General features: G+C 45.2%; 2 protein-coding genes and 1 pseudogene across 8 annotated transcripts; 2 read left to right on the top strand and 1 right to left on the bottom strand.

Annotated features, from left to right (window-relative positions):
* Positions 1–2647: 2647 nt before the first annotated feature.
* LOC311617480 (PRAME family member 12-like) lies at positions 2648–6225 on the bottom strand (the record flags this gene model as incomplete). Its single annotated transcript, XM_084873822.1, has 4 exons — positions 2648–3197; positions 4391–4462; positions 4577–5017; positions 5939–6225. The coding sequence occupies 4 exons, from the start codon at positions 6223–6225 to the stop codon at positions 2648–2650; spliced, it is 1350 nt and encodes a 449-aa protein (XP_084729948.1).
* Positions 6226–12993: 6768 nt separating this feature from the next.
* LOC311617479 (large ribosomal subunit protein eL29-like) lies at positions 12994–13710 on the top strand (annotated as a pseudogene). The gene is made up of 2 exons: positions 12994–13095; positions 13342–13710. The product of its transcript is annotated as a large ribosomal subunit protein eL29-like (transcript).
* Positions 13711–34117: 20407 nt separating this feature from the next.
* On the top strand, positions 34118–139737 carry PRDM2 (PR/SET domain 2). Of its 6 annotated transcripts, XM_084875286.1 has the most exons (10): positions 34118–34248; positions 48012–48083; positions 63366–63483; positions 65113–65216; positions 77497–77649; positions 84253–84379; positions 107024–107134; positions 112169–116522; positions 137267–137410; positions 138093–139737. In XM_084875286.1, exons 2-9 carry the CDS (start codon positions 48075–48077, stop codon positions 137385–137387), a joined length of 5097 nt encoding a protein of 1698 aa, XP_084731412.1. In that variant the 5' UTR covers positions 34118–34248; positions 48012–48074; the 3' UTR covers positions 137388–137410; positions 138093–139737. The 6 variants fall into 6 exon arrangements, with proteins under 6 accessions (XP_084731412.1, XP_084731417.1, XP_084731416.1 ...); XM_084875291.1 differs by lacking the exons at positions 34118–34248; positions 107024–107134; positions 112169–116522 and adding an exon at positions 34285–34867 and having other exon boundaries at positions 138093–138195; positions 138243–139737; XM_084875290.1 differs by lacking the exons at positions 34118–34248; positions 107024–107134; positions 112169–116522 and adding an exon at positions 34287–34867.
* Positions 139738–144179: the final 4442 nt, after the last annotated feature.

Raw genomic sequence — 144179 nt, 5'->3', positions numbered from 1 at the left:
ATAGGAAAGAACAAAACCTGAAAGCATGGTTGCTGGGGGTCTTTGGCCACATCAAAGTTATCAGAACATTGCAGAGATAAAACATCCTTGAGAATACACTGGTGCCATCCCCAGGAGAACTAAGAAAATGTGTCCAGGCATCAACTGAGGTTTTATGTCAGGTGAGCTCCTCGGGGAGCAAGTGGTGGGAGACTGAGGTTGTGGCTGTCCCTTGACCCCAAGGCTTCTCTGAGAGAGGTCAAGTCACAAGCACCATGAGAAGCAGGGGTCAGGGCTGGGCAGGGTGGCGCTGGGCCATCCTAATGGGACCCTGTGAATGACCCAGGGCCATGGAAAAGATGGGGGTTTTTCTTGGAAAGAAGAGAGATGGAAAGACTCTTCTCTGGGTGAATTCAGGATCTAAATGAAGAAAAGCTGGAGGGGAGGCAGTGCCATCCTAGAGGGCAAAGGGAGAGATTCCATCTTCTGTCCCGCCCAGGAGGAAAAGGGTGGGTCTGCTCTGGGGAAGATGGGATTAGCTCAGTGAAAAGGGTGGAGAAGCTTAAATCTAATAAACTGAGCCTGGGGGAAGGGGTCAGGCCTGGGAGTTAGACATTTTCAAGCCCAAAAGGCATTGTGGGTGGATGCTGTGGACTCTTTGGGATCTTGGAGACAGGGTCAGAAATAAAAGTCATCCAATCACAGGTACCCCTATCAACATCATGGCAGCTGGGACTTTTAGTTAAGGTTTTTATAGAGAAAACTTCCCAGATAGCAAGTGCCTTTCCTGACTACACCATGTCTGCTTGGTTCCACTCCTGCCCTCATGGCACCTTTTCACTTCTACACACCCCCAATGATCTCCCTTATGACTGCCAGCCCTAAATCTCTCACTTCAGTAACCCTGACCCCAATATCGCTCTGTCCTGTATTGTCTGACTTCCGTGTGGTGTGCAGAACCAGAGGCACTGTGCGGCCAGGCAGCAATCATGGGTCCTTAGACATCCACAAATGAACAGGTGGCCCTTGGCGGTGTGAGGAAGGCCAACTGTGGCCAGCCCATTGCTGCCACATGGAGTTCCTGGCCTGCACAGCCTTCTTCCAGGTCCCCGTCCTTCTCCTGTCAGTCACTCACCCCACAGACTCCCCTGAGCACCCAGTGTGTGTGCCAATGCCCTGTACTAGAGATCCAGCCCACAACCCCAAGCATGTGCCTAACCAGGATTGGAACCTTGACCTCCTGATTCACAGTTCAAACTCAACCATTGAGCCATAGCAGGCACACTCCTTAATCACTTTACTAGGCATTTTATATGATTAACATTTACATAACTCACAACTAAACTATTTATACTCAAATAGCATCTACATAGAAGCAGATTTTAAAAACACTTCACAGCATTGACCTGCTTGGAATACCAAGTTGATTAGAAAGTGGAAGGAAGGAAGAATTCTCTCTTCTTTGGTTTTAGCTGATGGTGAACATAGGTTCCAGGTTGTCAGGGCATCCAGCTGCCCTTTATTCTCAGGCCTATGGGCTCAGACTGGGGTTTCCCATATGGGCTATTCGGGGGAACACTACCTAATACAGCGGCTGCGCACAGGCACGAAGCTCATTCATTTGTGCAGTGTGTCTGTTCCTCTTCCCAACAGACTGAATTCAGTACATGCTCTCTAATCTAGCTCCATAGAGAGGCGGTAGGTGTAATGGGCATAAGCCAACCCCCCATGGATATGACCTGCCCCCCCCCCCCCCTTCCCAGGTTATATTTTATGTGGAGTAGGAATCCTCAGGAAAAGTATTTTGCTCAAAGGAATTCGGATGATATTCCTGGCCATAAGCAGGTTACTTCCTTTGCATCAGGCTGACAGGCATGGGCTGGATGGCTCAGGGGCTTGGTGCCTCTGCAGTGCCTTTCTGGAACTGGGGCCCATGCCTTGACCCTGACCCTTCTTTGCACAATCCTGGGATGTGTGAGTTCACCTGCAGAACCATAGGGAACACTGGCATCGAGGGTCAGAGCCAGCAGCCAGGTCCCCTTCACCTCAGGGTTGGTGGGCCACCTAGCAAGTGCCATTGTATCCACCCACTGAGCAGCCACAAGGAGGTCAGAGATGCCCAGAGAGAAGACAAGGCCTGGAGGGAGGGATAACATGGAGCTGAGCCGTGTAGCCGAACCGCAACCAAGCAGTTCCAGATTCTGATCCTGAGCCCTCCCCACATTTTTTTTTTTAATAAGTAACTGCAGGGTCCTGAGGTGTAAACTGAAGAGACAGGTGAACACAAGCAAGAACAGGAGAAGGTTGCCTTTGAAATTCTTTATTTCTGATCATTGGTTTACAATAAACCACCGCAGGATTCACTCCCTCACAAGAAGCTCAAGCCCCAATTCTGACCCTCTCCCCAAGCAAATCAGATTCATGTTTCTGATTGTAGGACCTTACCCTGAGGTCCCATGAATTCCCCAACATTTTCCCTGGTCATTGTGGACCGGTGCTGGGTCCCTTCCTTTCCCCATTCACAGTGAGCATGAACCCGAAATATGGATGTCCCCTGTATAATGCACCCCAGTTCTATATTAGAGCTTCCAAGGGCCCAGAACAAAGTTTTTGCTGAGTGTTCCCACTGAAGAGGGTGATTACAGGGACACAGCTCGGCTACAAGTCATCAAAACTCCACTTTATAAAATTTACTGATGCCACCTTGTTGACAGAACTTGGTGCCAAGAGAGATGATCCTGGGCTTTCCTAACTCCCTCAGAATCCCTGTCAGCTCAGCCCGAACCAGGGCAAGTCTGTCCTTTTTGACAGTCCCCTGGGTTGTGTAACACTCCAGGGGGACGGGGTACAGCTCCAGCTCTAAGCTGCTCAGCCCGGCTGTGTGGCGCAGCAACTTCTCCAGGGTGGTCAAAGACAAGTCGTTCCCAGTGATTGTGAAGAATCTGAGCTGGTGACAGCGGCTCAGGACAGGCAGGATGGCCTCGACTTGGGAGTCCACCATGGCACAGTTGTCTAAGCCCAGGTCCTGGAGGGTGGGTGCCACTGCCTCCAGCAGAGCTCGGAGGGGCTCTGGCTTAAAATGTTTGAGGCTGAGAGCAAACAGATACAGAGTCTTCAGCTGCCTTATTTTCGGGCACTGGAACAGGTGTGTCAGGTCTGAATGCATCAAATGCCGGCAATTTTTTATGGAGAGTCTGTCCAAGGGGGTCTGCAGGCACCTGGGGAGAGAAAGAGCCTTTAGTTTCTGAGGATGAGGGCATCTGGTAGAGGGGTTCCTCCAGGGGCAGAAGATGGATTTGTCCAAGCCAAGGCTTGTCCTGACAATCTGATGAAGGGAAACACCCAGGACTCCCAGCCTCCTTTTAGGCTGGGTCAAGATCCCGACATCCCCTGAGCTTCATTGCATCAGCTGCCAAGCAGAGCATTGCACTCTGGAGGGTGACTGGACATATGAAAAGCCCTGGGAACATACTTAGAGTGCCTGACAATGTCTAGGTCAAGGTGGGCATGCCTGCACCAAGGTGCTGTCAACTCAGGCTTCCTTCTGACCACTGCTTATCTCTGGGCACCAGATATCTAGGCCACACAAGGCTCGCTCATGTAAAACATAAAGAACACACATTGTACTAACTGGTATGACTCAGTGGATAAAGTGTTGGCCTTTAGATGGACCTGTCTCAGATTTGATTATCACTCAAGCACATTTGCAGGCTCAACTCCTAGCCCTGATTGGAGCATGAGGAGAAAGCAACCAATCTATGGGTCACTCTCACATAAATGTTTCTCTCTCTCTTCCTCTTCCTCTCTAAAAATCAATGGAAAAAATATCCTCAGGTAAGGACAAGAGAGAGAGAGAGAGAGAGAGAGAGAGAGAGAGAGAGAGAGAGAGAGAGAGAGAGAGAGCAGACCTGGGCAAGATCCTGCAGCAACATCTGGGAAGGCCAGTCTGCAGAGGTAATTTACATCCCTGCGTCACTGCAGCCATCTCTCACTCTTTGCAATCCTTTCCACTCCCGCTCTTTTGCTGGGGAATCATGTCTGTCCTTTTTCTACCAATGACCTTCCCTGGGGCCCAGGACCACCTCTGACAGATGGAGAACCTGACACAGGCTCACATGTGTTCACAATGGCTGGTGGGCACAGAGCTTATGTCTGGAATTGACCCATCCCATGTGGCTTTGCCTCCTCCTTTGCTCTCCCTAAGTCCTCAGCACTTAGACATCTCTCCCTAAGAAAGAATTCACACACCCAGGCTTGGTGGGTTCCCTATTGTGCCAATTCTGTTGCCCAGCTTGACAGGCTGATTTTAAAACATGCTTCCTTTGGGTGCTCATGGGATACCACCCTCAAAGCACCTAACAAGACCACTTCTTTTACATTCTAAGACTGTGACCACTGCTACACAGCTCACCTGAGCATCTGGTCCAGACGGCCTAGGAGGAAGCAGGGAGAATCCATGTGGAGCTCTCGGAGGTGCTGCAGCCTGAGGATCTGAGAGAGGAATTGGTGAAAGCATTGCTGTTCCTCCCTCTCCCTCTCTTCTTCACCCTGTTCCTCTTCCTCCTCCTCTTCTTCATTGTCCTCCTCTCCTGCCAACATGTGGATGCGGGAGAGAGAGAGTTTCTGCAGGTTCCTCATCTGCCCCAGGTAAAAAGCAAACGACCCCAGGGTGGGCAGGTCCCAAATGCAGTTCAGTTTCACCGCCTGGATGCATTCCAGCTGCACCGCATCCAGGACCTTCCTCAGCAGCTGGAAGGGCACCGCAGCAATCCTCAGCGTCTTGCAGCACAGGTGTAGCAGCCCTTCCCTCTGCTTGGCCCATTGGATGACGTACATGAAAAATGCATATTTATACCATTCATTGAAGTTAAGGTCCAGGAACACCTCCACGGGAGCTAAGGGGTGTTCCATGTTGGGGCTGGACCTGTGCACAGTCACTGGTACCATCGGTGAGCGCTTCTGGGTGCTGTCTCCCAACCACATTCTCCAGAAGTCAGAACCCCTGTCCCTTAAATCCAGCACCCGCAGTTTGCACCTCCTGTGGGGAAAGCAGGACATTAGTCTAGATTCTTTTAGGTCAACAGGACAGTGGCTAAGATGCTTTATGGACAGTGTGTCTCAGTGATTGAGCATCTACCTATGAACCAGGAGGTCATGATTTGCTTCCCAATCAGGGCACATGCCTGGGTTGAAGGCTCAATGCCCAGTGCAGAGGGGAAGTATTTTCAAGAGGCAGGCCATCAGTGACTCTCTCTAATCATTGGTGTTTCTATCTCTATCTATCCCTTCCTCTCTGAAATCAAGAACAAAAAATGTTTTTAAAATAATGACAGAGGCCTAGCTGGTTTGGCTCAGTGGACAGAGCATCAGCTTGTGGACTGAAGGGTCCCAGGTTCTATTTCTGCCAAGGCCACATGTGAGGGTTTCAGGTTTAATCCCTCCAGTAGGGGGCATGCAGGAAGCAGCCAATTAATGATTCTTCCTCATCATTGATGTTTCTTTCTCTCTATCCCTCTCCCTTCAGCTCTGAAATCAATAAAAATATATTCTTTGAAAAATAACAACAGAAAGAAAGCAGGGAAGAATGAGACTGAGCATCTGGGTTGAGGCAGCAATCAGACTGCACCCCAACCGTGAGCTTCTACTTAGAATCCCAAGGTCAACTTCGCCCTTACCCTCCTCTTCCCTCTGCTTTGCTTTGCTCATCTCCTTCCATCCCTGCTGGCACGTGCTTCTCCTACCTTCAAATACCACTGGGAGGAGGCAGTGCATGTTTTGCAGATGACTCTCCCAGTAGGGAGTCCTCCAGTTCCCATGGTGAGCTCAGCAGTGTGCTAGGGCTCCCTGAGCCTCACTGGCACCTTCAGAAACCTTGGGTCCCCCTTAGGCCTCCACACGCCCTGATGGCCGCTGTCTCCAGGATGGCCAGGACCCTACCAGGCACCTGGAGCAGCCTTACCTGGGGCGAACCTCCTGGGCAAGCAGAAGGTCAAGCCCATCCAACACAGCTTTGAAGACCTCGTCCAGTGACAGGCCTGGCAGACCGCCCAGAGGGAGGATAGTGAAGGGCCAGGCTTGTGTGATTGCCTTCAGGACCTGGAGACGTCTACTGCAGTAGGCCTGAATGAACAGCTGCGGGAAGAGCTCGGTGGGCAGGTACTCCAGAGATGCGATGGCAGAGGCCTGGTCTCTTAGCAGGCTCTCTGCTGCCAGCTGCAGGAGTGTGGGTGGGGTCCTGATGCTCATTCTCAAGGTGCTCCAAAGTAATCCTGTAGAAACAACCAGGGAACAAGGCATCGTTTTCAAGCCAAGCCTTTGAGCCCCATCCTCTGACTCCCCATTTTCACAGGAATCAACTCAGGGCCAAAGCCACTGCCTGGCAATGGTGAGAGCCTCTGTTTAGAGAGTCCCATTCCGGGCTAGGTGACCACAGAGCCATAGCTCCCCTGCAGGCCCCAGGACAAGCATCTCAGAAGCATCCACATCTCTCATTCCAGTCTGCCTGGGAAGTGGGTACTCAAGGGCCTGAAAGATGACCCCCACTTTTTTTGGGGAAAATTTCAGACCAATCTATAAACACAAACTTAATATTTGAAATTTCCAGAAATAAAACCACAGTTAATATGTTTTCATTAGGGGTGTGGGATGGGGGGAGGGGAGGGGTGTTGGGGAATCAGCTTGGTTACACATTTATAAACAGTCCAAAGCACAAACCGAAATGTTGGAAATCCAGGCAAAACTACACTTAGAGGCAAAATCAATTATTTCAATTTCTTTGTCAGTAAAACAAAACAAAAGAAGAAGAAAAAAAAGAAGCTCTCTGTGCCACCTTGAGAAATTTACCTGCTGTTGATCCGGTTGGTGGGGGCTCCGATCTTAGACCTGGTGGAGAACCTCAGCTCTGACTGAAGACCTGGAACTCTCTGATGCTCTGCTCTGATACCTGAGGTTTTTATACACCTTCTTAAACACTAGAATCCAATCAGACCCTCAGCCCCCAGCCTTTAATCCTACCAGGCACCTGGGGCGAACTTCCTTCGAATAGTCCAATAATGGGATTATTGCCTCTTCAGATGAATGGATTGAGAGAAAGTTAGGGAGGGCAAGATGGAAGCTTGGCTCATTGATCCCTTCCACAGACACTGACTGAGGTTGACTGATGGCCCATAGTTGTCATCCTGGGTGTGAGGCAGTGAAGGTGTCATGGGTTCCTGATGTTAAATAGGAAAGAGCAAAACCGGAGAGCATGGTTTCTGGGGGTCTTTGGCCACATCAGAGTTATCAGAACATTGCAGAGTTGAAACATCCTCAAGAAGGTACTGGTGCCATCCCCAGGGGAACTAAGGAAATGTGTCCAGGCATCAAGTGAGGTTTTATATCAGGTGAGCTCCTCTGGGAGCAAGTGGTGGGAGACTGAGGTTGTGGCTGTCCCTAGACCCCAAGGCCTCTCTGAGGGAGGTCAAGTCACAAGCACCATGAGAAGCAGGGGTCAGGGCTGGGCAGGGTGATGCTGGGCCATCCTATTGGACCCTGTGAATGACCCTGGGCCATGGAAAAGATGGGTATTTTTCTTGGAAAGAAGAGAGATGGAAGGACTCTTCCTTGGCTGAATTTAGGATCTCAAAGGAGACAAGCTGGAGAGGAGGTAGTGCCATTTTAGAGGGCAAAGGGAGAGATTGGATCTTCCGTCTGGCCCAGGAGGAAAAGGGTGGGTCTGCTCTGGGGAAGATGGGATTAGCTCAGCAAAAAGGGTGGAGAAGCTTAAATCTAATAAACTGAGCCTGGGGGAAGGGGTCAGGCCTGGGAGTTAGACATTTTCAAGCCCAAAAGGCAATGTAAGTGGATGCTGTGGGTTCTTTGGGATCTTGGAGACAGGGTCAGAAATAAAAGTCATCCAATCACAGGTACCCCTATCAACATCATGGCAGCTGGGACTTTTAGTCAAGGTTTTTATACAGAGAAAACTTCCCAGATAGCAAGTGCCTTCCCTGACTACACCATGTCTGCTTGGTTCCACTCCTGCCCTCATGGCACCTTTTCACTTCTCCACGCCTCCAATGACCTCCTTATGATCGCCAGCCCCTAAATCCCCCACTTCAGTAAGCCTGACTCCAATATCGCTCTGTTCTGCATTGTCTGACATCCATGTGGTGTGCAGAACCAGAGGCACTGTGAGGCCAGGCAGCAATCATGGGTCCTTAGACATCTGCAAATGAACAGGTGGCCCTTGGCGGCGTGAGGAAGGCCAGCTGTGGCCAGCCCATTGCTGCCACCTGGAGTTCCTGGCCTGCACAGCCTTCCTCTAGGTCCCCATCCTTCTCCTGTCAGTCACTCACCCCACAGACTCCCCTTAGCACCCAGTGTGTGTGCCAAGCTTTGACTCTGGGGAACTCTGAGTCACATGGAGAAGACAGTACCACTGAACAGACTCTGGAGTGAGGACAAGAGTTACTGGAGTGAGTGCTGAGGCCTGTGGCTGAGCTCTCCTGGAAATGGACAGCACAACCCAGGCTGCCTCCTCTAGGAACCATAGGATTTGTCTGCAGTTAAAACACCTGCAACCACTCAGCTGTGGGTGACAAAAATATGTCAGTGCAGGTCCAACAGTTGTAACAAATGTCTGGCTCAGTGGGAGGTGTGGGGGGTGGGGCGGCTGTGAGTGTGGAGGGGCAGAGGTGTATGGGAACTCTCTACCTTCTGCTCAATTTTGCTGGGAACTTAAATCTGCTCTAAAAAATGAAATCCACTTTTCAAAAATATTTTTATTTATTTCAAAGAGGAAAGGAGAGGGAGATAGAGGCATCAATGAAGTGAGAGAATCATTGATTGGCTACTCCTGTAAGCCCCCTACTGAGCATTGAGTCCACAAACTCGGGCATGTGCCCTTGAACAGAATTGAAAATAGGACACTACATTCGACAATCTATCCAATCAGCCAAACCCCTTAGGGCAAACATTGTTTAAAAAAATATCCCCTTGGGAAAACTGTACGTTATTTCCTCTAAAATTTTAAAATGAAACTTCCATTTGACCCAATTCTCCCATTTCTAGGAATACATTCCAAGGAAACAGAAACACTAATAAGAGGGGATATATGCACCCCAGATTCATAACAACACAATTTACAATAGCTATGATTTGGAAACAACCTAAGTGCCCCTCATCAGGTAAGTGGATTAGAAAACAGTGACAGGACTACACAATGAAATACTAAGCTGTTGTAACATAAATAAATAAATAAATAAATAAATAAATAAATAAGGAGAAATTCTTACTATTTGCAACAGCATGGATTGAAAAGGAGAGCATTATGTTAAGTGAAATAAACCAATCAGAGAAATATCACATGATCTCACTCATTTGTGGAATATAATGAACACTGTAAGCTGATGAACAAAAATGGATCCAGAGTCATGGAAACATCAAACTGACTCTCCAACCTATGAAGGAAGGTGAGGGTGAGGGGGTAAGAGATGAACCAAAGGACTTATATGTGTACATTTGTGCATAACTGTTGGACAAAGACAGCAGGTGGTGAGGGCATGTGCCTGGTGGGTGAGGTCAGCAAAGGAGAAATCAATGAGGGAAAAAGAAGACTTATGTTATACTTTAAACAATAATCAATTTAAAATTTAAATATATATACATAAAATATCCCCATGCAGTCTTTAAAATTCTAAATTTCCTTTACCATTCTATTCTTCAAATACTTTTATTGATTTCAGGAAGAGGAGAGGGAGAAAGTGACAGAAACATCACTAAGGAGAGAGAATCATTTATTGGCTGCCTCCCAAATGCCCTCCACTAGGGATCCAGCTCGCAACTTTAGGCTTGTACCTAACCAGGAATGGAACCTTGACCTCCTGGTTCATAGTTCACTACTCAACTACTGAGCCACACCGGGCATTCTCCTTAATCACTTTAATGTGTTTCGTTAACATTTATATAACTCACAACAAGAGTATTTATACTCAAATAGCATCTACATAAAAGCAGATTTTGAAAACACCCCACAACATAGTTTTGCATGCAACTCTAGCACATCATCTGGTCAAACAGCAGGTGGCCTGGCTATTTTTCTGATAATCCCAAGGGATGAATCCACTGTTTTCACTGTAACCGCACCCCTACCACTTAGCTCCCACCCACACTCCCACCCCTGGGCTGACTGCTTCAGCTGTTTGGGTGAAGCAGGATCAGGAGGACCCCATGCAGAAGCAGAGTCCCACTGGGCACCCTGGGCTGGGCTCTCTTCCCTGTCCTCCGGAGGAGAGCAGGAGACTGAGGGGCAAGGATGCTGGGGGCTTCTCCAGGAGGGAAAAGAGGAAAAACCTATTTATTGAGCTCTTACTATACGCCAGGCCCACTGCCAAGCCCTCAACATGCACCATCTCCTTGGATCTTAAAAGCATCCACTAAGCTGGGTGAGCACCATGATCCTCATTTGACAGGGGAGCTGAGGTTCTTGCCAGAAGTCCCTCCACCCACCAACATCCCTCCTCAGCGTGAGTCTTCATTAGAGTGCCTTTTGATTAGGGTCCCTGTGATGGGTTAATTTTATGTGTCAACTTGACCTGAGGTCGTCCAACTTTTGGACCTCATGGACCATCAGTTGGCAACCACTGAACTTGATGGCGCTAAGGGATGACCAAATAGTTGATAAAGGCATTCTGGGTGTGAATGGACCTGGTTAGCTTTTGATTCAGCACACGAGTAAGGATATCTTACAGTGCAGCTGGGCTTCCTCCGATCTCTTGGGGGCCCAAGTGGAATGGAAAGAGGAAGGAAGGAAGAATTCTTTCATCTCAGTCTGAATGAAGAGCAGAGAGCGGTAGGTGTGGGAGGCCCACGGAGGCAGGCTGGTGCTGACCGCAGCCTCTACCTCGGTGGAATCATTCTGACAGATTTGGGAGCTCATGCTTGTTTGGTAAAAAGGAGTTAAGGTAAGAAAAAACTGTGCTGGCTCGTCTCAGAGGTGGTTCCCAAGTGGTGACTGGGAAAGACGGTGGAGGGTGGTCGGAGGCTGGAAGAAGGGGTGTCCCTGGGTCTGTTCCGTCCAAACCCTGTTGAAGCAAGAGAACGTGAATCCCTTCATTGTTTTTCCAGAAACGGGAATGACTACCTTTCTCCAGGAATATGGGAGACCCGCATGGCAGACAGGATTTCAGTAGCCTCTGTAAGGCAGGGGAATCATAGCCTTCGACTTGAAGGAAGTTCATCAGATGAAGGAAGAATCAAAATGTCTGCCTTTGCCTATTTCGTACCTATATCCTAGTCAACCAAACCAGTTACGGAGTGAAAGTTAAGTATCTGTTATTTATTACCAGGAAACAGATTGCTATATAAAGATGGCAATCAAATTTTAAGTAGACTAGAGACCTGTTGCACAAAGATTCATGCAAGAATGGGCCTTCCTTCCCCTGGCTGCCGCCACCACCTTCACTCTGGCCAGGAGCCACCTTTCCGCCTTCCCATGCTGCACAGAGGCCCAGAGTGGCTGGGGTGGTGTGGAACGCCTGCATCGTCACCATGGCAATGACACAAGCATCCTGCGCTGCCCCGGCTGCTCAGCGCCTGTGTATGCAAGTAACCCGCCATCTTTGTTGGGTTAATTTGCATACTCCTAATTGGCTGGTGGGTGTTGTGAATGTACGGTTAATTTGCAACTTTCTCTTTTATTAGTGTAGAATCTACACTGTAGATAGTCATGGGGTAAAAAGATAATCCCACAAAAAAAATTGCAAGGAAGAAAATAATAATAAAGAACAGAAATAATTGGAAATAAATATATAATAGGAAAAATCAACAAAACCAAAAGTTAGCTATTAAAATAAATTATAACATTGACAAATCTTCATGATTAAAAAAAAGAGAGAGAGAGACAGAATTCACAAATAACCCATACCAGGAATGATAAAAGGGATACACTACAGGTATTAAATACAAGATGAGATATGATGAACAATTATATGACAATAAATTTGAAAATTAAAAAAAAAATGGACAAATTCATAGAGAAAAACAACTTAGCAAAAGTGATTAAAGAAGAAGTAAAATGCTTGAAAATTTCTACAACCACTGAAGGAAATGAATTGGTAGGAAAAACATTTCACAATAAAAACTTCAGGCTCAGAAGGCCTTCCTGGTAGGACTTTCACCAAATATTCATACAAGACACTATTGTAATCTCACACACATTCTTTCACCCACAAAAAGAAGGGGTTCCCAATGCTAGCCTAGCATCTCCTTAATACTACCCAATACTTAGCCAAGGAAAAGCCAAAAAGCAATCCCTCTTCCTCATGAACAAACAGGCAAAAGTCCTTTAAACACATGAGCAAACCAAACAGTGTCATTTGAAATGGATAAAACGCGATGAGCGAGTGGAGTTTGTACCAGGAACACCAGGTGGTTTATCCTTAAGAAAATTAATTACTGTTATTCACAACATTCATAAAGTAAAAGAGAAACAGCATATGATTGGTTTAATACATGCAAAAAGAAGCTTTGATAAAATGCAACGCATCTGTGATAAAGCTTGGCAATCTAACACCTGCAGCAAATACATTAACGGTGAAATGGCAAAGCTCTTCCCTGGCCAGCAGGAGCAAACCAAGGACATCGGCTGCCATCCTGTCTCCACACCAGCACAATGAGACAAGAAAAGGGACAAAGTATAATCGAAAAATATAAACAAGAAACAGGGGGAGAGGAAAGAGCCCTGTGGGGTTGGATGGAGGGCGTGATGCTGATTCATTGATAAAAAACACATAAACGCTACAATTACATCCCATATTTACATGCCCATGTAAAACTAAAATAAGAAGAGAGTTCTGGCTAGCTGACTAGCTCTGTTCCTTCCTTCAAGGAGGACGCGAGCAACACAAATTGGGAATCGTCTTTTTCTTAGGATATCTTTGCCTTTAAAAATCTCTAGCAAAGAAATTGGACCAGTTACATAAAATTCAAAGTAATTTTTAAAAATCAGCTAGAGCCTCGGGCTTCTGTGCAGAGATGGGCAAGTCCAAGAACCACACCACACACTACCAGTCCTGAAAATGGCACAGAAACGGCATCAAGAAACCCCAGTCATGCCTAAAACGGTTTGGCTCAGTGGTAGAGCGTCGGTCTGTGGACTGAAAGGTCCCGGGTTCGATTCCGGTCAAGGGCATGTACATTGGTTGCGGACACATCCCCGGTGGGGGTTGTGCAAGAGGCAGCTGGTAGATGTTTCTCTCTCATCGACATTTCTAGCTCTCTATCCCTTTCCCTCCCTCTCTGTAAAAAAATCAATAAAATATATTAAAAAAAAGAAAAAGAAAAAGAAAAGAAACCCTGGTCACAAAGATAAGAATCTCTTAGGGGGTAGAGCCCAAGTTCCTAAGGAACATGCGCTTTGCCAAGAGGTACAACAAGAAGGACCTAAAGACGATGCAGGCCAACAACGTCAAGGCCATGAGCACCCGCATTGAGGCCAACAAGGCCCTGGTCAAGCCCAAGGTTCCCAGGTCCAACATCCCAAAGGGCTGTAGCCACAAACTCAGCCGACTTGCCTACATCGCTCACCCCAAGCTTGGGAAACATGCTCGTGCCGGCATTGCCAAGAGGCTCAGGCTCTGCCGGCCAAAGGCCAAGGCCAAGGCGGAAACCAAGCCCCAGGCTGCAGGTGCGGCTGCGGCTCAGGCTCCTGCCTCCAAAGGTGCCCAGACCCCCATGAAGGCTCCACAGTAGAGGTCTCTGCCTGCCGACGTGAGGACGGAAGGACTGGGAAGGGCCCTGGGCTGCTGTCTGCGTGGCGCTGGTGCCATCCCATGCTGCTTGTACAGATGAACCTGCGGCAGGATAAAAAAAAATAAAATCAATTTGTGCGATGAGAGTGACAACACAATTAGAAAATTCTAGTGTTGAAGGAGACTTTATTTTATTTTATTTTTTTAAATATATTTTACTGGTTTTTTACAGAGAGGAAGAGAGAGGGATAGAGAGTTAGAAACATCGACTAGAGAAACATCAATCAGCTGCCTCTTGCACACCCCCTAATGGGGATGTGTCCGCAACCAATGTATATGCCCTTGATCAGAATCAAATCTGGGACCTTTCAGTCTGCAGGCCCACACTCTGTCCACTGAGCTGAAGGAGACTTTAATGATCTCATTCAAAAGGAAATCTCTTCGATGTTTGTGAGTGTGGCTGTCGAGGGAGACACCCGCCCTCTCCGGGGAGGACCTGAGACCTGCTGCCCCCACTTGGAAAGCTCTCCAGAGCAATGATAGAAGGGCGCGGTGTCAAGCAAAGAGGAACAACCCACTTAGGGTGACAGATGGCAGCTGATTCAATGCGATTTTGCATGCTCACTAAGTGGTGTCCTAGCACCAGCTAGTGGCAGGAATTAATGAAGACGTTATTTGCCAGGAAAAACAGAACATTTGTCATAAGGAAATTTTACATTTCAATTTCTCGAGCAGCTTTTAGGCACCTTCCGCAGTCCATCATTTTTACCCTCTCGACTACATAACTCAGACATCTTCATAGAAAATGCTGAAGGGTGCTGTTTTGTTGAAAGAAAAAAAAAAAAATGGTGAGGGACTTGCATCCGCAATTGACAGAATCCTGGGAAGATGGTTGAGGATGGGAGCGGGGAAAGAAGGGAATGAAAAATCGTTGTGTTTGGAAAAATAAAAGAACTACCTTGAATATATAGCCTTCACAGAGCTTGTGAGTACGGAGCAATTTCTTGGTCTTCACCCTAATTCAGTCTGAAGGGTCCTCTAGTTGTCCTTGAGAGCAGTTATTAACTAAGACCCCAGCCCAGGTATTGTCACCCACATGATGGAAAATCTGAAATTTCAAACAGACGCATCTCATCACAATCTGAGCCAGCTCTGACACCGTTTTTACTCTGTTCTTTTTTGTAGACAAAGAGAATTAAGGGCTTCTCTGGCTAATTTTATATATATATATATATATATATATATATATATATATATATATATATATATATATATATTATTGATTTCAGAGAGGAAGGAAGAGGGGGAGAGAGAGAGAAACATCAACAATGAGAGAAAAATCAATGATTGGCTGCTTCCTGCATGCCCCCTACTGGGGATCGAGCCTGCAACCCGGGCATGTACCCTGATGGGAATCAAACCATGACCTCCTGGTTCAGAGGTCAACACCCAACTACTGAGCAACCCTAACCATACTCTGTAGCTGATTTGACCCTGGTAGCTAGCCTGCTCTGACGCCGTCAATGTATTATAGCTTACCTTCGTTATTGCTTTCACACCCAGAAGATCCAGTGCATCCACACAGCACATGCAGCGTTAATTCATGATGATCACAAGGTGTGATTAAACTGCATGCAATAGCTAAGAGCTAGAAGATGCACGCAATTCAACATGCGCTTATTTCAAATTACTCTGTGGTGGGTGCTGATGGGTGGGAGATTAAGTCCCCGACCTCACAGACTTCACACTTCAGTGGCGAGAGGGAGATGCCCACTGCCAGGTAATGCAGAGGGCAAAGAAAATGTTCTTCAGTTTCTAAATTGTTAATATCTGGCACCGCGCGAAGACTTACAGGGAGGATCTCATTCAGTCCTCGCACCACAATGAGGTAGATTCCATTCCTACCTTCATCTCATGCGTGCAGAAAAAAATGAGGCTTCAGAGAGAGGAGCAATTTTCCTAAAGCTGGAGGTGGTAGCGATAAGAGGAAGTCCATCCTTTTTACCCCCTTGACTACATATCTCAGACATCATCATTTCACATGCTGGCCAATTTGTTAACATGTCTTTAAAAGACTTCTTAAAGAAAAGAAATAAAATAAAAATAAGCTTTCTTTTCCTCCAACCCAGGATAGATGTATTTACTCTTGCTTATGGATTTATGTTAGCACTAGAGGCCCAGTACATGAAAATGCATGCAGTGGGGTGGGGGTCCCTCAGCCCGGCCTGCTCCCTCTCACAGTTGCCCTCAGGGGCGGGAGGTGACCTGGCGATCACGAAGACGATGCCCCATCACATCTCTGCTGCTGCCACTGCTGACAGCGCAAACCTCGGCCTACCCTGGTTACTTGAGCCTCAGGCAGCCCTGGGCAACTGGGCAGCCTCCATCTGAGGCTTGCCTGTGCCTCAGGCTGGCCGTGGGTGGCTGGGGGGCTGAAGGGACTGGGGGATTCTGGAGGCAGGCATGTGGAGGCTTGTCACGAGCCTGCCAACCCGGTGGGGTTGAGGGGCCTGGGCACCACCATCTTGTGGCTGTGGACACCGCCATCTTTGAGGGTGGGGCAGTCAATTAGCATATTCACTCCTTATTGACTGTGGGCACCTTCATCTTTGCGACAGCATGAGGGCCAATTAGCATCTTGCCTTTTTATTAGATAGGATGGATGCATGGACAGTTGTTATACACTTTGATTTAGAATCCAGCACTATCTTCCTTATTTTGTTGCTCAGCTTGTTCCCAGCTTTGGCCATTGGGAGATGTCTCGGCTGGCTCATGTATCCTTTTGACATCCCCCATCATTGTATTTTTTACTTATTTGAAAATTTTCTTATTTTTTGGCACTACAAGACTCCCCAGACTTTATCATGTAAATGTCCTTGTTGGCTGTGTTTGAAAACTATATTAGCCCTAACTTGTTTGGCTCAGTGGATAGAGCATCGGCCTACGGACTGAAGGGTCCCAGGTTCGATTCCGGTCAAGGGCACATGCCTGGGCTATGGGCTCAATCTCCTGTAGGGGGTGTGTAAGAGGCAGCCAATCAATGATTCTCTCTCATCATTGATGTTTCTATCTCTTTCTCCCTCTCCCTTCCTCTATGAAATTAATAAAAGTATATTTTAAAAAACTATATTAATCTTATTCATTTGATCAGGTGCTCTGTAAGCCCAGTGTATATGAGCCTAGATTTGTGGCTACACATTGAGTTTCCCAGTACATTATTTCTGCATTTCTTTCTTTTTTTTAAAAAAAATATTTTTATTGATTTCAGAGAGAAAGATAGAAACATCAATGTTGAGAGACAATCATGGATTGGCTGCCCTCTGCACGCCCCACACTAGGGACTGAGCCTGCAACCCAGACATGTGCCCTTGACCGGAATCGAACCTGGGACTCTTCAGTCCGCAGGCTGACGTTCTATCCACTGAGCCAAACCAGTTAGCGCTATTTCTGTATTTCTATCTTCCTTTTGAATGGAGGTGGGAATTGGCTGGGTTTGACTACCAACCTCGGAGGCTGGATTTGAACCTGGAGCAGCACCGATTTACGACAACGGCATTAACTCAGTGCTTTCTGTTGCTTCCAATAAACTAGAGAAATTATCAGTCTCTTCACATCACGCTGACTGTCTCATATTCTGCTTTGGTTGAACAGCTGGAGCCAAAGAGGCCGGAAGAACCTAACAGCTATGTGCCCTCTGGCAAGGTTTCTCAACCTCAGCCCTGCTGATGTTTGGGGCTGGACACTTCCTTGTTGTGGGTGGGACTGTGCTGTCACTAGACTCTAGTGACTAGAGAGTGTTCCCAGCATCCCTGGCCCCACCCACGAGGTAACAGTTGCACTCACCACGTTGTGACAACCAAAATGTCTCTGGACACTGTCCCAGGTACACCCAGGGGTACAACCACCTCCAGTTGAAACTGAACTTCCATAATAATAACCTGAGACATTTCTATTTGCAGGCTCACCACCAAGAAGAGGCTCGAAGGACTGGAGTCAACAGCCCTTTTACGGTGGAATTGGATCAGCTTTGATTCGCTGGGCAAGACTAGGCAAAGGCAACCTTCCAGGACCAACCAGGGTGGCTGGCATTTGGGCAATTTGAAAAGCGATTCCAAAGGCGGGGAGGTCGGTCTGTTTCGTTCACTGAAACACCTGCACCCACGTGGTGAGTGTTAGCGCTGAGGTCCTGGCCGGCGTCCAGCCCAGGTGGGCGCAGCTGCCCGCCTTGGTTCTCCTTCCAACATCCGTTGGGCTCACGGTGCCTTTCTTCTGTTCGACTCTGCGTGACTAAACCACAATTATTATCCCAGCTGGCAGAGATTAGTCAGGGGATATTAACTCCTGATCTGTTCCTAACGTTTCAGTTGGCCAAGCCCTGGAGGGTGAAACGGACAACTTGAGTTTCCCTACTTTGGCTCTGGTGGATGGAATCGTGGAGAGAGAAACCTTGAAATAGTTCATAAATCTGTGCAGGACGTGCTTAGAGGAAGATTAGTCTTATAGGAAGTAAAACAAGCTCATCACAGTGTCCAGCACTTTGCTGTGTAGACATGATTGAAGGACCGAGTGTCCTGACATTCCTGATGGCCCCCATCTTGCCTCTGATCGGGAGCCCTGCTTACACCTGTCCTTTCAGGAAACGGTGCCCTTCTACGACTTTTCTCAATCCCTGTTCCCCGTAAACAGCCAGTCCTGTATTTTAATCCCTGTAGAGGCCTTGTCTCTGCATAGCAGCAGTGTGAATGGAATACACCTAGGATACCAACTTGTTCAGGTCTGTACAGGACTTTCTGATTTTTGCACTGAAAGTATGGGTCCCAGGAAATCCTTCCACCCCCGTCAAACCAGGATAGTTGGTTACCTTAACTCCTTGAAGGCCACATCCATATCTCATTTGCTGTGACCTCAACCCTCTCTAAACACACCTCTCAGCATGTAGGTCCGGAAGTGATTTTGCATCTTAAAAAAAAAAAAAAAAAAAAAAAAGGTTTGATGTGAGAAATGGAAACTAACTGCAACTCTCCGACTGGCCACGAGGGGGCGTGCTCTCCCACATATCCAGTGCTGCCTGGCTATGGAGGCCAGTTCTGGGTTAGCAGTGCTCCAAATTCAAAGGCCCGTCTAAAGGGTAGAAATTAAAAAAACAACAACAGTCAAATCAAAGTCATCTTTAGTCCTTAAAAAAAGAGATAAAGAGAAGCCAGTGTTTATGAAATGTACCGTTCATTCTGAGTACCACCCGGTTCCAGGAGTCTTACGGACGTCCATGATTCCCTTACAAAGTGACAATTGTGGCTAAGTAGCTGAAAATCACAGAGTTGGGTGAAACTTCAAAGACCACCATCTGTCCACCACCATCACCCTATTATTTTAAAGAAGATCCATGAAATGGGAGAGTTACACTCTGTTCCCTTGGCCCGAGGCTGGAGATGGGGGTTTGGGAAAGCGGTATAGATGATGCTTAACGAAGGCCTTGGTCCATGCCAGTCACCAGGAACAGGGCTGGGGTGCAGGCACCACTCCCCAGTGTGCACACACACAGGAGGCTGGGTGGGAAATAGGACCACAAGGGCCCCAGAGTGATGGCGAGACAAGGAGTCCCGGCCCTTGTTACCTTCCGAGCCCACAGAGAGCAGAGGCCAGTGTTGCTGAACCACGTTACGGAGCTCAGAGAGCAAAGCGAAGGGGATGTGGACAGAGATTGAGGCTATTCAGCCTAAGAACTAACCGGGAGTCCTTAGGAGAGACTCGGGAGAAGGGACAGGGGGGACTGCACGTGCCACGGACGCCAGGCCACCTGGGCTTGCCGCCTGCCAGAACTGATAAAACCAACCCCAATTAAATCCAGAACTGAAATACCAAGAATACACCCAGAGGGAAAAGCATCTGGTGGTCATTGTTGTCAAAGCGAAGAAAGAGGAAGAGCAGGGCCATTAAAAAAAAAAAAAAATAAAAAAATAAAATAAAAAAATAAAAAAATAAAAAAAAAATTGGCTCTCAAAAAAAAAAAGTATATGAAAAATCATATACTTTTTTTTTTTGAGAGCCAAATTTTTTTTTATTTTTTTATTTTTTTATTTTATTAAAAAATACAGAGAGGAAGGGAGAGGGATAGAGAGTTAGAAACATTGATGAGAGGGAAACAACTATCAGCTGCTCCCTGCAACACCCCCTACTGGGGATGTGCCTGCAGCCAAGGTACATGCCCTTGACCGGAATAGAACCTGGGACCCTTCAGTCCGCAGGCTAATACTCTGTCCACTGAGCCAAACCAGCCAGGGCAGAGCAGGGCCGTTTTAATGAATTGCTCAGTGTCTTCCTCCTGTGTTTGGGGCAGAAGATACGCGATGTTCTAGAAAGGCGAGGGTGGCTGGGTGAGGGGCTCCTCTTAGAAGAGAAGTATTTCAGTTCCGTTTGCTTTAGGCTCTGCAGCTTTTCACCCCTTACACACATGCTCAGGCGTCCTGGCCCTCGCTGGCTCTTTCCTCTTTCTTTTTTAATGAAAAAGCTCAGCGATAGATTTCCCTACGACATAGAATTGATTTGTGTTGGTGTGTGTCTCTACCATTTTGGTAGTCACAGATTGGGAGACCCGCTATGCTGTTGGGAAAAGGATTCATCTTTGCATTACCTTAGCCAAAACATCTATGGTTTTAAAAACTTTAAATTATGCATATAAGTATTACCTATGGACACCCAGGGTGGGGCAGGAACCAGACTGAAGGGGGCAATGGAGGGAAAAGGGGGGTACCTGTAATACTCTCAACAACAAAGATTTTTAAAGAAGAAAGCAAATGGAAGGGAAAAAAAAGCAAGAAGAACTAGAAAATAAAGAAATAAAAATGATAAATTAGGTTACAATATTGTCCCAACTTATTTGACTGCCACCGAATAAGCTAGGCTGACATTTCTGAATGGCAAACAATCCTTTTCCCCATGGGTATCTTTTTATCCAGGGCAATATCCCTTTAATTCAAAGCATGAAAAATGAAGCCCACGTGATTTCAGGATGAGCACTTTCAAGCTGTGCAGCCTAAGAAAGGAAAACATAACTTTCCAAGAGAATCAACTCTCCAGTAACAAAACAAAACAAAAAAAAATCCTTGACTGACAGCTCTCTTCAAGCACAAATGAGTGACAGCGAGATGTTTAAAATTCTCCGTAAGTTGGATGGTACTTCTGGCCCCCTCATGTAAATTTTTAATGTAAGTATTGATATGTCATCTGGTTTTGCCTGTTGAAAATCACTTATGCATACAAATATGTTCAGAATTTGGTACACATATTCTCTATTCCTTTCCTAAGTCCTGTATTCTTCCCTTGGGGAGCAGAGAGGGTACCACCTTCAGGTGGCAGGACTGAAGGGATCCCCAAAGTTATTGATTCTGGGGTAGGGGGAAAAAGCAAACTCTTTTTAAAAAAAAATATATATTTTATTGATTTTTTACAGAGAGGAAGGGAGAGAGATAGAGAGTTAGAAATATCAATGAGAGAGAGTCATCGATCAGCTGCCTCTTGCACACCCCCTTCTGGGGATATGCCCGCAACCAAGGTACATGCCCTTGACCAGAATCGAACCCGGGACCCTTCAGTCCCCAAGCCAATGCTCTATCCATTGAGCCAAAAAGGTTTCGGCAAAAGCAAACTCTTAATGGTTGAACCATAAACACCACAGTGTATTCTCCTTTAAAAGTCTCATTTCTTTTTCTTTTAAAAAATATGTTTTATTGATTTTTTATTTTATTTTATTTTATTTTTTTACAGAGAGAAAGGGACAGGGATAGAGAGTTAGAAACATTGATGAGAAACATTGATTAGCTGCCTCCTGCACACTCCTTACTGGGGATGTGCCTACAACCAAGGCATGTGCCCTTGACTGGAATCGAACCTGAGACCCTTCAGTCCACAGGCTGATGAGCCAAACCAATTAGGGCCGTGGTCGGCAAACTGTGGCTCTCGAGCACATGTGGCTCTTTGGCCCCTTGAGTGTGGCTCTTCCACAAAATACCACGGCCTGGCGAGTCTATTTTGAAGAAGTGGCGTTAGAAGAAGTTTAAGTTTAAAAAATTTGGCTCTCAAAAGAAATGTTAATCGTTGTACTGTTGATATTTGGCTCTGTTAACTAATGAGTTTGCTGACTATTGGGTTAGGGCTAAGAGGTCTAATTTCTTATAGCTTCAATGTTAAAAACTATGCAGTTTCTCACTCTGGTGAGAAGCTCCATGTAGCGGTGCCACTCAATGTAGCACTAGCCAAGGTTGAAGGGGTCTTTGCTGGATCATCAGCATTATGGGGGATGTTTTTGTTATCATCAGCTCTAAGAAGTTTTTCCATTTCCCTTTTAAAAAAAAAAAAAATATATATATATATATATATTGATTTTTTACAGAGAGGAAGGGAGAGAGATAGAGAGCTAGAAATGTCGATGAAAGAGAAACATAGACCAGCTGCCTCTTGCACACCCCCTACCGGGGATGTGCCCGCAACCAATGTACATGCCCTTGACCGGAATCGAACCTGGGACCTTTCAGTCCGCAGACCGACGCTCTACCACTGAGCCAAACCGGTTTCGGCTTTCCATTTCCCTTTTTTATTTCCTCTATAACTTATAGGTTATTTATTAATATTATTTCGTGTCCCAGACACATGGTATTTTTGTGGTCATCCTTTGATATTACATTCTAATTCTACTGAAATATAGCTGAAGAACATGGTCAACATGGTACCTATGATCCTATCCTTTTGGAATGTATTGAGGTTTCTTTTATGATCTAGTTTGTAGTCTATTTTTTAGAATATTTTTTCCATATGGATTCAAAATGTGCAGAAACGTGCAGGAAAAGATGGTGTGCTTTGTTTTTTTTGGTGCGTGGCGTTTGTTCTCTCTCATATATATTCACGTAGCAAAGGTCGGAAACATAAAACTAATAAATGCAAGCATGCTGTGCACTCTTGTAGTGCTTTCATCAGTGAAGCAGGGATGAGCATCATGCTGGAGCTATGTAAAGTAATAGCTGCAGAGAGCCACTCCATGACCCTTCCTCAGCCTGTGGTGGGAGAAACCCTCCCGACCCCGACACCCACCCCTCCCCCCGCCCCATACTCCCTAGAGTTCTACACCTTGTTGTCCTGTCTGGTCCTGTCCGGTCCTGTCCAGTGGCCTTTGGGACTTTCTGCCTTGTAATCTCATCATCTGCATACTTGTCTTATCTCCCCCACTGGACTGCTAATTACCTGCCCAAAAGTAGAAGCTGCTTGCAGGATGAGTAAATGCATGGATTCCTGATTTGTTTGGTCACATCACTTGCCCACATTGTATCTGGTTGGAAAAGTGATTTGGGCTACAGACGCCAACATTCCAGCTCGGTAAGTGCCTGCGATGACAACCTTTCGTCCCGTTTTTCCTGTAAATATTCGGCCATCTGATTAACCACATCGAGAGTGTACATGAAAGTCTGGATCCGTCCCTTTGAACTAAAAGGGAGCAGAGGAACCTCTTCTGGCTCTTGGTCCCTGCCTTCTCCAGACCCAATGACCTCCAGGCAGGCGATAACGAAGCGGGCGTCCGCCTGAAGGCGCCTTCCGGGTGTGCAGGGGTTTGGCCCCCCCAAGGTCCTTCCTTCCCAGGTCCTCTTCTCTGGGGCTCAGCCGACGGCCTGGTGCTCTCTCCCCACACCACCCTCCCCGCCCGTCCAGCCTCAGCTCCTTCCACACTGGACACGGGAGCCACAGTTTGCACTTCCCCTTCAACCCATCGTACACTTGCCGACCTTTGTCATTTTAACTCCCCTCCCCATCTACTCCCCCCACATTTGTATGTTCCTAGTTGTCAAGAGGCAAGTTACCGCCTTCTCAGAGAGCATGCTGCTGACCTCAGGCGGAAGCCCTCCTTGGCTCTCCTGGAATGTGTATATATTTTTTAATTTAAATTCTTTATTGTTTAAAGCCGTGGTCAGCAATCTGCAGCTCTCGAGCCACATGCAGCTCTTTGGCCCCTTGAGTGTGGCTCTTCCACAAAATACCATGACCTGGGCGAGTCTGTTTTGAAGAAGTGGTGTTAGAAGAAGTTTAAATTAAAAAAAAATTGGCTCTCAAAAGAAATTTCAATCGTTGTCCTGTTGATATTTGGCTCTGTTGACTAATGAGTTTGCCAAGCACTAGTTTAAAGTATTGCATGAGTCTCCTTTCCTCCCCATTTTGTTGAGCAGAAGCTCTCCCCAACTACTTCCACCCCCCAGTACATCACCACCCCCCATTGGTTACACTCATCTGCATGCACACACGTCCCCTGGTGGCTCTTTTCCTACCCTCCCACCCTCCCCTGCCTTCCCTCTTAGGTTGGATGGTCTGTTTGATGCTTCTCTGTCTCTGGATCAGTATTTGGTCATCAGTTTATGTTGTTCACTACATTCCATAAATGAGTGAGATCATGTTATATTTATCTTTCTCTGATTGGCTTGTTTTGCTTAGCATAATGCTCTCCATCCATGCTGCTGCAAATGGGAAGGATTCTTCCTTTTATACATCAGTGTACTATTCCATTGAGTAGTTGTACCACAGGTTTTAATTTATTTATTTTTCCAAAAAATTTTTGATTAACTTTTTAAAAACATATATACTTTTATTGATTTCAGAGAGAAAGAAAGATGGAGAGAGAGATAGAAACATCAATGACAGAGAATCATTGATTGGCTGCCTCCTGCCACCCCCTACTGGGATTGAGCACACAACCCAGGCATGTGCTCTTGACTGGAATAGAATATGGGACCCTTCAGTCTGCAGGCCAGTAGGCCAAAGTGGCTAGGGCATACCACAGGTTTTTAATCCACTCACCTGTTGATGGGCATTTAGGCTGTTTCCAAATTTTAGCTATTGTAAATTATGCTGCTGTGAACATAAGGGTGCGTATATTCTTTCTGATTGCTGTTTCTGGTTTCTTGGGATATATTCCTAGAAATGGAATTACTGGGTCAAATGGGAGTTCCATTTTTAATTTTTTCAGTAAACACCATACTGTTTTCCACAGTGGCTACACCAGTCTGCATTCCCACCAGTGCATGAGGGTTCCTTTTACTCAGCATCCTCTCCAGCACTTGTCGTTTGTTGATTTGTTGATGATTGCCATTCTGACAGGTGTGAGATGGTATCTCATTGCTATTTTGATTTGCATCTCTCAGATGATTAGTGACTTTGAGCATGTTTTCATATGTCTCTTGGTTTTTGTATGTCCTCTTTAGAAAAGTGTTTATTTAGGTCCTTTGCCCATTTTTTCATTGGATTGTTTATCTTCCTTTTGTCAGATTGTATGAGTTCCCTGTAAATTTTGGAGATTAAACCCTTATTGGAGATAACATTGGGAAATATGTTCTCCCATGCAAGTGGGCTTTCTTGTTTTGTTGATGGTTCCTTTTGCTGCGCAGAAGCTTTTTATTTTGAAATAGTCCCATTTGTTTAGTTTCTCCTTAGTTTCCATTGTCCTAGGAGCTGTATTGGTAAAGATATTGCTACGACATAGGTCTGATATTTTGCTGCCTATGGATTCTTGTAAGATTTTTCTGGTTTCCCACCTTATGTTTAAGTCCCTTTGCCATTTTGAGTTTGTTGTTGTGTATGGTGTAAGTTGGTGTTCTAGTTTCATTTTTTTTGCATATATCTGACCAATTTCCTCAACACCATTTATTGAAGAGACTGTCTTGACTCCATTGTATGCTCTTGCCTCCTTTGTCGAATATTAATTGAGCATAATGGCTTGGGTTGATTTCTGGGTTCTCTATTCTGTTCCATGGCCTATATGCCTTGTGCCAGTACCAGGCAGTTTTGAGAACAATGACTTTGTGTATAGCTTGAAATCTGGTATTGTGATCCCTCCAACTTTGTTCTTCTTTCTCAGGATTGTAGGTATTTGGGGTATTGTTTTATTCCAGATGACTTTTTTGAAGAATTTGTTCTAGGTCTGTGAAATATGCCATTGGTATTTTAATGGGGATTGCACTGAATCTATAAACTGCTTTGGGTAGTATGGACATTTTAATGATGTTGATTCTACCAGTCCATCAACACGGTATATTTTTCCATTGGTTTATGTCTTCCTCTATCTGTTTTTTCAATGTCCTATAGTTAGTTCTGAGTATAGGTTTTTTTGTTTTGTTTTGTTTTTTTTAACTACATCCTTAGTTAAGTTTATGGAATGTGTACTTTTTTAAAGACACCTTTGTGTTAGCACCTCATTGTCTGGTTCCTTGGTAGATGCCGTCCATAGCCAGGAGGCCACTGGTTTTATGAGAGCAGGGGCTGAGTCTTATTCACCTTTTTAAATTGAGAGGTTGCTCCGCCTCTTGGGTCAGTTTCGGAGTCAGCACCTAGTTATTACTGGGTTTGAATCCTACTTTGACCATATACTTGGACAAGTCACTAAACCTTTCAAGGTGTCAGTGAATAACAATAATAATACCAAAGGTGGTATAATAATAATAATAATAATAATAATAATAATAATACTTGAGTCATGAAGTTAGAGATAATTATAGAAAGCATTTATCACAATCTCCATCACAATAATAGCAAGACGCTTATTAAACAGGGACCATTTCTGTCTCCTCTTTATCTATTACAGTGCCTTACTCATAGCAGGCATTACCCAAACAGGTTTGTGAAATGAACTATGGGAGGTGGGATTATGAGGTTGGTGTATTTCTCTGAATAAACAGGAGCCTGAAGAATGTTCCTCGCACTGGCTTAGAGCAAGAAGCCAGAGAAGGTTGAAGCTGAAATGGATCTTGCTAAGGTGATAAAAATAGGTAAAAGCATTTTACTTTTAATGTTACTCTCAGCATTTCAGATGTTGTGTTATAAAGCTGTACACCTAAAGTTTATATAATGTCATTAACCAATGTTATCCCCAAACATTTCATAAAAAGAAAAGGTGGAAGCAACCCAAGCATCTATAGGGAGATGAATGAATACACAACATGTGCTATATACATACAATGGAATAGTATTCAGCCTTAAAAGGGAAGAACATTCTCACATATGCTACAATATGGATGAACTAAGGACATTACGCTAAGTGAAATAAGCCAAATATACAAACTCATCTAGACAGATAGTAGAGCAGTGGTTGCCAGGGCCTGGGTTTCAGGGGGAGGAATGGGGAGTTATATGTTAAGGGGTGTGGAGTTCTAGTTTTGCAAGATGAAATTCTGTGTTACGTGTATTTCACTATAATTTTAAAAGTGCTATAATCTTCTGTAAAAGATGTTTATTTCCTGCTAAAATATTTTTGTTCTTCAATAGCTACTATAGCCATAGTGTTTCTTAAAGTGTATAGAAAGCACAGATATACATATAGTGCACAGAGAGATAAACAGTATATCTATGATATTAAAATTTCATGGTAGAGGAGGCACAACTAGGAATAAATGTCCCCCAAAAGCTTCTGGGGTGGAGAAGATAAAGAAAAAAAAAAAAAAGGTTGAGAATATTTCTTTTCCTTAAGTTTGTGCCATTCCAACTGAGCAGACAGTGGCTGACAGTGCTTTTCTGGAAAAGTGGGTGTCGAATCATCTCTGGTAGGGTTTCCCTACATTTTGGTGTTTGGGACCAGATAATTCCTTGTTGCAAAGGGGGCTGTTCCATGCTCTGTAGGTGCCTAGCAATCTCCGTGGCCTCTCCCACTAGGGGCTAGTAGTACCCAGCCCCCAGTATGACAAGCAGACTATCTCCAAATGCTGTGAAATGCCCATTTGGGGGCGAAAATCTCACCCTGCTGATAGCCACTGCTCTGCAATTAGGTAAAGTTAATCACAACTTGGCCTGTGCGTAGGTTTTGAGGAGAGGCCCGGACAGATTAATGACAGGGCCTGGATGGGCCTGGCGGGCGCTGTCTGGGCTGTGACATCTGTATGGCCACTGCACAATGTTCAAGTGGTGACCTCTGGGACAAAGAACCACCATGCCTTCTGACCCTGCTTGTGGAACTTCGGGAAGGTGTCATGTTTCTATTGCAAGCCAAAGGATCTGATGAGGACAAGAGAGTTTAAATTTGGGTGGAGGGGTGGAGGAGGGAAACACAGGCAAATGAAATTGGGGGGAAAAGTGAATCCGATGTGCAGGTCTGGAGTGCTTGCTAAGCTGTACCTAAAGAGCCTCCATTTAAATGACAAAACAATGTACAGGTCTTTATCAATCAATAATATGGATTGTGCTGACTACCATTTGGATAATAGAGGCGCACACAACTCTGTTTTCACTCTCAAGGGGCTGAGAATATGCTTTGGAATTAAGACGAGCATGTGCAGTTATTAGATCAACATGGGACAGAGTATATGGAAAATTGCTGGTGGGGGTTACGAAGGAATTGATAAATAATCAATGTGGGTTTACGCCGATATTGGGCTGACTTGTGTCCCTCCAAAATTCATGTCCACCCGGAACTTCAAAATGTGACTCTTTTTTTTTTTTTTTTGAGATACTGCTTTTGCAGATATAGTTAGGATGAGGTCACACTGGAGAAGGGTGGGCCTTCAATACAATGACTGGTCTTCTCATAAGGAGTTTCCGTGAAGACACAGAGAGACACAGGGAAGAGGGCTATGTGAAGATGGAGCCCAAATGGGAGGGATGTGTCTACAAGCCCACGAGTGCCAAGGCAGCCACCAGATTCCAGAGGGGAGGCATGGGACAGATCCCGCCTCGGAGCCTCCAAATGGCGCCAACCCAACCAACACTTAGATTCTGGACTTCTGGCCTCCATAACTCTGAAAGAATAAATTCCTGTGGTTGTAAGCCACCCAGTTTGGGGTACATTGTGAAAGCAGCCCTAAGGAACTAATGTAAGTCCTAAGGAACATTTCATCAAAAAGGTGGCTTCCTTGCCCTAATGGTTAGGGCCTAACCTGTTTGGCTCGGTGGATAGAGCGTCAGCCTGCGGACTGAAAGGTCCTGGGTTCGATTCCGGTCAAGGGAATGTACCTTGGTTGCGAGCACATCCCCAGGAGGAGGTGTGCAGGAGGCAGCTGATCGATGTTTCTCTCTCATTGATATTTCTAACTCTCTATCCCTCTCCCTTCCTCTCTGCTAAAAAATAAAAAAGGTGGCTTCCGAGTAGAGGCAAAATTGGGATGGGGGGACAATGGATGATGAGTGAATTCTGAACAGAAAGTAAGGTGAGAAAAACAGAGAGAAGAGTATTTCCAGAACATAGTGGGGTGGTAGAGGCGTGGGCTCCTGTAACACGGGGTTCACGTGGATGATGAAGGGGCGCAGTCTGGGCGGGTCGGATGGGCCATACCGTCTGTGGACACCCCTGAAAAGGCGCACACAGGAGCTTCCAATCTGGGAGGGGAGTGCTGGCTGGGATTTACTGCCTCCGTGCTCTCTGCATGTTCCTGCGCCTGATTTATCTTCCGTTCCTTCTCAAGCTGCTTGCTATTTCCTGCCGAAAAAATATTTCCACTTATGTCTGTGTTGCCAGCCTATATATTTTATTCATGCTCTCGTGGTGAGTTAGAGAATTAATTCTGCCTTCGAGGAAGGCAGAAACTACAATAACGTTCCCATTGTGTTCTCTGGAACGAGCAATGGCCTTTGAACCTGTTAGCACAAGAGCAGGGGTGGGGGACCTTTTTTCTGCCCAGGGGCCATTCGGATATTTATAACATCATTCACCGGCCCTATAGAATCATCAACTTAAAAATGAGCCTGCTGTGTTCGGTCAAACATTTAATGAACTCACCCCAAAGGCCTCGGCAGGGCCAGGCCAAATGATTTCGCGGGCCTTATATGGCCCCTGAGCCGGACGTTCCCCATCCCTGTACAGAGGTGACCTGAAACAGGAGTGAATATTGTGACTTAGGGACATCTGTGTGGGAAATTCTGATCCTTTTAATAGATTTATTAACCCATATGTTTCTAAAAATGTGGTTTAGGAAATGCAATGGAAAAAATCTAGAAACACTGTTGTAAATTTTCTTATAAGAGAAAGTACATTTGGGGTCATGAATTTGAATTGGTTAGAAACGTTAGCATCTTGGAGTTGGTTTTCTTTCTCTTACATTGAAAAATAACATTGAAATAAAGAGTGGTGCAAACCCTCATGGGACACGTAGGGAGCATAAAGATGCTGTCGTAGTCTCACACTCAGCTCTGCTGTGCTCTGGGGAGCACGTCCAGTCTTTTCCACCAGATCTCAGGTTCTGAGAGGACAGCGGCCGTGTCTTTGTCCCGATGTCCTTCCTAGTGGCCGGAGCACGTGGCACTGAGAGCGTCCGGATGACTGGGAAGCAGTGTGTATGGCCAGTAGACAGAGCATGGACTTGGACAATGGACAAGCCCATGGATCCTGCCTCTGGCACTCACAGTTGTGCTTCTCACCAGTCTAAGACAGTTGCTGCTGCTGTTGTATTGTCATGTAAGGCGCTGGCGCAGACTGGCGCCCCAAGTTCCCCTCCTGTCCCCGGTCTCACCATGAATGTCACCACTGCTAAGATGCTAAGATCCCCCTATACATTTGGTTGTTGTTGTAAATCCTCACCACCTGAGAGTGAAGGGACAGAGGGAGGGAGAGAGATGAGGAATGGAGAGTAAGAGAAAGAAGCATGAATATGAAGGAGACACATCCATTGCATCCATTAGTTGCCTCTTTCACAAACCCTGACAGGGCTGAGACCAAATCTGCAAGCCAGGTACGTGCCCTCGGCCAGGGCTGACCCCCCTATCCATTTTGAGGCTGTTGAAATTTTCACACTGAAATGATGCAGCCCCAAATGTCTATTATGCAATAAAATGGATCTTTAACCCCTAGAGTTTCTTTAAACTTCATTTATTCATTCCTAAAGAGAACCCGAATCCAAGTTCCAAATCTTTTGACGGTAGGTGGGCTTGCTCATATGCCATTCTTTGCTTACCCTGTGGTTCCCATTATAGCCAGATGCTGTCTTTTCAATGCACAATGTCTTTGGTCCATACATATTTGCTCTAATCCAGCCACATCAGAAGAGCCAGGGAGATTTTTTTCTCCCATTGAAAGTGTCTGTGTTTGTGCCAGGCAGTTCTGGGATGTTGTGATGAATGATGATCATATCCCCTGTAATGGTTTCGCACACCAAGGTACAAAGCTAGCCAAGTCCCCATAGGAGTCATACCTGTGTAGAGAGGAGTTTCATTCATGCAATCTATTTAGACAGAGTGTATTTTACACTTCCATCCCTAATATAAAAAATGGCCCATGAAATGTGGTAAAACTGTTTCCTTCCCTCATCCCCTAGCAGGATACCTCACTTTTTCCAGAGGCGAAAGAGTAATATTTGACATCTCAGACAGATGATTGAAATTATTCATGAAGTATTTGTGATAGTTTGTCTTTTTTAGATTGATTTGATACAATACGTGTAATTATTTGTCCTGAGAAGTAACACAGGCTGAAAACATAAAAATGGTAAAAAAATACACAATGTCTGATTAGCAGGGAATTTAGATGTGCTGAGAATATACTCAGCATGGCAGGATAAATAAAGATCCCCACAGACGTGCCCACTTCCTAATCCTATATAATAAAAGGGTAATATGCAAATCAACCCAATTGCAGAATGACCAGTTGCTATTAACTCACATTGAGGACCAGGGGCAGACGCTCAACGCAGGAACTGCCCCCTGGTGGTCAGGGCGCTCCCACAGAGGGAGCACAGCTCAGCCAGAAGCCCTGAGCCAGGCTCATAGCTGGTGAATGCAGCAGTGGTGGCAGCTACAGCTCCTTGTGGAGCAGGCCTAAGCCATTAGTCAGACGTCTCCCGAGGACTCCCACCCTGTGAGAGGGTGCAGGCCTGGCTGAGGGACCCTCAGAGTGCACGAATTTTGTGCACTACACCTCTAGTCCCCACATAAAGAGATTTTGCAGATTGGATTAAGTGAAGCATGTAAAATGACTGGATAACCTGGATTATTGGGTGAGTCTTAAATGCAAGTACGTGTTATCTTAAGAGGGAGGCAAAGGAAAATTTAATCACACAGAGGAGAAGGTGATGTGAAGATAAAGCAGAGAGAGATTTGAAGATGCTGGCCTTGAAGATTGGAATGCTTGGGTCACAAGCTGAGGAATGCTGAGGTCACAAGCTGAGGAATGCTCCTAGCCACCGAAGCTGGAAGAGGAAGGAAGGATTTTCTTCTGGAGCCTCCACAGAGCTTGGCCCTGCCGATGCCTTGATTTTGGCGCAGTGGCACCGATTTTGGACTTCTGGCCTCTAGAACCGTGAGTGAATCCACTTGTTGCTGTGAGTCACCACCAATGAGGTCCTTTGCTATAACAGCCACAGGAAGCTAATGCGCCTAGTCATTTTAGGTTGACGGGGGAATAACTATTGACTACTCTGTCATGACGCAATGTAGTATAAGTTCTGGTTCACCCTCTCACTTCTGACTTAACATCCCTTTATTTTCCTTTGCATTCTTCTGCAGCCGGACGGCAGCTGGGTTTCTTTTAGATTTTTGATTTGTACATTGGTGTTTTGATTGTGGATGGGATGGTGGAGTCTCGCCGACTTTTTTTTTTTTTTTCCCAGACACTTCGGTGATTTTGATGCATGGATCATGCTTTCAGGCACAGATCTAGGTAAGGGGTGGAAGTCTGATTAATGCTCTGTTTGACCCACACCGGAGTATACTATTTTGGTGACATTCAGGGGAGTATTCCCTAGATCTAGGGCAGGGGTCTTCAAACTACGGCCCGCGGGCCACATGCGGCCCGCAGAGGAGTCTGATCTTGCCCGCCAGGTTTTTTGGGCAGTGAGCGCAGCCGAGGTGTTACAGTAGGAATTAGTAGTTCATATAGTCCGGCCCTCCAGCTCTCTGAGGGACCATGATCTGGCCCCCACTTTAAAAAGTGTGAGGACCCCTGATCTAGGGTCTCTTTGCTGTGAATAGCAGAATAAGCAAACTCACGAGGCTTGATTTTTCTTCTTCTTATGTTCTGTGCTCACCCTGCCATGTTTCAAGGTCTTCACAAAATTTACTCTGATATCTTCATTTGTTCTCTATGGCTGGATCATCAGGTACAGCCTCACCCCTTTGCAGTATGCTGGTACATCATGATTTAAGATTAAACCTTAGTGAGCTATTTTCAGCCGTTTTCATCAAATAAAAATTACTAAAATTCTGAGGCACACCAAAAACATATTTTTTTTTATCTGACAGAAAAAAATAGGCATAATTTTGATTCACTCACCCCCAAAGGCTCTTTTTGTGTTGTTTGTTGTCATTTCCCCCCCTCTTGGTTAATCCTAACCCGAGGATATTTTTCCATGGATTTTTTTTTTTTTTTTTTTTTTTTGAGATAAGGGAGGAGAGAGACACAAAAACAGGCATGTGTCAGATCCACTGATTACCAAGGTATGTGCCCTTGGCAGGAATTGAACCCGGGGACCCTGCAGTCTGCAGGCCCACGCTCTCTCTCTCTACACCGGGCCAAACCGATGAGGGTTGTTTCAGTGTCCCTGCCAAAATACGCAGGTCCTGCATGTTTCACACATTCTTGCAGCACACCGGCTGAAAATCGCTGCCTCGGTTACCTAAATGGACCCACGTGCTCCCTCCTGAGTGGCCAAGGTGACCCTGCACCTAACCTCCTGTTTGTCCCCGGAGCCTCACGTGGCCCTTTGCATTTAGATTCTTCCTGATTTCAAGCTCAGGTCGAAACTTTATCTGGAAGTGCTCCCAGCTTCACCAGTAAATGCCAGCGGTATGCGACCTCTCCCAGCTCTATCTGAGCTCCAGCCTCCTTCCCACCTGCCCGCAGCCATCAGATCCTCCCGGACATCAGAGCCACCCCAGCTCCGGGCCAGGAGAGCCTTCTTCCGCACCCACTAGGGGCGTCCTCGGATGTGAATAAGCTCCACGAGGACGAGGGCCGGGTTCTGTCTATCCGGGCCGGAGCCACAACCCCATGGAAGGTGTGGGCAGCAGGGCAGCCGGGCACGGGACACTCGTGCGGACGAGGAGCCAGTAGCCGCGGCGGCGCTGTCCTCGGGGGTCTAATCTTTTGGGGCGAGAGGAGCCTGGTCCCCTCGAGGCGAGCGGAGAATGGGGCGGAGGGCGCTCGGCGATGACCCCATTTCGCTCCCCCTCCGTCCGTTTTCGGAGGCCGTGGGGTCCCGTAGTCTCTCAGGTGCGCTGACCCCCCATCCCTCGGTGCGGTCAAGCCGGACACCCTGGGCGCGGGCGCCCGGGTTTCCGTCCAGCGTCGCCGCGCGGAGCCCCGCGGGGTCCCCAGCGCGAGTCGTCGGGGCGTGAGCGACGCGGCCGCGTTGGCCGCTCGGCCCGCCGGGGCGTCGGGGCGGCAGCGCGTCCGGCCTGAGCGACCGGCGCCGTCCGGGGAGCGCGGCCGGGGCCTCCGCGACGGCGCGCAGGGTGCGGGCTCCCACCGACGTCACTTCCGACCGGGGCCAAGATGGCGGCGGCGCGGCCGCGGGCGGCGGGGCGTGCGGAGCGGAGGCGGCGGCGGCGCGGGCGGCGGCTCTCGGCGCTCTGAGGCGCGGGGGCGCGGGCGCAGGTGAGCGGCTCCGGGGCGGGCGGCTTCCGGGACGGCGGCGGCGGGGCTCCCGGCCCGGCCCTGCCCGCGAGCGGCGAGGCGGCACGACACGCCGGGGACCCGGGCGCGCAGGGCCGGCGGCCGGACGCGCCCCCTCCGAGGTCCGGGCGCCCCGGGCCGGCGGGGACCCGGGGACCAGGCGCGGCCCGCGGGCGGCCGGGGTGGGGTCCCTCCGGCCCCGGGGTCCGGGGCGGCGGAGGTGCGGTCCGCTTTGTCGCCGTTGGGGCGCCGCGCGCCGGGCGAGGGGACGCGTGCGGGGTGCGGGCGGCGGCGCGGGGCGGGCTCGGCCGCCGGAGGAGGCTCCCGCGGTCCCGGGGCCGCCCCGGGGTCCAGCCGTGTTGCCGCTTCGCTTTTGTGTGCAGACCGAGCGGGGCGCCCCCTCCCTCCTGCACCCCCGTGCGCGTCCCGCGTCTTTGTGTTTCCGAAGAGTTTCTGTGCGGGGCCGGCCGGACCTGCCTCCGCCGCGGCCGCCGGCTGGTTTTCTCTCCGCGGACGCGCGCTGGTCGGTTATTTTGTCGCCGAAGATGTTCGCGAACCTGCGTTGGATGGTGGCGAGCGGGACCCGGAGTGGACCGAACAGGTCGGGTTTCTGGCCAAACCTCCGAGGTTCCTTCCGCCCCACGCGGGGTCCACGGAGCCACGACCGGCCACCTGCTGTCGGGGTTGGGGGCGGGGAGCCCACCGCCGACAGGGGACCCCACGGCCGACCGGGGACCCCGCCGCTGACCGGGGAGCCCGCCTTCCCTGCGCTGCGCAGCTGGAATTTCCCGGAGAGGAGACCCGGGCGGCCCCCCTCGTTTCCATTCAGTGTTGCAGGAGGTTTTGGTTTTATTTCCCAAGTGGAACGCCTTTCGGAGACTCCCACTAGCTCCTTCGGTCCCTTAAATCAGACCCTAATTTGGCCATACCCAGAACGCGAATAATATAACATTTACATTATATATATACATAGTTTTTGTTTGCTCTAGGTTTATTGTTATAAGCAACAATAATTCAGTGATTCTTTTTTAAACATATCAGTTTGATCAGTTGCACCTCCTAGTATTGGGGACGTGGAGGCCTTTTTAATTTTCTTTTTAACCGTGTTTTGAAATGTGCTGTGCACATACTGAGGAGGAAGTGAGACACAATCCTGTGTTCTGTTTTTGACATAGCATGTCTTTCTCTAGAAGCTTCCTTACAAATGCTTACGCGACCACACACATTGGCGTGTGGAATCTCAGTGTCATCCTGGGGGGACCCTTAGAGATGACATTTACGGCGGGACTAACATTGTTCACCACTTCTCTTACCTCTTTACACCTTTTTTATTTTTTGGTTGGATTTGGAAAGTCAGTATATTTGAAGTGCATAGACCTGCGCCAGGCACAGAATAGCAATGCCCGATAAAGATTCGCTTTGGCTGACTCTGAAGGTGGTTTCTTTAATTGAAAAGTTGGCATAATAAGATTTTTTTTTTCTTATTTTGTATTCAGCTCCTCAAACAGTATGGCTTAAACTTGTAGTGATGTATAAGTTTGTAAGTATAAAACATTGCATGTAAGTATAAAACATTGCGAAGATTCTCACTATAGAACGATTAGGAAATAGAGAAAAGCACAAAAAAAAAAATAGAAATCAGGCATACTCTTCCCACTCCTCAGATAACCACTGTGATCATTTATCTCTATCGGTGTCCATGTGTGTATTTCATATGTTTTTTTTGTGTATATGTATATGTATATATTCACTTCTGTATGTTTGTTTTATACAGCCGTAGTCGGTTTGGCTCAGTGGATATATGGTGTTGATGTCCTCTTGTGTATATTTGTAACCTGTTTTCCCATGGGATATTGTGAGCCTATATCCAAGCCATTAAAGTTTCTTCAGAATGATCTTAATGGCTGTGTGATATATAAATGGGCCATAACTTATTTATCAATTCCATATTGATCTGTAAAGTTCCTATATAGCTGAAGTTTTCTTTTCATTAAGACTTATTCAAAAGGTTTTTCTATTGTGAATTTAAAACTTTTGCAATCTTTCAAGATATCTGAAAATGTAAATTCTGTTTTTAGCCCCTCAAAATGCATTTTCCCTACCAATGCAGTTACAAGAATCAGCACTGTTCCAGCTCCCTCAGCCGGGCCTGTGCAGTTCCACTCATACATCTGCATGCGTACTCTTTTGATGATTATTTTACATTCGGTGTTTTATTTATTCATGGGACTGTTTCTTGAAGCTGCCGCTCTCTTTTCAAGTTCCAGATCTGATGTACAAACCTTTTAAGTCCTGTTAAATCATAGACTTTCCGTGATGGAAAGCACCGTAGGTTATTTACTATTTTTCCTGTCTTCTGACTTGCTTTTCATGCTATTTTTAATACCCGGGCAGAAAAAATAAACTGGGCTTTCACTAGAAAATGCCACAGTGGGGAGTGAAAAGGGACAGTCGGGGAAAATTGTCAAATTTGCATGGCGATCCAGGGAGTTTCCAGATGATGGGGACATTACCTGACAGTCATTACTTCCCATACCGCTCTCAGCTGAGCTGCCACTCTTCAGAGAGTTTGGTTGGGGCAGTGATTGGCAAACTTCGGCTCTCCAGCCACATGTGGCTCTTTGGCCCCTTGAGTGTGGCTCTTCCACAAAATACCACGGCCTTTTTGAAGAGTCTATTTTGAAGAAGTGGCGTTAGAAGAAGTTTAAGTTTAAAAAAAATTGGCTCTCAAAAGAAATTTCAATCGTTGTACTGTTGATATTTGGCTCTGTTGACTAATGAGTTTGCTGATCACTGGGTTAGAGGTCTGGGCTAGTGTTCTGTTTCTCTTTTTTGAAGTTAGAAGTTTATAGTTAAAGCCATAAAAATCATCTTAGAGCCAAGACGGGAAGCTGTGGACTCCATCACTGAAAGCAATTCTTAGGATCCATGAAAGCAGGGTTTTTACTTTGGCAGTATTGACAGTGGGGCTGGATAACTCTGTTGTGGGTACATGGTAGCATGTTTAACAGCATCCCTGGCCTCTCTACCCAGGAGATGCCAGCAATACCTCTCTGGGTCAGAAAGAGCCAGAGAGTCTCCAGACATTGCCAGATGTCCCCTGGCGGGCAACATCACCCCAGTTCTGGACCTCCGCATTAAAGGAAAGCTCCTCGAACTGGATGGTGGAATCACCGAGGCAGTTTATGGAATTTCTGTAGTCAAATTCTAAGAATAGACTGTATGGTTTACATGAAGTCCGCCTGCAGCTGGGGAAAGGACTTAGTGGCCCGCTTTTGGCTTTATGATTCATTGAATGGTCACTTTCCGCAGTTCGGCTCGTGCATCCCTTTTGTGGCAAGGGGTGAAGCAGTGGGAGGTAACTCGGAGACTATGCAGTGTGCATGCTGAGGATCAGCCTCCCCAATATGTAGATTAAATTATTAGGAAACTTAAATACAGTTGCATAGAACCAATGAATGGTGAATAACGTAAGCTCATGATCTAGTATACTGAATAGTGCAGACATAACTGTCTTTTTTTCAAAGAAAATGAGGCTTATTGAGGGATTGATGGTAGAAACCAAACTAGTTTTTCTAATAAAATTTCTCTTTTTTAAAAAACAACCAGCTCACAGTTAGGTACCAGAAATAATGGATTTATCTTGAGGGGATAAGGTTTACTTATGAAGTGCTTATGTAACTTTAACTTAATATTTATATTGTAAAGATAGCTTACTGAGCTTCATGACAAACATGCATCATTATGCAAATTTTCCTGGATGAAATAAGTGTAAGTTGTCACATCTTTATTTGTAAACGATAAGAATATAGAGGGTATAGATTGAATTTTAATGTGGCATACCAAAGTACTCTTTAGTTAGAATATACTGATAAGTAAAACACAAAAGAAGAAATATGCTGTAGGATTATTTGGTAATAGTTTGGTTTTTTGAAAAAACAAAAAACAAAACAGTATCTGCATAATTTCACGGGGATGAATGCATGCATCATTTCCATATTCTTTCTCAACGAGAAGCCTTCGGTTCCCCACCCCCACCTCCCTCATCTGGTCATTTGGAGTGAAATGTGCTTATGATATTATTCTCAGCACTGTCTGGTACTTACTCTTAGAGTCTTGGTTCATGCCATACCTACGCTGTGTTTTCATTTATTAGTCCTTTGGAACATGCACTGAAGGAGGCTCCACTGAATAAGTTATGTTTGCCAGCCATTTTGGTGAAAAGAGTATTTTGTAGCTCTTGCAGTAAATCATATGATAGGCTTTGCTTTGAAAGAGCTAAATTATTTCTTGGCACAGCTTGCCTGAAACGTGTATAGCTAAGTGCAATTGTTGGTTTGATTATGGTGGACTGCCTGTCTGGAAATTGGTGAAACCTATAGATTTTATAGGTGCTTGTAAGTAGTTCCCCTAAGAGTACATTAATTTCTGGAGGGGAAATTCTGTGGCATTTTCAAATCATTTAAATAATGCCTTCAAAATTTTTTTTAAGATTCACCAGACACTAAATAACATAAATAACATGAATCCTGTGCATTAATTACCCAAGGCCTTAGCTAAGACAATGTAAATTAGGCAAAATTTGGAGTATGAATATAAAAATAATACTCTAAAAGTTTCTCACTCTGTGAGAATTATTTTAGGGACTTGCCATAATTCTGAAAGACCTAGATTTAAAGTCTACCTGAAAGTAAGAATTTTAAAAAGGAGGGTTCTTGGGATAAATTTAGATTTTTAATCCTTACCCGAAGATGTTTCTCCATTGATTTTTAGAGAGAGTGGAAGGGAGAGACAGAGAGAAACCCCAATGTGAGGGAGACACTCCAATTGGTTGCCTCCTATATGCCCCCCACCAAGGCTGAGAGCCTGCAACTGCGGTACGTGCCCTTGATTGGAATCAGACCTGGGACCCTTCAGTCTGCAGTCCGATGCTCTATCCACTGAGCAAAACTGACTAGGGCTAAATTTAGATTCTTAATGGTGAAGCTCTGTTACCACTTGTCAGAGGTCATAGGTGAGCAGATCTGTTCACCTATTTGGAGAGAGAAATACTGTATCAACACCGTCGCCTAGTAATGTAAGTGAGCCGGCCTCAGTGCGCTGGATAAGCCGGATCACAGGTGGGCCCCAGAGCCTGGCATTTCTGGCAGTGGCAGGGCCAGCTGGGATGTTTTGAGATGAATGGATGAAGACTAAGCAAGCACTCGGAGATGCTTTAGGTTAGTGGCATTCCTCCTAATGCAGTAGGTATTGAGGGATAATGTGGTGCAGTGATCGAGAGAGACCCAAGTTATCTCTGAGTCCTCCGGCTTTTTTTCTAAATCTCCGTCCCCAGCTCTGAAGCAGCGCGTGCTGGGACCTTTTCCTCCATTGGAGGGATGCAGCTTTCTATGTAGCCTCCCCTCAGTCTCTAAACCAGAGCTCAACCCTTCCTCTTTTTTTTATACATATATTTTTAAAATATATTTTTATGGAGTTTAGAAAAGGGAGAGGAGGGGAGAGAGAAACATCAGTGATGAGAGAGAGTCATTGATTGGTTGCCTCCTGCAAACCCCCTACTAGCGATTGAGCCCGAAACCCAGGCATGTGCCCTTGATCAAAATCGAACCAGGGACTCTTCAGCCCACAAGGGTATGCTCTATCCACTGAACCAAACCAGCTAGGGTTTAACCCCTTCCTCTTAATCACTGCTTCTTACTGCTCTGCCTTTAAAATCTGTTCATTCTTTCAGTCAGTTATATTCCATATGTTGGGCTGTTCACCATCTTCATTTACCTCCTATTCAGTTAGAAAACGTATTCTGTGGCTGCCCTTTCCCCTCCTCTGTCCTTTCTCCTTCCTGTTGGTTTACTCTTACTAAACTGTTAGACATTCTTTAGTTTGTGACCTCCCTCCCCTTCCCCGGTCTGAAAGAGCTCCTGGCTCCATGTTGCTCATCCAGGTGGTCAGAGCTGCCTTGCTGATGGGAAGTCATGAAACCAGGTTTCCCCTCCTGCCCACATGTGCTCATGGGCTCTGCCTCTAACTCCTCTTCCATGCTTCTCTGAAGGCCTCCATGGCTTTGCAGTGGGGTCGGAGGGAGGTTGTCTGGGATAATACGAACACAATATCTGGGGAGCCAGATCAGATTTACATTTAACCTGGAACTAACTCCCTACCAACAGGACTACCCCAAGTAGTCTGTCACAGCAGGACTGCCCCGTGTAGTCTGTCACAACAGGACTGCCCTGTGTAGCCTGTCACGGCTCTGCTCCTACTGAATATGGGGGTGGGGGTGGGGGACCGCTGTTCTCCCCAGTCCCTTCCACACCTTCCACAAAGCCAAATCCTTCCCCATCTCTTCTCTCTGGATAGTTCTCCTTGAGTCACACTAGTTTCCCAGAGCCAATAGCACCATTTTTATCACCAGTAGGGAGGCATTTATTTTTACCTTGAAACAGGACTGCAAATAATTTATTTTGAGGAAACATACTTTCCTTTAAAAAATAAAAACTCATATATGTACGAGAGCTTCTTAAACTGTATAGAAATACACCGGCATTGCTATTTAAAAATAATGCTCTTGAGAACAGAAGTAGGGACATATTTAGAGGATAGACTTCAAACCTCAGATTTTACTTAAAGTAGAAGAGTTGCTTTCTACCCAAATAGTAAATACCTTAATAACCTCGGGAGAAGACCTATAGAAGCTTGTAGTGATATGTGGGGCTTCGCAAAATAGATCTGGCATAACTTCCATTTTGTTTTTTTAGGTTGTTTACTTATGGATTTAGGAAGCCCCCTTGTCATTTATATGTGGTTTGTAGAACATGCGTGTTCTATGTATTTTATCCTGTAGGAAAATCCCAAAGAGGTCTGAGTGGCCTCTTGTAAGGTGACCATATTAATGTTTAGAGAGTTTTATGTGAGAACATGAATACTTAGTGCCAGGACCAGTGTGTGACATTGCTGAAACTTTTGTCCCCTTTTTTCAGGAGATTCAGAAGACTTTGCAGGGTTCTGAAAACTCTCCGTTTTGACTGTTTAGTCACAAATGTGAATCTGCGTTGGCAACTCCAGTGGAGAAACAATAAAGGTGTTAACTGAGAATGCATTTTATTTTGGGAATTGTGAAATGTGGCATCTGACTTTAGAAATGGTGTGTTTAGCGTTGAGTGTTAGGAAAGAATTGACTTAATTTTCCTTTTATATACCGAAAGTTTCTACACATCTGACATGGGGGGAATGTTAGAAAAGTATAGTTTTACTAGTATAGGGACTTCTTTGACTTTAATGCTGTTTTCAAAACATGCATTCAACAGTTGCTTAAGTTCTTTTCCTAGAAGAGATGGCAGTTGTAATAATAATCTTGAGTCTGTGGCACAGTTCTCATCAGAGTAGTGACTGGCTGGACAGCGTTTGTATTTTCACACCTCCACCCCCTTTTCATATGGATTTTTACCAGTTAGTACTGGAAATAAGGAAAGGAAATTAACTTTTTAATTCAAGAGTATTTTGATTGGATGGAGTTATTTCACTCAGGAAAATTGACATTTTTTTTGTTTTTGTTTTAAGCATCATAGGAAGGAGTAGCAAACAGTTAGTGAGAGTAATATGTTGTAATTTCTGTAGAGAAACTAGATAGTTCTAATTGTGGGGTGGGAGGGAATTATTGTAGGAACCCTAAACAAAACGTGAACTTTGTGATGTAATAAACTACATGTTCAGTGCAATGCAATGTCATAGATGCATACCTTTAATCAAAAGGAAAAGGGAGAGCACATGCTAATAGCTATCCATAACATCAGCCAGGTCAATGATAAACAGTCAGCAATTGCTATACATTTATTGCTAAGCTAGCTCTTTATTTATTTTTATTTTATTTTATTTTTAAAAAATATATTCTATTGATTTTTTACAGAGAGGAAGGAAGAGGGATAGAGAGCTAGAAATGGCGATGAGAGAGAAACATCGACCAGCTGCCTCTTGCACACCCCCTACCGGGGATGTGCCCGCAACCAACGTACATGCCCCTGACCGGAATCGAACCTGGGACTTTTCAGTCCGCAGACTGACGCTCTACCACTGAGCCAAACCGGCTTCGGCTAAGCTAGCTCTTTATTAATGGAGGCTTGGAGCAGTATATTTTGAAAATTTTCCCTTTAGTCCCCCCCAACCACTTTTTTTTTTTAAAATAAATTCTAGTGGAGGAAAATATCCCCAGAGTCCCATAATCTAAACTTAGACTTACGGTGCTTTCCTAGCATATCCACAGGTTTCTTACTTAACATTTGCTCTGGTGTTTCACTTCCATATTGCAAACAAAAGCCCTAATCAGTATTATTTTCTCATTGGTGCTCTGCTGCTCTAAAGTCATTCGGAACAGCAGCCCCTCTATGTTTCCTGTCTGTTAATGCGGAAACGGTACTGTCTGAATCAAATCCCCCCACCTGGAGTGAAGTGCTAAGCTCTCCTTCCTGACTTAGGTTTGTGTCAGGACAGGGCTCTGTGAATTTGGTGAGTCAGGCCCCAGGACATGTCTGTGGTGGTGGGCCTCATTGAGGAAACTGATGGATTGAAATGGGAGAAATTACTGGTTTATATGTGAGGTATTCTGTTCTCTGCATCTCTCACATACTTGTTAGGTGGGGAAATTCCTGTGTGGTCTGCTCTGTTAAACCATTGCCTTTTTGCTTTGGTAGACATCGTTCTAGACTCTAGGGTGAGAGACACAAGCAACCAGTTTCCAGGAATAAGAGTTCACGCCCTTTGATTCAGCAACTCACCAAATATTTGCTGAATTCTCAGTCTCTGGTTCTTCACACACTCACACATGATCTCTATATTCTTTTAAAAAAATAATTTTTATTGATTCCAGAGGGAAGGAAGGGGGAGATAGAAATATCAATGATGAGAGAGAGAATCATTGATTAGCTGCCTCCTGCATGTTCCCTCCTGGGATCAAGCCCGCAACCCAGGCATGTGCCTTTGACCAGAATCAACTCAGGATCCTTCAGTCCACAGGCTGACACTCTATATACTGAGCCAAACTGGCTAGGGCTGATCTCTTTATTCTTAAAGTGATTAACATGTCAGGTTTAATTTTTTTTTTTTTTTTTTTACACACTTTAGCTTATGTGGTAATAGAGCCTGCTTTTAAAAGGAAAGTTGGCGGTACTTTTTCCAGTATGAAAGTAGAATAGAGGGGAGGGGAGGGAAGAGAGGGGAAGAGAAGGGAAGAGAAGGAAAGGGGAGGAAGGAGAGGGAAGGGGTGGGAAAGAGAGAGAAACGTTGATGTGAGAGACACATTGATTGGTTGCCTCCCACACACACCCAGACCTGGATTGAGTCTGTAACCAAGGTACGGTATGTCCCCTTGATCAGAATCGAAACCAGGACCTTTCAGTTTGTGGGCTCATGTTCTATCCACTGAGCCAAATGGGCCAGTGGATTTTAAGTATTTACCTTAGTTATTTACCATTTAAAATTTTTGATAGAATTCTTAGGTTTTAGTGTTATGCGTGGAAGATTCCTCTGTGCCTCTGTCAGTGTAGAGTCTACATTGATAGTTCTCACATGTGGTAAAACTTTGACCTTGAGATATCTGTATTGGTCACGTGGGTACTTAAAGACAGTCCTGTGTATTCAACACCGAGAATGAAAGCTAGGTGGGATTGCCCTGACACTGGCACAGGGCCTTGCGCTGCTGGAGGAATCTTAAGGAAGTTACTTCAATAACTGTTTTTAGAGTTTTAGAGTCTACAGTTTGTAGGTGCTCAGTTGGGATGGGATTTGGGGATGTGTATATGGTTTGATTGTCAAAGTGTGTGAAGGCACTATGGCCTTGTACAGGGCAGTGTTAAATGGCCCGAAAGGAAGGGACAGCCCCTCACAAGAGTTGCCCAAAATGCAGTGGTCCTCAAATGGACCTCAAAGTCGCAATTCTTTTGTTGTAACATCCTTTATTTTGAATAAAAAATATAACTTAAAATGTCATTTGAGAAGTTAGTGTTGGATTTGCAATGTTTGATATTGTAAAATATTTTAGATATATTATTTGACATTGTTGTAAGCGAAGAGGGAGAGAGAAAAAAAATGAAGGTCTTATTTTTAGCCATTAGGATTTGAAGTGATTGACAGAAGGGTCCAAGCATGTAGGTATGTAGTGAACTCTAAGAAAAAGATGTTAAGGTCCTTTTGTTCTCTGGAAAGAAATGATGAGTGCATTCCTATTTGGACAAAGAGGGAATGACAGTGTAGAAAGTCAGAGAGAAGATTACTAATCCTATAACAATCTGAATTCTATTGTAAAATTTTTCATTAAGAAAAAATTGAGATAACAGTGAAAGAACAGTTGGCCCTCTGTATTTACAGGCTCTGCACCTACAAATTCAACCGACCAAGGACTGAAAATATTCTGGGGCGGGGGTTTGGGGAAGGGTGCGGGGGAGCTAGGTTGTTGTAGATGTGTACCATGGAGTTAGGCCTACAGTGATTGGTGATTGCATCTGCACTGAATATTCACAGACTTTCCCCCTTGTAATAGTCTTTAAACAATTCACTGCAACAACTATTCACACAGCATTTACATTGTATTAGGTATGGGTAACCTTGAGATTTAAGTATATGGCAGGGTGTGCCTATGCAGGTTATATGCAGATATGCCATTTTATTTAAGGTGCTTGAGCCTCTGAGGATTTTGGTGTCTGTGGGGCCGTTGGGAGTGGAGTCCCCTGAGATAGTGAGGCACTACTGTACGTGGATATTTTGGATATGTGGTTTCAGATGTCAGGGCATCTCAGTTTGAATTGTGCCTGTGAGCTAGCAACCGCAAAATGGGGAAAGAAGAAAATGTTTTTTTAAAAAGAGGGAGAAACAAATGGAAAGCACATTGAAAAGAAGGAGGCAGCATCAGAAAAATGGCAGTTCTGTTCTTTCATGTCCTTAGGATAAACACCCTGGTGTCATCCCTGACTTCCCTCTTCCATCCCTGGTATCTAATCCAGTATCACATCCTGGGACTCTATTTTGCAGATAGAGCGAGGATCCAGCTACTTCTCACATTTTTTCTCCTACCTGATTTGTAGTTCTTAGTCTCTCTAAATCTGTCATGTTAGGTCATTCCTGCCATCGTCAGCTTCCCAGTGGCTTCCCATCTCTGGATGGAAAAGCCATAGCCCTTCTGGTGAACAGTACTTACCTTGCAAAACATTGTATAGCTCTTTCTGAAGATCTTTCATTAAAATGTTTGCATTTTATTGTAAGATTTTTTTTTCATTCTGTTCCTCAGAACATTCTGTGGCCAATGTTATTAATTCCACCTCTATAAACTTAGTGAGCAGCAAGTGAAAAACATGACATTTTATTCACTCCGGGACATTTTATTCAAAAGATTTCTCCTAGCCGAAACCGGTTTGGCTCAGTGGATAGAGCGTAGGCCTGTGGACTGAAAGGTCCCAGGTTCGATTCCGGTCAAGGGCATGAAAGAGGCAGCTGATCGATGACTCTCTCTCATTGATGTTTCTAACTCTGTATCTTTCTCCATTCCTCTCTGTGAAAAATCAGTAAAATATATTTTAAAAAACCCCACAAAAACAAAAACAAAAGATTTCTCTTAGCCGAAACCAGTTTGGCTCAGTAGATAGAGTGTCGGTCTGCGGACTCAAGGGTTCCGGGTTCAATTCTGGTCAAGGGCATGTACATTGGTTGTGGGCACATCCCCAGTGGGGGGTGTGTGTGCAGGAGGCAGCTGGTCAATGTTTCTCTCTCAACGACGTTTCTAGCTCTCTATCCCTCTCTCTTCCTTTCTGTGGGGAAAAAAAAAGATTTCTTCTAGTGGGACCTCTCATCAGTCAGTAGGCATTTGTGGTACAGAGTGCCAGGCATGCGCGCCTTCTAGGCCACTAATCTCATCACTGTTAGTTAGTGATGACAATCTTCAGTATCATAGAAAAGGATCAATTATATTCAGTATAGAATGAATACTAAAGAAGGACATGCATCTGAGAAAGAAGCTCAATATTAAATTTGAAAAGAATGGACTTCTTCATATTGGTTTGGTTAGACTGAGCTTTTCAATAAGATGCAAGCTATGAAATACATTCCCTGTGCCAAGTATGAGGGGGAAAAAAAAAAAGCTAGTTTAGATGCCCAGGCCCTAAAGGTGATCAGGGGAGTGAGGTTCAGTAGCTCAAGGGAAAAGAAATCCCAAACTGTCCTTGTTAATGAACAGGTAAAATGAAAAGCCCCCGTCTGCATGAAGTGGGCAGGCAGTATTTTCTCCTCGTTTGCAGAATATCAGTTTTACAAGTTCCTTAGTTTATTTACAATCCTATCTAATAAAAGAATAATATGCAAATTGACCATCCCTCCAACACACAAGATGGCTGCCCCCATGTGTGGACACAGATGGCTGCCAAAAGATGGCCAGCAGGGAAGGGCAGTTGTGGGTGATCAGGCCAGGCGGCAGTTGGGAGGGACCAGGCCTGCAAGGGAGGGCAGTTAGGGGTGACTGGGCCAGCAGAGGAGGGCAGTTGGGGGCAACCAGGCCTGTAGGGGAGGACAGTTGGGGGAACTCAGGCCAGCAGGGGAAGGCAGTTACGGGCAACCAGGCTGGCAGGGGAGGACAGTTAGGGGGTGGTCAGGCTAGCAGGCAAAGCAGTTAGGGGGAATCAGGCAGGCAGGCAGGCAGGCAGTGATTGGGAGCCAGCAGTCCTGGATTATGAGAGGGATGTCCAACTACCCATTTAGGCCTGGTCAGTTGGACATCCCCCGAGGGTCTCAGATTGGAGAGAGTGCAGGCTGGGTTGAGGGGCCCCCCTCACCCCCGCCACCCACCCCAATGCATGAATTTCACGTACTGGGCTTCTGGTTAGAACATATAGTTCTAAGGTGAGCAGTGTCTTTGGGGTATAGGAAGAAGAGATTATTGTAAGTAAGTTCATGAAAAAATATAATTATACTTAATGGTGTGTGTGTGTGTGTGTGTGTGTGTATACATGCTGAAAACTTAGAATATTACAGTGGAAGTGCTCCTGAAAGTGGCATGATTTTCATTTATTGTGAAAGACTTCAATTGACACGCGGGATGTATGTTGCAGAGAGGACCATCTTTATAGATTGTTATTTAGAAATAAGTATGTCGCATTCGTTTGTAAGGAACGATTTTGTATTCTTGTTATTTTATTATACTATGAGTATATTGAAGAAGAAATTTAAAGGAACAATTGTAGTTCTTTCCAAACAGCTTTTAATGAAACATTTGCATTTTACTACAAGGTTTTTGTTCTGTTTCTCAAAGAGAATTGGCTATAAAAATGTTATTGAATCCGCCTCTATTTCAGGAACTTGAAAAACAAAATATTGTAAAGGGGTCTAATTGTGTTTGTATTCAACTCAGGGTTGATATAAGTAAGAGAAGGACAATTAAATCGCATAATTTATGCAACAAGGCTTTGTGTTTCTATGAACAAAGCTAACATTTCTTTTCAGGAATGATGCAATTCCAAAGCAAAAATTTGATGTCATTCTAATGAGTCTGCTTTCAATTGTAGAGTACGATGAAGCCCTGGGAGAGATTAGCAAGAAATCTTCTTTATTGTAGCTAATAAATCTGGGAAGTAAGCTCTCCGCATAGATCGAAGCTGATCTGGCATGGAGTTGCTTTATGAATAGCCCTTTGAACAAACTCTGCAGTTGTGTGTGGTTTGAAATCCCTGTAAATTTGTAGGCAGGTACATATTACAATTGTCTGTTTTTCTTTTTAGGGCTCATGTAATCAAAGAAGTTTTTGTTGTGTGTGTCTTTTCAGAACACAGCAGGAATTGAAAATGAATCAGGTGAGTTTAAATATAAGAATTTATACAAATACATAAACTAGATGTTAGACCAGTTCTTGATTTCTAAAAGATAGTAAGTAACACACAACATGCATTCCTCCCAGGTTTTCCTTTCTGTTCTTAATGCCATTAATGAATACATTGCTTTCCTGGTATGCGTTTTGGGGGCGTGGGTTGACAGTTCTATGGAACGCTGAGTAGAGGACTCATTCGTTCCTAGGGACCTAATTCAGATTTTCTTTCTTTTTTTACCTCTCTCCTGCTACACTCTGGTGTTAGTTATTTGTTTTGTTTTGAAGTTTACTAAGCTTTTGTTTTTAATACTTTTTATTCTGTAATACTCATTGACTGAAAAGAAGAGTATTAAAAGTTTTGTTGTTGATTTTTAAAGACCAAAATTGATCAAACAGGAAACTTTAAGATGCTCTGTCTTCGAAAAATACCTGTTCGTGGAGTAGAAACAAGAGGGCAGATATTGAAATGCAAGATGTGCTTCACCTTCCAGGGGTTTGGGATTACCTGGAGATTAAACAGTTCTGCTGTGGACACTTCTGTAGCCTCAAGGGCGTTTTGATAAGTAGAATCTATTATATGGATTTAATATGTTCTAAAGTAGAATTTTTATTTTCTGATCTTAATATCATTTCACTTGCAGTTATAGAAATTTATGGGCGTCAGAAACATTCTCTTTTGAAATCTTTATAAACACATTTTTTTTTTTTTTAAAGGACAGAACTTAAATATGTCAAGTCTATAATTTTTAGTGCTTAGCTTAAAACTACCAGTCTGGAAAATATTTTGTATCCCTCATCAAGTGAAACTTGGGACACCTTTTTATCAGTTGCAGGTGCCTCCAACTGAGATCACAAGTCCAATTTTATTAGGTGGCCAAGTTTAATAAATTCAGTCCTGTGCTGCATTGAGAGATGTGAAATTTTTGGAATGGATTCTTTGATTTCTTTTTATTACTTTCTTTATCAAAATATATTTATTTTAATGCAGATGACCATATGTCATAAAAACGAATCTGGTGAACACATGGGGCACGTGGTTTCTATTATTTTAAAACTTGCAGATTTACTGACATGCTTTTGAAGGCAAATTGTTTTTGAAATGGTAAAATGGGGGCGGGAAAGAGAACAGTGGATTTTCACAGTCATTGCCCATAAAGTTATATACATATATGTGTCATAGATTTCATATATTTTCCCACTTCAAGACTGATTCCTAATGTGAACCTTGTCACCCAAAGGAGCTTGCTTTTCTAAAATGGCCCAGGAAGTCTTAATTTTGGATTAGAATGATCATAAAAAAGAAAAAAAAAAATGATCGTGAAAGTTTCCACAGCGGAATCTAAATGTTGACATTGCTTTTGTTGCCTCATTGTTTAGCAGTCATTGTCTCATTGGCTACAGCTCGCACCTTAGGCTTAATCACGCTTTAATTCTTACATCTTATTAGGCCAGTTGCATTTCTGATATTTTATTTCTTTGACATCTCACATTCGCTTCAATATTTCGTTTATATCAAATGAACTTGTATTTAAAGAAAGTCTTCAAGCCATTTAAAAGAATTGTGACCATTTCTTTTTTTTGGCTTTTTTACAATTTCATTTTACGTTCGACAAGTTTTAATATCAGATCTGTGGAGGACTGCCTTTGATGCTAAAAGCCAAATGTCAATGGAAAAGGGTCCTCTTATGTTTCTAATGGTTAGCACATTTCTGGTGTGGGTATAATTTAAATGGCCTGGTAGTAATGAAACTTTTATTTGTATTATAAAAACTGTCCACTTTTTATGAGTAAAATTTAAGCATCTTTAGTTATATTTTCATTATTTGAGGAATATTAGTTACATGATATTTAGTCCTGATTATTATATCATGGCAAAAAAATCTGTGACTGTTTTTCAGTAGTTGTCCCAGTAATTTTTTTTTTTAAAATATATTTTATTGATTTTTGTACAGAGTGGAAGGGAGAGAGATAGAGAGTTCGAAACATCAATGAGAGAGAGTCATCGATCAGCTGCCTCTTGCACACCCCCTACTGGGGATATGCGTGAAACCAAGGTACATGCCCTTGACCGGAATCGAACCCGGGGCTCTTCAGTCCCCAAGCCGACGCTCTATCCATTGAGCCAAACCGGTCCCGGCCCCAGTAATTTTAAAAAAATAAGAATTGTTTCAATACATTTTATGTTTTTCCCTCTTGTATTTATTCTTCTCATTTGTAGCCAGTGAATATGAGCCATGCATGCTTGAAAACTTCAAAATAACTACATAAAAGTGTAGATATTGAAAAAGTTTTAACTTGAACCAGATTGATTTGCAATTCAAATCTTGATGGTGAGTTTAGGGTTAGATTTTTTTTCTCTCTAGGGACTGATCAACATAGCTTTGATGAATGTTAGCTGTCAGCTATGTCCCTTATGATGGGTGTGGTCTCTAAGGCAATAACACAGCATCACTCATTCATGTATGCCTGACAGCCGAGTTTTAAGGACTCAATGACCCTAGGAGTGAGCATTTCATGTTGCTTACAAGTTAGTCCTTTAGAGGAAACGAGAGTCCAAAGCCCAGTGATGCTGGCATGTTAAGCACTGACTATTGAAGCAGCGTTCTGGACTGCTCATCGTTACCAAGGTGTTTCCAGTGGTTTGCGAGGCTTCCCCTCCAATCCCAGCCCTGGAGCCGAGACCCACGTGCTCTTTATCCCTCTTTCTCTTCTGGTTGCTCTCCACTCAGCACTCACCCCTTTCTTCCCAGTTTAGAACCCGGCTTGCTTTCCCTGTGAGCCTTGGTTTTTCTGACTGAGCCCAGGCCTGAAGGGCAGGCAAGAAGAGCAACTCTCTGCCTCCTCCCCTCGCTGTCCATTTTCTCTTTTCTCCCTTTGCAATCATAGATATCCTCACATCCATCTAAATATTTAACTTTGAGATGTTCCACTAGTTTTCTTCTTTTTCCTAGATTTATCTAGGAGAATCCAGAACTTTATAAATGGTTCTCTCATTGAATAGAGTTTAGAAGGCCGTATAGTAGTTCCTTACCTCCTTTCCTTCAATGTTCTTTCCTTATAATGTTGATGAGATGCCTTAGGAAGTTAACTTCTGTTTATATCACTTAGTCCTATGGTAAAATTGTTTCATTTTACCAAATTTCACTTAAAGTTGCACAATTTATGAATGACATTAAATGAGGACTTATTGTACTTTGATAGAACATCCAAGATGAGTGAAGTTCCATAATGCAAGTAGGTATGTTAGTGTTTAATGCCATATTCCTGTCTATTGAGTGTTTACTCATCATGCCAGGCATTTCATTATCACACATACATTTTCTCATTCATTCAGTCTTTATAGCTGCCCTATGAAGTATAGGATTTTTAACCATTTTATGGATGAAGACATTAAAGCCCAGAGAGGTGGCTTGCCCATGATCATTCAGACGTGGTAGATCTTGGATTCACCCCAGGCCTGTAGATTCCAAAGCCCAGTTCTTGCTCGCTGTGCTATATTTCTATATCAGGATACGCTGTGTGATGCCGTGCTAACAGGCTGCTCCAAAATATCTGGGGCTTAACAGCCGTTTATTTCTTGTTCTCAGTACGCATCCATTGTAGCTCTGCTATTGTGGTTGCTCAAGAACCAAGGATGATGGAGGCTTTGTCTCAACACGTGTTACTTCTGTTTACATTTAACTGGTCAAAGTTAGTCATATGGCCACATCTAACTTAAAACTCAGGTGGCGGGGGCAGAGCATTTCGTCAAGTGCCTAGGAGGACAGGAGAACTGTAATATTGGGGTACAGCCCAATCATTCCAGCTTTATTGATATATATTTAATATAAAACATTCTGTAGGTTTTCACCTTGATGTAATACAGTGGCCTTGATTACCATTTATTGAGTCACTTAACTTTCTAAAAAGAACCTTTGTTTATCTCTTATTACTAATATTTGAAATTTCTACCAATATAGTAGCTTATGATTGCAGCATCTCTCTGTCCTTATCAATAATCTGTGGTAATGCCAGCAATTTAGCCTCCTAAACTTGTTTTAAAGTTTTATGTAAAAAAATTAAAGGAAGGTAAATCACTTGATGCTGCAAATGTAACCCTGAGAATTGTGATAAGCCATCCGTATTTCCATCGTCTTAACTATTCTGAAGTTCATTCATCCCATCACTCATCCTGCGTAGACTGCATCCCAGGCTGCTGTGGATTCTGCAGTAAGGGCTCTGCTCTCAGCTCACATACTCACAGAGGGAAGAGTGCAGAGCAGGAAGGTAAGCTCAGACAGTGAAAACTGGGAAGACAGTGCAGCGAGGTCACGTGGTAAAGAATGCTGGTGAAAGTGGGGGGAGGTTCTCTGGATTACATGGTCAGAGAAGGCTATTCCAGAAAGGTGGTTAACAATAGAATCATAATAAATTAATAGAATTCTTAATAATAATAATAATAATAACTGAATGATAGGCCAAAGTAATAAGCAAGAACCAGATATATGAGGATCCGGGGAAAGAAAATTCTAGGCAGCGTGAACAGACCTTGAGGTCGAGGTGGGAATGAGCTTGCTGGTTCAAGGCATGGGGAGCCAGCCAGGGCCGGAGCTTGGCGACACGTGGGGCCCTGGGACCAGATGGAGTTTGTATGTGAGGCGAGGGCCAGCTTTGTAGGTCCTCAAAGGCCATGGGAAGAAGCTTATGTTTTATTGTAAGTTCAGCGGGAAGCCACTGGACAGGGACATACTTTGGTTTCCCTTTTTAGCCCATCATGCACTGTCCATGCTCGCAGGACAACTTAATGGCCTGCCAGCTTTGGGCAAGAAGGTGCTTTTTAATGTCTCAGAACTGTTTGCTTTTCTTTTCCAAAGGCGGCATATAAGATTTCCTTATCTGTATCCCCATCTGTTTATTGTTATTGCAGTCTTACTCATTCCTTAACCACATAAAATTTAATGCTATATCAGTAAACTGAAGCTTGTTTGATCCCCACCCCTACCCATTTCCCCTCAAGAATAGTAAAGTCTTTATTTCAAGTTTCATTGGGGTTGTTCACAGAATTTGAGTATTTTAATGCTCTTTAATTCTTGGACATTATTATTTTTTGCTGGTAACAATGATTACTATGGTGGTTATTAGTCCGTGGTAGCAATAATATATCTTTTATTTTGAATATATAATAATATGTCTTAATATTAAGCAATATTACTCTCTAGTATTAGTTTTGATCAGTTGGTATTTAAAAATCTTGGTGCTTTAATTAAATCAATTAAATCTGATATAAAGTTTATGGCCATTGTTTAGGTAGAGCGTGTGAAAGAAGTACTTCCATAAGTTTAAATGAAATACCAGGAAAATTTGCTTATTCTTATCTTTTTTTTTTTTTTTTTTAAATAAGAAGGTTTTTTGTTTTATTTATTTTTTTAATATATTTTATTGATTTTTGTACAGAGAGGAAGGGAGAGAGAGAGAGTTAGAAACATCGATGAGAGTCATTGATCAGCTGCCTCTTGCACACCCCCTACTGGGGATATGCCCGCAACCAAGGTACATGCCCTTGACCGGAATCGAACCCGGGTCCCTTCAGTCCCCAAGCCGACGCTCTATCCATTGAGCCAAACCGGTTTCGGCTGCTTATTCTTATCTTTTAAACAATGAAAACATGAGTATATGCTGTCTATGTCGGGGGTGCCTGCAGCCTTATCGAGCAGGAGGCAGTGCCAGTGTCATGCTGTAGAGCAGTTACCGCACTCTTTCCAGTGAGGATCTGAGTGTAGGAGAGGGAGTGGAGCAGGCTGGTCCTGAGGAGCAGAAGTGGGTGCTGGGGGCCGCTGTGAGTGGTCACTGCAAGGACAGGCCAGAGTAGGCTTACTCACAGAGAAGGGAAACTGTTCGAGGGTTTAGAATTGTTTTTAAAAAAATCTCGATTAAAACGTGTTTTTTTTCTATGACGTTGATATTTTTATTTTTTATTTTCTTGGAACATTAAAGTTTCAACATGATTTAAAGAGGGTGTAGGATTTATTTACTTATTTATGTGCAATAAAACGTACTCATTTGGAGTGTATGGTCCTGAGTTTTCACTCTGATATTAACTACCACCTCTGTCAAGAGATACGACATTGCTGACACTCAAGAAAGTTCCTTTTTGCGGCTCTGAAGTTCTCCCCTCAACCTCTGCCTCAGGCAGCCACTGATCCGGCTCACTGTCCCTGTGGGTTGGCTTTTCTTGTTCTAGAATTTTTCATAAATGGAGTCATATCAGTAGCTTATTCCTTTCATAGAAAATATTTTATGGGCCATCATCTGACCATCTAGTTAAATCTCTTCATACCATATTTCTAAAGGTTAGGGGAAACCCTGGGATGGTTTTCTATCTTTAATTTTAGGTAGCTCCTCTACTTTTTTCTAATTCTAAAAATATATATTGTGTAAAAAATTGAAACTATTTTAGCATATTATTAACATTGAATTGTATTTTTATAAGTACTTCTATAAGTTTAAATGCAAATTTGATTTTTCATACTTTTTAAAAAAGACTTCCAACTAAGATGGTTTCTGTCCATGATGATTTAAACCTCAATTAATGAGTGTATAGTTGAGAAAATTAATGTGTTTAATAATGATCGCACTTAATTTTATTTTGAATCACATATTCTACTAAATTTATAAAATAAAATCAAGTACAATGTCTTTCTGAAGATAATTGAATTATTTTTGAAATTTGAAAAGTAATTTAGGAACTTGAATAGCATTTGCCTATGCAATATAGAAGACTTTGGCAAGAAGGCTTGCATTTTATGTTACCCTGATATTAATGCTTTTGTAGAGAAGGTTTCAGGATTGTTTAGCTCTGCCTCACTTTAGTTATCTTGTGACTCACATTCCACCTTTAGTCTTGGCTTTGCCAATCTGGCTGTATGACCTTGAGCAAGTCACTGACTTCCTGGTATTTGCTTTCTTACCTGTTAAATAGGAATAGTAGTGGTGCCCACCCCATGCGGTTGTGGTAAAGAGCAAAGTTAATAAACCTAGAGCACTAAGGTTAGTGCCTGGCATATATGTAGGAAACACTGTGTATTATTATTATTATCACCATTCTTATTTTCAGGCAGTAACTAAGTCTTGATTCTGCCTTTATAAAATACCTCCTTATCGAACTCACTGCTCGATTCCTGGTCAGGGCACATGCCTGGGTTGCAAGCTTGATCCCAACTAAGGGGCATGCAGGAAGCAGTGGATGGATGATTCTCTCTCATCATTGATGTTTCTATTTCTTCCTCTCCCTTACTCTCTGAAATCAATAAAAAATATATTTAAAAAACTTTAAAATACCTTTTTATCACTGTCATTGCTTGAGTTCAGACCCAAACATTCCTTGTTTTGGCTGTTATAGAAACTTCACTGACCTCTCTCACCCACCATTGAATCATTTCCCCCATGCCTTAAGTATTATACTTACTTATACAACATAAAACTGACCATATAGGAAATCAGAGAAGTGGACAATCATCATGAGTTGTTTCGAATGTCTTCATGGATGAACTGGGATTTGAACTTGACCTGGAAGGATGTAGAGAATATTGACTAGCAGAAGAATTGAGAGCCATAAGGACCTGGGTTCATTATGAACTAGAAGCCTGAATTGCAAAAGCCCCACAGGAGTAAGAGACCTAATTTGGTGAAGGGAGGAGGAGCCAGAAGTTGGTGCCTGTAGGGGCCAGGGAGTTGAATATGGGATAGAAAACCTCTTGACATCTTGTCATTCCCCTGACCAAAGCTTTCTGGTGGGGTCCCACCACTCTCCTACTGCCATCCAGTCTCTGCCCTGGCCTTCCGGGCTCTGCAGATTCTGGTGGTGGCCACCTCCGCTTTCTCCCTGGGTCACTCTGACCTGGCCATAGTGGCCTCTTTTCCTGAACATGCCAAGCTCTTTGTCTCCCCACCCATTTCCCTGGAATGCTCAATCCTTAACACATGGCCTTATTCCTAGATCAGAACATTTGGGAACCTAAGATTAATCACATAATGTCATAGCTTCCCTAAAACTCCTCTACCTAAGAGTGAAGAAGGCAGATGACATCTTTTTTTTTTTTTTTTTTTTTTTTTTTTTTTTTTTAAATAAATTTTTATTGTTCATATTATTACAAGTGTTCCTTTCCCCCCCCCTTCCCACCCCACCCTCTGCCCTTTCCCCACTCCCCATTGTCCTCATCCATAGGTGCACAGTTTATGTTCAGTCTCTTCCCACATTCCCCTCTTCCCTTTTCCCCAAGAATCATCAGTTCACTCCCCTTCCATACCTCTGATTCTACTATATTCAACAGTTAATATTGTTCATCAGATTTTTTTTTTAATTTCCTTGGTTTTTAGATTCACTTGTTGATAGTTACGTATTTGTTGTTCATAATTTTTATCTTTATTTACTTTCTCTTCTGAAAGAACCCCCTTCAGCAATTCATATAATTCTGGTTTGGTGGTGATGAACTCCTTTAGCTTTTTTTTATTAGTGAAGCTCTTTATCTGACCTTCGATTCTGAGTGATAGCTTTGCTGGGTAGAGTATTTTTGGCTGAAGGTTCTTGCTATTCATCACCTTGAATATTTCTTGCCATTCCCGTCTGGCCTGCATGGTTTCTGTTGAGAAATCAGCTGACAATCGTATAGGTGCTCCTTTATAGGTAACCACCTGCTTAGCTCTTGCTGCTTTTAATATTCTCTCTTTGTCCTTTGCTCTTGGAATCTTAATTATGATTTGTCTTGGTGTGGTCCTCTTTGGATTCCTCTTATTTGGAGTTCTGTGTGCTTCCTGGACTTGTAAGTCCAATTCTTTCCCCAGGTGGGGGAAGTTTTCTGTCACTATTTCTTTCAGTATGTTTTCGATATCTTGCTCTCTCTCATCTTCTGGGACCCCCATGATTCTGATGTTGGATCGTTTGAAGTTGTCCCAGAGGTTTCTTACATTATCTTCAATTTTCTGGATTCTCTTGCCTTCTAGCTTCTGCAGAGGAGTGTCTTCTGGCTCTTTATGTTCCAAATCTTTGACTTGATTCTTGCGATCTTCTATTCTGTTTTTAGGACTCTGTAGAATATTTTTTATTTCAGACAATGTATTCTTTATTTCTTGTTGATCCCTTAGCATTTCTTGTTGATCCCTTTTCATATCCTCATAGGTCTCATTTATTTTATCGGCCTTTTCTAGGAGTCTCTTGAAAAACCCTATAAGTGTGGTTTTGAACTCTATATCCAGTCGCTTTTTGTCCTCCATTTCTTTCGTTTGTGATCTATTTGGTTTAGGCATTTTCGCAGGCAGCTTTCCTGATGGGGGCGGAGTTTCAGGGTGGAGCCTACAGCCTTGGCTTCCGTCAGCCCCGCCCTATGCGACTCCTGAGACTCAGGGTCCTTCAGTACTTGTTGCAAGCGCCTCTGAGAGAAAGGTGCCCTCGATTTTCGCCTGCTACCAAACAGTGTAAGCTCTCCCGCAATGGGCCCGAAACTGGGGTTCAGTTCAGTTGGAAGTGGAGTTGGAGGTGGCGTTCAGAGCAGTCTGGAGCCCCTGTCTCCTTCCCGCCAGGGCAGTCCTACAGCACAGCCGGCCGGCCCTTCTCTGCGCGCTGTGTGCGCGCCTCTGGGACCTCCTTTCGCTGCTTCCCCGGGTCCCGCCTTACAGCCCAGCTCCCTCTGTGTGAGCCTGGGTCCCCGGGGTCTGGCCTAGAACGGGGGTTCAGAGCAGTTGGGGGCCCAGCACAGTCGGAGTGTTTATCTCCTTCCCGCTAGGGAACGCCCGCCAGGCACTCGGCCTCCCTCCTCTCCGGCTCCGTCCTCTTTGCGCGCGCCGCGTGTCTCCGTACCTTGGGCTTTTACAGCTCCTCCGCGCTTCCTTCTGGTTTTCTCCTTGCTTCTCGTTGTAGAATTTCCAGTCAGTTGACTTTCCTGTAGTTCTGGGTAATGTCCATTTTATATTTTAGTTGTATTTTATTGAAATTGTTGCGTGCGGCTGCGGCTAGGTGCCTACCCGAGCAGCCATCTTGGATTCTCTCGGCAGATGACATCTTAGTGTTACTACAAAGACTAGCTCCTGGGCCCCCGAGAGGGACCTCCCAGGCGTCCCCGGACTGTAATGTGAGACCCCGCTGGTTCGAACGTGGGCTCCGGAGTCGGACTGTCTGGACTTGATCTGGGCTCCACTACTTTAAAACAGCTTTGGGAAGTTACTTGCCAGAGCTACTCCACTGCACCGTATTTGGAAGTCCAGACCCTGAAGCCTGCCTGACTGGGTTTGTACCCGGGCTCTGCCACTCATTAATGCAGCTACGGGCAGGTTTCAGTTGTCATCTGTAAAAAGGGGATCATAAACTTACAGCCAGAGTGGTAGTGTAAAGGTTAAATGAGGTAACGCATACAGTGCTTGGTCAGTGTTAGCTTTGGTGATTGAGAGGCAGTGCATGGACAGTGCTTAGCATAGATCTTGGCCCAGAGGAAGGAATAAATGTCATACTCCCTAAGTTCTCCTGCACCCCCAGCATGGCAGAGCATAGTCATCCTGGGCTGGAGGAAAGGTGTTAGGAGGAAGAGCAGAGGGGCCTTTCAGATGCTCCAGCTGGAGGAACTGGAGAATCAGCTCTAAGGTTTCTGTGTGCTGGAAGCAGGAGAAGAGCAGTTCCTTTAGCCGGTGAGCTTTGTGGGGAGGGGGCCAGATCAGCTTTACTAACCATGGTTTCTTCATCGCTCAGCACAGGGCCGAGCAGGCCCCCAGGAGTGTTTGTTCATCATTGAGGGTGGACTGAGTGCAGGGGGGCCGGTTGGCCATTTATTGGGGGAGGGAGTGAATATCAACTACATTTGAGATTGAGGTAAAAAGTAGGAGACATCAAATTAATAAGATCAATTAATAGTTAATAACTAAGTACTTTATGGAATTAGGTATGTTAATTAAATTAACTTAAATTTAGTGTGTTAATTACATTTAATACATACCATTCCAGATCAGTTCATTGAAATAAAGAGCTCTTGTGTTTCCTATTGCAGCTTCCTGCATACTTGTCACAGTGATCAGAGTTAGAAAGCCTTGAAATGCGGATGTGCCTTTATTCTGGGACAGCAAGGATGGGGTCCTGGGAGAAGGAACAGCCAGGTTCCTTCCTAGAGCTTGCAGCCTGGTCTGAGGTTGGTTCCTTCTGTGTAGATCAGCAAGTGGTGATACATTTCTCCTAAGGTACTATTACTCCCGCCTTCCTCACCTTATCTGCTCTAGCACACTGGTGTTTTGCCTTTCTCTTCTCTGAGCACACCTAGCTTTTTCCTAGCTCAGCAGTGGTCCTTGCCGGTTCACTTTCCTGCCATGTTTCACCCTGTATCATTGCGCGATTCTTCCTAGGTGTAGAGAGGTCTTCCCTGAGCACCATGTCTAAAGTAGCACCCCACCCTCTCCATGACTGTCTTCCTTGTGCCTGATTGATTTTCCCTGAGAGCAGTGTTTCCCAAAGTGTGGTACGCGTACCCCCAGGGGTACGGGAAGAGTTTGGTGGGGGTACCTGTTACACCGGAGTTTGGTGGGGATATGCACTGCACCGTGCTTAGCTGCGCCTAATTCTACGTTCTCATGAGTACGAGGGGTACTCGGCGTTACGAAAATTATACAAGGGGTACACATATGTCAAAAGTTTGGGAAACACTGCTTAAGAGCATCAATATCTACCAGGCATGATATATCTTTGATTTTGTTTGCCTTCCTCACTAGAGGGAAACATTGTTAAGACAAATGTGATGCCTAAAACATTGTCTGGCTCATAAGAGGGGCTCAGAAACATCTTACTAAATTAAATGATTAGATAGTGCAATGTCTTGTAGACAAAATCGATCTGGGACCAAGATAGATGACCCTGTTTACAATATATTACATCTGATACTATCAAGATATGTGCAAAAAAGATTCCAGCTTATTGAATGTGTGAGGGAGAGATTTTTTAAAGCGTTCTTTTGTTTCAAAGGTTTACTTTATAAATTGGTTTCTTGAAATTGAGAACATATCACATATTCCAAAAAGGGGTTCTTGTATCAACCCAGGAAAACACTTATCTCAGATGCAAGAAATTCAGGCACACATGGAGAAAATGCTTTCTGATAGATGACCCTGCTATTTTATTACTATCCCTCCTTTTTCTAAAAAAGGTTCTTTAGCTTACAGGAATCACTTAGTCATTCAAGTATTTAAGTGACATTTTGTGTCTCCTACACAATGTCTTTGTTGTACTCTGATGGGGAGGTACGTTAAACTTGAAATTATACAAATAATTGTTTAAAATTCTGATAAGACCGATGAAGGGAAAATTAGGAAGGGGAGAGGATGGTTCTTCTTGGACAGGCAACCCACCTTCTGCTTCTTGAATCACTGATTTTCTAAAAATGTTCCACGCAGGGGAGATTCCGATAGCCCGAGAGGCGAGAGGAAGGCCTTGGGGCTGCCAGGGCTAGGTGGCTGCGTAGAGATAGAAATTGAACTGCATTCTAGTGTAAAGAGTAAAGGGTTGTAAAATAAACAACTAGCGTTTCTCAACTAGGTAAACGAGCCCAAGTTATAAACAGTGGGTGGCTGCAAGCAAGTAAATAAAAGTGTAGGGATTTTCCTTATTTCTTTCCCCCGTGGCAGCTCTGCTGTGGTCCTTTCTATTCACGGTGTTTCACCAATTTTAACATTCCTGGTCTCCAACTTATACTGATGTTACAGATTTCCTGTGGGAATGACCATTCTGTCTTATGTACCATCTTCTGCTGAGATTTCTGTGGACATTTGGAGGTTTTAGGCTAGATGTTCTTAGGTTATATTCCAGCAGAATCTTTTTTCCCCCCCAGCTTCGTTAAGATATAATTGACGAATAAATCTGTAAGATATTTAAATTACACATTATAGTGAATTGATATACATTTATGTTTTGAAAGCATTCAGACCTTCCAGTTAGTTAACATATCCATCACCTCTCATATCATATTTATCCTTTTGTGTGTATGTGTGAACATTTAAGTTCTCTTCTCTTTGCAAATTTCATTCAGTAACTGTTATCAACTGTAGTCATCATGTTTTACATTAGAGGCGCAAACCTAAACTAGCAGAATCTTAACTGGAAACACCACAGTGGTTATGAGCTTGGGCTCTGGGGTCAGACAAACAAGGTTCAAATTGTGGCCCTGAGCCCCTAGGCCTCTTCATGTATGTTTGTGTGTGTTGTCTGGAGAAGGCACTGACATGAGTAAACTCTGCCAATGCATGTGAGATGGTTAGCACAGTGCCCTTCAAGGCATCCCGGGGAGCTTCTGAGTACATGGTAAGTGGTTAGTATTACTGTGGTAGTGGTTAGTATTACCACATCGAACCTCTCTGTGGCAGTGCAGGTTAGCTGACCCTTTCTTCTCAAAGCTCCTGGAGAGGTTCGATGATGTCAAATTTTTTAAAATCCTTGCTTAGGAGTCCTCTCTCTTACTGGGAGTGATAGGACTCATAATTCGGGCTAGTGCTTGTTAATATTGCATAATTTATCAGTGTTAAAAAATAGCTATTATATAGCCCAGGGCAGTAGTTGGCAAATCGCGACTCGTGGCTCCCGAGCCGTGGTTTGCCACTCCGTTGACTAATGAGTTTGCCAACCACTGTCATATACTACCCTTACCTCTTTGCACACAATATGCCACAATTGCATAATCGTCACAGCTTCCAACTACATGGTAACATTTAGTCTATTCCATTGGTCGGCAAACTCATTAGTCAGCAGAGCTGCAAACTGTGGCTTGTGAGCCACATATGGCTGGCGAGTCGCAGTTTACTGAACTCTGTCCTAGGGTACCAACTACCAATTTTATACCTTTCTCTCTTTGAAATTTATTCACGTTTTCATAATTCTAGTTTATAGATTAAAATCTTAAAAATGGGCACTATATTTAGAAGTGAGAAATTTTTATACTTTAGCTAATTAAAAATGCCAAAGGGTCATTTTCTGGAGCACATTTGGTATTCCCATGCTTTGGAAAGCACTTAAGTTGTGTTTGGGCCAAAGCTTCTGAGGCATGTGCACTGTCAACTACTCCATCCAAGGCAGGCGCCCAGGTCTTCAGTGCCTGCTTCTGTGCATGCAGCTCACAGCAGGCAGAGAGACCTTCGTTGGGACTTGCTCATTGCTGTGGGATTTCTTTCTCTTGAAGCAGCCTGTTGGTAGTTTTATTTTATTTTATTTTATTGAAATTCTGGGAGTACTCAAATTTGAATGATATTTTTTTTCTTGGCACAAAACTTTCTTAAAAACTACAAGAGTTTGATTGTTGTGGGAAAATTAATCTTTTTAGCTTAGAGTTTGCTTCTTGCCCACGTTGGTTTCTTTGAAAGTTCTTGGGGAATGTTTCCCTTTGCAGTGAAATAAAGAACACTCAGACTACAAAACCCATCATTCTTAGGTGTCATGATACACACATGAGCTCTTTAGGATATATGTGATACCAGTTAACAGATGCTTGGTTTCTCTTTGACTTGAAATTTATTTGTAAAATAACAGTCATGTTTTACCAGTTGACTTACTAGTCAATCTCCCCTTTTATCCTCTTCTATACATATCTAATAGCAATCTTATTTCTTAAGATTACAGTGAATTTGAACATATACTTTGGCTAGTATACAAATGTCTGTCTCAGAAACTGTGTGATATTGTGGTGACTTGGTAGATGGTGGTGAATTGCTGTTTCCTGGAAAGTCGCACTCCCCATAAAGGTCCAGAATAAGTTATAGTGTTCTTGTTGGAATAGCCAGGGCTCTGCCAGGGATATTGGTGGTGGAGAATGAAAGCATGGATTGGATGGGGTCCGGCTGGCCGTTGTGGCCTTTACATTCTGTGCTGAAGGCACTCATTTAATACGGAGTGTTGATTGTGAGTTTTTAAATGTTCTACTATGCTGATGGAAGCCTCTGACTTAGGAATAAGTGTAAGCTTAAGCTGCCTGATTCTCTGGGAGTTTAAAGCAATATGGTTCCGGAGATTACATATTTTGAAAATGGCTGTGGGTGGCTGGAACAAAACAGATTAACAAAGACATGCTTGAAGGTCAGTGGTTTCCTCTGGAGACTCACACACAGACATCAAAGCAACTCTGAAGTGCTTGACATCATGCTCTTGGTCTTGGGCTTGGCTTGCCAGATTTAGCTTTCAGTTACATGTTTGCATATTTGCTTATTGGACCAGAAAAAAACAAAATGCTAACTGGGATTTCTTCGTTTTGCTATGATCCTTCTGGTTCTTGACTTGCAGAACGCTACTGAGCCTGTGGCAACCGCTGAGACCCTGGCTGAGGTACCTGAGCATGTGCTCCGAGGACTTCCCGAGGAAGTGAGGCTTTTCCCATCTGCTGTGGACAAGACTCGGCTTGGTGAGTGACAGGCCGGAGAAGGAGCAGGGGAGGGGATTGCAGGCTGCAGGCAGACTCCCTTTGGGGCTCTTATGATAGGGAGCTCACCATAAAAGCAACAATTTATACTCGGACTTAGGAGATTATGTGGTGTTTATGCAATTTCCAGTCAAGAATCCAGGGTGGACATACATCTTGTGTGTTTGATCTTATTTTTGTGTTTTAATCTTTGGTCATAAGGCTAAGGAAGTAAATGATAAAAATTTAGTCAAAGTACAGTCATGTTTATATCCTGTTTTCTTTTTTAAAGATGTGCTTTTGATGTTATAATTTGTGTGTGTGTATATATGTGTGTGTGTGAATAAATTTTTAATAAATGCTTTTTCTTATCCTCATTGGAATCTATTCAGTAACTTAAATTGTATCATTCACATGAAAGTATTTGATTTTATAGTTCCACTAATTTATCATTAGCTGTGTTATCAAACAGGATTCATAGCAGACTTACAGAAAAGTGGGATTCATACATCCTAGCTGCACAGGACTGGCTGAGATGCCACCATCCTGTATGTGAGGAAACTGAGGCCAGAGATGAGGGAATCTGTGGTCAGTGAGAGCACTGCTGGGCACCGGTTCCCTGGACTCCATGTTAGCCAGGCGGCTTCACTGCCTGTCTGCCGTGGCCAGTTCAGAGGAAATAGAAATACCCTGAAGAATACCACCGAACAGCATACTTCTCGGCTGTTTGGAACTCCGCAAAGTAAGATTTTAGGAAACGGTGATGAGAGGGTTTTTCACTTTGAACAAACAAACTTCAAAATTATTTATTTAAGACAATCTATATTTATAACCCTTTTTAAAAGTAACATGTTTATTGGAGATCATTTAAATATGTAGAAATATAGAAGAGTTTAAAAATTATTTGTAGTTTGACTACATTCCAGTATTTTTCTCTTTAATTGTACTATTTTCCAAGTATTTGTGATTGTACTGTCCAGCTAATTTTACATGTAAAAATTAAAAACAAGCAAATATATGAAACATTTTTTTATTATAAAACAAAATAGGTTTTTTAGAGACTTTTTAGAAAATATAGAATATAAAGAATAAAAATCACTTTTGAAGATTTGAGTTAATTTGCTTTAGCCTGCTCTTAGTTGAGTTAACATTATCTTGCTTTTAGGCTTAGTCTTTTAACTATTTAGTGAAACTGAATTGATTTTAGTGCTTCAATCTTTTTTTTTTTTTTTCCTTTGTACACTGAGAAAAAAGACAATCTGAGTCACAGCTCCAGATGATATAGCGGCACTGTTAGACCTTGGTTCTTGAGTTTAGCAAAGACAGAATTCAGAGCCAAGAACTTGAGTACAAGACGTTTATTTAGCTTTTTAGAAAAAAAAAAAGCAAAAAAAAAAAAGCACAGAGACAGAAGAAGTGAGCCAGCTGGGCTGTGTTGACTCAGAAAACAAGTTACAGAAGCAAAAGAAGGGCCCTTGGAACTTAAGAGAAAGAAAGCGAAAGATACGGGCCTGAGGAAAGAAGGGGATGGGGAAGGCACAGGTGTGCTCTAGAGAGAAGGAGAGAGCACACTGGTGCTTCAGTTCTTAGGGTAACCACATACATTATAAAAACACTGGTTTTCTTTTCTAGGTGTCTGGGCCACCAAACCAATTTTAAAAGGCAAAAAGTTTGGACCATTTGTCGGTGATAAGAAAAAAAGATCTCAGGTTAAGAATAATGTGTACATGTGGGAGGTAAGGAAGAATTTTCGTTGTTTGTTTTTATTTTTTTTTCTATCAGAGTTCTATACATTTAAACAAAATCTATTCTCTCAGGATTTGACATTCGGAAATTAAAACCGCCATTTTAGTGTGTTCTTTAAAAATCAGGAATACTTTTATTAAGTAGAAAATATGTTTCCATGGATGCAGACTGCTGTTTACATTTGTATTTTGAGACTGCTTGGCCATCCTCAACAATAAATGTCAGATCCACTCTTCATGTTCCCTGTTCAGGGCTTTGTCTCCGCAGCCAAGACTTTCGTCTGTCACTTTACAGGCTTCCAGATAGACACCGTAAAAGACACCCCAAGGTGGCACTCACGGTTCGAGCCTTCTCTGTATTTTAGAAAGTCATCTGTGTTGCTGGAATATTCAGAGTTGGATATATTTAGCACATGGCACATTTATAGTGTGCTTTGAACTTTCCAAAAGCCTTTTGTTCGCTTTATTTCATGTTCTCCCAACAATTCTGGAAGACAGAGCAGACCATTAGCACCCTCCTTATAGAGGTGAAGGGGTTCAGAGCAGAGGTGAACTCCTCCTTCCAGGGGGCCCCAGATGTTGAGAGAGGTGTCGATGCAGAGCTAGAATCCACATCTACGGACAGTGAGGCAATGAAAAAGGTTTCATTGGTTCATATCCTACCGTTAGCTTTGTGACTCTGGCTAAAACCCTCCATTTTAAAATGGAGAGAATAAAAAATATCTCATTAAGGTGCCTCTGAAGACAAAATAATTTAATTGTTTCTTGGAGAGTTGCATGCGAATTCACCAGTTGTGTGGAATTTAGTTCAGATGAGGTACCCTCTGGAAACTCCTCATGATTTTACAGGACCTGAGTGGTGTGATTCCTTTTGAAAGTAAGTGGAGTTTTTTTGGTGGAGAGAAAAAGCATTCCAACCAGAGTGTCTTAAATTGAGTCACATCTGTTTCACATGTAAACATGCAAAAGCCTAAAAATAAAATATGCATAGGAAGTGTCTGGATACTTTACATCAAGAAGTTCTGTGGCATTTGTATGTTTGAAGTATATTGTGGTTCTTCTCAATGTTACGAGCAGTGTTTCTTAATTTGAAATTCTGATGAATTCTCCCAATAATTTTGAGTTTCTTTGTTGTGAATCCCTTAAAATAAATCTAATGGCAGTTAACTCAAGGGGCTTTAGGAATGAGGACTTACCCTGAGAATAATTACATTTGCTATTTCACCACTTTTGAGGTAAGAGAGTGCTATATTTGTATAAAAACTACCCAGCCAAAATATGCTATTACCCTAAGTGATTACAGATATTTTGACTACAAAATTATGCTCCAAACGACATTTTAAATTTTACAAGTTTCCCAAGGGGAACGAACAAATATATTCTTCTGGGTTTAGTGCTCACCTGAGTGAGGATAATGTCAGGGACCCAGGAAATGTGTGCTTTAGTTCTGGGTATAGAATGCTAAACTTGAACAAATGCCACTGATAGTAAACCCCTAGTTTATGGTACCTATTTTACCCAACATAGCAGTTTGATATTGTTGGGGATATTGTATAAATTATTAATGGTGCCTTTTCTCCATTAAGCTTCTTTTGAAATTCCTGCATAGTATGAATTCATAGTAGAAAATTGTGATTTGGAACCATGGCATTCTAGGGATTCAATTTCTACTATAAACCCATTAATATTCCCTTGTTAACTTAAGATACTTCTGCTTACGTACTACCACAGTTGTGAACCTTTATGACACTGCCAGTTCTTATGGGTCAGGTATAAAGATTTATTTTTTGTCAGGTCTGGCTTTTCCTTCCTCCAGCTTAAAAAAAAAAAATCTGGAGAAGGGGTTTCAGGGCTGGGTGGAAAAGGTGAAGGGATTAAACAAACAAACAAAACAAACCTCTGGACACAGACAACAGTATGGTGATTACCAGAGGGAAAATAAGTTATAGGAAGATAAATGTTGATCAAATGTCACTTGACTTAGGGTGGTGAACACAAAATACAATGTACAGATGATGTATTATTGAATTGCACACCTGAAACATATATAATTTTATTAATCACTATCACCCCAATGAATTAAAAAATCTGGATATCATTCACGTAGTTCTAACTATAAGGTGTATATATTCCATACAGAAACCCTTAAACCTTTTGCTCTGTTGAAAATAGATATATATGACATATATATATGAAGAAGTAGCATTTGGCAAAGTTCAGGGGGCATAAATTATAATGAACTTACCCTGTTTCTGCGAAAATAAGACAGTGTCTTATATTAATTTTTGCTCCCAAAGATGCGCTAGGTCTTATTTTCAGGGGATGTCTTATTTTTCCATGAAGAAGAATACGGTATACATTTATTGTTAAATGAAAATAAAGGAAATTTATTACCTGTATACGGTACGGTAGTACGGTAGTTGTCAATACAAACCAGACAAACTGTGAATCCTACAGTATCAAGAATTTACTCATTTATTCAATGACAATCATGTCATCATCTTCTGGAACATCATCATAACAATCCAATTCCTGAATTTCCTGGTAAATTTCTTGTGATTCCATTTCTTTCAGAATCAGTGGACCAAATCTCTCATGTTTAGCAATAGCACTGTCTTTAAATGAGTACTTCTTGTCAGGGTAGCCTGCTCAGAGTGCATTTGCAATGCAACTGTCAGTGATTTTCTCCCATGAATTCTTCACCCAAGTCACAACTTCTTGCAGTTTAGGTTTCACAAAGTTTCCACGCTGATTTCTCTCCATTCTATTTTCAATGTAGTCATTAGTTTCCATGCGCAAATTGTCTTTGAATGCTTGTTTATTGCAATATCAAGAGTCTGGAGATAGGCCGTCATTCCTGCGGGAATCATTATCTGATCTATTTTTCTTTCGTGAAGAAATATCTTCATGTCTTTAGCGTGGTGAGTGCTGGCTGCATCCCAGACTAGCAGATCTCTTTGGCTCCCTCGCATAACAAGTGGCAGCATTAAATCGACCCACTTCCTTATAACTGTGTGGCCCAGGCTTTTTCAGTTTCAAGAATAAAAACGCCCAAAACACGTTCAGTCTTTTCTTTCTTGCCCTTAGAAATGATTAAAGGTGGGATTTTAGTGCCATCCAGACGAATTGCCAAAATACAGGAAACACGTGCACTTTCGTAAGCAGTGGAGGGAATGTACACTAAGGAGGCACCCCGCTGTTCAATTGTTGTTTGAGATGATTGGCCCATAAACACTGCAGTTTCATCCATAGCAATCATGTTGGAAAGATTGTATTTAGAGAAGTCAGCATCATCAATAAAGGACTTGAATGCAAGTGCTCGCTTAATAACTTGAGTATCTTCCAACCTGAATAATGTTTTGGATCTTCTTAAAGACAGTTCACTTCACTGAAGGAAATTATCCAGCCAGTGTTGTGATGCTTTGAAGTCTTCGGGGGCTATGTCAAACTGTGGTGCCATTGCATGAGCAAATTCTTGAATCTGAGCCCTATTCATAACCAAAGCCTCTGATCTCCTGTCAACAACCCATTCACAGATCAGGTCTTCCAGCTTGGAAAATAATAGTTGCCTACATGATTCACACTTGCACTTTTTAGCATTTCCCTTGTCCACTTGTTCAATGAGGTTACCATACTCTGCTCACCATTTTCGGACCAATCGGATACTCAACATCTTCTCTTTGCAGAAAGCAGTAAGATTTTGGCCCCAAGAGTCTTCCACGATTCCTTTCTTGTACTCCACGGAGTAGCTTTTTTTTTTTGCGCTCATTTCTAGGGGTAAAAAAAAGGAATTGGGGTATCAAGGTGGGGGGAGGGGGATCACTTAAAATGACACGGGGGATCAGAGGGAGGAATGAAAATGGCACAGGAGAATCAGAGCAGGGATTACCATTTTAGTAACCCCTTTTGATCCTCCTGTGTCATTTTGATTGCCCCCTCTGATCCTCCTGTGTCATTTTAAGTGATCCCCTCCCCCCACCCCTGTGCCACTGAACACCTTCACCAGACATCCCCCCTACCCCTTTATCAGACATTTACCCCCTGGGGCCTGCCTGGGGATTGTCACTGGGTTTGCTGGGGCATGGATCTGGGCTGGAGCAGCGTCTTCCACTGACAGAACCTTCAGTCATCATGAGGGCGGCCACAGCATCAGGTAGTGTCATCAGAGACAGACCAGCACTCACCATCTTCACCGCGTCCAGTTCGCTCTAATCCTCCTGTTCTTCTACACGCATCTGCGAAAGTCTCCTCCTCTCTCCTGCCCCGCGCTCACCGCTCACTCCAGTCGCCTCCACACAGCAGTGACATCAGGACTTGCGTAATGTCACTGGTTGCTAGACGCCAGTCGGGGCGGCCCTAGCGACCAGTTTATGGTAAATTAATTTTCATTCTGAGACAGAGCCTAGGGGGGCCTTATTTTCAGGGTGATGTCTTATATTTCACTCAGAAGGAAATCTGTAAGTAGGTCTTATTTTTGGAAGATGTTTTATTTTCAGGGAAACATGGTATCTATATACTAGAGGCCTGGTGCATGAAGTTCATGTACTGGTAGGGTCCCTAGGCCTGGGCTGATCGGAGCCTTCTAGCTGCCAGTCAGGGCTTTCCTTCGTTTTGCATCACCCCCTAGTGGTCAATGTACATCATAATGAGCGATGGAATTCCGGGTCTCCCAATTGAACTCCCGGTTGAGGAGACAACAGAAACTGCTTATCATTAAAGTCTCATCTTGGCATTTGTTCTGCAATTAAAGCCCCTTACGAACAGCTTATCTTTTAGCAGCCTGGTCTTCTGCCCTTATTAGTACTCTATTTTAAAGCTAATCAAAGACAGTGTTAAGTTGCTTTCCTTGAGCCCCTGATTATCTGTCCCAGTTTTAAGTCCTCTAAGCTTTCACTGGAAACATTCTATTAAATCAGAAATAACAGGAGAAAACCAGTAGAGTATCTTCAGGGTGAATGCACAACACAGGTTCGGAGACCATCCTTTGATCAGTTTCTGGTGGGGAGCTGCCGGCCAGGTGAAACGCTGGCCTACATGTAATGAATGCTCCCCCTGACCACCCCACAGCCGCCGAGCAGTCTGCAGGACTCCCAAAACAGCTTCTGATAAAACCTTTCAAATTCACTTCTATGGCGCTCATATTGCTTCTGATGAACAGAACTTTTGAATTGCTTTAAAGTCTTTTTAAAAAAATGGGCTTTTAGAGCACTTTTAGGTTCACAGCAAAATTGAACAGAAAGTACAGTTTCTTTATAAACTGTCGGCCCTGCCACTACACACAGCCTCCTCCACTGTCAACATCCTGTACCCCAGTGGCACATTTGTTACAATCGATGGACCTGCCTTGACAATTCAGTATCACTGTTTTACATTATGGCCAATTCTTGGTGTTGTTCACTCTAATGTTTTGTTTAACTTATGAAGGTTGTACACATTCAGTGCAAAATAACATAAACAATATAGAAAACTATAAACAGGAAAGTAAAAGTCATCTGTGAACATGTTGGTGGACATTCTTTTAACTATTTCTCTGCCTCTGTTTTTTCTCTCACATACACTGACATAAAAACAAATGCTTCATGCCGTTGAGATCAGACAGTACATGTAATTTTGTAATGTGCCTTTTTCTTTCAATATGTATGGATATAACTCATTATTTACATCATTGTGTCTTTTTTAAAATATGTTTTTATTGATTTATTTTTTTTAAGAGAGAGAGAGAGATAGAAACATTGATGAGAGAGAAATACCGTCAATAGGCTGCCACCTACATTATCAGTCACTAATAATACTGCTAGTGATTTCGCTCACAACCGGGGCATGTGCCCGACCCGGAATCCAGCCAGGTGACCTTTTGGTTCCTGGGTTGATGCTCAACTGCTGAGCCACAACGACTGAGCTACATCATTATTTCTTATGCTGCTTAGAATTCTACCATATATTCCATGTTTAACCAGTTGGACATTTAAATAGTTTTATTTCTTTTCATTATATTAACAGTTCTTTAAATGTGGAACCCTGTATACATATTTGCTGATTTGTCTGCTTATCTTCTTATGATAAATTCCTAGAAGTATAATTGTTAAGTCAAAAGCTACTTTGTACATTTTAATCTTTGATAATTTTTTTTTGTTTTGTTTTTATTGATTTCAGAGAGGAAGGGAGAGGGAGAGAGAGATAGAAACATCAATGATGAGAGAGAATCATTGATTGGCTGCCTCCTGCACACCCCCTACTGGGGATTGAGCACACAACCTGGAAGTGTAACCTGACTGGGATTTGAATCTGGGACCCTTCAGTCCGCAGACTGATGCTCTAGCCACTAAGCAAACCAGCTATGGCAGTCTTTGATAAATTTTCTTTAACAGACCTCTAGAAGGATTGTGCTAATTTATATAAGTATCACGAGTGCATATTTCTTAGCTTTTTAAAACCCAATATTAATCTTTTAAACAATGTTTTCCCACATTCTTATAAATGAAAACTGATACCTCCCTGCTTCTGTTTCCATGAATAATTCAGGCCACAAATTTTGAGTCAGGAGGAGTACAATTGCATTTCAACTAAATTGATAGAGAAGTTATATCTATAATGAGGCTTTAATGTAATTTTTAAAATATTTTTTTTCTTTATTGCCACTTTTACATGAGGATAACAAGCTCCCCATAGAATTGTTTGGCTACAAATTAGATGGTGTATATGAAATTACTTGATATAGATTTTCAATAAATATTAGTGTAACCTGAATATCAAAGATGAACACTTGAATTATCATATGGACTCGTATAAAACATTTTTTTGTAGAGTACTTTTTAAAAGATTGCCAATATTAATTTTTGCTTAGAATTTCTTTCTCTTCTAATGTCAGAAGATATGCACAGTATTTTGAAACAAACTGTGGAGTGGAGGGTGGATCCTGGAAATGACTTTTGAAAGCTCCCCGAGTTATTCACTTATGCAAACGCATTGGTGGAAATGCTATGCTAGTTGGGCTAGTGGAGAGGTAGACATCCTGTCTCCCCTTGGGTCCTTTTGACAGTTGAAACAAATGGAAATATAATTAGGTATTGTCTGTCTTCCAGGAACAGATAGGGAAAGGGGGAAGTGATGTGTAGATCATAGTGTAGGATTCAACAAGCTAGATCCCCAGAGAAATAAAGATGAAAAGAAGCCTCAGACAATATGACAAACCAGAGCCACTGGAATGGAGCTGGGACCCCAAGGAGAAGGCCCATCTCCCTCTCTAATGTGTTAGAGCCTTAGTGGGCAGGGAATCTGTAGACTCTTGGAGGGGAGAGAAGAGGTGGTTTAGGTGAATAAAAGGTTTATCTCAGCAGGAGACTATAGGTATGAAGAGGTGTCATAATTGCCCTGTGTTAACTCCTGGGGTGGTTATTGCAAATTGAGAGTAGGTAAGGACCTCCCAGGCAGTCAGTTTAGGATACGAGTTAGGGTACCTTTGCATTAATTGAATAAGATTTTTTTATTTGTAACGTAAAATGTTACAAATTGGAGTGTGTACTAAATTTTGAACTTGTCATAAAAACATGGAAAGAGATTTGCTACATATCATTTGCTGAGTTTGAGCTGGGGGGAGTTTCACCTGCCTTTGCATTGTCTTTGAGAAGGGATGGTAGTTGGTTTTCCACTTGCCAAACTCTAGAAGGTGTTATGGCACTTTGCAGTCTAGTAATGTGTAGTTTACATTTTAAAAATTCTGTGACATTTTAGTGATTAGGTTCTGTGTGCCAGCTACTGAAAGTAATTGGTTGGAAAGCAAGGTTTACCGAGATAGGAATTGTATATAAACACATTTTTTATTGCATTTCTTATAAGGTTAAGTTGTTCAAGACAAATAAGAAAGCTCCATTATTTTTTACAATGTGTATGTGCGATGATGTTGGGAGGAGGAGGAAGAGGAGTATTTTAGCTTAGCATTGAGCAGACCTTGGCAGCTTTCATTCAAACTTAGTTTTTCTTTCAAAAGACTAACTTGATCTCCCCACCCACTTCCTTTGTTTACTTAAGAGATTATACTAAATCAGTGGAGAAAAGGTAGGAAATTTAGATAAGCAGCAGAAAAAAATATGGCAACCCTACTTCTCAGAGAAAACCATAATTTATTAACATTTATACTTATATAGTTTCAGGTGTGTTTTTTTTCTCCATATAGTCATATGTCTAAAACAAAAATGATATTATATAAGCCATACTTTCTGTAAATGGCTTCACTTAATCATCAATGTATTGTGACTATCTTTTATACCAGTAATATATTTCCACAACTTCTGGTTATCTTTGTTTTCTCCTAATATAGAATGTGTGCTTATTGGAAAAAATGTTTAAGGAATACAGAAATATGTAACAGAAAGTAAGAATTTCCACATAATCATTTATGCAGTAGTACTTTTTAACATTTACTTAATATTCTGCTGTGTGCATGTATTATCATACTCTCTGAATCCATAGAGATTTCTGTCTAGAAGTGAATTTGAATCAAGTCTAAGTAAACCTTACTGCTATGTACCTCTGTGTACATACATCCTGGTATGATTGTTCCAATGTCTCATGAGACTAATTCCTTTAAATGTATATGCTGATCAAAGTGCATGTACATTTCAGTTTGTGCACGTGTGTGTGTGTGTTTTCTCAAGTACTGCTAAATTCCATTTATTTATTTTTTGATCAGCATTGGTGAATATATTTTTTCCCTCCCAAAACTGTAATTGGGTAATGTCAAACAAAGTAAGTAACTCTTATAGTGCAAAATGAAAGGACCTTATTGCGTAGAAGTGCATAAACAAGAAAGCACAATATAAACTTACCCATATTTTAAGTAGTTGTGTGGTGGGTAAATGCCCTTTAAAAACATTTTCAATAGAAAAAGGACTTATAAGTCAGTTTACAGAAGATGAAAAAATTCAGTGCGTATTTATTTATTTGAGAGAGGGGAAAAAAACGTTAATATGTTGTTCTATTTATATTTGTAGAAAATGTTTACTTTCTAATCTTGTTTTTTAATTCCCTTAAGAAAAAATTGTTACCAGTTTGATAGGTGAAAAGATTTTAATTTGAAGTTATTTTTTAATTATTATTAGGTAAGTTTAATTTTTATCTTCACAGGTTTTGGCCATGTGTATTTCTTTGTGAATTAAACTTGTTTGCACATTTTAAAAAATGTAAACTTAATCATTTTAGTTTAAGTAAGACTTGGCAGATGCCTTATTCCATTTTGAACCAAAAGGAACTATCTTATATAATAAAAGGCTAATATGCAAATTGACTGAACAGTGGAATGACTGGTCGCTATGATGCCCACTGATCACCAGGGGGCAGATACTCAGTGCAGGAGCTGCCCCACTTGAGTGTGGCTCTTCCACAAAATTCCACTTCCTGAGCAAGTCTATTTGGAAGACGTGGCGTTAGTAGTTTAAGTTTAAAAAATTTGGCTCTCAAAAGAAATTTCAATCGTTGTACTGTTGATATTTGGCTCTGTGGACTAATCAGTTTGTCGACCATGGGCCTAGGTGGATGGGTAGACTCTTGATGCCTCTCTCCAGCTACTGGCTGTAACTGGTGCCATCTTCCAGTCTCATCTGTGTCTCGTTGATGTCTGTAGCCATGTCAGTATGTGAGTTGGGAGTGAGTGGGATTTCTCCATCCATTGTGATATATCAAAAACTTTTATCCACAAGTTAGTAAAAAATAACATACAGACTAACAGTGTTAAAGGACAATTACTTCATTTTCCTTATCATGCTGACAAACATGATAAGAATACTTCTTAAACATTTTAAAGTAAAGCAGCTTATATTATTTTGGCGTGTAAGGTTTAATTTTTGCACCATGATGCTCTCTCTTCTTAATATACCAGTTGGGGGCTACTCTTTCTCTTTATTTTAAAGGGAGAGGAGTGTGTGAGTTTGAGGGTGAGTGTGACAGTGAGTTTTGAAAAGGAGTCTGATATGACATGGATAACCTCTCCTTAGAATGGTACAGATAGGTGTTTTAGTAAACAGCAATTTTTAAATAAACTCTCTGGGGGTACTTATAGGATAGTGAAAATATTCTCTTTGGCACTTATGGTGATTAAATAAATTAACTGCAAAGCTCCTTTCAGAATGGTTCCTGTCACATAGTAGATGCTTATTAGATGATGGCAGTTATATATTTGTATAATGGTATCCTTTCCTTCATCCCATAGTCATTTATTGAGAGCCTACTCTTTACCAAGTGCTGGTCAAGTTTCTGTAGGCACTGCGGGGAGTGAAAAGGCTAAAATGTCTTCTCATGGAGCTAATACTCTGCTGTAGGGAGACAGTCACTAACTAAAATAAGTACATAGATGACCTCATACTTTAAAAGAGTATAATTGCTAAGAAGAAAAGTGAATCGGGGTGAGGAGATGGGCTGCTGATAGGAAGAGAAGGCTTTGCAGTTTTAGCTCGGATGGTCAGAGGAGGGATGGGTAGGAAGACGTCAAGCAGACCTGGGGCTCAACCCATATTTGCTACTAATTAAGAGGGGCATGCCCAATGAGCGGAGAGTGGAGGGGGAGCTTTTTGTTCAAAAGGAAGGCTGCAGAAAAGAAGAGCTAGTGTGGGTGGCAAAGAAAAGAAGTGAGTGGCAGGAGTCTCGGCTGTGTGTGTCATAGAAGCACCGAGGTTCTTCCTTCCTAAAGAGAAAGTGAAGACTCATTTTGTTTGGTTTGTTTCTGACAGGTCTGTCACCAGTTGGTTCTGTAATTTTATTTCAGTGCCTAATCAAATGTCTTGTAGTCTAGTTCTGAGGAAGTAAAACATGTATATATGTGTATGCAAAGATAAAGTTAAAAATAGTTGCTAAATAGATTTTCTTCAAAAGGAAGGAATGTTCAGTGCTAGAGGCACCTGGGAGAAGGAACTGGCTGAGATTGGGTGATCAGGGAAAGCTTCTTGCAAGCATAGATTTGATCTGACTCTTGAAAAGAGTGGCTGGGTTTTGGTCTTTTATTTTTTATTATTTGAAGGACACTGATATTTTCCATTATGTTCCGTAGTACCTCAGTCCTGACAGGTGCCTAGATAGGGAAGTGCTTAAGGTGAGCTGAGTTTGCAGAAGCATCATACCCTATCACCCTCTTGGAAGTTAATGCAACTTGTTTACTCTCTAACTTCCTGTCAGCCCTGCAGGGAAGGGCCCTGCTGAACTGTGGCGCCTGCAGGACTGGGCGACTGCACAGCAACCCAGGAAGCCAGGGGCAGGGGGCTGTCAGCTCATTCTTCCAACTCTGTCCTCAGGGAATAGAGCTGTCACTGGCCTTTGTGTACATATTTGCAAAGCATTTGGAGATCATTCAGCATATTTACTATAGCTATTCAAGTTTAGGAGAAAAAATTACTCAAACATAGATAGAAAAATAACTAATGAGGATTACAGTTTTTAAAAATATATGTTTTTATTGATACACACACACACAGACATTTATATTTAGAGGGAGGGAAGGAGAGGGAGAGAGAGAGAGAAACATTGATGAGAAAGCATCAACATCGTTCAATTGCTACCTGCACATCCCTTGAATGAGGCTCAAGCCCACAGTTTGGGCATGTGCCCTGACCAGGACTAGAACCAGTGACCTGGTGCATAGGTTGATCCTCAACCACTGAGCCACACCAGCCAGATGGATTACACAATTTTGGACCACAATTTTCATCTTTTATTTTTTTTCATCTGTTGCTTATTTATTTTGTTTCTGTGAAATGACTTTATATAGTATCTATCTATCTATCTATCTATTTATATATCTATATCTCTATCTATCTATACATAAAAGGCTAAGTGACCAACCGTCCTACTGTCCGACCGACTGATCGGCCAGTACATATAGTACGCACTGGCAATTTAAAAATAAACGTTGACACACACATGCATGATACATATAAAGCTCTTGCTGGTGTCAATTGTACGTGAGTGTTTCAATCTGTCATTGTCGATCATGAATTTGGTTGTTTTTGTTGACATTCTGAAGCTGAAAGCAGCACAGTAACAGAATATGAAGACCAACAATTGGCACAACATACCTGTGAAGCTGAAAGAAGCCTCCATTCACAGAATGCTAGCATTTGCAATGACTATTTGTTCTAATTATTTTCTTTTCAGTGTGCGTGAATCCAGGCACTGGACCACTAATTTGCATATAATGAAAAAGATTTGTCTTAAAAATTGAAAGTGGAAACATTTTATTTTAAAGATAGTGTCATTTTGACGAAGGTCTTTTCTTTCTTCTCCCAAGGTATATTATCCAAACTTGGGATGGATGTGCATTGACGCCACCGATCCAGAGAAGGGGAACTGGCTTCGATATGTGAATTGGGCTTGTTCAGGAGAAGAGCAAAATTTATTTCCACTGGAAATCAACAGGGCCATTTACTATAAGACTTTAAAGGTAAAGAGTGTTAGAATTAGTCTCTGTTACTCTGCATGCATTTTTGCAAATACTGTCCTTAGCTGTGACTGTCAGTACAACTTTGCAAACATTGAAAGGATTATATTTGAAAGTGGTTCATCAACACATTGAAGGTCTGTGTTTTAAAATATCTGGTTACCACTGCTTCATGTGCATAAGAGCACTAAAGCATGATGATTATGTTAAGTAATTATTTGCTGCATCTTTATAGATACTGATGAGTTAAATGTGTGGCAGCTCCTTCCCTCCTCCTAAGATACAGATGCATTAGGAACTGTCTGACAGGCTGGTTTAGCCAATGGAGGAAACCAGCAATAGCTCTGCAGTTCTGTGCTAACTGAAAACAGGCATGGTCTTCAGTGTAATGTAGCCTTGGATTAGATTTTTCCTAAATTTTATTAAGAATTGGGATTAAGTAGAACATGTTTCTTCCTTTGTGAAATTTTTATTTGGAGACATTCATTGCTGAGATGAAAAGAAGAGGAAAGTAATTTGTTAGGGTTTGAAGCGATGTCAAAGGTCACTGAATACATCAGGGACGTTAGTATTAGGAAGCATTGAGTGTGGCTGCATTTCTGCAAGAAACACGCCCCTGTCTGTCTCCTGTCACTTCTCTGAAAGCTAATCTGCACTCCTCCTGCATGGACATGTTCTCGAAGGCGGAGTCTTGAGGCTCTAAAGATAGGTGATTGTTGCTTTTTGGAATAGATCTGTTTGCTGAAATTGTTGTAAGGCAAATTTCTCTTTATTCACTGACTTCTATTAAAAATGTCATGGAGTAGGAGGACAGCCATAAAAAAGCGATCTCCATGACATCAGAAACTGGCGTTGAGCAGGCATTTGGATCCTGGTCAGCATTGTGGCAGGCTGGGCTTGGCTTGTCTGGTAGCAGTAGAGCTTCTGGAAGTTCAGCGAACATATAGCTGCTTAATTTTCCTGTCATTTTTAGACAATTGGATTGTCCTCTGCCTCAACCTTTGGTATTTTTGTTGTACTTTCTAATTTAATACTTCCATAGCCTTCTCATTTCCTTTCTGCTGTGTTGTTATAGCATGATTTTCTATTGGGTATTACTATAGTTTCATTACACTGGAATTTGAAATTAGATTTAAATTTGATTCAAGAATTCATTGTGTTTCTCAGACTTATTTAAAGTGGGAATTATATCTGGTTGAATCAGTGTGACAGAATCCTGGGGGAAATGAAATGCCAGCAGAAGGATGAATCTGAGACAGTCAAGGAAGGAGAAAGGAGGTTTCAAGGGAGAACCACCCCTCGGTGTTACGACACTTTGAAGTTCCGTCATCAGACTGCTGTCTCTGACAGCAAATCTGAGAAACACTGAGAAGCAAGAGAGACAGTATTTGGGAGAGTGAACTCTGAAGCCAGGCTTCTGGATTAGATCCCAACTTGCTGTGTGACCCAAGAAAAGTCCCCTTATTTGTAAGAGATAGCTAATAATTGACTTCATAGAGTGATCATGGTGATTTCTATGTACTGATAGCGCTCCTAAGAAGTGCTAAATAAATGGAAGTTGCTATTTTTGGCGAGGTGGTATAATGTGGTTAGGGGTGTAGCAGAATGTCTTGTGAGTGGATTTGGCTTCCAGATGTGTGACCCTGATATTTAGAGCATCTGTCTTGTAATAGCATGCTATTACATCTGTGCCTTTTTTCATCTGTAAAAATGGAGTTAATAGTAAAATTTATAGTTGTTGCAAAGATTAAGCAGGATGGTATGAGTAAGGTTCTGTGATGTGTTCCTAGTCTCACCCAAGTACTCAGAGTTGTTAACTACCTGCACTGCTACGATTTCTATCTAACTTCTTCTGAAGTAACATAGTTCTGATCTTTGCAGACCTCCCCCAGTCCCGACCTTAGATGTTTGCTCAGGTATGCACAAGACCTTTCAGAATTCTTACCAGCGATTATCTAACTACAGATTAGGCTTTCTGTGAGTTAGATTTTGTAAATAAATTACATGTGATGCTCTTCTGTGCTCACCTCTCAACTGTCACGTTGATAACTGGAAAATCCCAATGTTGATTTAGTTGGTAATATAATTAAAAAGGTATTTTAAAGCTTTGAAAGTTATCTGTTAACCTGGTGTCCATTCTTTTTTTCATTAGTTTGACAAATATTTATTGTCTAGTAGGTACCAGGTATTCTTCTATAGTAGTGAGCCAAACAGATAAGATCTCTGGTCTCATGGAACTTCCAATATATGGGGAGGAAGCAAGATAATAAGCAAGTGAGTAAGTAAACAAAATAATTTCAGATCTTGATGAGGGCTTAGAAGACAATGAAATGTGATAGAGACTAGGGAGAGAGCTGCTTTATCTCTGGTGGGCCAGGGAAGGTAAGTCAGAATGAACTCCCCTCACTGGCTTGTGTGGTCAGCCAGCCACACACACATCTCTGCAGGAAGAGCGGTCAGGCAGAGAGGCCCCAAGAGAAGCAGAGATCTTCCAGTAGGAATATGCTGGAGCTGGTTGTTGTTGTTATTTTAAAGGTCATTGTGGTGGGAACAAGGGAAAGAATGTTAAATGAGTCTGGTGAGGTGGACAGCGCCAGATAAGGTGTGGTGGCGTTGTCTTCTCTTCAGTTCACCCATTCCAGAGTTGAGGTTTCTTACCTGTGACTTTTAAAAGGTCAGATTGGGATAGATTATAGGGAAAGCATGGATGTGATAAGTGTGTTCCTGTAATTCTGGAGTCTTTTATTTCGACTTGATGTCAAGAATGTCTTTTGGAACCTTTGCCTCTTCCTATTTGGTCTATTAAAATTTCAAGTTTATGTTTACTGGTCTTTAGAGATGAGAGTATGCTTGATTATGGTAAGCCTGTCAGAATCCAGAGGAAAAGTTGGAAGAGTTTAAAAAGTCTTTCTTTTTTTCTGGTTATATATTTTTTGTTAAACATCAAAATACAGTACAAAAAAAGAGGTTGTTTGGACTTTTGACTTCATATTTTTTAATGCAGCTTTTATATTTCCTGTGTTTCAGAACAAAAATTTTTGTTTATTATGAAGTTTGACTTATAAAATCTTAAATGTGGTAAGCAGTAAAGACAAAAAACAGTAGAGGCAAACAGTCATTGATTTAAAAAGTAATAATATTTTCCTCTTCATATTGAAATCGATATTTTGTATCGATTTTAATATGAAGTTGGGAAGTACTTAGTTCAATAATGTAATCAACTCAGTTGCTAAAAATTTTGAAGGTTATTCAAACAAATCACATTGCTTTTAATTCATCAACTCATTAGCCATTTAGAAATTTTATATTAGACTAGAGGCCTGGTTCACGAAATTTGTGCACGGGGGAGGGGGGTGTTGTCTCTCAGCCCAACCTGCACCCTATCCAATGTGGGACATCCCTCTCACAGTCCAGGATTGCTGGCTCCCAACAGCTTGCCTGGCTGCCTGATTGCCGCTAACCTCTTATGCCTGCCAGCCTGATCACCCCTTAACTTGCCCCTGCCGGCCCGATTGCTCCTAACTGCCCTCCCCTGCCAGCATGGTTGCCCCCAACTGCCCTCCCCTCCAGCCTGGTTGCCCCCAACTGTCCTCCCCTCCAGCCTGGTTGCCCCCAACTGCCCTCCCCTCCAGCCTGGTTGCCCCCAACTGCCCTCCTCTGCTGGCCCAGTCACCCCTAGCTGCCCTCTCCTGCTGGCCTGATTGCCCACAATTGCCCATCCCTGCTGGCCATCTTGTGGCAGCCATCTTGTGTCCACATGGGGGCAGCCATATTTGACCACCCGGGGGTGGTCTTCTTGTGTTGGAGTGATGTTCAATGTGCATATTACCTCTTTATTATATAGGATTGAGGTAAGAACAGATTCTGGTATGCTATTTTTTGGGGGGAGAGGGCATGTTTTTATATTGTGTTATTTTGAAGTGAAAAGTATGTGCTGATAATTAACGTCATTCAGTTGCTAGCACAGATAATACAGGTGGTACCCTTGGAAGACTGGAGCGGACGCTTAAGCTCGGAGTCTGGGAGGTTCCTGGAACAGGGCCGGTGGGTGTCTTCACCCCTTGTGCTGCTCGTGTTGTTTGGATTAGAAATAAATTGGGAATGCATTTTTTTTTTTCTCCTTTCCATGTTTGTTTTCACTTTGGTTTTATTTAAGTCTTTACATGTTTCCACAAACTAATCATTTCAAATATTTTATGATACCACCATTTCATAAATGTGACTTTTTATTTATTTATTTATTTATTTTTATACCTAGAAACTTACAGGATTACTCCTCCCATAAATGCGACTTAACAAGAAAAAATAGAGAGCTGAAACCGGTTTGGCTCAGTGGATAGAGCGTCGGCCTGCGGACTGAAAGGTCCCGGGTTCGATTCTGGTCAAGGGCATGTACCTTGGTTGCGGGCACATCTCATTGACATTTCTAACTCTCTATCCCTCTCAATTCCTCTCTGTATAAAATCAATAAAATATTAAAAAAAAAAATAGAGAAGCAAACTGTACATTTGGAACTATAAATGGTTTATTTAAACAAAAAAGCCTGTTCCTTTAAAAGAAACATATTACCTCATCAGAGTGCCAAAAAGTATTATAATGGCTATTTAATTCATAAAAAATCTTATATGTAACTCATAAAATCTTATGTATTTTAACTCATTAAAATCCTACTCGTATTAGGTAAGTATTTTTTTGTGTTTGTTTTGTTTAGGTTTAACAGACTCAAGAAAGGAAATGATAGTACATTGGCTTAAAGATAAGAAAAGGACAGGTTTTAACTATCCTTGGGGGAACAAAATAAACAGTGGCTTGTTTATTTTAAAGACTTTAGAATGTTTTTAATATTTGAACTAAATGAACAGTGAGTTTTGCAGAGAATGAAACAAAATATTTAAAGGGCATTATCTGGGAGGTATGTTGAACTTAGGAACTGACATCTTAGTTTACAAATAAGGGCATCTTTTTCCATAACCTATAGTGCAGTGATCTAAAGCAGGATGCTGATAAGGTGTATTGTTTATTAGCTAGTCTCTGTACCTTATTCATATTTTGCCAGTTGTTCCAATCATGTCCTTATAGGAAAAGAAAACTCAGTTGAATTCAGATATAATGTCTTTTTCTTAGTCTCTTTAGTTTGCTTTTATAACCTTGCACTTATTTTGTAGAATGTCCCACATTTTGTGCTTCTCTTGTATTTCATCGTGATTAGATTCCATTTATTCATGTTGGGCAGCAATCTACAGAAGTGATGCCGTGTTTTTTTCTGTGCTTAGTATGAGGAGGCACATATGTCTTAATATCATTTATAAAGACAGTTTTTATCTTTGTGATTAGTAAATGTTTTAGAGGGAGAAATTTTGAAACTTCGCAAATATTGTCATTCTTCAAATTTGTTTTTGTAAGTTCCACCAATAATTCTTGCCTGAATCAATTATTACTGTGATAATTACCAAGTGGTGATTTTCTATTTCCATTTATTTTTAATTGAATTTGTTGGGGTTATATTGGTTAATAAAATTACATAGGTTTCAAGTGTATAACTATAATACATCATCTGTATATTGTATTGTTTGTTCACCATCCAAAGTCATCTCCTTTCACTATTTATCCCTCATTTACCCTTTTCTACCTGCCTCCATTATTTCTTTTTTATTGATTAGTTGGGATCTGCTTTAATGAAGTTTTCCTTCTTATTTATTTGTTCATTTATTCATTTATATCAGTATGAACTCATTGATTCTTATTTTATTCATAAGGTTTTAGGTAAAATGTTACTTGTGTTGACCTTCTCAGAAGTATTTGAACAGATGAGTCATTGCGAGAGAAACCAGTAAGACATTTCCCTAAATTCTATTTAGGAGTGTAATCTTTATACTCAGTATATTTGTTCTTCAGAGTCTGGTTCTAGGTGCAATCAGTATGAAAGTTAAGAATTAATGTTTTAGGAACATAATACATGTGAGGTATTTTTAGGCATTTCTTTATAAATTGTCATGGAAAATCGATGAGGTACGGAGGGGAGATGGTGAATTCTCCGTGGACCTGAGTAGGGTGGTGGCAGTGCACAGATACTACACTGCCAGGACGCTTTCCTGTCCTCTTCGCTTTTCCGTGATACAGTTAGCGGCGACTTAAACATGTGCAGTGGCATATAGTTCTTCCTTATCAGGCTTAGCTTGCTCTTGGAATCTGAACCGTGCACTGGTAATTAGATTTCAGCACTTCTCTTTCCAAACCTCTTGGTCCTTTCTAATTGTGCTCCAAATTGCTCATCAGCTAGATTTCATGAGCAAAATGGTTCCTTTTTTCCCTTCTGTATGGGTAGTCGGAAGGCTTTGCACAGTCAGATGCGCAGCATAAGGCAGTTTGGAGTTTCCAGCTCCCTCTCGGATCCCTAGCTGGCCTTATGGACCCTGGAGAGGAAGCTGCGGGAAGTGAGGTCCTCCCTCCAGCAGAGGGTTCCTTCCCGCAGCCGCCCCGCCGCCGCAGAGGCTTCAGTAGCCCTTCCTGCCCGGCTGGCCTCTGGCTCGCGGCCCCGCCCCGCCCCCACCCCGCCAACAACCGCCGCTCTGATTGGCCCGGCGCCTGTCTCTTCTCTCCCCGCAGCCAATCGCGCCGGGCGAGGAGCTCCTGGTTTGGTACAATGGGGAAGACAACCCCGAGATAGCAGCTGCGATTGAGGAAGAGCGAGCCAGCGCCCGGAGCAAGCGGAGTTCCCCGAAAAGCAGGAAAGGTAGGAGCCCGCCGCTCCCCGGCCGCCCCGCCGGCGGCAGGATCCGGGCCGCGCGGCGCCCGCAGCGCTCGGTGACCTTTTCCGGACTGCCCGCCTGCCCGCGATCCGCCCCCGGCCGCTGCTGAATCACGGCCGGACGCTGCGTGGGCTCTCTGCTAAGTTGGGCTGGGAATCGGGCGTGGAAAGTGCACGGACCCCGGCGCCGCCCGAAGGCCGGCTGTCACCGCGCTCCCGGACGGCAGGAGAGCCGGGCTTGGGGGGGGAGCTGCAGCCAGGCTCTCCGGAGCCCTGCATCCGGGAATATTCTTAGCTTTTTGTGCTCTTTGCCAGAGCGCGTCCTAAAATGTGTTTCCACGGTGGCATTCCCGGGCCCGCAGACTCCTGGCCTCGTGTCCACCCGGGACCACAGTGAGGGCCGGTCGCGCTGCGGCCGCCGAGGAGCTCGTGTCCCTTGGAGGGCAGAGCAGGCTGGCGGCCACACCACCGCTCCGTGCGGGCAGCTCGGGCACCTCGGGCACTGTCACTCTCCGAGGGGCTGGGCCCTGTCACTCCGGCCGCCCCGCACCCCCCTCCCCCGGGCCGTGCCTGTGCTCCGCTCTGCTCTGCTCTCCGGGATGGGCCTGCCACTCTCCACCCCACCCCACCCCACTCCACGCGGCGCCGCGCAAGATTGCAACCCGCTCAGGGGTGGGCTCAGGTCTTAGCACGGCGGATATTCCCGAAATCAGACCATTAGCGAAATGGAAGTTGAAGAGAACGTTGTTTTGTCATTTTTGACTCAACTCCAAGAGTGTTGTTTTATGATGTTTTCCAGCCAAGGTAAAGCGTAGTCATGCTTACAAAAGGGAGGGGATAATTTCCGGGTAGGAAAATAATTTGGTTGCATATATCATATTTCTAGCTGGCAATTTGACACGTTGTTGGGATTTAAAAAAAAAAAAGATTTTTTATGTGAATTTGTGAATCTTCCATAGAACCTAGTTTGAATATATGCCAAGGCACAATATGGCAGTTTCTTACTACAATATAAAACTTTTGTTTTTGCTCTCTTTAGTCGTAAATTTTTATAGTCATCTGAACTTATGAATCTACCCTTTACTCATTACATTGCAAAGTGAATTGTGGAAATCACACTGTAAAATCACAACATAAACTTGATTTAGGAAAAAAGTAAAAATGATACTTAAAAGTGTAGGCAAGAAATCCTTTTTGATTTTTCCACTACATAGTAGTCTTCGTATTTCACAGTATCATGAGAATACAACTAAGTCATCCAAGAGACAGTTTGTGGGCCTTTTACTAAATACATGTTCGGTATTTGTTGAACATGATTTTGCTAATGTTTTAAGTCATTAAATAATTTAATCCTGAATTAGATGATCAGGCTCTAGGAAATCTCCTCTCCCCCCCCCCCCCTTTTTTTTTTTTTTTTTTTTTTTTTTTACTGTTTTAACCGGGTATTGAGATTTTGTTTACATTAGGCTTAGTGCATAATAGTTTGCAAAGTGCTCACATAATTCACCTTGTTCCTTTAATTAGTGTTCATTTTGTTTGTAACTAATGTCACCAGCCTCTCCGGGTAAGTTGTGATTTTCAAGGGCTAGAGTTTGGGGGAAGGGAAAGTGTTTACTCGGCTACTAAACCTAACTAACTGATGTATTTAAATACATATTTAGCTTTATGGAATCATCACTCTAGGGCTGTTCTGTTTGGCATGCTTTGGGGTGCATATTTAGAACATTTTATTACTTTTTGCTTTTCTTCTTAATTTATCCCTTAATTTAAAAAATCCATTTATTTAGGTAGATTCAGGAGGGGAAAACTAAAAGTAAACTTTGTTTTAGCATATGAACTTATACACCTGCCTACATTGCTGTTTTTTTTATGTTAAGTAGTTCATATTTTTTTTTATCCTATTATTGTTTTCATAACTACTCAGGGTAGCAAGCATATAACCAAACTGAATCTTAGGTTTTAATTAAAATACTTGGGTGAGGCTCATTCTTAGAACTTAGTCTGTTTTTAACAGCTTACTGGTAATGAGTCCTGTTTGAACTTTATGACCTAAAGTTTGGAGAGTTTAAATAATGAGTCAAGCTTTTTTTGTTTTTCAATTAAATGCTCTGTGAAGGCTAATTTATAGCTTGCAAAGATCTGAAATGAGAACTTTTTATATGAGCCCGGTCATATATAGGTCTTAGACATTTTAATATCTTTTCAGGTAGTGATGTCAGTGAGGAAATCTACAAAAAGCTCACTCAGTAGCAATGTTAACTCAGTATTTCTGAAAGCCAGATGTTGGAGATATGCAGCTGGCAGGTAGATTGACAGTGGATCTAACTTCATTCCAGTCATGAGGCAGACAGAGAAACAAAGGGCTGAATTCTGCGTCGTCCTGGGCCTCAGCTCCTTTGCATGACAGCTGCTATGCCTACAGCTGTGCATGCATGTGGTGCCTTTCAGAATTCATCAGATCGCTGGGGGATCATGAGGCGAGTTCTGGGCAGTGAAAAGCCCTGATTCCTTTACATTCAAAGTGGTCCCTTCTCCCTTTCCTTCTGAGTCTCTGTCTTTAATTCTTCATTCGACTGATGTTTGTTAAGCCTCTGCCATGTGCCAGGCACTCTGCTGGGTAGTATTTCGTAATGGTGAGCAAAAAAGCAGCAGTAACTCTTCTTATGGCGCCTGTAGTGGAGAGACACATGTTAAGTCAGAAAGTTGCTGATCTAGCCTAGATGGTTGGCATGGAGTAGGCCCTCAATGAATATTCGTTGATTGGCAAACAAAGACGCACACAAACCTTCAATGAAGGAAAGGAACGGAGCGCTGTGAGAACACAGTTCACATTGTCTCTGACCAAAGAGCATGCCGTTATGCCATGGGCCAGAGACATACACACCTTGGGCATTTTGAATTCTCAGTTTTATAATTTGATCCAATTTCTTACATGTCTGAGCAGCCCCTGTAATGAGATTGAACATGGGCAGTCCCTTGGATGGGACAGATTAAACTTTTTGGGTATAGAGGAAGAGTGAGTTTTTTAGTGTTAGGTGTTTCGGGTTATTTTAATTTGAACCATAGGAAGGTTATACTCTGGGAAGTAACACAGAAGGGCTAAATTTGGATGTATTTACCATCTTCTCTATCTCTGCCTCCTATTTGTTAGTATGAATTGAATTTGTTTTTTAGCAATAAACAATACTATGGCAAGTGCTCTTTTAGATTAAAATAGAATCTAATCACGGAATGTTTTGTTTCCCTGACCTCTTTTGGCTACATAGGAGCCCTACCCGAAGTTCTTTTACCCCGAGTACACAGGACCTGTATACAATTGGGCTTAACACACACACACACACACACACACACACACACACACACAAACACGAGGCAGGACCCTTGGGTTTTTACCTGTTAACTGGGCAAATTATGTCACCCTCTGGGGCATAGTTTCCATAGCTTTGAAAGTGGGTGCCATTGTGCTCCCTAACCTCACATGGTTGTTGTCAAGAGCAAATGAGATTATAAAAAGAACAGCTCTGTGCAGCCTGTGAGTCCATACTTGCAAGTGCCACCAGCAGTGCATAGCTGACAGCCACTTAGGTGTTTCTCACTGAGGAATTACTGAGTTTGTGACTCATTTAATCAATCAGTATTTATGGAGCACATGTGGGAGCTCAAAATAAGCCGTGGATCTCTTCTGCCTCTCTCCCATGGCTGAACCTCACTCTGTGCCACTTTACCCCCTTGTAGGCCTAATTCAGACCTATCGTTTTCCCCGCTCACAGCAAATTAGGAAATTAGAAAGGGAGAGTTACTGATAGCAGCAAATAGTTTATTGCTGATAGCTGGACAGTAAAGAAGACAAAGTTTATGAGAAAACCAGGGATGAGTTAGAAGGAGCACAGTTCCTTAATGCCACTTAGCAGGTTCAGGTAATCTATATATATATATATAAAACATATATATATAAAAGTCTAAACGGCTGTTACAACTAGTTAATCAAACAACCCGTTGACTAGTTGTTATGACGACACACTGACCACCAGGGGGCAGACGCTCAATGCAGGAGTGTCCCATGGCCACCTCCTGTGGCCAGCCCTGGTCGCCAGATTGCTGGCCAGGCCAAGGAAGCCCACCCATGCACACATTCGTGCACCAGGCCTCTAGTCCTTTATAAAAACTGTAAATAGTCCCTGAGAGTATCAGCTAGTGGATAGTATTTACCTAGGCGACCTTTATTCACCACAGAACAGTTAAATTATAATCAGCTTAAAAAGGAAATTTTATCTGTCTGTACAATCACAGCCCTTCAAATTAAAAACCTCCATACTGTGACGATCACTCAATTTTTTTTGGCATTGTGCATGTTTGAAGTTCTTTCTTCAAAGGCGACAATTCCTATAGAAATTTGTAGTCCATTTAGAGAGGTGAGGGATCCACATGGAAAATAACTTGACCTGAGGTAGTTTACAAAAAGAAAGTGCTAAACTAAAGGACTGTTGGCGCCGAGAGAAGGAAAGGGCCCTCTGGCTGGGGTGGCTGGGAGTCTTTAGACAGGGTGGTGGGATGGTGCATCTCAGAATGGGGAGCGAGAGGACGTGCAGAGGAGCTTAGGCACTGAGCAGGTCAGTGACACGAGTGTGGATGCTCTCCCCCAGATAGTCAACCAGTAGTGCGGTGTCTGCATCAGAGACTGTTCTGAGTGCTGAGGAAGGTGCAGGTTCCTGCTCTCACGGGATTGACATGCTGGAGAGAGAGGGGAGCGGCCAGCAAGATGAAGGACAGTCCTGTAATGTTAATGGAGTGGGTGTGTGGGGTGCAGAGGGGTAGTAGCCAGCAATGGCTTTTTGATCGGAAATGATACAGGGTGGGCCTGCCGAGAGCTCCAGGAAGAGGAGCTGTTTGGGTGTTGCTGTTAGCATTTTGGGAAACATATTGATGGGCTGGGCATAGTGAGGGCCACCTAGGAATTCACGTGAGTTTTTTTGAATTATGAAGCTTAATTTTACAAATGGACATGTTGGCGTCTTTTCTACCAGGCACTGCACTTAGTGTCTGGATTGGTAGGGAATGCTAGAGATGACCAACTACCCAGGGGGGAGTTTCTCCATTTTATTGCAGCTCAATGCAAGTCAGACTTAAACTGTTTTAATTGATGTCTTTGGGGTTCAGGATAGGGCGGGGATGGTGGGCAGAGGAGGTGATGCTGGTGTGTGGTCACACAGTGGAGCACAGTGGGGAGGACCTGTGATAAAGTGAGGAGGGAACGGAGGAAAGAGTGGCGCATGAGGTGGGGAAAGAACTCATAAGGACACAAGGTCAGAGGCCACTGCTAGACAACAGGTAGAAGCATAGAGATGCAGCAAGAGACTTCCATGGAGACAGAGCCTCGTGGGCAGGGGTGTGTGGATCTGACGCAAGGCACAGTAATGAGCGTGGGGTGGTGCTGAGTCGGGCTGAGCACTACCGCGGACATCCTAGTTAGCCTGTGCTTCTGGGGTGTCCAAACCAGCCCCATGGTTTGCACCAGCTCCTGCTGAGAACGTGGAAATCAGTGAGATTGGATAACTTGTCTGAGTGTCAGAACTCAAATCCAGGTTTTCCATGCCTTCTCCTCTGCAGAATATGCAGCTGTCTGTCCCCTTTCACCTGTGGTGGGCAATAGCAGTGGAAGTGACAACACTGGTTTCATTGAAAATTAAAATTATAGAACACATTGAATAAACACAGGAAACAGATGGGCTTCAGTGGCGTTTGATCTCCTCACCTTCCATAGCAGCGGACAGCTATTCCAGGCTCCTTGGCCACAGCTGAAGGGCAGAGGCCTGGCTGCAGGACTGAGGCCTGGTAATGATGGCAGACAGACCGAACCTTCTGGGTGTGTGGTAGGCAGGCCCTCTGTCCACTCCCTCCCCAGCTCACCGTAGTCCCTGTTTAGAGGGGTGGAGCAGGGTGTGGGCAGGTGGAAGTGGGGCCGCAGCTAGATGGCTTGTGAGAGGGTCCCAAGTGGAGAGGTTCTTGGCCCTTTACAGCTCTCGCTGCCTTAGCGTTGAGGATACCTTTGCTGAGCGTTTGGTGTCCCATCTCCGGTGATCGCCTGCCAAGTCATTTGCTACTACTGTTGTGGTGGTCGGTTTTTGAAAATGCAGTACAGTTTTAATGTTTTTTTAAACCACTCAGATTAAACATGTGTCAGGCATTACAAGAGTTTTGGCTGAGTATTTTGATATGGACATATCTCATAATTGGACATTTATTTGCACATCATGTCATCATGTGATAGATTATTGCTTTCTATTGATGGTAACCATGGTGGCAGTTGCTTTTGTTTCTTTAGCAAGTCTTGCAAAAACTTAGCTCTGTGCTTGGTGCTCTATATATGGCCACTTACCATGGTGTCAGTTACAATTTTTGATTTATGATGGTGCAGCTAACTAGCTAGGTGCTAGGCGGTGGTGTTCAGCAAGTTAAATGTATTCTTGACTATGGTGTTTTCAGTTTACAATGGGTTTATCAGGATGTGACCCCATCGTAAGTCCAGGAGCGTCTGTACCTCATTGCTAATCCTCCCAGCGGCCCCGCAAAGCAGTGATCGTTTCGGTCATTGCCCTCTGTAGATGAGGAAACCGAGGCTCAGAGGGGTCACGTGGTTTGCCCAAGTTCGCCCAGCTATTTAAATTACTTGGCCTTACCTAAATCCAGTTTTTATTAATAATGTTTCTAAGTAGAACAGTTATCCTGAGTAAGTAGCAGTGTTTTTATAAACTGGCTTTGCCAATTAGGATGAATTTTCACTACTTAGTTTGAATGGCTCAGTTTAATCCTAAAGAATAAGGTAATATAGAATGATTAGGGGAAGTCTTTAGTATTGGAAAGGTAAGTTATGGTGAGAACGAGTGCCTTCAGCTATTCTTCTTGTGGGGGTTTATGGTCCGAGTAGATTTATTGTATTCCTTTGATCACCTAAAACAGCTTTTTAAAACACTGACAGAGTACATTTTATTCCTTGTTAGCTCTTGTTTAGTGTTTTGTTTTTTTTTATTCTTTAAAAAAAAATGTTTGTTTTTGAACGATAAAGAGATAGAAACATCAGTGAGAGAGACAAGTCATCCATCAGCTGCCTTTAGCGAGCTCCCTAACGGGGATGGAGCCCACAACCTGGGCACATGCCCTTACCGGGAATTGAACAAGTGGCCACTTGGTTCTTGGGTTGACATTCAACCACTGAGCCACAGCAGCCAGGCTGTCAAAGTGTTCTTTAACATATTTGTCTGCTCGAGATTCTGAATATTCTATTTTTCTTAAGTTTCATATTGTTTTTGAAATCAGTTGAGAAGCCGCAAGGGCAGAGTGAGACTTTGCCTTTGCTGACTCCCTCCACAGCACTGGTGGCAGAGCACCCTGGGTTGGTCTCACCGATGATTTTAAGAGCCCCTGGTGTGGGGCTTCCTCCTCTGTGCCAGTGTCTTTTGTTGAGAATGACTGGCTAAATACTAAGAATGACTGAATAAAATATAATTTTAAATGTTTTCACAAGCTGAGTTTTATGGATCGTAAACATGTTTTAATTAACATTCACTAAAAATTAAGTCTAGAAATTAAGTGCAGTTCTGATTTGTGAACATCAGTGAGTTAAGTCACGCTTGTTGTTAGTTTCTTTCACTGTCTTCGGTAAAAATTAGGGATTTTGTTTGTTTTGTCAAATACTTATTTGGGGGGTAACTTTTTATTTTTTACTTTTCCAAGAGGATCTCATTTGAAGCAGGACCTTCGCCGAAGGTTTTGTTCACTGATAAAGCTGTGCCTGTGCTGGTGACTTGACTCACGCCTGAGAGAAGCATGAAAGGAAGCGAGAGTGAGAGAGGAGTTGCCCTAACCTGTCCATGTGCGCTCTTAAGTTCTCCTAACGAGGGGCAGGGCTTGCTTTCTTAACTGCATTTATTTCGCCACAGAGCCTATAGAATTTCTATGTGTTTATAAAGTTTTAAGAACTTCTTGAATTTGTAACAAAATGTAAAATGGCCTTTTCTATCTGCAACTTTTACTAGAGGACTTTATTACCGCATCCCCCATGCCTCAGACACATGCTTAGTAATCTGGATTTTAATTTTTCAGATTTCTTAAGTATTTTCCTTTTTGTTCTACCCTTTTCTCTAAAGATTATGAAGCAGTAACTTTAAAAGTTTAAAGCTCAGCCAAAACCGGTTTGGCTTAGTGGATAGAGCGTCGGCCTGCGGACTGGAAGGTCCCAGGTTCGATTCCAGTCAAGGGCATGTACCTTGGTTGCAGGCACATCCCCAGTAGGGGGTGTGCAAGAGGCAGTTGGTCGATGTTTCTCTCTCATCCATGTTTCTAGCTCTCTATTCCTCTCCTTCCTGTCTATAAAAAAATCAATAAAATATATATAAAAAAAGAAAGAAAAGAAAAAGTCTTGTGGGATTATGGGTAAGAGACTAGAAAATTTTCAGTGTTTTTTAGCATTTGTTATAGCACTTTCCTCTTCCCATTTCTGTGGTGACCTGACCCTGAAATTTAAAATATTTTTATGGAAGTTTTAATGTGGTAAATATTGTATCGTTATTTTAAATGCTCTCTATTGGTTAATACATTTATTTTTAATATACAGAGAATATTTGAATATTTTAGAGGCAAGGGATTTATTCTAATGATATAATGATATTGTGTGTGTGGTATATACATATGTCAGTTTCTAAAATAAGATTATGACATCTAAAATTCTTGCTAATTTGATACTTTCAAAATTTTATGTATTTTTATTAGTTTATAACCAAAACCTAATTTTGCCCTTCATGAATAAGCTGTCCTGTGCTCGCTTACGTTCATTTGCGGAGGATTCTCTTCGCTTTGGTAAAAAGAAAGGCAATAAATGCAGCTTAGGTTAAAGCCCCCTCTTTCTTAGTTTCTGTGAAGCTACAGTGATAAACGGCCGTTTCCCCTCGTACTTAGAATTCTAACTATTGATGTAGTCTTTTGTAGGTTTCCTAAGACATCACATGCCCCAAAAATGAAGGCAAACTGGTTTGTTCACCCATGTTTAGAACTTCTAAACGGAATATGTGCAGTGTTTGAAGTTGCCATATGGTTTAGAATGGGCAACAAGGTGATTTTTGTGCCTTTTGTTATTCTTTCCACTGTTCGGCTTCTTCCGGTCAGTTTTCATTCTCTTGCCAATTTGAGGGATAAAATATGGCTGTCGGTTCTATTGGCTGTGTTTTTTGTTTTTAATATGTGAGGTTATCAGGGCCTGTTTCTCCATGGAATACAGGAACTACTGGCTCCAAGCAGAATGGCCGAGGTCCCTGTGAGGGCTTTGGCATCTTCTCTGTGAGCATGTGAACGTGGGATCAGTGCAGACTTAGGTCTTCTTTTCATTTCTTCTAGGTTTACGGTCACAGTGACCTAGTTGCAGTTTTGATTTTTTTTTTTTTTTTTTTTAATACGTGGAACAGTCTTGTCTATTTACACATTTTGGATTGGAATTTTTGTAGGATTAACACGTTAAATTATAATTTCCTTCTTACTGGTGTCCAAAACAAGCAATAAAAAGGAGTGGCTATCTCATTCTTTCTTGGTTGGAATTTTGAACAAGGGCTTAAAATTCTAAATTTGCTTTCTTTTTAAAGAAATTTTACTAGCTTTTAAAAGCTAGTAAATTTTACTAGCTTTTATTACCACAGGAGTTATCTTTTCCTTACTAGGTATGATCTTGGATTATTTGATAATGAGCAAATTTGAGTGTTAAATTAATAAATATCTATTTGCAGTTTTGTTTCTATCAAAATGGTAAATTCAGGATAGAAAATAAATTACTCTCTGTATGCCAAAATAAATTAAATTCATCATTGTAGTAGAGTGTAGAAAACATGAAATGAAAAGAAAAGATGATGCTTAACCAACTATTTCTGACTCTTCAGTTTTTGAGAGATATGGTCTTCTAAACCTCATGGACGACTGTCAAAAAGTCCGAGGAATTGGTAAACTGTTCTCATAGTTAATGATTGTGTTAATGCCTTCAAACCCAGCTTTAATTTTTACACTCAAGCATATTATAAAAACAAATAAACTGCCACCAAAAGTGTTGTTTGATGGGGTGGAAGTATACTGCTGGGCCTCACTGCTGCTTCTGTAGAAATGATAACCTGATTGGTACTTTGCAAAGGGATAGCTATTTAAAAAGAATCCTGAAATGTGTGTGCATGTTGGGTGGAGGGGAGAAGGGAAAAACTGCTGACCCAGCTATACCCAATACCGTGGCACGCTGGAATTACAAGGCCAGGTTCAAATCCCAGTTCACATTCACCCCAAACAGTAGCAGTGTGACTTTGGACAGGTTACTCTACGTGTTTTGATCCTCAGCTTACCTGTCTGTAAAATGGGGATAAGACCTACCTGTAGAGTTGCTGTGAGCCTTGAGCGAGAGCCTCCGACCTTGCTCTGTTCCATTGCCCTCGGTGGGCACCAGCGAAATTAGCCATGTGGTAACTCAGCCTGTCCATTAGCTTATCCAGGCACTTCTAGATTTAAAAAAATAGTTTCAACATGTCCTTTAAGCGTGTAGTTTGCTTTGGTGACATGGAATAGATTGCAAATGAATGAATGAAGTAAATTGCAAAATAGGTAAGAGTACATAGCTGCCTTTGTGCTGCAACTAGATACACGTAAAGGTACTAGAGAACTCAGATGCCGGAGACCTGCTTCTTTCTTAAAAGCGGCCCTGTTTCACTAGTCACCCAAGAGGACACTGGTGGTTACAGGTTGGAGATAGGGAACTCAAGTTTCACTGTTTGCTTGCTGCCCAAATGAAGGTTTTCTATTTTCTTCCTGTCCTTCGATTTTACCGTGGTGTGGTCCAAACCATTTGAAGTGGCTCTGTTCGACTGTTATTACAAAGTTTTAGGCATGTGACATTTTAGATAAACTTTGGATACATTTATTTTAGACGTTAAATTATCAGACAGTACCGAAAATCACTGTGTGGCATCGTTTTCAGTGCTCTGTGATAGATGAGGACATCTGTCAGCTCACGTTCTTTGGATGTGAAATCAGGAAAAAAGTGTGAAAGAGCCATTTGCTTAGGAGAAGTTACTAATTAAGTTGACAATGTCAGTTGTAAGGAAACAAATGCCCTGACTACCTGTGTAACATTCTATTGAGCAATCTGAGCTGTCAGGATTTTTTGTGTTTTTTCTTTTACTCCCAGGGATATCACACTCCCTTTCATGTGAACTCACAGCTTGACTTGTAATAGCTTAGAAGGTCCCTGAATCCCCACACTTTGTGCTCATGTCTGTGTGTGACTATCCGGGGACTGGAGCCTTAGGTTTATCTTGTTTTCAAAGGGGCCTAAGGTTTCTTCCTTTAAAGGTTAGGAACCATTAAAGTATGAACTCGTGTATTTAATTTTAAAAATTAAACAGAGACAGTGGATCACAGACTTAAAGAATATATTTACGGCTTTTGCTGTCAGAGCATTAGTATATATTGATGGGGGCATGGTGTTTGCCAGCATTCTCACCTCTCAGTTAGACTGCCCTCATTGGCTTGTACATTTCCTTATTGATATCTGGGTGGGATCATGTGACTGATGTAGAACAAATGAACAAAAAAATGGATGAATTTAGAGTTGTTAGTGGAGACAGAATACCATTGTCTTCATAAGAAGGAACATATGCTGACAACTCAGGCTTGTAGGTATGGGGTTTCTGTAATTTATTTAGCAGAATCTGCTGTGGCTAAAAAATTCCTATGCACATCATCTCATTTTTCTCCTCTCCTCGGCAGAAGCAGGTAGCTATCACATCAGTGTGTGTCATAGGTCCCATCTGCCATGGGCAGGATTACGTCTCCTTAACCCAGGCATGGCCCACCGCTGCGCAGTGCAGTCTCAGCTCTGTGGATTTCAGCTTTGTGGCTTCCGTCCTCTGAGGACCTATGTTAGTGCGAGTGGCACCCAGCAGTGGCGCGGGGGAGGAGCCAGTCCAGGAAGTCCAGGATTGTCTCACTTTCATTGGAGTCAGCTCTTTGCAGGGCACACAGATCACACAGGGACCGTGTGGGAGCAGGTGAAATGAGTGACTAGATTGAGATGAGACCCTCCCATCATGGGCACTGGCCTAGGAGTCAGCTGTATTTCAGTCCTAGTCCTTTGTGAGTCCTTCCTCCCTGGGGCCTTCTTTTATGCCCCTATTGAACAGGAGAACCATCAACACAGGACAGTGGAGGATAACGCTTGGAGCCTTGCAGAGTGAGACTTAGTGTTTCTAAAAGGCTGTGACCTCCGTGCCGGAGGCTGTGGGAAGTGTTGGAGGTCCCAGCTGTGCTGCCGAGGAGGGCCGCAGGTGCTCCCTCACAGACCGAACGTCCTGCTGTCCCGCTGCATGGCTGTTTACATCACCATCCCTCCTCCAGCCATCACTCTGCCTCTCCCTCCCTCCTACCCCCGGCCTGCTTTCTGCTTCCTCCCTCCTACCTTCCCTTAAAAGAATGTGTTTAAATGAAATATAGATTCTCTGGAATTTTTTTTCTACTCAGAATTCGCTTCTCGTTGACATTAGTGGGGCCTTTCCTCAAAGGGGCTTGATTGTTTTGTACAAAGTTAGATATAAAACTTCAATTTTAAATTCCACCAGTGCAGACTTCTTTGTAGTAAAATACATAAATTCCCTTAGCTCTAAATAAAGGGCCTTATAGATAATAAGCACTCAAGAAAAATTATCAAAATAATTGTACTTCACCATTCTTCCAGAAACTTTACAAAGCACATAGAGCAAGTATGTCTCATTTGCCGCCGGATGGCCACGTTTGACATACTTGATGTAGAGGAAAAATTTTTAATCTAAAAAAAAAAAAATAGTGAGCTTGAGCTAAAAAATATTTTTGAATCCTTACCCAAGGATATTATTTTCCATTGCTTTTTAGAGAGCGAGAGAGGGAAGGAGGGAGGGAAAGAAATAGCCATGTGAGAGAGACATATGGAATGGTTGCCTCCCCCCACTCCTTGATTGGGGCCAGGATGGAACCTGCAACTCAGGCACGTGTCCTTGACCGGGAATCAAACTTGAGACCCTGGAGTCCGTCCCTGGACCAACGCTCTAATCCTGAGCAAAACCAGCCAGGGCAAGCTTGGGCTACATTTGAGTGATTCTGTAGTTTGATACAAGCTAGTACATCAGAGAATAGATGTGTTGTTAAATAGGCTAGTAGGTTTGATTTTAGGTGGATATCAATAAGAAAAGATCTGGAATTGAATTTAAATGTAATTTATGATTTAAAAATAATTATTGTATGAGAATACATTTTCATTCCTTCTCTGTTTCTTGGGTCTGAAAGATGCCTTTGGCAGTTTGGAGTTTGTCGGAATGGGTGAATTTATGCCAGCCAGTGTGCATGCATCAGTCTAGATCAGGCCCAGCTCTGCTGGAGCAGTGAGTGATGCCTCGGCCCATGAGGTTGGCTAGAAGCACATCTGCAGGCCAGAAAGGCCCTGGAGGACATCTGAGGGCTTGGACAGAAGACAGTGAGGTCACTTAGCATAGTCATGAAGAGTCTTAAAATTTATCCTGGAATGAAAGTGTGTCGTTTCATGTAGATCCAAGGGATAGGGCAAGCATGTCAAACTCAAAGGCTAACTCAGGCCAAATACTAGTAAACAAGGTATGCGGCCAGGAGTTTGACATGCTTAGGTTAGGGAGTTTCGTATCTCTAAATTCTCTTATTTTTATAAACAAATTTATTTTTTATTTTATTTTTTTGTTAATCCTCACCCAAGGATATTTTTTTCCCTTTGATTTTGAGAAAGAGTAGAAGGAAGAGAGGGGAGGGAAGTGAGAAAGAAACATTGATGTGAAAGAGACACATTGATTGGTTGCCTTGGGCAGGAGCCCAGACCTGGCGGGGAGATTGAACCTGCAACCCAGATATGTGTCCTTGACTGGGAATTGAACCCGGTATCCTTTGGTACATGGCCGACGCTCTTACCATTTAGCCACACTGGCCAGGGCTATAAATGAATTTCTTAAACCACTACCAATGGGGATTATTCAAGTGCCATTGTCTAATTTTTGCACTTTAGGAGAAGCAAAATAAAAGTTGGTATTGTGCTCACAGTCCACTGCCAAAACATTGATCTGGGAGGCATCAGTATGATTGTTTAAATTAGATTTGTATTTAAATAATTCTGGCTGTAATAACCAAACACACGGTGAAATCAGGAAAGAAGAGGCATGTGGCTGTCACAGGAAGGCCAGTTAGTTTCTGTTTGAAGTAATGTGATGCATAGGGAGAAAGAGTTGGAGGATGTACACCAAAAACCATCAGTGGCAGTTTGAATGCTTCAGCAGTTTTGATGATTTGATGTCCCTTATGAATATTTTAAATCCCTCTTAAATCTTTATAACTGTGTGTCTTGTGGATTTGGTGTTTCTGGGGATAATGCTTCTTTTCTGGACACTTACACTGTGAGAGTTGGAAAACAGAGACACACTTCAGCAAGACCTTTTACTGTGCAGGAAAGGGAGAAGGTTGAGGCGTTTTCAAGCTGTATTTTATAAAATGATATATATTAATCTCAACCAAAGAAAACATTTTCAATTGCCTTGCTAATTCTGCTTTTGAAGTATTTTTAAGAAAAATCTTTCATTTATCTTTCTGCATAACGTAAGCAAATGTTTGCCTAGAAAAATTAAAAAATGCAAACAGATAGGAAAACAGATATTATACCCTCATCAGTAATCACATCAATGAGAGACATCTGTTAACATCTTACGGCAGATCAGCTCAGTTTACGATGATGGATAAACAGTAGACTGATTTTATTGAATGATTTGACCATTGTTCTTATTAAAATTTCTATAAACAGGTAAAGATTGAATTCTAAGTGATGTTAATTGCTTCTTGACTCAGATTTATATCTAGTTTTTACTTCCTGAAAGTATCTTAAAATTAAGTGCTATAGTTAATTCATCAGATATAGTATTATAAAATGTATCATGGACTCTGAGAGGGAAAAAACGCCCTTTCCTTTTAGCTGAGACAATTCTTTAGGGTGTGGCTGTCCCCTCTGTTTTAGGGGGTTGCCAGACACTTGTCCCAGCTTAGCTCCCAGTCCTGGTTTGTTTGGCCACAGGGGACTAACACCTGAGCTTGAATTAACTTCTGTACTTTGTATTCGCCATTTCCCTTTTTATATGTGAGGTTGCAGACTTTAGGTATATATTATTTCCCTGTAAAATAAAGGCTCTTGAAAATCCACAAGAAGAACGCTAGAAATGAAAATAATTTTAGAACAGAATAACAGTTTTAAGTTTCAGAGGTTTTTAATTAGGCTCTAAAATAATTTTGTTTATGCCACAACGTTTTCTGAGGTTCTGAAGAGTATAAGGAAATTTAGTGCCTTCCAATTTGAATTTACAAAAGTTTATTTCTAGTATTTGGAATTATTCAGTCAGAGCTACTAAAAGCCTTTTTTTTTTTAGAGAAATTAAAGGTCCCTTCAGACTGCTCTCTGCTGTTTTCCCAGCAGCCTGACATTTGGAGGAGCCATGGCTGCAAAGGCGGTGCACCCGCGGCGGGACACAGGCATTCCAGGAATTCACACTGTGCTCGCAGCTCCGAAATGGCCAGAACTTTTCCATTGTTTCTGTTGGAAGCCAAGTCTAGAGTCCTGACTTAATACCATAACCAACTTAAAACGGAGAGGTTTTATTTTTATAATTCGCCTCCAGGTTGCAGGCAGCTCTTGGCGAGTTTACAGAAAAAGGTTTGAAATTACGCCCAGGGAGCTTAACATTTCTTCCCATCACGTACATTTCAGTTATTTGATGTGTAAAAGAAATCTATGGAAAATGAATAGTGTATTACGTTCATAAAACCAACTGTTAGAGCATCTTATTGCTTCAAATGTCTCTCTGTTAAACACACGGACTGATGGGCTAAGGCCCCAGGTGGCTTGTTTACCCACTGATCTCACCTTGACCATTTGTAAGGGCCACTTCTGATCAGCTGATAAACACATCCCCTTTGTAACCTTTGATCTTTATGGTGACAGTTTCTGATGCCCAGTCCTCATAGTTCTGCACCAGGTTGCCTGATCATCCCATCAGTGGCTTTTGATGACTTCCGGTTTGTTTGTTTTTTTTTAAAGCATACATTAAGGATATTGAAATATTTGAAACGGACCGTTATTTCCTTGTGGAAAGTTTAGTTTTATGTATGTGTCCAGCTGCTCTCCACTCATCACTCCAGCAGGAGAATGTTATTAAACTACCACCACATGTAAAGCACATCCGAGGCTGTGCTCTGACTACCCTTGACCAGCTCACACATAATAACATCATTTAGGCCACTTGTTAAGCTAACAACTTTGCTATTATCCGTTGATTCTCCATCTTTGCTACCTGATCTGTTAGAGAGCTTTTTTTTCTTTTCTTTTTTTAATCCTATAAAATTCATTTAATATGACCTTCATCCTTCCCACTGCCCCTGTTCAGCTGCTTTTCCTTTGCTTTCAGAATTCTGACTTACCTCTGGGAACCAGATATCCCCAGTGTTGATATCAGTGCCACACTGGCCTACTTTCACAAAAATCACACCCTTGCCTTTCAAAAACTTAAAAAAGTTGTATGATGTCTTTATTTAGGATGAATTTCTCAAACTTGCCTGAAATGCAGATGGCACTGTTAATTCACTCTTTTTTTCTTACCTCACCCAAGGATACCTTTTCCATTGATTTTTTTTCTTTTTAAAAGAGAGAGAGAGTGGAAGGGAGGCAGGGAAAGAGAGAGAAACGTTGATATGAGAGACACATCAATTGGTTGCCTCCTGCCATTGCCCTGACTAGGGCTGGTGCAGGCCGACACTCTGACCACTGAGCCACGTGGGCCAGGACTCTCTCCCACCTTTTAATGTAGCCCCTTAATTCCGTCCTTTGTGTCTCTTCTGTTCTCTACGGTCTGTGACCTCAGTTTAGCAGAGTACAGAATTGGAGCCTCTCTTCAGTCACATGTGAAAACAGGCTTCTGATCTTCCAATTCCTATGAGTGACCCTCTCATTTTGGGCAGGAAGAAGAGGTAGATTTTATGAAAGAATGGCTGTGAAAGCAGGAGTTCCCAGATGATAGTGTCATAGGGCTGCGGAGAGTACTCTGAAGAATGAAAGATCCGCCCTTCCCACCTTAACTCCCCCCGCCCCTCCCCCCCCCCCCCCCCAAAAAAAAAGTAGGACCATCAAACGCCAGAGGTGGAGGAGAAACGTGGGGCTAATAAGTGAAGAAATTCTGGTTTTGTAATTATGAGAGCAGAGGTAACCATGGAGAGTGGAGAATCCTGTGTAGGGATCACGGGCTGGATGGAGAGGTGGGAATTGGAAGCTCAAGCACACCCACCCTTTGGAGAGTTGGTGTCAGCCTCGGCTCAGGGCAGCCCATTCATTTCCTCCGCCATCTTGCATGGCTCTCACTGACGGGTTCCTCCCAGTTTGGCAGTCAGCTGTGCATCCGAGGAAGATGGTGAGCTCCCCAAAGATCAGCTAGACCTGCTGATACTGAATTCTGATTTTATACTTCATAGTTGAGTAGTTCCCTAAGAGGAGGCAGCGCATGTTGAGTTACATATGGTTCTACATGTAATTCCTTTAAATCGCCGAATGCAGGAGCCTTCACTGTTGTAACAATTTTTTAAATGTGCCTTATGCCATCCTTCTAGGATTCTGCATTCTCTCTGATGCCTGAACATTTTTTAAGAGACACATCATTCTCTAGAATTTCCTAGTGTTTATTCACTTTATTTGGAGAGTGCAACATAGTTCAGACTTAATCACGTGGCACTTGAGGCAGCTTTGGTTTTGCACCTCGCATCCAAGCGCCAGCGGTACAACGCTTCACTTGTCCTTAAAAGCCCCCACCATAGCTGTTGGGTTTCCCTCCAGGGCAACTAATTTCACCAGGAAATCCAGTTCGATTGACATTACTTAATAGTTAATCATATTTTCTCAGATTGGTGTTCTGTGCTGTTGACTGCTACTTGTTTCTGGCATAAGATAAAATTGAAATGGAAAAACATCTGCATCCCACTTTGCAGTAGAAGTCTTTATACCACTCCCATTTGCCCTTGAAACTGAGTGAAGTAATGGTTGTAAAGTGCTTTCTAAACAATAAGGTATTATTATGCCATTTTTGTTCTTAAGGAATACATGTACTAGAAGGAGCACTTTTAGCGTCATCATTCACGGGTTTTAATTCTGACTGGGGAGCTAATTTAGTTGTGTGGCCTGGGGCAGGTGACTTCCCACCTCTGGTCCTTGGTGTCTGCAATGAGAGGCAGGGATTGGGACTTTCTGGCCTTCCATAGCCGAGTGGTGCTTACGTGGTGAGAACATCAGTTTGACACCATGGGCACGGCACAGGCCTGAGAGTAAGTATGCCGCATCCCATCCCTGACTAAGAACACAAAGGTTCTTTGTATTTTTGTTTTTTGGTGAGAACCTTGCAGTAGACAACTGCTGCTTTCCTTCTGTTTCATTTCGTTTTCTTCATCTTTGTGTGTATATTTCTTTTCCTTATATTTAAGCATACAGTTTTGTCCTGTGCTTCATTATGTTCTTTGTCATTGTTTCCATTTCACTTTCCTTGTGTTTCATTCCTATATCTTTCTTGTCTAGAGCAAGTGGAGCACGCAGCTGGCAGTAGCCTCTGTGTAGGACCTGCAGGAACCTGATGGTAAGTGCACACGTGTACTTACCAGGCTCCCAGTGGGCTCTGCCAGCCCCGCTCCCACAGCAGAAACCAGCCAGTCCCCTCGCCCCTTTGTCACACTCACTCAGGTTATTTCTGATTAGAGGTTTGTTTTTTTATTTTAATTTGGTTACACATAGAACAGAAACCAAGTATCCAGAAAAATGTACCGATTTAAGGAAATGGAGCCGTTTCCAAACGTGTAGTTGCAATATTTGGCTTTGGGAGTGACACTAAGCATACCTTAGTGTGACCCGGGACTCCCGGTTCTAATTCTGTTCTGTCAGAGACTGAGTCCCCATGGGGGCCCTGGCCTGTGGTTTCTCTTGCAAGATAGCAGGTAGGCCCGGGCATTCCAGTAGCTCCCCCGCTGGGGTCCTGATGGGAATAGCTCGAGTGTTAGATGCTCTGATGAACATTTCCTGTACCAGACAACCTCAGGCCCATGAAAGAATGGTGATTAGATTCATGATAGTTGCATTTCTATCATAAACTATCTTTGTTTCCCGAAAAGTACTTGGGAGGTAAATTTAATTGTTCATTCCTTCTTTTTTAGAATTGGTTTATTTGTGTTTTCAAACACTTTTTTTAAATTTTATAATAAATGTTTAAACTGCAGAGCCTCACCTGTCTTTAGTAACCGATATTCTATTGGGTTAGCCCAGTGGTTCTTACCCTGGGGAACAACCCCACCCCCCGTTCCAGGGACATTTGGCCAAGTCTGGAGACTTTTGGTAGTCACACTAGAAGGTGACACTGGCATCGAGTGAGTGGAAGTCAGTGATGCTGCTGAATGTCCTCCGATGCCTTGGAGAGCCCCAACCAGAGCGTGATCTGGTCCAAGTGTCACTTGAGCTCCAGTTGAACCACTGGTACCCAGGCTCTGGTAGCCCGTGGGGGGATGCTCTGGGAGCCCTCTAAATAGGATGCAGATGTTCCTACGGAAAGTGGCTTTTCTTCACAGGGCATCAAGGTTTCCTGGTTATGGGTTTGAAAGAGGGCACCTGGGGGCAGGAGGGATACTTCTCACTGGTTAGGTTTGGAGAGTCCAAAAATAGACATTTGGCAATCAGTATAGCTAGGTGTTCTCATACTTCCTTAGGCAGAGAATAAAACTTCAAGTGATATTTTTACTTTTTAGATAGTTATATGATTTTATTTTGAGTACATATTAATGAATAGTATTATTAAAGTTGTAATTGGCTTTATTATAATATAAATCTAGAAATCTCACTTAGTACTTTGTTCACGGAGGGCAATTCACTCTCTTTATATAGCCTGCTCACTAACCTCTCTAGTGCTTGAGAAGTTGCAGAAAATCTTTGAGTTGCTTTTGCAAGGAACAGTAGTACAATAAATTAATGTCTGTAGTAATTCTATTAAATTTTACAGTGTGATTTTTTAAGATTCATGTAAGGTTTAGACCATACCTCCGTATTTATGTATTTTGAAAGGTCATATTTCTTGGCCTGTTTGGAGTATATGAGGTAGTACTGATGTCTTACAACACATTTGTGGTTTTGATCCAGGAAAAATTTTCTGAATATAACTTTGGAATGAAGTGTCTGAGGGGGCAGCAGGCGTCCTGACGTGGGTCTTAGGAGGCATGACCTGCGGAACTAGAGCAGTTCCTGCTGGTAGCCAGTCAGTGGAATTAGCATTGTTTGCTACCAGTAATCTGAGATGGACTGGGCATATGTCATCATGAGGATAAGAAAACTGGTGGAAAGGTTAGAATCCAAACTCCCTAAAGCACAACTGGATTCCTCAGGAGCCATTGTCATTATCAGATTTACGCCAGTGCTGTGACGGAGGGAGAAAGATTGAGATAGGAGGTGACTTGTGGTTGTGTCATGTGTTTCCATGGCCTTGCCCCTTGCAGAGAGCATGGGCTTATAAACCTTCCCCCCGGAGACGTGAATCTACCTGCTCCATGAAGATTCCGCTTCTGTGCTCCAGTGAAGTCCTGAGTTCCATTTGGCTGCCTTTGGACACGAATGGACTGACTTGTTTTCAGATACGTGTTTGAGTAAACTCTTTCTTACACAGCTGCAGAAAAGCTCTGTTTTCTTACTGAAGAATTTGAATTAGGGATTCAAAATGGTGTTTTAGAATTTTCTTTTAAATGGCTGATTAGTAAGTATTTTATTCATTTTTTTCTTGTTGAATCTCTTCAATATTTCTCAAAATCTGGCGATGTTTTTTAGGATTAATATCTGGTTGGTATTGTTTACAAATGTTTCTATTTTTAATCATTATGATCTTTGCAATGATAATATTTCGTGTCTCTGATCTTAAGTTTCATCTGTTACCTACCTTTTTTTTCTTTTTAATATATTTTATTGATTTTTTACAGAGAGGAAGAGAGAGTGATAGAGAGTTAGAAACATCGATGAGAGAGAATCATCGATCAGCTGCTTCTTGCACACCCCCTACTGAAGATGTGCCCTCAGCCAAGGAACATGACCTTGACCGGAATCAAACCCGGGACCTCTCAGTCCGCAGGCCGACTCTCTATCCACTGAGCCACACCGGTTTCGGCTGTTACATACCTTTTAATTAATTATGCTATTCTGTAGTTATTCTCTGTTATGGAGAATACCATTTTCCAGAAACTGCCAATGTTTTCTAGTTTGTCATTTTACTAAACCAGAGATCAGGGTGGCTGTTGTTGCGAAAGAGAAAGCTCAGGAGGCTCTATGAAGCTTGTTTGAGGGGAGAGCATTGCAGAAGGAGAAGGGAACTGTTGGGGAAGGTGATAGGACCTGTTCTGAATCTGAAAACTGAAAGATAAAAGCTACCAGGCATAAGAAACTGGGAATTAAAAAATGGCAAAGAAGGGTTGCAAATTCTGGTTAAATCCTAACGAGACCAAATGCTGAGCTCCCAATAGTAGTAACCAGGCTAGAATTGTTTTTTGTTTTGTTTTTTTAATATATTTTTATTGATTTTTTACAGAGAGGAAGGGAGAGAGATAGAGAGCTAGAAACGTCGATGAGAGAGAAACACCGACCAGCTGCCTCTTGCACACCCCCTACTGGGGATGTGCCCGCAACCAAAGTATATGCCCCTAACCGGAATCAAACCCGGGACCTTTCAGTCCGCAGACCGACGCTCTACCACTGAGCCAAACCGGTTTTGGCCAGGCTAGAATTGTTTATCTTTACTGAGATTCTTGGTGACTTGAGTTCACTGTTCCAGCTTGTCAGAAATGTGCTGCATTTTCATCTTATCTTCTGAACTGTGTATCACTTAGAATTCAGTTAATGTTTCCTGAATCCCAGCTTCCAAATTGTTAATGAAATATTGAATGGTTCTGGTTCTCGAGTTGAGTCCCTCAGGACCCTCAGAGTGCCGTGCAGGCTGGCCACAGTGAATTATTTATAATTACTCTGCTTTGATATTTGAGCCATTGTGCATGAATATTCTTTACAATTGAGTGCAATCTCAGCTTCTGTTGTTTTACTGTGACAATTATAGGTGTTCATGTCTTAACTAAATGTGCTTATAAATAACCAGATTTCTGCCAGTCCCTGTTATGTGTATGGTATTAAAACTAAGAGCTACCATCTAATTTTCCTGTGACATCAGTATTGTTAACCTTTCTAGAATCTATTATTTGTTAGTTTGATAGTTGCTTTAGAGCTATGAGAGAACTAGTGCCCAGGATTCTGAAAAATACAAGATGTATGGGTTTCTTTTTTTTTCTCTGACATAATTTAAAAGTATTTATATTCATCATCTATTCCTTTCTTTAGGGATTGAAGTGATAATTGCCTAGAAATAGACATTTTGCTCTGATTGGATTAGTGATGGTCTCCTTCAAGAATTCGGGGTAATAGTGAATGAATGAACGAATGAACAAACAACCAAATAAATGGCTTATTTGTTTCAGGGAAGAAAAAACCCCAGGAAAATAAAAACAAAGGAAACAAAACTGAAGACATACAGCTGAAGACAAGTGAGCCAGATCACACCTCTGCCAATATGAGAGATTCTGCAGAAGGTAGGCTGGGATGTTGGGCTTGCATGATTTGGATGTGTATCACCATTTATAATTTTGTACTAGAGACCCGGTGCACAGAATTTGTGCATGGGGGTGGGGTCCCCCTCAGCCCAGGTTGCACCCACTTCAATCCAGGACCCTTCAGAGATGTCCCAACTGCCAGGATGGGGCCTAAACCGGCAGTCAGACATCCCTCCCACAATCCAGTACCACTGGTTCCTAACTGCCCCCCCTGCTGGCCTAGTTGCCCCAGCTGTCCGTCTCCCCCCACCCCAACCAGCCTAGTTGGCCCTAACTGCTACCCCCCACCCCCTGCCACCCCCCGCTTCCCACCAGACTGGACACCTCTTACTGGCCCGCCATTGCCCCCTTCCCCCCCACCCCCCGCCCAGCTTGATCGCCACCAACTGCCCCTGCTGCTGGCCTGGTTATCCCAAACTGCCCCTCCTGCCAGCATGGTCACCCCTCACACCCCCACTCCCACCCCCATCCCTACCCCACCAGCCTGGTCGCCCCATGCAGCCTATTTGGTCATCCGTTCAGTTGCGATGGTCGTTTAGGCTTTTATTATTATATTTAGATTTCTTTGGCATGCCCACCTGAGAGTCATTTAAGAAAAGAAACAGCAAGAAGGTCCCTTACAAGCCCTTCACATCCCCATCCTCTTAAAAAATGCACTAAAGACCTTCCTTGTTAGAAATCAAATTATGCTTGGTTAAAATAAAATGAAGCATTCTATATGATTGCATTTATAAATAATTTACAAATTTCAAAACCATCAAATGACATCTATAATGACGAGAGTCAGACTGACGGGCTGAGTGGGGGATAGTACTAGTCCACGGATGTGTGGGGTGGGCACGTTGGTGTATTTACTTTGTAAACATTTTATCTTGCTCTATACTATGATTTGCATACTTTAGGTATGTTTTGCAGTTCAGTTAAAAAATTACTTAAAATATTAAACACCCTGATTTTATATATCAGAATGACAAATGTGCAGAGTGAAACATGTTCTTTTGTTAGAATTTTAATTCCTATTTTATCTCATGTGTTCTTCCCACTAAATTTTCTATGGTCTCTTCTGAGGACTAATATTCTAGTCCCTTCATGCTGTAAGAATTTAGAGACATGGATTGGAAATTAATCAGAAAGGCAGATTGCTCAGTTGAGCCACCATATCCAGACTATTGCTATTAGAAAAGAGGGAGTTATGTCCTAATTCGTTATGTGGCCAATTTATGCAAAGACCGGAGCTTGCTCAAGAGTTGTTCATAGTGACCCAAATAGGCGAATTTCAAAATGTAGGCTTGTGACTTTCAAGAAACATTTGTAGAGAAAAAAGCCACCAACAATATTTTTTATTCCTCTTAAGCCATTTTGTTAGCACTGTTTGTGGTGATGACGTCCATAAAAGATTGTAATTTCCTGTGGCATTATATGAAGCAAGAATCAACAAGTTTACTTTCCAGAACCTTATAAAACTAAGTTCTGCCCGCTGATAGCAGATTTGCTTGAACAACAAAAATACTAAGGACCCTCCCTACATTTAGTGGCAGAATTAAAAACAAAAATCCAGGAGCCCCTTTCCCCCGTCAAAAATTCAAGATAGTTATCTTTTTTCCTGATATAACATCAGGCCCCATGAAAGAAGATACTTAATATTTTACCTTTTTGTGGAATAAATGGTTAAAGTGTACGTGGTTCTGTACAGTGTAGTCGTCATTCCTGAATGTTCTGCGTATTCTTCCAAAGTGGTCTGAGCAAGCAGTCCAGACTCTTCCTGTCTTTCCCAAACCTCCCGTTACATTTGAAACTCAGTGACCACTTGGACACACTCCGGTGTGGGCCTTACTAGTGAGCAGAGCTGTGCTTTGGTTTATATTGCTTTGGACAGTTTCAAATCTGAAATTGTTTACCAGTCACAGAGAAAGAAAATAATACATTATATATATTTTTTTCCATTAAAAGAAGCCACAGATTTTGGCTCAAAAGAACTCCTTAAAGAAATTTTTATGCCTTACAGATGTTATTTTCAATTTCTGTAGTCTCATTCCAGCTTTCTTTTAGCAACATGTTGGGTCTGTGTTGAACATGTAGTATTTCAAAGGGTGTTAGCTCCTAATTTGAAATACATTACCACCAGCAAATGACTGTTTCTCAGTTTGTGGAAAACTCATGGAATTCATGAAATTTGTCAGGTTTGGGGGGAGGGGAATGGGAAGACTGGTTTCTGTTTAGAAGCAGAAGCCTCGCTGCCAGTAAAATGGTGGGCATATGGGTAAAAGTAAGACTGATATTCCTAGGAAAGCTTGCATTTAGAGAGCGCGGCACAGTTGGCTTTCTTAACCCCCACTTCCCCTGTATCCAGGCATTCACCAGGTCTGTGACAGGCTCTTCTATCTTGCCAGTCTGGCCACTGTTGTCTGCCTCCACTGCTTCTTTCCACTGCTACATGTCTTAGTGCAGGGGTCCTCAAACTTTTTAAAGTGGGGGCCAGATCACGGTCCCTCAGAGAGCTGGAGGGCCGGACTATATGAACTACTAATTCCTACTGTAACACCTCGGCTACGCTCACTGCCCAAAAAACCTGGCGGGCCGGATCAGACTTCTCTGCGGGCCGCATGTGGCCCGCGGGCCGTAGTTTGAAGACCCCTGTCTTAGTGTAAGCAGCAGCATCTCCCTTCTAATACTCCTGCGTCAGTGTTGGTTTCCCGCAGTAATGTGTCTTCCCCGTCCCTTAATCCACATCACAGCCAGAATCTCCCAACTGGCATCCTCCTGCTTTAAAATGTCTTAATGGGTCCCCATTGCCCACAGGTGAGTCCAGAATAATTCACAGTGTGCTGTAGGTTTTGATTCCTCCTGTTGCCTTTCCTTTTCTCTCCTTTACCTTCGCGTTCAGCCTGCCCAGTACTTTATCTAGGAAGCCTCCCCTGATTTAGCTACATACAAGGTCCTCTTGTGTGCTTCTGCAGCAGCACGCACTTCCACTGGTATAACCACTCATTATGGTGGTGGTGTCTGCTTATGTTCACTAGCTCTATAAGGACAAGGATCTTGACAATGTTGTTCGCCTAGTACTGGCATATAGTAAATACTTGTCCAGCGAAAGGGGAAAAGATCCAGTTAACAAGCCAGGAGGTCCCAGAGCTTCTCTAACTCCTCACGTGTGTACAGCACAAGGGGCCTGGCTCCACAGACAGGTGGCACTGTGGAGAAGGACATTCTCTGTCAGAGTGGATGCCCTGTCCCCTGTTCTCCCTAGGTTTTCTCCCAACCGCTGGTCCATCTCTCTGCTTTTCTTTATAGCTAAACTTGAAAGCGCTGCTTTAGTCTCCCTGTCTCCCTCCTTACCTTCTGTTAGGAACTCTTATAACGCATTTGTCCCCGCTACTCCACTAAAGCTGTTACCATGATCGCCACACTTCCACCGTGGTAAAGGGAATTCTCCATCCTCAGCCCTTACCTTACCCAGCCCATCAGCAGTGCTGGACACAGCTGGTCACACCCTCCTTGAAATTTGTTTACTTAGCCGAAGGATTCTCCACTCCCTCTCCGGTCATTTCTCTGACCTCTCAGTACTGGAGTCCTCTGGGGGCAGTCTTCCCTCCTCCTCTGTCTGCATTCTCTCTCCAGGTGAACTTGTCTAGTCCCGTGCTCCAAATACTAAGGACTTGTACATTTCTAGGCTCAGCTTCTGTTGAACTGGAGTCATCCATAACTGCTTAACATCCTTACTTGGATATGTCAGGTGCCTCAAAGTTTTAATACATCAAAATGAACTCTACTTTCACACACACACACACACACACACACACACACACACACCTCTGCTCTTCCCTCCGTTTCTTCCTGCTTTGCGGTTGTTGCGGTTCCTCTTTGGCATCTCTCACCACAGCTAGTCAGCAACCACATCTTGTTAGTCATCTCCAAAATGTATCCATAGTCTGATCATTCCCACCTCCTCCCCTGCCACCTAGTCCCCCACTCTGGCCCTTCTCCTGCAGGATGCAGTTCTTGTCCCCTGCCTCCACCCTTATCCACTTGGAGTTGCCTATCTTCCTTGTACCACGAGTGATCCTGTTGAATATGAGTGAGTTATGTCATATGTCTGTTATGACTCCAAGTAAAGGCCAGCAGCCTGCATGGTCCTATGTGCGTTGGCCTCTGATTGTATCTTCTGCTCTCGTGCCTTCCTCCAGTCTCCTCCACCCCCTCCCCACAGTCTTTCCAGATTCCTTGCTGTTCCTTGAACACATCCAACAGGTTCTTGACTCAGAACTTCAGTATCTGCTGTTTGCTCCCTCCCCTACATAGTCACATGACTCACTTTTTTAGGTCTCTGCTCAGTCACCTTACCAGGGAGTCCTTCCCTGCCCCCCTGGGTTTCTTCTCCGGCATTGGGACTCCCGAGCTGCTAATCATTGATCAGGCTTAGAAGAGATGATCTGAAACGTTTCTTTTACTTGAAAAAATCCTGATCAGATGATTCTGGAAACTATTCTAGCTTCTAGCTTCTAAAAATGTAGATTTAGTCAGGAAGGAAGGAGAGAATCATTCCATTCAAGGAAGACCACTAAGAATCTAACGTGGTTGGTAATATATTTAACAACTTATTTCAGTTTGGAATCCTGAGAAATTGGAATTCACAACTAGTACCCTAAAATTCAGTGTCTGATACTCCAACACAATTTTAGGCACTACAATTTCTATAAATGAAAATGTTTATATTTGTGTGACTAAACACAGAAAAGAAGCTAAGCTCCAGTGACTCTTTGTTCATATATGTCTCCTCACTGCCCAGTGTGCTGCCTGGTTAATACAGGTGCTCTGTAAATAGCAGCTGAATGAATGAAACGGATTTAAATCCAATACAACTTTATAAATGAGAATGTAGAGCTGTTTGTTATTAATCATAACCTCCCTTACACATTTTAAGTGCTAAGAGAAATAACTTGAATACTAAGAATTGATCTTAAGTCGGCTAGTTTTGCCCTCACCTCCATTCTTCTACTTCCCTCTGCTTTCTAGGTGCCAAAGAGGAGGACGAGAAGCCCTCAGTTCCGGCAGCTGAGCAGACAGCTGTTCTGGAGGTGGTTAGTCAGGAAGTGCTTCCAGAACCAGGAACCCCTCTCCCTGCCTGCGAGCTGCACACAGAGCCAGACAAGAAGCCAGAAGCAACAAACTGTGAGGTGAATGACGTGGAGGAAGAGGAGGAGGAGGAAGAGGAGGAAGAGGATGGGTTGGAAGAGGAGGGGGAGGAAGAAGCTGACATGCCAAATGAAAGCTCTGTGAAAGAGCCAGAAATACGGTGCGATGAGAAGCTAGAAGATTTATTAGAAGAACCAAAAACCATTTCAAAAGAAACTCTCGAAGACTCTCCAGAGGTAACTCCTGTTATCAAAATTCCCAAAACGAAGGAAGAAGCCAATGGTGATGTATTGGAAACATCAATGTTTCCATGTCAGCATTGTGAAAGGAAGTTCACAACCAAGCAGGGGCTGGAGCGGCACATGCACATCCACATATCTACAGTCAACCATGCTTTCAAATGCAAGTACTGTGGGAAAGCCTTTGGCACCCAGATCAACAGGCGGAGGCACGAGCGTCGCCACGAGGCAGGGTTCAAGCGAAAACCCAACCTAACACTACAGCCATCAGAGGACCCCGCTGATGGCAGAGAATCCGGAGACAGTGTCACTCCAAAAGATGACTCGAATCCTCCCAATCTTGGGCAAGACTGTCTGATCCTGAGTTCAGAGAAAGCTTCCCAAGAAACAGTAAATTCTTCTGTTGTAGAAGAGAATGGAGAGGTTAAAGAGCTTCATCCCTGCAAATACTGTAAGAAGGTTTTTGGCACTCATACTAATATGAGACGGCACCAACGCAGAGTTCACGAGCGTCACCTGATTCCCAAAGGTGTGCGGAGAAAAGGAGGCCTCCTGGAAGAGCCACAGCCGCCCGCAGAGCGGGCCCAGCCCCCCCAGAATGTCTACGTCCCCAGCACAGAGCCCGAGGAGGAAGGCGAGGCAGATGATGTGTACATCATGGACATTTCTAGCAATATCTCTGAGAACTTAAATTACTATATTGATGGTAAAATTCAAACCAGCAGCAGCACCAGTAACTGTGATGTGATTGAGATGGAGTCCAGCTCGGCAGACTTGTATGGTATAAACTGTCTGCTCACTCCCGTCACAGTGGAAATCACTCAGAATATCAAGACCACACAGGTCCCCAGAACAGACGATCTTCCTAAAGAGCCTTCCAGCAGCACCAACAGCGAATCCAAGAGGCGGAGAACTGCCAGTCCTCCCGTGTTACCCAGAATCAAAGCCGAAGCCGAGCCTCAGCCCATCGCACCCTCGTGCTCCTTGAGCCTGCCCCTCAGCATCACCACCGAGGCGGTGACTCTCCACAAGGAGAAAGGCGTGTACTTGTCCTCCAAGCTCAAGCAGCTCCTTCAGACCCAGGACAAGCTGACTCCTCCTGCAGGGATTTTGACAGCCGAGATCACTAAGTTGGTGTCCGCTCCTGCGTCCATGCTGCCGGTGACCTCCAGTCGGTTTAAGCGGCGGACCAGCTCCCCTCCCAGCTCTCCACAGCACAGTCCTGCCCTGCGAGACTTCGGAAAGCAAAGCGATGGGAAAGCGGTGTGGACTGATGCCGTTCTGGGTTCCAAAAAGCCCAAGTTAGAAAGTCACAGCAACTCCTCCCCAGTGTGGAGTGTGTCTGGGAGAGACGAGAGGGAGACCGTGAGCCCGCCATGCTTTGATGAATTCAAGGCATCCAAAGAGTGGGCCGCCAGCTCCACCTTTAGCCCCGTGTGCAACCAGCAGCCCCTGGATTTATCCAGCGGTGTCAAACAGAAGGCCGAGGGTACAGGCAAGCCTCCGGTCCAGTGGGAAGCGGTGTTAGATCTCAGTGTGCACAAAAAGCCTTGTGGGGACTCGGAAGGCAAGGAATTCAAAGACAGCAGCGTGGCGCAGCCAGCCTGCAGTGCCGTCAAGAAGAAGAAGCCAACCACCTGCATGCTGCAGAAGGTCCTCCTCAATGAGTACAACGGCATCGGCGTGCCCACCGAAAACACGGCGGATGTGGCCAGGAGCCCGAGTCCTTGTAAATCCCTGGATCCCCAAGCCGATCCTGACCTTGGGCCTGACACGAGTTTATCTGCCCCTACTGTGGAGTGCCCACCTGATGTTTCTCCTCCACCTCCTGCCTGCCAGACACCCTCTCTTTCCTCCGGGCAGCTGCCTCCTCTCTTGATGCCAACACATCCCTCATCCCCTCCGCCCTGTCCTCCTGTGTTAACCGTTGCCACACCACCTCCTCCACTCCTGCCCACCATACCTCTTGCGGCCCCCTCTTCCGGGGCGTCTCCTCTCCCGTGTCCCTCCCCACTTTCCAATGCCACTGCACAGTCCCCACTGCCGATCCTCTCTCCTACGGTGTCTCCCTCGCCTTCTCCCATTCCTTCTGTAGAGCCTCTCACGTCCGCCGCCTCTCCGGGACCTCCGACACTCTCATCATCATCTGCATCTTCATCCTCATTCTCTTCCTCTTCCTCCTCTTCCCCCTCTCCGCCGCCTCTGTCAGCAGTGTCATCCGTTGTTTCTTCCGGGGACAATCTGGAAGCCTCTCTCCCCATGATCTCTTTCAAGCAGGAAGAATTGGAGAGTGAAGATCTGAAACCCAGGGCAGAACCCCCGTCTGCAGCTGAACAGGATATTGTGCAGGAAACATTCAACAAGAACTTCGTCTGCAATGTCTGTGAATCGCCTTTCCTTTCCATTAAAGACCTAACCAAACACCTATCTGTTCATGCTGAAGAATGGCCCTTCAAATGTGAATTCTGCGTGCAGCTCTTTAAGGCGAAAACCGATTTGTCGGAACACCGCTTTTTGCTTCACGGAGTCGGCAATATCTTTGTGTGTTCGGTTTGTAAAAAAGAATTTGCTTTTTTGTGCAATTTGCAGCAGCACCAGCGAGATCTCCACCCGGACAAGGTGTGCACACACCACGAGTTTGAGAGCGGCACTCTGAGGCCGCAGAACTTCACAGACCCCAGCAAGGCGCACGCAGAGCACATGCAGAGTTTGCCGGAAGATCCTTCAGAAACGTCGAAAGAGGAAGAGGAGTTGAATGATTCTTCCGAAGAGCTTTACACGACCATCAAAATAATGGCTTCTGGAATAAAGACGAAAGATCCAGATGTTCGACTGGGTCTCAATCAGCATTACCCAAGCTTTAAACCGCCTCCGTTTCAGTACCACCACCGGAACCCCATGGGCATCGGGGTCACGGCCACCAACTTCACTACACACAACATTCCACAGACGTTCAGCACTGCCATCCGCTGCACAAAGTGCGGCAAAGGTGTGGACAACATGCCCGAGTTACACAAGCATATCCTGGCCTGCGCTTCCGCCAGCGACAAGAAGAGGTACACCCCCAGGAAGAACCCAGTCCCGCTGAAGCAAACGGTGCAACCCAAGAACGGGGTGGTGGTTTTGGAGAACTCTGGGAAAAACGCCTTCCGACGAATGGGACAGCCCAAAAGACTGAACTTTAGTGTCGAACTCAGCAAAATGTCACCAAATAAGCTCAAATTAAATGCTTTGAAGAAAAAAAACCAGCTTGTTCAGAAAGCCATCCTGCAAAAAAATAAATCCGCCAAGCAGAAGGCGGACTTAAAAAATGCTTCCGAGTCCCACATCTGCCCATATTGCCATCGGGAGTTCACGTACATCGGAAGCCTGAATAAGCATGCTGCTTTCAGCTGCCCCAAAAAACCGCTTTCTCCTCCCAAAAAAAAAGCTTCCCATTCGTCCAGGAAAGGTGGGCACGTGTCACCTGCCAGTAGCGACAGAAGCAGTAGCAGCAACCACCGCAGACGGACCGCAGATGCTGAAATTAAAATGCAAAACACGCAGGCTCCTTTGGGCAAGACTAGAGCTCGCAGCTCAGGCCCCACGCAGGTGCCACTGCCTTCCTCATCCTTCAGGTCCAAGCAGAATGTCAAGTTTGCAGCTTCGGGGAAATCCAAAAAACCACCCTCCTCTTTAAGGAACTCGAGTCCGATCAGAATGGCCAAAATAACTCATGTGGAGGGGAAAAAGCCCAAAGCTGTGGCCAAGAACCATTCTGCTCAGCTCTCGAGCAAGACGGCCCGGAGCCTGCACGTGAGGGTGCAGAAAAGCAAGGCCGTCTTGCAAAGCAAATCCTCTCTGGCCGGTAAGAAAAGAACAGACCGGTTCAATGTAAAATCTAGAGAACGGAGTGGCGGGCCCATCACCCGAAGCCTCCAGCTGGCAGCTGCTGCCGACCTGGGCGAAGGCAGGAGGGAGGACAGCAGTGGCAAGCAGGAGCTGAAGGACTTCAGGTAAGCTGTGTCCCAGGGCCTGAGGAACTCCGCTCCGAGCGTGGGGGCGGGGAAGACGGTTGGAAGCGAACAGTATGCTTGCCCAATGGCTTTTTTTTTTTTCTTCTTCTTCTTCTTCTTCCTGTGTAATTTTGACATAAGCACTTAAAGGAAATGGGGTTGCTTAAGTGATAGGCTGCTGCAGAGTTGGATACTGCCCAGCTTTAGCTCAGACCCAGGACTCGCAAAAGTGTGCCATTTTTTTAGGGCCAGTGTGAACTGAATCTGAAACCATGGAAAGCTCTCCAAAGTGCCCTGTCCTGAAAAGATGAAATCCTCTTAAACTTCCTGCCTATCTTGGGTAATATCTCATTGTCTCTTTCATTTTTTCTGGATTATAGGTGGTTTCTTCTGTTAAAAAGGATCTCTGAGGTCATTAAAACCACTTTGCAATCTCATCAATATTTCTGTGACTCAAGCATAGTTATAGTAATGGAGAATGCTTCCATTCTTCATGCTTCTATTGTTTGCATTCAAAAAGCTTGCCTTGTGGGTTAAAACAAAATGCACCATGCTCATTTGTAAATGCCTTAAGTCCCCACCCCCTCCTCTCCGGCGTAGGGTGGCCCAGGCCAGCAGCGGAGGAGCAGCAGGAGAGGGCTCAGCACCGCAGCAAGGCCAGGCTCCCGGCTCCCCCGGGCACAGGCCGAGCCCAGGGCCAGTCAGCCTGGCCTCCGTGCCTTTGTTTCCCAGTAACGATGTAGGGATTCATCTTAGATTTGAGGTAATTTTACTTTTACTGTTTTATTTGTGTCCTCCCTATATTCAGAAGTGTTCTCAGTGACACAAAGACAGGGCAATAGTTAAATTAGTTATGTTGACTTCTCAAATCTCCTAAATAACTTAAATAACCTTGGTGTGACGCACTTTCTTGGGATTCCTGCTGTTTCTGAAAAAAATGCCTGCGGGTCAAGCTTGTGAAAAACTCACCATCAGATAGGATTTCTGCAAAATCCTTCAAAACCTTGTCCTTTCGGAGTGAGCTGTCCCTCTCCTGTCTGAAAGTCTTTGGTGTTTCAGGCAAGCAGACAGAGTTCACTGGGGGTGGTCTGCCATGTGGGGAGGTCGTGAGGACACACGGGTGCGGTTACCTGGCACAGCTGATGAGGTAGAATTCTGGGTGCCCATGTGTCTTAAGTCCCTGCTAAAGAACAACGTAGAGAAGACTCGTTAGCCAAGACTGATAGTTAAAAAGCTACTTCAGAAATGTACAAAACAATTAGTTACTAGCGATATAACTCAGCCTCTGGTCTCTGGCCATGCCATATGCATAAGCACCTATTAGCCATTAGAATAGCCTGCTGTAGTGTTGGTTTTGTTTTTGTTTTTTTTAAATATATTGATTTTTTTACAGAGAGGAAGAGAGAGAGATAGAGAGTTAGAAACATCGATGAGAGAGAATCATCGATTAGCTGCCTCTTGCACACCCCCTACTAGGGATGTGCCTGCAACCAAGGTACATGCCCTTGACCAGAATCGAACCCAGGACCTTTCATTCCGCAGGCTGACACTCTATCCACTGAGCTAACCCGGTTCCGGCTTCTGTAGTGTTTTTGTTTTAACTGTACCTGCTTGTACTCTGTCTTTGCTCTGGAAGATCCTCAACAATAGGAGGTTCTTGAACTTGAGTCCTTTTAGAAGATAAAGAGCCAGAATATGTCAGCATTTTTACAGACTACTCCAAACACGCCCCGGGTGGTTGATGCTTTAGAATGCACTTGCATACCCCCCTTTGCCTCCAGTCTTGTCTGAAAGAATCATTTTGTACTAGATCCCATTTATACAGTTCAAGGGTGAAGAAAAGTTCTCTGAGTAACTAAACTTACCGAGTTCATTCAGTTAGCCTCTTCCTCACCCCATGCTTTTGGAAGCAGACCTCAGGGGACCAAAGTGCCTAATAAAATTGTATCTCTGTTTCCTCCAGTTCATTGTAATTATTTTGCTTTGTTTCATTGTTTAGCAGAGGGTTACATTGCTCGAGTGAAATTTGACCTAAAAGGAAGCTCAGAGAATCAGATAAGAAACCTGTTGTTCTAACTGGTGGGTGGCAGCAGCAGCAGCAGCATCCCCGGTAGCTGGCCCCCCTTGGTGTTTGTCACTGAGCTGGGCTGGGGACACATCTGAAGGCCGTGTCTGACAAGGGGTCCGTTTACCAGGGACCATGATTTGTGAAGACAGGGCATCATGTTCTGATTATCTGGGCACCAGCACGGGCATTTCTTCAGGGAGTCTGTTCTCCTTTCAGTGCCGGTAGCCCATTTGGTATAAAACCAGGATTCCTGAACTCGGGCCTGAGATTATCATGAGGACTTAGCAGGCCTCATCCTTGATACATGCGTGTTGTGTTACACGGGTAAGAGTTGTTTTAACTATAGCCGTCTTCCCTTTCAGTATATTTCTCTGTGTAAATTCTGTTCAGGGATGATTTCATGGCATGTGGTCAGAAGTACTCGCTTCTCTCTGTTGTGTACTGAAGGCCTTCCCACAGCACTGGCAGCACCTCTTCCTCCTGCGTGTTTCATCATAGCCATCTGTGATTCAGAGCCAGCCCCCGGCATTCACCACAGAGTATTATAGAAATAAAGTGCTGTTCATTTCCTCCCATGTCCATCTCTGCCACGCCACTCCAGATAGGGCTGGGGCCTCGCCAAGCGTGTGCCTGTTGAGTAGGGCCCCCGAGTTCCCGCCCACTTCCAGAATCAACCTGTTGCTGTCTTAACATTTGTCATATGGATCTGCTCACCTTCTCATTAACGTGGTCAATTCATAAAAGGTTGTGTTATGTTGTCATTTATCTTCAGTTTTCTTATTTTCTAGGAACTTCCTGTAGAACAGCCCCCCACACAAAACAAACCTTAATTGACTAAATAAAGATAATGCATGCTCAACTTAGGATAAGCACTACGACAAAGGATGCGAGATCTACCAAGCTTGCAAGACCATGTGAAGCTGTCTCACACACCTGCAGGCTTCTTGTTGCCCCGGTTAGAGTCAGGCATCTGCGTCTTCGCTGGTGCCCACCACGTGCTGGGCACCCAGGTGATTGAGATGCAAGAGGTGCTGTCAGACGGGCTAGATGACCTGGCTCATCGTCACGGGACTGACAACTCCAATGCGAGTGTGGCCCTGGTTTTGGCACATAGCAGAGGAAGGAGTGATTTGAACTTAACCTTGCAAAGCAAGTTCTCTTTTTTATCAATAGTTCGTTGTAGATTTCAGGGATGACAGATTCTAATGCACTTGTTTTAAGAAGGTTTGGTCACATACCAGCTCTTGATGCCTTTCTTTTAAGTTAATTATAGACAGAGGCATTTAGCTTCTCTCTCTGCCTGCTTTTTTTATTTTTTATTTTTTTAAATCACAAGCTGAATGCCAGCATAATCGAGAGGAAACCCGATTGGATATGAACTCCTTTTGTATGCCTCTTCCAGTTTCATGTGTGTTTATCCAGATGGACATCCTCTCAAATAATTATGTGGCACTAATTTATAACTATTATATTATGGGAGACTATGTAGCAATATACCAATGCCTAGAATGCATCTCAGGCCTAGAAAGCTGTATGTCTGCACTTAAGTAAAAAATAAAAAATAAAAATAACTTTACCTACAGTGTACTACAGTCTCTAATAGAGATTTAAAAACTACAAGTTGGCCTTTTCCTGGGTGTATCATTTCTCCATACATTATACATGCTTTCACCCTAATTAATGACTGAGTTGGTGGGAAATGGCTAGGTTATTCATGTTTTTTTTTCTCCTTTTGTTTTCAACTTTAAAAGTAATCTACCTCTTAAAATGTGTAGTTTAATACTTGTTTGGTGAATTTGTGCCATTTTAATCCTTTCACTATCATTCCCATTTTGTTACATTTCTGTTCTGGGGACTTTGTGTTGAAATATTGTATAAAGCATTTGTAGCAGTTTAAAAATAAAATATTTAAAATTATTTAAATTGTTTTGGATTTAAATTGCTTCAATTGTATTGTGATTTGCCTTTTACATTTGTGTTTGAGTTGTTAATCTGGAGAGTGTTCTTGTACTGGAGTTTGCTGTTAGTTATTTTACTGTTTCTTGTTGGAGAGTTATGATATAAAAGACTATTTTAATGAAAACATTAAAATTTGCAATTTGACATACAAAAGGGACTGTCTGTTGATTTGAACCATTGTAGCCTTTTAAGAGAGAAAGAGGCTAATTGTAGACAGACCGGCTAAGAGCGCCTGCTTGCTGTTTATCCCTTCCAGGATGAGACAAGTCACTTGAGCTTGTCAGATGTACGAAAGTTTTTTTTATGCTGTTGCTAGCAAGCACTTATAACTAGGGGAACTTTAAATGATGCATTTTATATCATTGTAACCAATAAAAACTTTCTAAAAGCTCGTGAAAGGACTGCATTTTGTACACGGTTGGGAGCAGTGAAGGGCAAAGAAGGAAGAGGCCCGTAGAGAGGCGTTGGAAGCCGCACGCTGTGCTGTGCGCTGTGCAGGGCCCAGCCGCCCCGAGGACCGCCGCCCTTGCTCCGGTGTGGCATTGCCTGTTATTTCCAAGCATTACCTGCATTGAGCGGGGAGCCGTGCAGGCGGACAGTGTGCTCCAAGGTATCTGGAGAGTGAAATAAAGCATTTCACCCGTGGGGTCTCTGCTTCCTTGATGCTTGCTAACAGTTGACTCTGGCTTGGGGGTTTCTATTGTTATTCCCCAAAGAATGAAACAAAGAAGGTGGAACATCTGTATTGAGTTTATGTGGTATTGCTGTTTTTCTTGAGATGGAATGTTTGCAGTTTCCTAAAGTCCCACGTGATATAGCACTGTGGTTCTCATGCTTTACATCAGTATGTGTCATGCCGGAGTCTTCGGGGAAGGCGGTAAAGCTGAAGGAGTGATCAGTGTCTCCTGGCCAAATGTCCTCTAGTTCATGGTACCCCCCTCCTCCCTCCTCCACCCCCCCCCCCCAGAGTCCTAGCGGGACAGTGGGGAAGGGGGGACAGGGCAGTTTCCCAGGAGGCAGTGGGGAGGCGCCGGGCTGGAGGAGTGAGGACTTGCTTTCTGTGTTGGCTGTTTAATGGCCCTGCACTGAGGGCTGCGCGCACACAGCTCCCTGCAGACTGCACACTGTGGGAGGAGAGGGCGCTGCTCATGGAGGAAGTAGGTTCCATCTTGGCCGTCTGCTCGCCATTCCTCCCCCTTCACACCGGCAGCCAGCAGGCATCGCGTGCACACTCGCCTTCCAGCCTCCGATGGCCTGCTCCGGGGGCTCCGCCTGGGGCAGGTTATTTCTGGATCTTAGTTCCCGGGCTGTGCCAAGTAGGGAATGGCGAGGTGGTCTCTGCTTTTCCTTCGCCGTCTTACTGGGTGTGGAGGCTGGGACTCTGGCGGGCCTGGGAGTTTGCCTACAAGATGCTGGGCCTACACAGTGCTTGAGGGATATTTTTGAAAAAAGAAACTAGGTCCAGATTGGTGGGAACGAAGCGTTCCATATTATTGTTAAATTCTTCCTAGACAAAAACAACAGGGCAGAAACAAAATCCTTGGAACAAAACCTGAAGTTTGAGCGGGTGAGACCCGGAGGAAAATGTACGACTGCTCATTGGCTGATCGGGGCAGGCTCTCTGCCCCCGTCTCCCGTTTGGAGACCACCCAAGCCGAGTCCCTGCCTCCAGGCGCTGTGGTTCACTGGAGTTCCTCGCTTGCCAGTGGTGACAAGCTTCTGGGAAGCTGACAGCTACGCTCGCTTTCCTTTCCGTGTGCAAGGCTCTGTCCGAAGCGTTTGTCAGGCTCCTGACAATAGCACCCTGAGTTTGGTGTCATTTACCGATGGGGGAACAGACCTGGGGGAGTTGAAAGTGCCAAGCTGGGATTTGAACTGCCTCCGACCTGCACCATCCTGTCTGTCTATTATTTTTATATCCCCCCCCCCCCCCAAAGTTTCATTTCCTCTAGATGTAAAAGCCTTGTCTCCCCCTGCCTTTGTGAACAAGTAGAGTCGCCCCTTTGTGGGTGAGGAAGTCTTCCGGCTCCAGCAAGACCTTCAGCAGGAGCAGCTCCTGGAGCACCAGTATCTGATTTCACTCCGAACGGCAGGGTGTGCACCCACGTCCCGGGCCGCTCAGGCCCCACTGGCTTTCTAGCTTGATCTGATTAGTCAACAGAAATCGTCTAAGGAAAATCAAGCTCACTATCATCCTCTGGCCTGGAGAGAGGTTCTGAAGCAGGGCCTGGGGAGCCTGCAGAGCGTCTTGGTTGTCACTTGAGAACCTTGACCTGTTGGGCATTAGCCCAAAAGGAAAGCTGATCCGGGCTTGCCTCCCCCTCTCCCTCTCCCCCTTAGCAAGTATGTGTTAAGTGCAAATCAAAGGGTTAAACTTGTGCCAGTAGTAGGTTATTTTTAAAGTACAGCATTACAGCCAGGGGCGTGTGCGTAGGTCTTATTTACTTTCTACATTAAGAATTAGAAAAGCCCTCACGGACTGCAGTAAATTGCTTGCAGTTCTGTTGTGAGCCGTTCAAGAGGCTTGGAAATACTTTTATTAGCGTTAACTCGCTGAACTCCTGGGGCAGTGGGATTTGTGCGTGCTTCTGTTTCCTGCCTCACTTACACCAGCTGGATTCCTTTTCTGCTGTCTTACAGAGAGACCCCAAATCCAGGCAGGTGTCCCAGAGAACAGATTTTTACAGAGGATTTCTAATGCCTAAATGTGCCTTCCCTTGTCCAGCTTATAAACAACACTTACAAGCCAGGCAGCACCCACGGTTCTGGACATGCCTTGGTAGGCGCTACCTGAGTTGTTACCCAGTCGGGGTGAGAAGTTGGGTGTCCCTTTAGCAATGACAGGAAGCTACAGAAGGTTTTTTTAAAGGACAGGTTTCTATTCTGGACGTATTTAAGAATATTTCTGTAGTAATGTTTAGACAGGAGCCTTCTGTGCAGTCTGGAATTCTGCTTAGGTAACTACTGAATGATCGCACTGAATTTTAAGTGTAGCCCTAGCTGGTTTTGCTTGGTGGTTAGAGCATCGACCTGCGGACAAAGGTCCAGGGTTCAATTCCAGTCAAGGGCACATGCCTAGGTTGTGAGCTGGATCCTTAGTAGGGGGCAGGCAGGAGGCAGCCAATCAATTATTCTTTCTCATCGTTGCTGTTTCTATCTCTCCATCTCCCTTCCTCTCTAAATCAATAAAAATATATTTTAAAAAAAATCTTAAGAGTAAGTTTTCAGTAGGAATCTTTAAAGGCCTGGAGTTTGTTGCACAGGTAAGTTAATAACAATAGGGAATTTAGGCATTTAGGATATAGTGTAGCAGTTTTCATTTTTTATCTTTTAAAAAAAATAGAATTTCAGCCCTAGCCGGTTTGGCTCAGTGGGTAGAAGAGCATCCACCCATGGACTGAATGGTCCTGGGTTTGATTCTTGTTGGGGGCACATACCTAAGTTGCAGTTTCCATCCCAGGTGGGGCGTGTGGGGAAGGCAACCAATGTTTCTGTCTGTCCCCCCCCCTTCCTTCCATTCCCTCTAAAAAAAACCAATAGAAAAATATCCTTGAGGGAGGATTAACAGAAAATAAAAATAGAATTTCAATTTTAAATCATTGCCTTTGTTTCAGTATTTAATAATTGCCAAAGTGATATTTTAATATTCTTATTGGAATGAGGTTATTTAAAACTCACATGGATTCAATTTGTCCTGCAGTAACATTCTCTTCTCACTTGGCTTTCTTATAATCACATCCAACCCTTGCCAACCCAGCTTGAGTGTAGGAACATTTTTGGATGGCTGTTCCCAAGCTGTTACTGGACTGGTAAAGCCAGGCGCATTCTCCAGGAATGAGTCAGCTGGTCGGCCATTCAGAAAACATCTTAATGGTCCAACTGGATCCCCAAGGCATTGGTCAGTAGATCTGTGGACGCTGCCCTGTGTCCCGGGGCTTACAGAGGCCCCTGGGACATGGCCACTGTTCCGAGCTCTCTGCATGGCGTTCTCAGCATCTACAGAGAAAGGAGCCTGGGCAGCAGCCCCACAGCTCCAAGCGAGAGAGTGCCCAGCACGGCCATCTGATTCCAGAATCCTGTTCTCCCTTTAATATATTTGTATGGACTAGAGAGGAAGGAGAGAAAGAGAGAAACATCAATGATGAGAGAATCATTGATTGGCTGCCTCCCACATTCCCTCCCTATCCTCCCCCACCCCCTCTCTGGGGACTGAGCCTGCAACCCGGGCATGTGCCCTGACCAGGAATTCAACTGTGACCTACTAGCTCATAGGTAGACGCTCAACCCGAGCCAGGCTGGCCGGGCTCCAGAGCCCTGACCTTGAAGGCATTGGGAAACTTCTAAACTCGCCGTGTCCCCTAAATGTCTCCTGCTGACATCATCGCCCAAAGAGGGGTTTGCTGCCCAAAGTGGGGTTGTGTAGCACAGTCCATAGCGTCAGGGTGGCGGCCATGATCACACAGGATGGAATTCACAGTTCAGAGTTTGCTGCCGGCCTCAGGCCTCCCCTGAAAGAGATGGTGTGGTGCCGGCCGGCGCCAGCCTGGTTGGGAGACTACATAGAGATTTCATCCCAGATGGTGAAATGTAAGTAAGGGCACTCGCTCTGCCCCAGAGCTGCTAGCTCAGCTGTCACTTCCTCCAGGAAGCCTTCCCTGACCATCCACTCTGAAATAAGTGCCGTTGTCCCTCTCCACCTGCTCCTGGAGTCCCTTACATCTTCCATGTGTTCTGTTCCATCTGTCACATCGGTTCACTGAACGCTTCTCCCAGGATGAGGAACCCACCCAGGGAAGCTGCCTGGTGCTGTGTGTACAGCAGTGCCTGGCATGTAGTAGCCGCTCAATAAATATTCATTAATAGAAAAAAATGTCTGTATCCTGGCTTCATCACTTACCGGCTCTGTGACCTGGGGCAAGTCATGCCACCTCTCTGAGCCCCAGGCCTCCTCTCTGTAAACCGGCAGTGACCAGTCCAGCCACAAAGGATGCTTGTGAAGACAGACAAGCCCGCGGGCACCACAGGTGCCGCTTGCACTAGTCAGTGCTTCGTAAACGCTAGCCGCTATTGAGGCTGTTGGTGCTGAAAGACGTCCTGTTGAATCTGTTTAAAGCTGATCGGATGTTGGCTCCCCTCAGAGCTGACTTGCCGTGTATGTGATCTCATGACCGCAGAGGTTGCCAGAGCCGAATGTCCCCCATCCTCTCCTGTCAGTGCCCACAGCGGGCCCTCAAAGGACCCCAGGGGCTTTTGGGTCCTGAGCGGTCCCGTGGGGACCTTAGCTGCTGCCTTTCCACACGAGGTGCCCCCACCCCCCAGAGCTGGGGAGGGAGCTGAGAGACGGGCAGGCACTTTTCAAGTCGAGGTGAGAAAAGGATTAGTTTTATTGTCAGCTCTCCATAGAACTCCCTTGGTTTTGAATTTTAAAACGCCTCCCTCCATGTAACTTTATTTCCCTTGGTTTTGAGTTTCAAAGCCAAAATGTACATTTTATTTTTGTTTTATTTTTTTTATTAAATTATTATCTGTGTACATATTTTAGCATTGCCCCCCCCCCCCATATATACCCTCCCTCCTCAGAGTTTTGTGTCCATTGGTTGTACTTAGATGCATGTATACAAGTCCTTCGGTTGATCCATTATCTCCCCCAGATCAAAATGGACATTTTAATCATGTTTCAGAAGGAAACATTTCATTAGCTCCATGTAAATGTAACCAAGGAATCCCAACTTATCGACATAATGTAGGAGCCACCACTGTTCTCGGGGCTTTTCCTATATTACCCCATTTCATCATTAAAAAAAAAAAAAAAATACTTCCATGTCTTCCCATTTTTCAAATGGGGAGCAGGCACAGAGAAGGCCAGCAATCTGTCCGAGTCCCAGGTGGTCAGAGCAGCCAGGTCCAGGCAGTGGCCTCACCTGTCCCTCAGAGTCTGCTCTGCCTCTAGTCCCTGGCCTGGGAGGGAAGCCTGGCTAGGCCTGGTTCTTCCCAGCAGCTCTTAAGAATCGGGGAGCCCTCGCCAGTTTTTGCTCAGTGGATAGAGCCCTGGCCCAAGCACTGACAGGTCCCAGGTCCAGTTCCAGTCAAGGGCATGCACCTGGATTGTAGGCTCCATCCCCAGCCTCGGTTGGGGCGAGTGCAGGAGGCACCCGGTCATTGTGCCTCTCTCACATCTATGTTTCTCTGTCTCTTTCCCTCCCACTCACTAAAACCAATGAAAAAAATACCCTCAGGTGAGGATTCACAACAACAAGGCGGGGAGCTGCTTGCTGCTAAGCAGCTGCCCACGTGGCTGAGAAGCACCCGTGGACTTGAAGGAGCGGAAACAGGGAGGCGGTGAACACACGTCTTCGTTCTCCCTGGCCCTGGACCATTTTTTCTGTTCCTGGGAGACCAGACTGCGCCGCTCCAGCCAGGCCTGGTGTGATGCCACCCGCTCTGTTAGGGAAGGAACAGGCTCAGGTGCTGACTCACCCAAACCTTGCTGTCTACTGTTGACTTTTTTCTACTTCAGAGAAGGCTTTCCTGGGCACAGTAGGCAAGTAGGTTCCCATGGGTGCCCAGAGCGCCGCTGCCTGGGGCACCGCGTCGGCGGGATTCAGAGGTGAGGTCTTGCTCAGGGTCAGAGGGCCCCATGCCAGGGATCTGCCTTGTTGGCAGAAAGGGTCGGGGGCAATGGCTCTGCCACATGCGTGCTTGCTGTCAGGAGGCTAACGTAGCTGCTACGTCCCTGCTTTTAAAAACAGCACTGGGCACAAATTCACTTTTCTTGGAGGCTCATGGTAAGGCCAGTGAAGGCTGTTGTGGGGAAGCGATGCCCTCGGAGGCAATCCAGGCATGCAGGATCCGGATGCTTGAGGTGTGACTTAATGTTTCAGGAAGGAGGTGCTCCTGGCTCGTTTTTCACGTATGATTTATGGATGTTGTCTGCGCTGCTCGCCGCTTCCAGATGTGCTGTTAATCCCCTGTGGGCTAGGAAGCTAGATAGTGGTCTATTAATAGTTCCTGTAAATAACAAGGTAGGTAGGGCCTGAGAGGACACCAGGGGCCTCCCCGCGAGCAGGGTGCGTGAGCAGCAGACGCAGACATGCTGGCGCGGTTTGCTTGTTAAAGATGTCCTTGGTCCTTGGCTGGTAAGTGACATTTGCCAGACAAATGACCTCTAGATAGGAACATGTGAAGTGTAACACACACACAGATCACCTTTTCCTTTTGAGCCACAAGTCTCGTAAGCAATTTGGGGAGGGAGTGAAGTAGAACGCACAGTCTCAGGGAAGGTTTCTTGCCCCGTGAAGTACCTTAATTCTTAAACCAGTAGTGTTGTTCTCTGTACCTCATGCCTCCGTGCTTTGTTCTGGGTTTAGAATAAATATTTCATGTGGTGCCTGTGCTAACCAGTGGCTGACTCTGAGGAAGTGCCTGGGGCTCAGTCCATCCCATTGCTTGATGAGGAAGACATGGGTCCCCCTGCCCATTGATTTGATTTTCTTTCTTTTCCTCTCTAAGTCGGTGTATTACGCCAGGAGTTTTCCAGAGTTTCTCCGGTGACCAGTGCAGAGGTTCAGAGGTGTTCTGTCCTCTTATCTTCATTCATACTCAGGCTCCTTTGCATTTTACGAGGGAGTTGGGTGGAAACAGGCTGTGTTGACATTGTCCTCATGTAAGCGACAACCACTTTGAGGCACCCAACAAATCGGGTTGGATATTGTAGTTGATGTATATGCTCTGTGGGTTTGTTGTTGTTATTGTTGTTATTCTTTTTGTAATGCACTATAGTTAATATGTTTATATCCCTTAAAACTATAAACATGACAGGTAGAGCTGAGAGTATCAGCTAACAGCAGATGGTTTATAAGGCGAAGTCCTGAATCATGTTGGACAGGTGCTTAGGTGAGGGGACAGTATTTCCCGGGCTCAGGAGACCTGTTCATGACAGTGTTCGGAGAGGGGACCTTTCCCGCCTGTTCCCAGGTGTGCGGAGGGGCCCTGGTTGGCATGTGTCAGGATGTTCATTCGGTGGACCATCTGCACTACTAGTCACCTGGGAGCTGATTGAAAATCCAGACCCCAGAAACTGTCATCTCTGGGGGCAGGTCTTTGAAATCTTTTTGTCAGCCTCTCACATGAGTTTTACCCAGAGCCTTCCATTGGGTCTCAAAAAGAAAAGCAGAAGTGATGGAAACTTGGCTTATTGACTTATGGCCTCTTGACTTATCCCAGGTGACACCTCAATCCCAACCATCCCCAACTTTCCGGCCTTGTGTGACCAAATCTGTTAGACACAGATGGGAAGCAAGCCTGGGGAAGAACTAGATGAGTTCTCACCCAATTTGTTCCAATTTGCAGGCTCTCAGATCTGCTTCCTTAAAACTTGCTTGGAGGCTCAGGCACAGAACGAGGGCGGGAAAGATTTGGGGGCAAGGGTAGGCAATATAACAGTGGTTGTCTTTTAGACACCGAAAAGACCTCTTCTGGAAATCCTTTCTCTTTTTTCCTGGGGGTAAAATAAGTTAGACATTCTGTGCTTTATTCCATCCCCTTTCCTCCAAAATAATACAAGACAACACAACAAATGAAGCAAACCTTAAGTGTATCCCCAGTGTCCTATAGAACCCATGTCTTGGGGTGCAAAAAAACTGCATGCGTGCACATGTACACACACACACATGCATATGTGTGCACGTGAAATCAGGTCCCATGTGTCCTTGTTCAGAGCTCTGGTAGCTTCTACGGTTCCTCCTTAATGTCATGCACATCCTGGGATTTTGTATTATAGATTATGATTTTGTATTATAGATCATGCAAGCAATGATGACCCTCCTCTTCTCGAATACATGCCCCCCACAGGCAAAGACCGGGTCTATTTGCTTCGTTGCTGTTTCCCAGTGTCCAGCACAGCACCAGATATATGATGGGTGTGATTAGTCAGTATCGTTATGAATCATTGGAAGGCCTGATCATGTTTAGTGTGTGGACAGGAGGATGCCACGCTTCCTTAGGCTCCGAGGATGATATCTCGTGTTGGTGCTTGATGGCACATGACAGCATATGTAAGTGCAGAGTTAGAAATCTGACTCCCAAAGAGAACACTAAATCAGGATATTGCTTCACGTGGCTGATTTGAAGACATTCCTGTTAAAACGGATAAATTAAAACATAAATGGTGCTTACAGGGCGTCTCCTTCGGCCCTGCTTAGACCAAAGCTGTCTATCCCCTTGCAGCATTATCGTGCCTTTGGAGTGCTTGGCGGTGCCACCATACCTGGCACAGAGCAGCTGTCAGTTAAGTGGGTTTGCACATTTAAAGCTCAGAAATCCTGCCCAGACCTGCCTGTTTGGCTCCAGGAGCCCATGTCTGCAGCTAAGTGTCCTGGGCTTCGACCGCGGCTCTGCTCCTGCCCGCTGTGTGTTCTTGGGCAAGCTGCCGAACCTCTCTGTGCCTTCATTCCTCATGTATAAAACGTGGTAGGACCACTCAGAGAGGCCTTGGGAAGAGGAAGTTCGCCTCTCCATGTCAAGTTTGGGCACGGCGCTCGGCAGGCAGTGAGCAGGGAAATGTTAGATGCCGATGATAACGAGGATGCGTCTAGAAAAACCTGTTCCACCCACCCCAGGCCGGACCTGCTGCTCACGTGGAGGAGACATTAGGACAGTGTTCATCCCGTGTCAGACGTGAGTCCGTGGGCACCGAGGAGTGTGGCTGGGCCGCGTGTCTGCCCCGCAGAGAGGGACCCTCCATGTAGCCAATGAGTGGGCTTCAATCCAAATGGAGCGCAGGGTCCTGGTGCTGAGCAGCCCAGACGTGCCAGCCGGCCCAGGTCAGGTAGCCCCTGCGGCCGCCTCTGTCCCACTATGGCATGGGCTGATCTGTCCCATGTTCCAGCCCCAGCCACCCTCAGCCCGTTGGAGGTCAGCCAGGAGACAGGGCGAGGGCTTGGGGCTCTGGGGTTAGAGAAGGTGCCTGGGCACACTGCTCTCCAGTCCCCTGCACCTCTGAGGATGAGGTCCCTGGCTCACAGCCCACGTGGGTGCCCTGGCCCTTTGTGCAGCATCCCTACCCCGCTGACCAATGCCCACTAGCCTGTGCCTGGGACGCCCTGCCAGCCACACACACCCAGGCCTCGGAGACGCCCCTGAGCTCCACAAAGCTTCCCCATCAGGGCAGGCGCCTCAGAGGGTTAGCGTCCGGAAATCCTGTCCCTGGGAGGTGCCACCTAGGACTTCTGAGACCCTGAGTCCCAACGACTCCAAGATGTGGGCGTGGCCCCTGGAGCTGACTTTGTCCTCTCTCTAATGTCTTGGTCTAAGTTGACTTTTAAGGACAGAGCTGTTGTGATAATGAGGTCTCAGCGTCCCTCATAGGGTTTTTCCATTTAAAAGAGCTTTTCCCTCTGGACCTGGTGGGGGATGGGGGCCTCTCGCCCCACACTGGGAATCTGCTTTCCGTGCGTTCATGTCCCGACACACGTGTCCGTGTGTTCTTTTGGGCTTCTCTCCCATGCTTAGAAGTTTCCTTTAGAGAGAGCAGCCTGTCCCACGTGGCTGGAGAGGAGGGGAAGGGATGGCATCTGGGCATTAGAACTGATAGGAGGGCGGGCAGGAGACAGAGACTTACAGGGAGCAGAGCTGGGTTCTTCCCGCCTCGCTGGGCACTGCACTGGTGGTGGCCGCTTCCTGCGGGCATGACGTCTGAGCCGGCACGGAGCAGATCCAGGGGTGCGGTGAGGGAGGCCTGCGGAGTCGGAGTCGGGCTCCAGGAATTGTCGGGAAAGCAGGCACTTGGCCCCATGGTGGGGGCGGGGCCTTGGTGGTGCCAACTCCTCAGCGTCCTCGGTAGGGCCCTCAGTGACTGTCCTGGCCAGTGGTCTCAGACCTCGGCCTTCGGCCCCCAGCCCCCAAGGACCACTTTTATTGTCCTCCCTCGAGCCCTCACGTGGGAACGACTCTCCACAAAACGTCCCTGGGCCCTAGGCCCCTCTTAGACCCGGCCATCGGTCCGGGACCTGCACTCCTCGCCCACACGCCCCCACTCCTGTGCCAGATGCCTCTCTAAGGACCTGGTTAACTGTGGCGTCTGAGCCAGGAGGCTGACCAGCGCCCAGGACTGCTGGGCGGTCATAGGCCTGTGGCTCTGAGAGCCTGGGCTGCACCCCAGCGAGCTCAGTCAGAGTCTAGGGCCTCGGGGTGGGCCTCGGGGGGGGGGGCGGTTATCCCCTCTCCTGGGCCTCCAGTGAGCCTCGGAGAGTGAGACCCCACGCCAGGGCTCCTCTGAGCTCACGCGGCTCCAGCGCAAAGCCGGCTCCTGTCTGCGTGGGGGGGCTCGTGTGTCCATGCTGTGGGCAATGGCTCGACTCCTGATGGCCTTTTGGGATATTGACAAGAGCTCCTTGTCCCCATCACGACAAGGACTGTGTCGGAGGGGACCCAGGGTGTGGTGTCCCATAGCCTGGGTGCAGATGCCTTTCCGGGGACCTGCTTAAATCTGTCCCCCTATTGGCTGAGAGAACACAGACGCCGGGCCTCCTGGCCTCTGAGCCACTGTCTCCTCCTCTGTGAGATGTGCATCGGCTCAGTCCCTGCCTCGGGGCTGCTGGGAGGGTTTCAGGAGCTCCCGGGACGCGCTCCCCCCCCCCCCCCCCCAGCATTTCCCGCATATCACATGCTCAGTGGATGATGCTATACATTTTTTCCTTGGATGTCATACTCGTTTTACAGGTGAGACCACTGTGACCCAGAGAGGGAGAGGCATTGTCCTGAGGCCGCACAGCAAGTAGCGGGGAACCTCGGTCTGACCCTCCAGCCCAGGGGCCTCATTTGAGTGGCAGGGGCCTCCCTGGAGCAGAAGGGGCTGGGAGCGGTGGTGGTTGGTGGTTGGTGCCAGGAAGCAAGTGGTGGTTCCTGGAGCTTCTGCCCGTGGCCTTCACGCAGCCTGGGGGCATTTCCGCATCACCCCAGCTTGTCTTACCTGCTACCTGCGTGCCTTCTTTGCTTCTCCCTCGCCTCGGGCACAGCGGACTGAGATGTTTGCCCTCTGAGGACTGACGCAGAGTTGTGTAAGACTCCGGGCGGGCGGGCGGCTGTGTGGCCCAACCGGCCTGGCCATTGCTTTCCAGAAGGTCCCTCCTGACGCACACGGGAGGGAGAGGGGGAAGGCAGCCAAGGCAGGCAGGGTCTCCACTCCACGCCCGGGCAGCCTGGCGGAGCACGTGGGTGAGCCTGTGGGCCCGGTGGGGACTGGAGAGCTCTGGGGATCATCGGGACTGGCAGCTCCTCTCTGCCCAAACCCTGTCTCTTCTGTGCCCCCTTTACCCAAATCTGTGCGGCTGAGTCTCTGGACCCTGCCCCTGCCCTCCTCTCCTCTCTTGAACTGGCCTCTTTCAGGCGTTTGTCTCTGCCTTGTCTCGGAAACTGCTGTTACCACGGTTACCAGCAACCTCTAAGCTTCTACAATAGGGGTGTCAAACTCAATCAGAGAAGGGGCCAAAATCTAAAATCCAGCCTAAATTGCGGGCCGAATGGTTTACTGAACAGTCATAAACTGACAATGTCATAAACTGACAGCGGAGTGCAGTGATGACAGCGCGGTGCGGGCCACATTGCAAAGCCTGGCGGGCTGGATTTGGCCCGCGGGCCTTGTGTTTGACACACGTGTTCTACAACATCCTGGTCGGCGGGTTCTCAGTCCCGTCTCCACCCATCGGCAGCTTTGGACACTTGTTCTTCCCTCTTCCCGGGACACCTCTCTCTGGGCCGGTGACACCACCAGCGCTGCCCCGAATCCCTTCCTCAGTCCCTGGGCTCCTCCTCTTCGTCCCCACCCCCCCAGGAGCCACCCAGTCCCCCCAGATGCTGACCAGCCCCAAATCCATCAGCGGGGCATCTCAGCCACCCACTTGATTTCCCCCCTGGATATCTAACACCATCTCAGATTTAGTCCTTCCAAAGCGGACCCCCCAAGAAGCCACGTTCTCCTCCTGCTATCTTCCCCAGCTCAGTGAAACGGAATCCATCTAGACTTCGGTCATTTTCTCACCTCTGCCCCAGCCCCTGTGGCCCTGATAAAAGTGTCTGCATCTAGCCACTTCTCACAGCCCCCCTCCTCAGCGGCCCCAGGTCTACGCTGCCATCATCTCTCACCTGGAGGCCGGCAGTGGCCCCCTCACTGGTCTCCTCCATCCCACTCTTACCATCCTGCAGGCTGCACCCGACACGGTGGCCACGGCAGGGCAGGCCACTCTGCTGCCCAGAAGAACCACCTGACTCCCTGCCTACCAGCCCCTCCTGCTGCCCCATCTTCCCTCTGACATCCCAGGCAAGTCTCACCCCAGGGCCTTTGCACGTGTGGCTCGGACGGCCTGGACCACACGAGGTCCAGGTGTCCACGTGGGTCCCTTGCCCACCTCCTTCTGGCCTTGGCGCATCTGTGAGGTCTTCCTCCTCCACTTTGCAGCCTCCCCCCCCCCCACTGCCCCCTCTGAGCCCTCCCCTCTGCTTCCTTTCTCCCCCAGTGATCCCTGCCACACGCTCCTTTATTCTCTTTCTGTCTGCCAGGACGGGAAGGGGGCTGAGACCCGGGGCTCTCTGCTGGGTCTCCAGTGTCACAGCGGAGGGATGGTGACTGTCATCCGTCTGGGGGCTGCCATGAGCCACTCTGAGAGGGGGAGAGGGAGGCTCTCAGGAGGTGGGGTGGCCGGGCTGTGACCCCCCACTGCCCAGGAATTGGGGGCAGTCCTCACCCCGGTCACACTCCCTCACCTGCAGGCCCCACGCAGCCGGCGCCTGTCCCAGGCCCCTGTGCTAGCAAGCTATTCCCGGACAAGCGGCCGGCATCTTGTCATCTCCACGGCCTTGGCTCCCTCTGGGAACTGCCTCTTCATGCCATTCTGTTCTCTGCTCACCGGTCTGTTCCCTGTCCAGTGACGGGCACTTGGCCCGTCTTTAGTGCTTACATCTCCTTGGCCAGCTGCCCCTTCCCTGGGCAGCCCTGGAGATGAGGGCTCTGGGGTATGGTGGCCCCTCTGTGATGTCACCAGCTCCTGTGACATCGGAGCTCCAGGAAGACCCCTGGGGTGAGGGGCTCCGCCCCTCAGGGCTCATTCGCCTGTGAGAAGCTCCAGGCCGGCAAACCCTGGCTCTTAGATCCTTTGGGGTCCTTGTTGCCCTCGGATCGGGACTCCCGGGACCCTTATGGGTGTCATCTTCTCCCAGGCCTGGCCGTCCTTGCTGCTGCTTCAGTTTTGTTTGGCGAGTGTAGGGCAGCACATTGGGACATCTCCTTTGCCAGAACCCATGACCGGGACTGTGGCCCCCTGGGAGCCGGACTCTCCCAAAATGGCACGTTCCTCTCTGCGCAGTCACAGGCGGATGGCAAGGTGGCCTCTGTGTCGCTCACTGAAGTGGCCTGCAGGGCACCAGGCCGAACCCTATGTTTTCCCTGTCCACGTGTCCTTGTGATAAAGTGTAACTTATAACCGGGGCACGGGCAGCTATGAGCGCCAGTAACTGCTAACGTAGGACTGTTGTAACAGCATGCTATCCCAGCAGCTCCGCGAAGGGCGTCTCTTTCAAGACATCTTGTTGTGCTGGACTCACGGCAGGACAGGCTGGGCGGGGGCCATGGGCCACGGTGGGTTGGAGCGGGGACTGCAGGCCCGCTGCTCAGGACGGCGCCTTTTTAAAAGGAGACTGTGCATTTCTGAGGTTTTCCGTTTAATCTTATCAGACCATGACTGACTGTGGGTAGCTGGCATGGCGGGATGTAAAATCCCAGGTGAAGGGGTTGGGGGGGGCGGAGGGGGGCTATAAAATGCACTGTGGAGCTGGAGTTTCAGGTGATGGTGGGGAGCTCCCTGAGAGGATGCATTTGAGCAAGAACACGGAGCAGGGCGGGGCTCCTCACGCCACTGGCTGTAGTCTTGTGTCTACACATTCACTAGAGGCCCGGTGCATGAAATTCGTGCACGGAGGTGGGGGTGTGTCCATCAGCCCAGCTTGCACCCTCTCCAATCTGGTCCCTGTGTGATCGGGCCTAAATGGACATCCGGACATCCCTCTCACAATCCAGAGCAGCTGGCTCCCAACTGCTCGCATGCCTGCCTGCCTGATTGCCCCTAACTGCTTCTGCCTGCCAGCCTGATCACCCCCTAACCACTCCCCTGCCAGCCTGATCAATGTCTAACTGTTCCCCTGCTGGGGAACAATTTACCCCAAGTGCCCTATCCTGCAGCCCAATCACCCCTAAATGCCCTCCCCTGCTAGCCTGGTTGCCCCCAACTGCCCTTCCCTGCAGTCCTGGTCCCCCCCCAACTGCCTTTTTCTGCCGGCCCAGTCACTCCTAACTGCCCTCCCCTGCAGGTCTGATTCCCCCAACTGCCCTCCCCTACAGGCCATCTTGTGGCAGCCATCTTGTGTCCACATCGGGGCAGCCATCTTGGGTCGGAGTGACATTCAATTTGCATATCACCCTTTTATTATATAAGATTTGTCTTAACAGATGGTTATTGAGGGCTTCCTTGTCAGGGGGGCGCTGTTAACATAGGGGGCCGTATCATTCTTCCTCGTGGAGGCCACCCTGTGTACCGGAGGGTTAGCAGCCTCCAGCCCCGCCCACTCGATGCCAGCAGCTTCCTCCCTCCCCCAGATGTGACAGCCAGAAATGTCTCCCAACTCCGCGCCGCGTGCCCTGGCTGCGGACCCCTCCCGTGCACCCGCTGTCTCAGCGTGTCCCTGTCTCTTGCTCCCTCGGGCGGAGCTGGCTCCCGGCCAACACCTGGGGCAGGTGAAGGTCACCTCCCGCCTCTCCTCGCCTGAGGCCCTGCTCTTCCGCCTCGAGGGGGCAGACCTGGGACCTGGGACCAGTCCCTGTGCCTCTGGATCCCCCTCTGTAAACGAGGGACCGACAGTATCCTCCGGGGAAGGTTCTATGAAGAATGAGACAGAAAATGCTTAGCACGGAGTCACTCCTGCTCAACACATACTTATTTTTGTCATGCCAAGCTGGGGGTGCAGCAACATACAAAACCAAGGCCCTGACCTTGGGGTCACGGCTCGGGAGGGGGCAGACTCATTGTCCTGCGGTTGTGACTCAGTGTAACAGGCTCTGTGATGGGGACGGCGAGGGGCGGGGGGAGCCGGGAGGAGGGATGAAGAGGGAAGGCTTCCTGGAGGAGGTGGTATGCCAGCTGGGACCTGAAAGATGAGTACGGGTTAGCTGGGTGAAGGAAGGGGAGGGATAACGAGATTATTTTTATTTTAATTAAAAAAAAAAATTAAAAGCTTTCCTGAAAAACCAAGTCCAATGTAACGGGCTGTAGTAGCAAACGGGATCCTGGTTCACCCCCCCTCTGTGATTCCTGACATGAAAGTGGGGCCAGGGCAGAGGTCAGGTGCACAGTTAACAGCCTGGCATGGACCAGGCCTCCCTCCTCTCCCCACCACAGGCGATGGAGGTAACTGGGCACTACACACCTCCCCAGGTGTCTTGGAGGGAACAGCGCCATGTTGTGTCTCAGAGCCCACGGGTGGGCGCTGCTGCTAGCGCCACCTGTGGGGGAGGGGCGGTGGTGGGCAGAACCAGGGAGCTCACAGGCTTGTATCAAAGCTCACAGCCCATTGGCCTCCGGGGGCCGGAGAGGTGGGGCCCACACCCGGCCTCCAGGGGCCTCCTGGCTGGTGTGTAACCTCTGGTGATGGCGTGTTGTTTCTCTCTGCACAGCTACAGCCTCCGCCTGGCGACCCGAGGCCCCACGCCTGCCGCCCCGTACATCACCAGGCAGTGCCGGAGTGTCAAGGCCACGGCCACAGCTCAGCTCCAAGGACCCCTCTTCAAAGAGTAGAAGCTTCACCTGCTCCCTGACAGGTGTGAAGAGGGGGAGCAGCTTCTGGATCCTTTTGGTGGCTCTGCGGAACGGGGAGGTTGGGCTTGGGGTTTGGGGTGTCTAGGAAGGAGAGGAAAGAGGGTGGGCATGGTGGCTTGTGGCAGACACCCTACTCCCAGCACTTCTGCATAAACATGTGCACATGTGCACCATACCTGACATTTAGGCCATGTAAGAATATCCCAGCGACATGCGTGATGACCCCAAACTCCCGCACCTGCACTGGCAGTAGCCTTGGCTAGACTCCACAGGAGGAGAGTGAAAATCCACAGCACGAGCTTGCAGACACGTTCAGTCACAGAAGCCAGGCACATAGGACGTGCACTGATTCATTTCATTTAAGTGAAAAAGTGGGGGAAATCTATCTACTAGCGTGAGGCCAGAGGTCAGGATAGTGGTCATTCTGGGGATGAGTGTAGTGGTTATCCTAAAAGGGGGCAGGGCCCGGGGCGGATGGGAGCTTGGGCCTCCCGTTCTGCTTCCTGATCTGTGTGCTGGTTACACAGGTGTGTGCACTGTGCAAACTCACCACGCTTCGCTCTCCTCTGGATGGGTGCTGCCCTCCAGCAAACGGCTAACTCACAAAGATGCAGCGGGAGAATGCTGGAGCAGCCCGGGGCCCTGGATAAGCAGCCACCGTTATTCTTTTCTTTGTCTCCTCAGCACCTGAAGTGACCTGGAATCAGAGAAGCCAAAGGGACTGGCCTTCCGCCCTGTAGGGAGCAGTGACCTGTTCCAGTGCTGGAGCCTGTGAGAGAAAGTGTGTCGTGTGAGCGTGCACGTGTGAGCGTGCACGTGTGAGCATGCACGTGTGAGCGTGCACGTGTGAGCCTGCCTGCCAGCGTGTGGTCTCCAGAACCCTGGGGAGGCAGGGCACCAGCTGATTCCACACCGAGGAGCATGCTCCGCAGCTCGGCCTTCCTGCAGGGGCGGGACCTCTTCTACTATGCAATTTTCCAAGAGCTCCTTGATCCTGCTTTCTGCTTCTCGAGTTGTCCTTCTCCACGGCGGGGACCTTGGTCTGGCCCAGGGGTCAGCTCCAGGCGTGTCCGAGGAAGGCCTTCAGGAGGAGGCCTTGCTCCCCACCCCGCCGCCCTGGCCCCCCGCCCTCATGCCCCCCGTCCCTCGCGATCTCTGGGAACCGGCGGCTGCAGACAGGCCGGAGCCTCGCCGGCTGCCCCTTGGCCTGCACACTTGGAAGCCCTTCTTGGCCCGCCGGCCTGAGCTGTCGGCGCTTGAGTCACTTCCAGATTTGAAGTTGTGGTTAGTCCGTGTGCAGCGGGAGGAAGCCATTGTCCCCTTGTAGGGATGGGGTTCCTCCGTGGGAGAAGCGGGGTGATGGGGACAGGCGGCGGGGGCACAGGGTGGTGTCCTGTGTCCCGATGGAGCCCCTCGGCCTCCCTCGGTGGGACCAGCAGCACTGTGTGCGTGTGAGCTTCTCCAGTGAGCTGCGAAGGGAAACAAGTAGGAATTGGGGCATGCAAGTGCAGGTGGAACATGAAAAAGCCAAGGTGGGGCGGGGAGAAAGAGAGATTTCTGGAAGTTCTCCATCACCGGCCGGGAGTCGCTGGAGGGCCCCCTGCTCTGGCAGGACAGGCCGGGCCTCGGGGACGCGGTCGAGCAGAGCTAGGAGTTGGGACCCGGTGCGGGTGCTGGGTTTGGTGCCTTTGGGGCAGACCCCAGACGAGGATGCCCGAGCCCCCTCCCGCCCGCTCCTCGGCCCCGTTTCCAATAGCGACGTGACCAGTCCAGAGCGCAGGGAGGGGACCGGGGGGCGTGTGCGTGGTCACACACATGAAAAAGGGACTTTTTTTTTCAGGGCTACTATGGTTGATCTTGCAACTCTGTGTAAATATGTACGTAGACACTTTTCAAAGCACGTATTTATGTCCCCGACTGTAAATGCCCCGTTTTTAAAGTTTTATAACTTGTGTTATTTAATGACTCAGTCGACTGGCTGCAGCGCGGGCTCTGACAGTGGTCCCGGAGAAAGTTCTCGAGAGATCCTCACATGGGCAGGAAAACACTGGCCGGGGGCCTGCGTCCCAGCTCTCCTACATCCCACCCGGCTAACAACCGCTGTTTGTGTTAAATGTTCCCAAACGGGAAGGGATCCTTCTGCCCGCTTCCGAAACTCACCCTCCGGAGCATGAAAATCCGTGGCTGTTCCTTATCCTAACGATACGATGTCAACACTCACTCACTGGGCTGTACACCCAGCCTCTCCATTCTTGAGGGTTTTCCCCCATTCAGCAGCGGGGGAAGGCTTAGGAACCCCAAACCTTGGAGGTCACCTTCAGCCAAATGGCACATCCTGGGAATGTTGTGGGGTGGGGGCGGGAGGTTGGGGCCACTCCTCTGTCGCATGTGCAAACTTGCTGGTCAGCTGTCCACCCCTGAGGCGGGCAGGACATCTGCTCGGAGCTTCAGGAGGAGGGGGCCGTGGGAGCCCGGGAGTGTGGGTTCGGACCTCCCAGGGAGACAGTTGTGTATCTGCCATGTGAAGAAAATTAACAATAAACGTGTGAAGTGCGATTGTAAGGAAGAAGCGTGGGAGTGCTCCTTTGGGTTCCTGTGGGTGTTGGTGACATCTGTGTTGTCGGGATGGAAATGGGCTGGGGAGGTGAGGATGGGGGGTCCCCGAGGGCTCCACTCCTGCCGTGAGAGGAAGCTGAGGCAGCGAGGGAGCTCACAGTGGAAACATCTTACCTGGTGATCAAGGTCACCGGCCTTCAAATGCCCTCCCACCTGCCGGCCATCAGGAAAGCCATCGGACAACTAGGCAAGCCACCTGTGGCTGCAAATATATTCTCCTTCAACAGCGTTATTGAGATCTAACTCCTATACCATATGACTTACCCGTGTAAGCGCACAAACTGTGCACCCCTCCCTGTTCTATCAATTTTAGAACATTTTCACCCCCTTTCTCCCTAAGCCCCCAGACTTTTTAAAAAAAATATATATTTTTTATTGATTTTTTACACAGAGGAAGAGAGAGGGATAGAGAGTTAGAAACTTCGATCAGCTGCCTCTTGCACATCCCCTACTGGAGATGTGCCCGCAACCAAGTTACATACCCTTGACCGGAATCGAACCTGGGACCTTTCAGTCCGTAGGCCAATGCTCTATCCACTGAGCAAAACTGGTTTCGGCAGCCCCTGGACTTTTGATCCCCTCCGAAGCACGGCTGGCCCAGAAGCTCGGATTTGGACGTGCGGACTTGGGTTTCCAGCCAGGATTGATTGGCAGCTGTGCTCCTTACTGGCTGTGAGACCTTGGGCTGGTCCCTGGCCTCGGCTGGGTTCCTTGTTTGTGCCCACCCTCCTGTGTCCTGGTGAGGATATCAATGAGCCACCACTGAGTCTCCTTAAGGCGAGTTAACTTGCCTCCTTCCCGGATCACTTGGCTGATTGTTGAAGGAGAGATTCGAGGCCTTCACCCCCCATTTCCCCCGAAGCAGACCCACCCCGGGGTGGGTCTTGGTCACCTATGTGTTTGTTAACTAGTTCTGTTGTCTCGCCAAGTTTAATGCCCACTAAGGTCAAGGACGAGGCCATAGCAACGACTGAAAATAAACATCCCTGGCCTGAGCCGGATCACCGTGGTCTCGGGGCCCGTGGGCAAGCCAGGTGCTCCTGGTTAAACTGGTTAAGGACCAAAGGAGACTTGAGGCCACAGGGCTGGCGGCTGGGCCCCGGGGGTGGGAGGTGTCTCTCTGAGCTTCTTGCCCCAGGGAAGGAAGCCTGGGCTCCCTGCGGTGTGAGGTGAAGACCGAGAAGCAGTGATCTGGGTTGGGGTGGTAGGGTGGTGGGGTGTCTAGCTCTCCTGACCTGCTGGGCCAAGAGGGTGTAAGTCCACTAGGCCAGTGGTCGGCAAACTCATGAGTCAACAGTACAACGATTGAAATTTCTATTAAGAGCCACATTTTTTAAATTTCTTCTAACGCCACTTCTTCAAAATAGACTCGCCCAGGCCGTGGTGTTTTGTGGAAAGAGCCACACTCAAAGGACCAAAGTGCCGCCTGTGGCTCGCAAGCCGCAGTTTGCCGACCATGGCACTAGGCTAGGGGATGACGCGGGTCAGAATGCCCTATAGCTTTGCCTTGCTGTGGCTCAGCTGACGAGACCAACTGCTGACCCCTCGCTGGAGGGGACCTGTGCGCCAGAGGGGGACCTGGCCCAGTTCACCCCTTCTTCACAAAGCTGAGCGGGGTCAGGCATGAAGTCCCCAGTCCAGTGGGAACCAGAGGCTGCAGCCTGTCCCCGCAGATGGAGCACAAAGTAAGTTTCCCCCTTTTCCTACTCCAGCTGCCGGGGCAGATAGGGGCTGGGCCCTGCCTTCCATGCGGGGCCTGGGGCCTCTGAGAATCAGCAGCTGGCACAGATCCAGGAGTGAGAGTCTTCTTAAATTGTGCATCCTAATGCCTTCCTGATTTCCCCTTAGTAAGGTGACCAGATGTCCCGCTTTTGGCGGGATAGTTCCGATTTTTAACAATTTGTCCCGCGTCCCGCAGCATTTTAAAAAAGTCCCGATTTTTGGAAAGATTCTTTTAAATCTTTTGGACTTCTTAAAAAACGCCTTGGGACTCGGGACAAATTGTTAAAAATCGGGACTGTCCCGCCAAAAGCGAGACATCTGGCCTAGCCCTGGTCCTGCCACCTATGATGCTGTGTGTGTCTCTGGATGGGGAGGGAGGGGTGAACATCTCTGACTCTCACCATGTTTCTCTAAGAACCCTCCAAGCGCTTCCCCTGCACGGAGGGTAAAATCCAACTCTCTTTTCTGGTTCAGAAGGCCCTGTGACCCCAGCCTCACCTTGCACCCCCCCCCTCCCCCCCAGTCCTCTCTGCCCTCTGTCTTCTAAAGCCATAGCAACTGTCTTTCAGCTCCTGGGTGAGGAAGCCCTCTCTGCCCCAGGGCCTTTGCACAAACTAATCACTCTGCCTGCACGGACTCCCTCTCCTCCACCAGACACACAGCTCTCGGCCTAGGTTTTGTCTCCTCGGCTCCTTCCCTGGCCTCTCCATCTAAAGGGGCCTCCTGGTCCGCTGTCCCTTGGCTCTGTTGATTTTATTTACTACCTGAGATTGTCTAGTCTCCCAGCTTCTCTAGAATGTCAGCCCCTGGGAGCAGAGGGACCGTGTATGTGTCCATTCCTGTGTTGGCTTCAGCGTCCAGCACCCAAGGGGCCCTCAGGATTCACTATGGGACGCCCTGAGAGGCATTGCCAGGGAAATCTGACTGCACCGGAGGCCTGGATGAGCGGGAAACGGAAGCAGCTGAGGGAAAAGGGCCGGTTTGCAGTTCTCAAGGCGGGTACAGCGTTCTGCCCAGGTATTAGGCACGGCCTGCTTCTGAGTAGCGGTCTCCCTGCGCAGACCATTCTAGTGGCCAGAGGGAGGGGTGGGGGGTTCCCGTTAAGTGTCACTGCTTCAGAGGAAGGGTTCCCAGGTGAGATCCAGCACGCCTCGTTACATTTGAATTTCAGGTAAGCAAATGATTTTTTTTAAGGTGTAAGTATGCCCCAAATATCCCATGGGGCGAACTTACACTGAAAACAAAACAAAACAGTTCTTGACCTAAAACGAAAGTGTAACCGGGTGTCCTTTATTTGCTAAACCGGCAAGCCTACTCCGAGGGCTCGGCCTCTCCCGATGCCCTCCTCCTCGGGGACCTCCCGCCGGTTGCAGCTGGTCATTCTGAGCGCCCGTCGGCCAGTGCTGGCCCTCAGCCCAGCCGGGCAGCGGGTCCCCTGCTGTTAATTCCAGCGCCTGTTGGATGGGAAGGTCACCAAGGATCAAGTGGGGCCCTGAGGGCTCTTTAGAGGGTTCAAGTGGCTCTTGACACCTGCCCACGGCTTGGGGTTGTGGCTCTGACTTTCGCTGGGCACAAACGATTAAAAGCCAGCTGATGGGAGGTTCCGGGACACGAGGGCGAACTATGGAGCAGCTTGGGCACCGGCTGGGAGAATGCTCTGACGGCCATCTCTCCGGGGCCAGGAAGGGCTCCTACAGCAGAGGGCCCTGGCTCCTTCCCAGAGCCAGGCTGAGGGAGCCCTCGCAAGCCAGCTGTCCCGTGGTCCACATGTGCGCTGTGTTACCCGAGAGCCATGATGCTGCTGGCAGGGCTACCGCCAGAGTGGAGGGAAGGCAGGGGCATGGGCCCACAGGTGGCAGGGCGGCTGCACGGTGGGCCATCCATCCCGGGACCACCTAGGCTAGGGGTGTGCGAAGCTCCTAGTGAATGCTCGCCCTGTGTGCTACCTAAGCACTGATTCTTACCCCAGAACCAATTCTCCTGACTCCTTAGACACTGGATGTTTAATGTTTTAAACCAGAAAATGTACATTAGCGTAACCTGAGAAAAATAGAGAAAATCCAAAGAAATCTCCAGCCACCAGAGGATTCTTTAATCCTTTAGGTTTTTATATAGACAAATATTAGCTCACTGGCCATGCCCCCAACTTGCTGGGTGACCTTGAGAAGTTACTGAGATCCTCTGTGACTCAGTTTCCTCATCTGTAATGTGGGGGTTATCTCAGTCCCTTCCCTGCAGGGTTGTTGGGAAAATTAAATTGATGGTTACATGTATGTGGAACAATGCCCGGCTCCTGGTATGGATGGACTGTGTTAGTTTCCATGTCATTCATCCCGGGCTATTAACACTTTTAAGATTATCATTCCTCCTGTGTTCACTTTAATGATGGCGGGGAGTCTAACCCAGCCACTTCGGAGTTTTCGCGTGGACACT

Source organism: Pipistrellus hanaki (assembly GCF_964339955.1).
Source record: "Pipistrellus hanaki genome assembly, chromosome: 2".
In the NCBI taxonomy this organism is placed as follows: domain Eukaryota; kingdom Metazoa; phylum Chordata; class Mammalia; order Chiroptera; family Vespertilionidae; genus Pipistrellus; species Pipistrellus hanaki.
The sequence above is the reverse complement of the archived record's forward strand: the minus strand, read 5'-3'. Positions and strand labels throughout refer to the sequence as shown.

What these genes read in the sequence shown, in the direction of transcription:
- PRDM2 (XM_084875286.1), top strand. An exon ending in TGTGGACAAGACTCGGCTTG is followed by an intron (nt 63,484 to 65,112) that starts GTGAGTGACAGG and finishes TTTCTTTTCTAG; the next exon opens with GTGTCTGGGCCACCAAACCA. An exon ending in TTTACTATAAGACTTTAAAG is followed by an intron (nt 77,650 to 84,252) that starts GTAAAGAGTGTT and finishes CTCTCCCCGCAG; the next exon opens with CCAATCGCGCCGGGCGAGGA.